Raw genomic sequence first — 144,179 nt, 5'->3', positions numbered from 1 at the left:
TATAGCCTGACAAGATCGCGTGAGTTGCGCCCTCCGCGGTGTTCCAAGCCCAAGAGAGGTCTGATGCCGTTCATTCGGTGAGGGCGCCTCTCACGCCTACATGTCAGACTAGTACCAATACGGTGTATAAAGTAGCTTGATGTTTCGAGCAATGGCACTCACCACCAGCAATCACAATGATAATGGAGGCGACTATCCCCGGAAAGGGCGGGGTGGGGGGGGGGTACTCGCTTAGAAAACGAATACGTAATTTGCCGCTCGAATGGGCTACTTTTATCACTTTTCTAGGGGGATTGTTCGAGAAAGATCTCTAAAAAATCTCTAAAAAAAACCTAAAAAGTATGCTTAATTAGACCAAAACATTTCGAGAAATTAGCGCAATTTTCATCCGAAGATTTATCGCCCAAAGAAAGCTTCTTTTTTAATATTAAACCACATTCCCGAGAACAGGCTCTATATTTTGAGTTCCGGCAATATTTTGTTGAGGATGGGGCGTGTACGCTCAGAATATACAAGTCATGACTTTCCGTCAAAGCAGCTGCCATGAACATGGGGGGGGGGGGGCTACTCGGATTCATTGTTAAGTATTCGGATTGAACCAGCACAAAAATTACAACCGATTACTGACGTGTATGTCCCAATAATAATTTCAAATTTGAAAAAAAAATCCTTATTGATTTGGAAGATGAGTCACAAATTACGTCACGTAAAATGAACAATCTCAAATAAATAACAGTAGGGCGACGTGATGGCACGACTTTTTCATAGGAACCAGAGGCTGCAAATACAGGGACGCAATATTGATTATTCGGTTATACGTATTGTCAGTTTATTTATGTATTGATAAATGTAATTATTCAGAAAGTTTATCTAAAATAAATACTCAAATTTGCAATAAATATTACAACATTCACATATTTATTGACAAAAATATATGTTACCTCCCCGTATATAGAATGGACTGCGCTTCCCGACAGAGCCCTCTCACGACCGACTTCACTCCCGTAAAATTTCAAGATGGAGGACGGCAGCTCGGTTGATTCTGCGATCAGCGGTGACGATGCCGGAATACTACCGACTCCAGGCTACATGGAAATGGTAAAACGAGTGGCTGAAGTTCAGTGGCGTCTGGTTTCAAATATTCCAACAGGGTTTAGCTATTATGAACAGTTGAAAACATACTGCCATTACACGTGGTTCGATGCCAGTCTCATTCTTGGCTTCGCTGTTTTGTGGACCATTCTCCGATCCAGTCTGACATCAAATGTTTACAAGGTACGCTTTTACAAAATGTTATTCACTTGAAATCAAAAATACTGTCACTGTATGTTAGTTTTATTTGGAAACGTGTTGTTTCATTAGAAATCGGTAAAAAAAACAGCGTTTTTTAACCAACGATCGACGCACTTCCATCGAAGCCGGCTTTCTCTTGTGCCTTTACTTCCTGTCACTTAGTCATTGTTTTCTACTGCACGTCTCCCTTTCCCGTTTTCCGGCCTGTTTATACAGTACAACTTTACAATACTTGTCGTTTCACAACAATCGGTGTTTATCGTAAAAAAAAATGGACTTTGCGATTTTTGTTATCGTCTTGAACGCTAGATGTGGTTTTGAGATATAGGGTCCGTGAGATGAATACGTACGAACATCATTCCATTGTTGAGTGGGTTCACGTCATGTCAGCGATCATCTTTGTTATCTTTGCATCTGTCACACTCCGATCATCTTCCTGTCATTTTATATCATGTTGTGTCGCTTGTTGTCACAGATCAAATTTAGAGTCAATCTTCGAGACAATGGCTTTATCCAAAATTCACTCAAAACGTTGAGACTTTGTACAATCGCCCATTGTATGTCCATGTAGACAATATGATTGTTTTCCAGTAGGCTAACCATGCATGTTAGCCAATAAATACGATTTGGGTGTTGCTAGTAGCAACGTAACAAATTATGGGATAGAAATTTTTTTTTTTCCCACAGTGTGCTGCACACTCCAGTGAATTACTGTAGCATACTTTATTTTCGCTTGGAATTAATTTTTTGCTGAAGGGATGATTCTGTGAAAATAAAATCCAGCGAATATACTTTTTTTCTTATATTTCACATGAAACTCATCAAAAATCAGTGAAAATAAATTCCATACAAAATGCGCAAAAAATCCTTTCAGCGAAAATTAATTCCAGCGAAAATAAATTATTTTACAGTACTTGTCTCAAAGGCTTATGAATGTTTTTTCCAAAATTTTAACTCGCGTCATGTGACATGTAATTTAACGTAAAACGTTAAAGCGGGAGGGTCGTCACCTGCACATGCGCGGGAATTGAGTCCCAAGCAACGATAACAACACACGCTAAAAATGCAAAGGTTTATGGGTAAAAAAACGGTCACTGGTAGCATAGTGGTTGACGCATCAGACACATGATTGGTAGACCCAAGTTCAAATCCTACCATAGGCTGAACATTGAAAGGGTCGACCCCTACCCTGGGTGAGTGTGCCACAGACTCAAAGGGAAGGTCAATTCCACAGGCCGAGATTCATTCACTAACGAATGCAACTTTAGGGTAACCTTGGTTAAGGTCCGCAGGTGCTTGTGTTCGACCGAGCCTGGTTGACGCCACGATAGCGCATTCAAATTGCCGTTTGTTATAGAGGTGGCCGCACAGCCCTGTCATGTAGTCCCAAACAGGAAATGACTTCTGTGGCAAAATGCACTATGTGTCAGCACTAGCATTTGCAATTTGCACTTACAAAATAGACAAAGTCAGGAGAGACAACAGTGACATTCAATGTCCAAAACTGTTGCCTGGCACAAAAACAATATTAAAAAAAAAGAAAAAAAGGCTCATGGGTAGACGCTTGTTTGTAAACAATGACACGCTATGGCTGCCTGACGCATGCGCAGGTGACGACTCTCCCCACTTTAAGCTCTAAAATTAATTTGAACATTTTTAAAAAATAAAAGCAAATGTCCGGTAAGCAAAATGTAATCCTGGATTTCTCTAGGGATGGACCATTAGAAACTATGGGGGTGGCAATGGCCGAAAACTGCAAAATATTTGTTTCTTTTGCTTGATTTTGTGCCGAGTTTATTTTCTGTGTGGAATACTTTTCCCTAGGACATAGACATGCAGATTTTTTTTTCTGTTATTGATTCCTGCAGGATTTTTTTTACATAATATTTTTCTCTGCAATTTTTTTTTTTCAATTCTGCCATTACCCCCACAGAATTTATAATGGTCCATTCCTTATGGTCATATTCTGATCGTCGAAGGAAATAAACAAGTTTCTCTTTGGGATGTGGAAATGGCTAATTTGCATAAAATAAAATAGACCAACTTACACAAAATTTTGTATGTAATCAAAAAAAAAATGGAAAATGTGAACCTGAGCTTCTTTACATGGAAACCAATTTTTGAAATGCCCTCCACATCACTGCCTCTGATAATGATTCCCATTGATTCTATAAACTGTTTTATGGCATTTTTAAAGACAACATCACTGACACCACCGGTCTTTCACCAGTTACCTAAATCTGGCCTTCCACTATCCCTTCGCCATGTTCTGGGCTCCCACAAGGCTTTCATAAGTCATCAAAATCTAAGCTTTTCACTAACCCTTAGTTACATCAGGGTGTTTTCTAGAAAAAAGAAACATGAGGGAGCACACACAGACGGGGGAGTGGAGTGACCAAGTAGGTGGGGGATGTGTGGAATGTATCGTAAGGTTTCTGCGCCGTTTTAACGGTGTATCTATCACCATTGAATTGTTTTTTGAGTAATTTTAGTGTATTTGGTGTCCAGACACATTGTCAGCTGGTGTTGCTGGGAAGTTTTCACGGAGAAAAATATATTTGAGAAAGATTTCATATTGTATGACAGCAGGGAAGTGCGCGCCTCAAGAAATATATTTGTAACTTGAAAGTTCAATCGGCAGTTCGGTAAGAAGGCGCCAAGCAAGAGTATCAGAGCTGCGCCCCTGTTCCCCAGTTTAGAAAACCCCTGGTTACATTATTAGTAATTTTTTGAATGTGTTTTCCTCCAGACAGAAAGACCACTCAATATAGTCTATGCAGACCAAAACATGACTCTGGTGTCCTGTTTTTATCTGTGGTTAACACTTATCTGTTTAGCCAGAAATGCTGACAATAAGGGCAATGCTGTACTGTAGATAACCTGTCATATTTTAGATTGTGGGGGCTAACTAACCCATAAATCTTGAGAGATATACTGTAAAATACTTTATTTTCACTCGGAATTTATTTTTGCTATTTTCACTGAAGGAATGATTCAGTGAATATAAGATCCAGCGAATATACCTTTTGTCCTACATTCTATATTAAACTCATCAAAAATCTATGAAAATAAATTCCATACAAAACACCCAAAAAGTCTTTTCAGCAAAAATTAATTTCAACTAAAATAAAGTATTCTACAGTATTACAGCTACACTGTTTGTATCATATGTGCTTTTTCAGAAGCACATCTCCAATAAAAACTTGTACAAACCAAAAATTCATTATATACAGAATCAGTGTTCACCACAGAAACTTTAATCAATGTGGCAGTAAAATTTACATACTCATTTGCATAATTAATCCAATTAATCAAGATTACTCCATTATACAACGCATCCAATTTTTGACTAACAAAACTGTTTTTTTGCTTACAAATACTGTAGAATACTTTATTTTCGCTTGGAATTTATTTTCGCTATTTTCGCTGAAGGGATGATTCTGTGAAAATAAAATCCAGCGAATATACTTTTTTTCCTATATTTCACATTTTAACTCATCAAAAATCAGTGAAAATAAATTTCATACAAAACGCCCAAAAAGCCTTTTCAGTGAAAATTAATTCCAGCGAAAATAAATTACTCCACAGTACACACATAAGTTTTAAGTTTTTCAGCAACTTAAGAAAATCAGTGAATGGAACAGCGGAAATGGTGCTGTGACAGTCTGAATAATGACTGTGATGGTGTCAGACCAGTGTGGTGGTAAAACAGAGCACTGTGGTAGAGCAGTGCTGTCCCCAGAAAAACTGCATAGAGTATCGGGTAATTTGCATAACAATATAATATGTTAATTAATCATCTCTATTGTATTCATCGTAATGATTAATTAACTCAATTGTCGATTCAAAATTGAACAGTTGGGAACCCATACTCTATAATACCCTGGGGAGAACACTAGTGGTTCTGCTGCCATGCTGTTTGTATCCTGCGGAGAAATCTGCTGTTTCACTATAGAAATATTGTTTATGTCCCATGGGAAGTAAAATTCTGTAATTTACCCAAAACGCATGTGCTACTAATGCAGCAAATGAGCTACACATATCTAATTGAAAACAGAGTTCTCCACAGGTAAACATAACATTCTGCAGCCCTGCCTGGTAGAGCACACTAATTATGACTATATGAGAAGCGGAAACCTGCAGTGTTCTTCCCAGCAAAATAGCACAGGGATCGCGTTAACCCTATATTTTGCTTCCCAGACTCCAATTATTGACTAGGGATCCAGTTTTCCAGGCAAGCTATAGGATCCAATCGCTGATAAATTTATCCAGGGTCAAATTTAAATTTCTTAAAATTTTGTAAGTGGGACTCGTCTTGCCGAGAAACTAGCGCAAACCCTGAATTAGCATGTACCGTAAAAACTGTATTAATACCCACATCCTAATAGAATTCAACCCCATAACTTTTGAACAATCGAGAACCAAAAATTCACTATTTCTCATTTGTGTAGATGATCTAATAGAAGTCTCCTCCACCTCTGTTGTATTATACTTTTTAATAGAAGCTGCAGCTTCTAATACATTTTTTTACAGTAGTATTAGCTAATTTGCATAACACTAAAATGTGTCAGTTACATTTGTTGTGTACATTGTTATGCTAAATTGGTTCTATTGTTTATGCGAAATTAAAGAATTGTAGTAAAAAAAAGTGGAAATAGACCGTCGGTCGATACTCCTGCTGTACTGTCTCAGTACACACTTTGCAGTATCCTCGCAATAACCTTGAATCATTCAGTACATGGATTGTCATAAACAGTGTCATCAAGTGTATTTATGGCAACAGTAAGTTCCGTGCACAGTATGAGACACAAATGTGTGACCCCCCCCCCCTCAATCGCAGGGTTTTGTCAAAGTCGATCATGGCTATGATCGTGTTAGGAAAGGCAGTATTTTGACCCTAGTTAAATTGGATGATTTCATTGGGCATGCCACTTGCATTGCTCAACTGAAATAAACATGCCACGTCTTGTTCGATTTTCCATTTTATGTTTCACATTTAGCATGGAAATGCACCGGAGCATATGCACCGCTGTGTTTGATTTTGTAGAGAATGCAGGAAGCACTGCAATACAGCGGTTCCACCAAGTGGGGGACATAGGGTTCTCCCTACCAGGGTGTGGAGTTTTTGATAATTCTAAGTTAAAATGGAGCATTCTATGGCTTCCTTTGGGGCCAAAATTACTATCAGACAGGTCACAGTTGAAGACTGTGGCCACATGTGATCCCTGGTCAATCAGAATTGTATGAGGATGCCAGAGGATCTGCTCCCCAGGGTAAGGGGGGAGGGCATGATCATGACATGAGGGTGCTGCGCCCCTATTCCCTTGTTTAAACAAATTCCTGCCGTTGTGTATGATTTTGTAGAGAATGAATAAAGTTTACAGTGGGAAGTGAGTTATAATGGTGAACAGGATGGCTGAATAAATTGCCCTAACAGGCAAAGATGGAGCCACTCCCCTTTCCTGCACTAATTTTTACATCATTTTTTTTCTGTACAATGTTTAATCAATGGAAAATTGTAGCCATTTTGAATACAATTAACAAAAAAATTATACAAACACAATTTTTAAATATTGGTTAACATTATCATATTGTAAATTCATTAATTATTCACTGGGTTTTAATTTCACTATTTTCGCTGATAAGTAAAATCTATATGAACATGTAAAAATAACAATAAAACTTATTGTTTCCTTAACAAATTTGTGAAATTAAAACCCAGTGAATATGCTCAAAACATCAAAATACTGTAAAAGGATTAATTATTCACTGGGTTTCAATTTTGCTTATTTCGCTGACTGGAAAATGCGCTAAATTAAAATCCAGTTAATATGTAGAATTTAGCATAGAACACATTATTTAAATGATAAAACCGTGAATTTAAAACCCACTGAATATGCCTGAAATGGTAAATCAGCGAAATTTAAACCCAGTCAATATTAGTCATTTTACAGTAATGTGAAATCTGTATTAGTAGCCACATCCCTATTAGAAGTCGCACCCATTCATTTTGAATAATTGAGAATCTAAAATTCACCATATCATGTGTAGATGCTCTAATAGAAGCCGCATCCCCTCTGTTGCGTTGTAACATTTTAATAGAAGCCACGACTTCTAATACAGATTTTACAGTACTTAGTGAAATTCAATGTCCGTGAAAATAAATGTTTTTACAGTACTTGAATTCACTTTTTCGGTGACTAAGATTAACTCAAATGCTGTGTTCATTTCATGCATGGGTTTAATATTTCCATAATTTTAACTCAAATTGTTGGCATCAGCCAGATGTGACTTTTATAATCATAGTAAGAATGCTCTACGGGTTACTCCTCGTCTATTGCGGCATTTTTTGTGATGTCAGAACAATTATTCATGCATAAATGAAACTTGCATAATATCCAAATTGATTTTTGAACACATTTTATAATTATTTTCTGGGAACTACCACCTGCTGCTACGTGTATACTGTATTTGTTCTATTGGCATCGCATCTCAAATAGGAATGCATACGTGTATGAACTAAATATTGTGTTCATTGCATTCTTGGGGGCGGAGCTACATCACCGAATGTTCTATGTTGCTAAGACGCGCACCACTGTACCATGTATTTCTATGGGCTTGGTGCGAGCTGCTGTGGAACACCGGTCGGAACAGCTAAAGTCGAGAAAACAACACAAACTCAACTTTGAAGTAATCCCGAGTAACCAAATTCATATATGTTGCACATTTTGGGCAGGGATTGAAATAGAATTTTTTCCCTGCATGCATAGTGTGCATGTTGAATTTGAAATTTACCTGCACTAACTTGTTGTGAAATGCACTACTTTTAAAGTTTTAATAAAATTGACATGTAATTGATTCATGTATGATCACGAAAGAACTTTTTTTTTTTCAAGTTGTCTTACAATGTTGGTTGAACTTAATTTAGGTTTAGTGAATATAATGAGAAAATGTTAATTTCTACATGCCAGTGTGCACATAATATTTTGAGTTTACTTGCACTAGCTAATAATCTATGTGCATAGTGCAGTGTATTTCGATCCCTGTTGGAGTTTTTTGAGAGCTTTCAGCCTTTGTTTTGATGGTTACCAGTCGGTGAGCGAGCAGAAGGAAATCGTTCGAGTACATAAACAGAAATGATAATAGTTTTCCATCAAAAACACTATGAAGATTTCTCCCATAATGCATTTCTCACAGTGAGTGTGAATTGCATTGTTTACATGAAAAAACCAGCATGTGTTGAGCAATGACCACTGCCCTTTAAAGTAACTGTTCTTGCCTTTCAAAATACAAGGTCTGCATATTGTAAAATACTTTATTTAAGCTGGAATTAATTTTCGCGGAAAAGACTGTTTGGGTGTTTAGTGTGGAATTTATTTTCACTGATTTTTTAATGTAAAATATAGGAAAAAAAGTGTATCTACTGGATCTTATTTTCACTGAATCATCCCCTCAGCGAAAATAAATTCTAAGCGAAAATAAAGTATTTTACAGTAATAACAATGGTTCTTTTTTATTTTTAAATTGTTATCAAAATCTGTCGGCAACAAAAGCATAGAACGAAATACATTTTTGGGGATTACTCAAAAGATTAACGAGGTATCACATTTATTTTGAATATTTTTCAACATCGAGGCAAATCCACTACCTCAACATTTGTATGTATTTATGAAAAAATGTTTAAATTATAGTTGAACATTTACCTTGTTAACCTCACAGAGCCTATATCGTTATCTAAAGTCAAATAAAGGTCATGATGAAAGTAACAGTTTGTGGGAACGCCCAAGGGATTATGTTTCAAATAATTATTAATCTTTTTCCAGTTTGCAAATATTTTAAATATATCATGGCTGATGAGATCTTAACAGTTTATAATTTCCCGTAATGGACCTTTCTACCGTAAAAAAATTCGACCACTTTTAAGTAATTGGTTTTGAAAAACTGCCGGGTTTTTAGAATACAAAACATCGATAAATTTACAGGAAGTCCAGTCAAATTTTTTAGAGTAGAAATTCAACAAATATAAAAGTTGGGTTATGTACAGTTGCAGAAATAGAATACTGTGAAATACTTTATTTTAGGTGGAATTAATTTTCTCTGAAAAGGCATTTTGGGTTTTTTGTATTGAATATATTTTCACTGATTTTTGTTGAGTTGAATGTGAAATGTAGGAAAAAAGGTAAATTCGCTGGATTTCATTTTCACGGAATCATCCCTTCAGTGAAAATAGCGAAAATAAATTCCAAGCGAAAATAAAGTATTCTACAGTTGTTATAAAAAGTCATGTCTCTGAACAAATTTTTTGAGTAAAAATAAGTGAGCAATATCTGGTGAGGTCAAAATTTTGAAGGTCAATAAATCAAAAAAAATCACCAAATACTGTAAAACATGTTGAAAAAGCAGCATGCAATTTCAGCGAATTGTGGTAAAATGACGTAATAGCGAAATCTTGATTTAGCGAATCTCTCTTGTCATTGTTGATCTCTTTGTTTGGCGGCCATTTTGAATTGATAATAAAGTCATTAGCGACATCTTGAATTAGCGAATCGGTTCTCTCACTAAATTTGCGAAAAAGACATGCTCACGAAAAAGACATTAGGAGGTTGAATTTTTGTTGAGTTTTGTAACTGCATCTAATAGGGGACTGATTCTGTCATAGTGTTTAAAAACTAAGACAGACCATTAGATCCATGGCTTAGAACTTGACCGTCGGGCTTACTAGTTTAAACTTTTCACCACCAGACTTTCTCGCCTAAATTTGTCTGCACTTTTTTCTTATACATTGTATAACTCTTCAATATTTCTGGAAATATACCCAAAGTGAATTTTTAGTTTTTATTAAAAAATATTAAACTATTTTTGTCACAGTCGTCTGGAGGAAAGTGCAGACTACGTGTAGTTTTGATGACAATGTAAGAATTTCTTGCCGTAAATCTTTGTCATATGGAACAGTTTTTTATCATTTTTACAGGCATCGAAAAACTTAAAAAAATTTTGTTTTGAATTTTCTCATTTACTCTACATATTTATTAGCAAAATGCATCAAACAACTAAAAAAATGTTTGTTTTTTTTAATTTTCTCATTCACTCTGCTCATTTAAAAGAAAATACTACACTAACACTTATTCTAAACCTAACCCCCCCCCCATTCAACTGTATATATGCCCTCTCCAAATAACCTAACCCTCTCTTCATTCATCTGTATATGCCCTCTCTAAATAACTGTGTCCTTATGAGGGGCGATAATTGGGGATTGCTGGGGGTAGGGTGAGAGTTGGGGTTATGGTAGGGGTACAAGGGGAACTCTTATCAAATATACATCAAAAGCAGACAAACTTTACAAATCAAATGATAAAAAAAAGTGTGAAAAAGCAACAGCTCCCTACTCACTAAGTAGAGTAAATGAGAAAATTTAACATGATAAAAATAAAAAAGATTTTTTTTTTCAAAGTAAAATTTCACATCTGACATGCTTGGAACAAAAGACACTATACTACTAAACCCATGCATGCATAAAAGCTAAAAAGCTTGGCATATGTGCTGTCCGCGTGCAAAAAAAAACAAACAAAAAAAACCCGTAAATTATTAACAAATTAAAATATTGCCCCATGACCCAGTTTTTAATTTTTTACAGTATAAAACAAACAAATTTAATAATACTGTGAAACCATTTATTCTCACTGCCGTTTAATTTAGCTATTTTAATGCTCTGAGCAATTTTACATTCATAAACTTGGCAGGAAAACAATGAGTTCTATTGTTATTTGATGTAATCACATGAACTTAATTCAGCAGCCTGCACATATCGACGAAAATAGTGCAATGAAAATCCAGCGAATAATTAATGAGATTACGATATGAAAATTTATCAACAGGGGTGAAGATATAAAGTGGAATAGCCCAATCTTTCTTGACCAGGTTGATAAAATTAATATATTGATATTACACGAGTGATATCAGCAGGAAGCATATTAGCCGTGAAGGGATGACATTGGTTCTATTTGACACTCACTTGGTTTTCTGCTCATAAAACTAGATAATTTGAGCTCTGTAAAATGCAATTATTAAACCAAAGGATAAAAAAAATAGCCATTTCCGATATTCCCGCCTACTAATACTTATATATTTATTATGAAACTCATACTGTTATTTTATGCAAATTGGTCTATTTTTATTTATTCTTATGTAAACTAGCCCTGTTTTACCTAGAAAATTTCTTCATGTAGTAGAAAAATGAATAAAAAAAAAATAACCTGCCTACAAAGTATGGCCTGTTGTGTTCTCTCTATGCTAAAAAACAGTGTGGGGGTATAGCCACAGTACTCTGGTTCACCACCACACTGGTCTGACACAGCCATAGTACTCTGGTTCACTGCCACACTGGTCTGACACAGCCACAGTACTCTGGTTCACTGCCACACTGGTCTGACAGCCACAGTACTCTGGTTCACTGCCACACTGGTCTGACACAGCCACAGTACTCTGGTTCACCACCATACTGGTCTGATACAGCCATAGTACTCTGGTTCACCATCACACTGGTTTGACACAGCCACAGTACTCTGGTTCACCACACTGGTCTGACACAGCCACAGTACTCTGGTTCACCACCGCACTGGTCTGACACAGCCATAGTACTCTGGTTCACCACCACACTGGTCTGACACAGCCACAGTACTCTGGTTCACCACAGTACTCTGGTTCACCACCACACTGGTCTGACACAGCCACAGTACTCTGGTTCACCATCACACTGGTCTGACACAGCCTCAGTACTCTGGTTCACCATCACACTGGTTTGACACAGCCACAGTATTCTGGTTCACCACCACACTGGTCTGACACAGCCACAATACTCTGGTTCACCACCACATTGGTCTGACACAGCCACAGTACTCTGGTTCACCACCATACTGGTCCGACACAGCAACAGTAATCTGGTTCACCACCGCACTGGTCTGACACAGCCACAGTACTCTGGTTCACCATCTCACTGGTCTGACACAGCCACAGTACTCTGGTTCACCACAGTACTCTGGTTCACCACCACACTGGTCTGACACAGCCACAGTACTCTGGTTCACCATCACACTGGTCTGACACAGCCATAGTGCTCTGGTTCACTGCTACACTGGTCTGACACAGCCACAGTACTCTGGTTCACCATCACACTGGTTTGACACAGCCACAGTACTCTGGTTCACCACCACAATGGTCTAACACAGCCACAATACTCTGGTTCACCACCACACTGGTCTGACACAGCCACTGTATTCTGGTTCACCACCACACTGGTCTGACACAGCCACAATACTCTGGTTCACCACCACATTGGTCTGACACAGCCACAGTACTCTGGTTCACCACCATACTGGTCCGACACAGCAACAGTAATCTGGTTCACCACCGCACTGGTCTGACACAGCCACAGTACTCTGGTTCACCATCTCACTGGTCTGACACAGCCACAGTACTCTGGTTCACCACAGTACTCTGGTTCACCACCACACTGGTCTGACAGAGCCTCAATACTCTGGTTCACTACCACACTGGTCTGACACAGCCATAGTGCTCTGGTTCACTGCTACACTGGTCTGACACAGCCACAGTACTCTGGTTCACCATCACACTGGTTTGACACAGCCACAGTACTCTGGTTCACCACCACAATGGTCTAACACAGCCACAATACTCTGGTTCACCACCACACTGGTCTGACACAGCCACTGTATTCTGGTTCACCACCACACTGGTCTGACACAGCCACAATACTCTGGTTCACCACCACATTGGTCTGACACAGCCACAGTACTCTGGTTCACCACCATACTGGTCCGACACAGCAACAGTAATCTGGTTCACCACCGCACTGGTCTGACACAGCCACAGTACTCTGGTTCACCATCTCACTGGTCTGACACAGCCACAGTACTCTGGTTCACCACAGTACTCTGGTTCACCACCACACTGGTCTGACACAGCCACAGTACTCTGGTTCACCATCACACTGGTCTGACACAGCCATAATACTCTGGTTCGCTGCTACACTGGTCTGACACAGCCACAGTACTCTGGTTCACCATCACACTTGTTTGACACAGCCACAGTACTCTGGTTCACCACCACACTGGTCTGACACAGCCACAATACTCTGGTTCACCACCACACTGGTCTGACACAGCCACTGTATTTTGGTTCACCACCACAATGGTCTGACACAGCCACAGTACTCTGGTTCACCACCACACTGGTCTGACACAGCCACAGTACTCTGGTTCACCACCACACTGGTCTGACACAGCCACAGTACTCTGGTTCACCACCACACTGGTCTGACACAGCCACAATACTCTGGTTCACCACCACACTGGTCTGACAGAGCCTCAATACTCTGGTTCACCACCACACTGGTCTGACAGAGCCTCAATACTCTGGTTCACTACCACACTGGTCTGACACAGCCACAGTACTCTGGTTCACCACCACACTGGTCTCACATAGCCACAGACCATTTATTTCCGCTGTATACCATTACTGAATTTTGAAATCAATTTGATAAATTGCTGAAAAATGAAACCTCATTAATTGTACTAACATGTTTTCCACATGGCTTCTGGTATATAAGATTACACACATAATCAGTTTACATTGTATTACCATTATGATCTAGACCCAGATCAGTCTTCATATTTAACCAACCTTTACCTGCACCGCAGTGCTGTTATAAGGCTGCACCATTACTTTCACCATCCTATTACGGCCAGATCTGAAGGCCTTTGCAGCAATCGGGCTACGCAGCATGACATGGGTGGATGGGTTTCATGCTCTCTGCACGAAATAAGCTCGGTTATTAAGCATCTTTTTTGGGAGGGGTGGCCAAGGGGAAGAAGTGTAGTGGCGTGAAGCTAGGCGATTAGGTGCCGTGCGCGAGTGCCGGTTCGAGTCACGCACGCAGTACGTGTTTACTATAATTTGACGTAGTATTTACCTTGTCGTTTATTCAGTGTTATTTGCTTACTTTACTTCCTATGTCGACAGCAACTATGAGTTTAAAATTATTTCTCAGTACTTATTCACTGTTACAATGCTGTACCATTACTTTCACCATCCTACTACAGCCAGATCTGAAGGCCTTTGCCGCATTCTGGCCATGCTGCGTGACGCGAGGACGAGTTTTATGTTTTCTGTACGTAATAAGCTCGGTTATTAAGCATCTTTTTGGGGGGATGCCCGGTGGCCGAGGGGGAACGCGCAGTGCGTGAAGCTAGGCGATTAGGTGCAAACCACCGGTTTTAGACATGTATACAATACTTTTATTTGACATACACCCCCCCCCCCCAGGTAGTATTCACCGTACTGTTTATTCAGTGTTATTTGTTTACAGTAATGGAAGTACATGTAAATGTTTCTCTGCCAAATTCATGAACCTGGTGAAATGGTCCAGACATCAAAAAAGCATTTAGAAGCCAGTAAGAATAAATGTCTTAACTGGTAGTTATGAAAAATGTTAAATGTTGCTTAAAATACAAATGTTAAAAATTTGACTGGTCAAATATTTAATTAATTACAAAATGACGAGTGACATGTATGACATATGTATCATTTAATTTCAGAAAGGAATATTTCGGTCAAAACCCTTAACGCGCATTGTTTCATGCTCTGTGATCTATCAAAATTATAGAATCTAAATACTGTAGAAAACTTTATTTTTGCTTGGAATTTATTTTCACGGAAGGGATGCTTCAGTGAAAATAAAATCCAGCAAATATACTTTTTTTCCTATGTCTCACATTCAACTCATCAAAAATCGATGAAAACAAACACCTAAAATGTATTTTCAGTGAAAATTAATTCCAGCTAAAATAAAGTATTTCACAGTAATAACATTTGTGAGTTCCCACCACACTTCTCAATGCTTATGATACATTTGTTTTTTCTACCTCAGGGTTCTCCACGATTTGAAAATTAAACAGGGCGCGCCAATGTGAAGTGGGCGTGGCACATTTGTAACGTGCATCATTGGCAAGGATGTTGAAAAATGGAAACCAAAAAATCTATTAATCTACATATTATTACATATGCATAATATATATTTATTATTACAAAATGAATAGGAATTTTGAAGAGCTATTATTAAGTAAACGTCAGCACGTACAATCAGCTGATTTTAGCTGCACGATTCCTCAAGCGGCGACATCAGTTGTTTACAAGTAATGATCGTGTCCAGAAAAAGACGTAACAAGTTTGTTAATTTATTTTCCCAAATAGATACATACATGCTTTATTTAATTTTTAGCAAAAATTTATATTTATGATTTATATTTATTTGGACGAAGCAAAATAAAATATATGTCGCACAAACGTTCGTAATTGGTTCATTAAAAAACTTGCATGAATGGCACCAAAAACCAAGGTGATCAAACGAAATAAAATGTACACAATAGAAGATTTTCGATCTGCAGTTAACAGTTACTATCAAAAATAATAGAATTAGGTATAAAAAAACAAAATACATACTTAAAAGAATAATTTTCTTTCAAATCGAAAGTTTGTTGATGTCTGCTTCGTTGAAAACAGCTATGACCCGGAAACAGTTCATTTTACTGTGTGCACCCTGATACTATGTAACGATGCTTTTGATTGGCCAAAGCCACGCATTGACGCGAAAAACAACCAATCAGAATATTTGTTCCAAAAGAACACAAGTAAATTTATTTCCTCCACTTATGAAGCATGGCCGTTTTATCAGGGTTTTTAAATCGTGATTTAAAGAAAATTCAACTTTAAATAGTGACATTTAAATGTAAACATTTACATGTTCAAGCAAGCATTCGTGTGGACTTCTTGGTGATCAGCAATGTCTGTGATGGTACGTCGGCTGCGCTGGCCGTTTACCGATCATGCAAGTGCATAGCTGCCCGGTTGCTGCCTTTGTTCCACTCGGCGGTGACGATGTTGCCGCTACCTAGTCACGGCGTGAACTTGGTTTTAACCATAGACCTTATGTTTAACGAATGGTTTTACCGATAACGATTTTATATATTTGACGTCACCCTTGTAGTAAAAATATGGGTACGGTAATGCACTTTTCTGGGCCACATGTTCATTTTTAATCGTGTTGAAAAAACTTGTAACTTTTTGTTTGGTGGTGCATGGAGGTGTTATCACCTCACGGTGACCTGCTACGATAACAAACCGGAATTTTCACAGTTGCACCTTAAAACAATGAACCAGTTACCCTGAGCACGATGAATCATCTTCGAAAGACAATGAGTGTTGGCCTGTTTTGTAAACAATTTGTCTGGGACCATGCAGGGCGCACAGGAAATATAACAGGGCGCTGACAATTTAAACAGGGCGCCAATTTCAGATAACAGGGCGCGGCGCCCTGTAAAAACCCCTAGTGGAGAACCCTGTACTAGGGAAAAACATTTATCTTTGAAACTATAATAAGCCATTGGTGTGTTGAATTTGGGCGAGAAAGTTTGAGCAATCTCTTGTAAATCCTTGGTCAAGGCCATGAATTCACTGTATAAATATAACGATGATTAGCTATGATTATTGCAGGACAACGAAGGCCAAGTTTCATATTTGCTTCTTTGATCTGATACGACTTTCTGTGGTAGTGTTCTATGACCAAAAAAAATTAATTATTTGTAAAAGTTAGTCGCAGTACTGTAAAATACTTTATTTTAGCTGGAATTAATTTTCGCTGAAAAGACTGTTTGGATTTTTTGTATGGAATTTATTTTCCCAGATGTGGACGCATCCAAAATGAGACTTAATAAAAAATAATTATGATTATTTGTAAGTTTATGTTTTTAAAGTGACAGCCTTTTAAATACTGTAAAAGGGTTAATTATTCACTGGGTTTTAATTTTGGCTTATTTCGCTGACTGGAAAATGCACTAAATTAAAACCCAGTGATTATGTTAACTTAGCATAGAACACATTATCTAAATGACGAAACCGTGAATTTAAAACCCACTGAATATGCCTGAAATGGTAAATCAGCGAAATTTAAACCCAGTGAAAATTAGTCATTTTACAGTAACAGGATAACAAAATACTAATACTGGGTAGGTAGAGAGGGTTTTTATTTTATTTTATATATTTATTTTATTTTATTTTATTTTTCTGTCATAGTCACACATTTAATATAAAAATATTTTTATTTTTCCTTCAATATTTTTGTCATAGTCATGCATTTAATTTAAAGATGTTTTTATTTTATTTTATTTTATTTTATTTTTCCTTCAATATTTCTGTAATAGTCCTGTATTTAATATAAACCTGTGATCAAGAATAATGACCTCGAATTACAAGTGAATCATATTTTCTTGTTTTCCTAGCCGTCATATTCTGGCTCACTGGACATTAAAAGAAGTAAACAAACAAAAGTAATATTTTTGCATAGTACATGGCCAATTTGTTTTATTCGCATTTTATAAAAGTTTGACCATAACCAAAAATAGTTATCAGAAACACACAAGTTATCACAATTTTTTTTCATGGCCTACTTAAAAGTGCGCCCTCTGGTGACTAAATGCTGCTGGGATGTAATAAAATCGTTGACAGCTGTTCACATTAAAGGGCGGCAGTCGTCGTGCCACGTCCTGTTCAACATGGGACTCATAGCGACGTTTACAACGCGTGTGAAATACATTGTTTGCTGCACGACAACCACCGCGCTTTAATGATCTGTTATTTTCTAAATACAAACTAACTTCTCAACCAAAAACAGTTGTCTATTTGAATGACGTCGCCTTCATCCAATCCTTCTCCATGGATGTCAATGTGATGCCACTGAAATGCTTTGTTGCTGGAAGGCGCAACATGAATAAAATGTATTAATAAACAAAAATAAAAAAAAAACTTGCTTTTCGTACACATGTACGTCTGTGGACAGGTGGTACATTCATTTTCTTGAAGGCATGAAAGCTTCATACTTTCAAAATCTGTAAACTTGTTTAATTTAAATGACAAATTTGACCTGATGCATGAATTCAAAGCATCTTAATTTTACCTCAACAGCCAATAATTTTATTGTGAGAATATAATTCATTTTAAATTAGCAATATCTAGAATTAGTGAATTTATCTATTAGCTAAAATAACATACTAGCTAAAAAGAAATGCTTTAAAGTAGTTTTATTCGGTATTTTTTTTTTCAACTAAATGTACTGTAAAATACTTTATTTTAGCTGGAATTAATTTCACTGAACAGACTGAGTACTTTGTGTGGAATTTATTTTCACTGATTTTTGATGAGTTGAATGTAAAATATAGGAAAAAAGGTATATTCGCTCGATTTTATTTTCACTGAATCAGCGAATATAGCGAAAATAAAGTATTTTACAGTATTCTGTTCAACTGTTTTAATTTGGCAGTACCGGTAAGTCAATTTTTCAAAATCACAGTATTCTATGATTGCAAAATAAAATAATAAATTTTATATATGTTGGATTTTGCCAACAGTATTTTAAAATATACATTATTAATCATAAGGTCACTGAAGAAATGAGTCATCAAGTGTAAGTTTTTGCTATCGCGCATCAAATCAGCACAGTTCTCGTTTTATGACATCTTTGGTAGTCGTACCTTTTAAAAATGGCCTTGTAGCTAAAAATGGTTCTCAGGAGCACTATACTGTGAGCGACCGTTTCACCACCAGACTTCCTTGCCAAAATTTTTCTGCACATTTTTCTTATATTCTTCAATATTTCTGGAAATGAACCCTAATTTTTGAAGCAAACAGACAAAATTTGAATCAATTTTCAGTTTTACTCAAAACATTGGGCGATTTTTGTCTCAATCTTCTGAAGGAAAGTGCAGACTATAAACGGAACTATTTTATAAATTTGTGATGAAAAGGGGGAACTGGTGGTGAAAAGGTTAAGGAAGTTGTGTTATTAAATTCGTTTCAAAATGGTATGAATTGGGAGAATGTTAATTAGCTCCTTTGTTTTTGATAGGCAAGTGCTGCAAAAAGTAAAATCAGGTTTATCATGGGTTTTTCTAGAAAAAAATAACAAGAGGGAGGGAGCGTAGTGACCAAGGAGGGTATATCGGAAGGTTTCTGCGCTATTTTAACAGTGTATCTATCGCCATTGAAATATTTTTGGAGTAATTTTAGTATATTTGATGTCCAGACACATTGTCAGCTGGTGTTGCTGGGAAGTTTTCATGGTGAAAAATGTATTTTAGAAAGATTTCATGTTGTACGCCAGCGCGGAAGTGTGAGGCTGCGCCCCTGTTCCCCAGTTTAGAAAACCCCTGTCTTTATTATGCATGTGCCAGTAGTATTGTAAACTACATTATTTTAGCTTAGAATTTAATTTTGCTGGATCCCTTTAGTGCAAATAAAATTAGTCCAGTGAATATACATTTTTCCCTATATTTTTACATTCAATAAATTCCATACAAAACACCCAAAAAGTCTTTTCAGCAAGAATTAATTCCAGCTAAAATAAAGTATTTCACAGTACCTCTGCACTGCTTGTAGAAAATCTTTTCTAGTTCTCAAGGCTGCTGTAAAAACACAAACTTAACAATATTCGTTTTTGTTACAAAAACTCATTTGTAATGTACAGTCAAACCTGTGTTAACGACCACCTGTGCAGAGCGGCCACCTGCTCATAGCGACCACCTTAGTACAGTCCCTTCGCAATTTAAAGTTAAAGACAATTTAAATGTTAAAGACACTGGATATAGCGACCACCTGTCCAACGCGACCAGCGACCACCCTATTGTAGACCTATTCACACTTTAACCTTTGTATAACGACCACCAACATTTCCATCAGACTGTCTCAGCAAAAAGACAATAGCTACTTGCGAATCGCTAACAGGAAAGTGGCCATATGTTACGTTCAGATTACCGAGTACGCAATCTTTAGGGCTAATAGACAGGGGTACCATCGCAACTTGGTTTGTGAAGTTGCGAAAGAGTAAAAAAAAAAGTTGAATATCATCTGAATGTAACGTCTAGAGACTGGAAAGATTTTAACAACAAATTAAAACAGTTTCATTCAAAGTTTGAAATGAAAAACTAGCTTGTTTCGGATCGGTACTACCCACGGTATACTATCTACCCCAGCCGGTCAGCGGCACTTCTGTGGACTGTCTCGCACATGAAGAGCAAATTCTCCCAGTCTCGAAAACAAAAAAAATGAACCAGTTTTATTAAATGAGAGATGTTTTATTTACCTTGTCGACATGAAATATCCAAACAAAATAATAAAACATTCGTTTATTTCGTTTTCATCGCGGGATTGCAAAATCCGACCTATTTTGGCCGCCATGTTGTTGATCGTTATAAATTATGCTAATGAAGCTAGCGCATGGGCAAAATGTATTGTTACTGAAGGGTTATTCTCGGGGTTATTCTCAATGAAAGATGTTTTCTATTTTGATCCTCTTTTTTTTATAAACGGTAACATCAATATTTCGCAATCGAGAAAATTTGTTTGGGCAGTTTTGACACGTCGATGCTTGCAACAAATAACTGTAAAGTTGCGTGTACGATCACCGTGTTTCATTTCAGGTTCGTTTGACTTTCTGATTCAACACCGAGAGTTGTAGCACTCGTTATGAGTTTGGTCAATTTTGTTTATTACCAATGCTTCTTCATTTTTAATGCTTGTTTGTTTTTTCAATCATGGCAACTTTGCCTGTGCATTTTGTCACAGTGTACAATCGACAATACTAACGATGGGACTGATTACCGCCTGTGATGGAATATGTGTAAGAGACTGGGGAATAAGACTGCTTGGCGAGAGTGTGAAAGTCCGAGCTGAAACGCCAATGCGGCTGATCGTTGACAACCGTTCTTATGCATTAAATACACCAATGAATCCATGGGCAGAATCACTTGGTTCTAGTGAATTTACATGATATAATTTGTAGTAAAAAAGTAAAGCTGTGTAATTATCCAGATGAAAATGAGTGACTTTTATTGTAAAAGATATATTCATTGTACAATGTGTAGGTTTGTTTTTATGTATTGCTTATGATCTCCCTTAAAATTCCAGTCATAATTAATATTCATGATTAAATGAATAAATTAGGCCACCTCCATATAAAGACCACCTGTCTATAAAGGACAGTTTGGCTCAGTCCACTGACTGTCCTTTATAGACAGGTTTGACTGTAATTATAAATCACCGCTATCAGAGTTAGAGGTCATTATGCCGGCACAGCTTTGCCATTGCACGATAATTTAAACCTCTTTTCGCAGGTAAATTCATTTCAACAAAAACCTAAAAAATTAACTAAATTTATTTGATTTTGATGAGGGTGGTAAATTTCGCAGGTAAATTCATTTCAACAGAAACCTAAAAAAATTAACTAAATTTATTCGATTTTGATGAATAATTTTTATTAAGTTTTATTGAGGGTGTGTCTTAAATATATTATACCCGATTAATTGGTTATCAAAATATTTAAAGCAGTTATGAATTAATTAAAATACCAGGGTAAGTTAAATTGTATCTTGTAGAATTACAATCAAGAATAATAATTAGTTCATGAATATTAATTAGGTTGGCTATGCAGATCTCCAATAATTGATAAAATTATTGCTTTTGGTTAAAATAAGTCCTTTTTAATTATAAAATTATTTTTATTAAGTTTCATTTTGGGTGTTTCTTAAATATTAAACCTGAATAATTTTTCACAAAGATATTTAAAGTAACCGTTAAATAAATAAGAATTAACAAAATAAATATTGTATTTGCTCTTAGTAGCAGTTTCTATGATCATAAGTAATATTTTTATGTTTTGAATACTGTAGAATACTTTATTTTTGCTGGAATTAATTTTCGTTGAAAAGACTTTTTGGTTGTTTTGTATGAAATTAATTTTCCTTGTTTTTTTACAAGTTGAATGTAAAATATAGGAAAAAAGGTATATTCACTGGATTTTATTTTCACTGAATCTCTCTTTCAGCGAAAATAGCAAAAATTAATTCCAAGCAAAAATAAAGTATTATACAGTACACTACAAATACAATTTTTGGTTTACATAAAGCAATAGAGCAAATACGGTATATAATTGAAAGAAAAAAGAATGTCAGATTAAATCCATTTGGATGTATTCCTCTGAGGTGATGGTTTTATTAGATTTGATCAGCTACTGTTCAGCTGTTCCATGGCAGTTGTTGGAAGGTTGAAAATTGCACAGTGTAAACATCTGGTGTGTAATACCGGTACTATTAATTTGCATCCACTTTCACCTGGACATTACATTAGTTGCATAGGTGCATTTAGAGCCATATCATTGCGGTAGTTCAAACAATTGTTATTATTTTAAAATAATTTACTGTAAAATACTTTATTTTAGCTGGAATTAATTTTCGCTGAAAAAAAAAAGGTTTTGGATGTTTTGTATAGAATTAATTTTCACTGATTTTTGACAAGTGTTATGTAAAATGTTGAATGACAAGTTTAATGAAACAAGGGTGGATTTTATTTTCACTGAATCATTTCTTCAATGAAAATAGCGAAAATGAATTCCAAGTGAAAATAAAGTATTCTACAGTACTAAGTCATTAAACAGTCTTGTTAATCAGCATTTTTAGCTAAGCGTATGTAATTACCAGCATATGTTCTCTGAACTCCAACCAAATGTGTGTGTGTGTGTGTGCCTGGGTGTCATTGATGTTACGCTATCAGTGCACATAGCTAGCAGGGCAGCTGTAGTTCTGGAGGGCATGACAAAATCTACTACGAACTCATCTGTATTTGTCTCGTGGCACATCACAGATCTTGTAACCTTGCATGATGAAAATGTCATTAAATGGCGATCTTGTGAGGTCGCTGCATTTGTTCGAAATTTCTATATCTCACCTGGTCGGTATGGTATTAAGTTTGGGAGACTTATCCGGTCACTTGTAGCCTAGTGGTTGTCCCATCAGATTCATGACCGGTAGACCAAGTTCAAATCCTACCTAGGCCAAAAAAAAAATTGTTTTGTTGCCCTCAGCAACCGATCGAAAAATATGAAATATCGGGTCACCTTTTTTGTTTTGTTTTTTTAATAGGCCCAAATATTAAAAACTCGCCATTTTAAGCAGTAAAAAAGTGTTTCCTCAAAAAATTAAGGATCCCGGACCGTTGTTTGATCCCCAGAGTCCCTGTATGTGGCGACTTTGAACCGCGGGTTGATCTGTACTTCTCTGACAAAATTTTTCAATTTTTAGCTCCGCTGTCGACTTTGTCGAGCGGAGCTTATCATATGAGTGATTGTCCGTCGTCGTCGTCGTCCGTGTCAATGTTTTACTTTTTCGACTTCTTCTTGAAAACTACAAGCCTAAATGCTTTGATACTTGGTGTATATGTATGTACCTTGGGTAGACCTCTCTTAGGTTTGTTCATTTCATGTTGATATCTTTAATTCTCTAATTTTGGTGAATATTTTTGTCATTTTTGGTAAAAACTGATATTTTCGACTTCTTGTTAAAAACCGCAAGTGCAATTGCTTTGATATTACATCTATAGGTACTACATGTGGACCTCTCTCAGATTTGTTAATTTTGTAATGATATCTTTAATTCTTTAATTTTGGTGAATATTTTTGTCATTTTTGGTAAAAACTGATATTTTCGACTTCTTGTTAAAAACTGCAAGTCCAATTGCTTTGATACTACATATATAGGTACTACATGTAGACCTCTCTCAGATTTGTTCATTTCATGATGATATCTTCAATTCTCTAATTTTGGTGAATATTTTTGTCATTTTTGGTAAAAACTGATATTTTCGACTTCTTGTTAAAAACCGCAAGTGCAATTGCTTTGATATTACATCTATAGGTACTACATGTGGACCTCTCTCAGATTTGTTAATTTTGTAATGATATCTTTAATTCTTTAATTTTGGTGAATATTTTTGTCATTTTTGGTAAAAACTGATATTTTCGACTTCTTGTTAAAAACTGCAAGTCCAATTGCTTTGATACTACATATATAGGTACTACATGTAGACCTCTCTCAGATTTGTTCATTTCATGATGATATCTTCAATTCTCTAATTTTGGTGAATATTTTTGTCATTTTTGGTAAAAACTGATATTTTCGACTTCTTGTTAAAAACCGCAAGTGCAATTGCTTTGATATTACATATATAGGTACTACATGTGAACCTCTCTCAAATTTGTTCATTTTGTAATGATATCTTTAATTCTCTAATTTTGGTGAATATTTTTGTCATTTTTGGTAAAAACTGATATTTTTGACTTCTTGTTAAAAACCGCAAGTGCAAATGCTTTGATATTACATATATAGGTACTACATGTGGACCTCTCTCAGATTTGTTCATTTTGTAATGATATCTTTAATTCTCTAATTTTGGTGAATATTTTTGTCATTTTTTGGTGAAAAGTGATATTTTCGACTTCTTGTTAAAAACCGCAAGTCCAATTGCTTTGATACTACATATATAGGTACTACATGTGGACCTCTCTCAGATTTGTTTATTTCGTAATGATATCTTCAATTCTCTAATTTTGGTGAATATTTTTGTCATTTTTGGTAAAAAGTGATATTTTTGACTTCTTGTTAAAAACCGCAAGTCCGATTGCTTTGATATTACATATATAGGTACTACATGTGGACCTCTCTCAGATTTGTTCATTTTGTGATGATATCTGCAATTCTCTAATTTTGGTGAATATTTTTGTCATTTTTGGTAAAAGTGATATTTTCGACTTCTTGTTGAAAACTGTAAGTCCGATTGCTTTGATATTACATATATAGGTACTACATGTGGACCTCTCTCAGATTTGTTCGTTTTGTGATGATATCTTCAATTCTCTAATTAATTTATTTTGGTGAATATTTTTGTAATTTTTGGTAAAAAGTGATATTTTCGACTTCTTGTTAAAAACTGTAAGTCCGATTGCTTTGATACTATTCATATTGTTCATTTTCTAATGATATCTTCAGTTCTTTAATTGAAATGTGCATTGTTAACAGCGGAGCTATCTCAGCCGACTGGCTGCTTGTTTATTTATTTTTTGGCCTTAAGCTGAACATCAATAGGGTTGACCCCTACCCTGGGTGAGTGTGCCACAGACTCAATGGGAAGGCCAATTCTACTGGCCGAGATTCATTCACTAACGAATGCGACTTCCGGGGAACTTTGGTTAAGGTCCACAGGTGCTTGTGTTCGACTGAGCCTGGTTGACGCCAGGATAGTGCATTAAAATTGCCATTTAGGGATAGGGATATGGCCACACATCCTTGTCATGTAGTCCAAAACATGAATATGACTTCTGTGGCAAAAATACACTATGTGTCAGCACTAGCACTTGCAATTTTCAGATATGAAAAATAAAGTCAGGAGAGACAACAGTGACATTCTATGTCCGGAACTGTCGCCTGGCACAAAAAACTTGAAAAAAAGTTTGGAAGACTGGTTTGAACACATGCAATTGCAATTAGCATTTAAGACAGTATGGAGTGACTTAAATGTGTAATAATGTCACCTGGCGCGTAAAAATAAAAAAAAAAAATACTAAGATCATTCATAAATAAGATGCAATGCAAGTATCACATCGTTGTGAATGTGAGGCAAAATTGTTCTATTAGAAAGTATGAGACGATCACTCATCTATGTGCAGCATGAGAGGAAGAAATGAAATATTGTGTTCCCATTATAGTGGAAATAGTTTCCTTAAATCAATGTTTAGGATTTGTCTGTTGTAATTGACCATTTCCCGTTCACTGCGAGAATCACCCGTTATATGCGTGAAATCAAACGTAAAAACAGGATAAACATAGCGTCGTGGTGGCGTCAGACATCGCGTGGGATTCGACAAACGCCAAAGTATTTTGGGGGACATTTCCATGCTTAATAATGTGCTGTTCACATTTGATGATAGACAATTTTGATTAAGTGAGGGTATTTGAAAGCAATATTCCTCTGTCGAAGATCAGCCGGTCGATGTGAGCTACGAAATAAAGAAATTCGAGTTCAAAATCAAATCGTTTGATTTTTTTGGCAGACGTTCAACGCGTGTCTTTCATGCAACTCACAAAATCTTGCAGTTGAATGAAAAATCACCTATTAATTAACATTACATCACGAGTTAAATATGATGGAGTTGTTTCATTAAATTTTTATTTACAATTATGAAGAATTGTCACTTGTATTTAAATATTTGTAAGATATTTTGTCTCATGGGAGAAATAATCTTTGAACAAAAAAAACACAGAACGCGTGCAGATGTCTCGTGTTCCATATTTGGTGAGAATACTGCCATAACATGCATTATAAATGATAGTTTTAGTAGCGTTGGGCAAATACTTTTGTAAATGCAAAACTATGGGTGTACTAAATAAATTGAGTGGTTCTGATGCAATGCGCATCAAAAAGGAGGTCAGATATCATTATTATTTTGGTAAGTGAAAGGAAAAACGCATACAGACTTTGTTTACACATGAAAAGTAACAACTGAGTTTAAACATGGAAATGTCGTCACTTATTTCGGTATTTTTTTCTTTGATAAGGCATATCCCATGTGTTTTATTATTGTAATGGTGTTAGGTACTACTGTAAAATACTTTATTTTAGCTGGAATTAATTTTCGCTGAAATAATCTTATGGGTGTATTGTATGGAATTTATTTTCACTGATTTCTGACAAGTTGAATGTAAAATATAGGATAAAAAGGTATGTTCACTGGATTTTATTTACTCTGAATTATTCCTTCATCGAAAATAGCGGAATTTAATTTCAAGTGAAAATAAAGTATTTTACAGTACTGAATCATTAAAATATGACTTACCGGTTATTTTGATTACAGACACACACCTCAGTCCTCTGCCAATCACACATAAGTACATGTATTACTGATACAGAAATGATTGCATAGCTGATATCAAGAAATTTGATTTAAAGGAAACATCAATCAATACAACATAATGACCCCTAAACAAAAGCTCCACAAATGTAGGAGAATGCAATTTACAGTTTTTCTCATGTTATAGATGAAATAATTTTCTCAATTTCTGACAACAGATTATATGATGTCATACTTTACCCATAATCCTTTGCTTGAGAATCAAGATGGCTGACTACATAATACCGATAGAAAGTTGAATATCTAGAGAATGAAAACAGATGAAAAAAACTGTCAATTGCATTCTCCTACATTTGCTGAGCTTTTTCTTTAGAGGTTATTATGTTGTTTGGATTGATGTTTCCTTTAATGAAATTATCGAAGATCATACTTTTGTTTTGTTTTAACAACTTTACTTTCTGTCTTTTCAGCCAATTTTGAATCGACTGCAGTTGGATGACAAGCAGAATGTTGTCAAGGCACCGGAGAGTATGTTTAAGAGTTTTTGGTACTTATTTTCCTGGAGCTACACGTACTATGTACTATTCAATGGAAAATACGATATATTTCAAAATCCAGCGGCTATTTTTGAAGGTATGTAAGCTTCTTTCTTAATGGTTTAGCCCAGGTCTTACCCAAGTTTGTATGTAAGCTACTTTCTAATTGGTTTAGCCCAAATCTTACCTTAGTTTGTATGTAAGCTTCTTTCTTGTTGGTTTAGCCCAAGTCTTATCCTTTTATGCATGTAGGTTCTTTCTTATTGGTTTAGCCCAAGTCTTATCCTAAATTGTATGCAAGCTACTTTCTCATTGGTTTAGACCAAATCTTATCCTAATTTGTATGCAAGCTACTTTCTCATTGGTTTAGACCAAATCTTATCCTAATTTGTATGCAAGCTACTTTCTAATTGGTTTAGCCCAAATCTTATCCTAATTTGTATGTAAGTTTCTTTCTTATTTGTTTATCCCGAGTTTTATCCTAGTTTGTATGCAAGCTACTTTCTCATTGGTTTTGCCAAAGTCTTATCCTAGTTTGTATGTAAGCTACTTTCTAATTGGTTATAGCCCAAATCTTATCCAAGTTTGTATGTTACCTACTTTTTCATTGGTTTAGCCCAACTCTTACACTAGTTTGTATGTAACCTACTTTCTCATTGGTTTAGCCCAACTCTTACCCTAGTTTGTATGTAACCTACTTTCTCATTGGTTTAACTTAGTTTAGATTATTTGTAAGCATCTTTCTCATTGGTTCAATGGCAATGAGTAACATATAGTCATAGGCTAGAAATAGAACAGGGTAGATTTGTGGGACTAGTAGTAGAACAGAGAATATGTGAATCCCTTGAAATAGAGGATGAATACCACTTTGCGGCTGATCTGCACTGGCTCGGAAGATGAATTCTGATTGGCTAAAAAAACAAAAAAACTTGTGGCGTTGAATGCACGTTCATTGTCAGTATTGTTATTCAAATTCAAACTAGCTAATCATTTACAACCTTCCGAGCCAGTGCAGATTAGCCCCCACTTTGTTTTAAAATGCCCTATGTATGAAAACATTAGAAACATTTTTTTTACCCTCATGGTCAAATTTTGTCCAAATAATCCCAAATAAAGCACAAATTCTGAGACAAGAATGTATTAGCATGAGCTGACCTTTGACCTCAGGAAAAAATATTTATGTATTTATTTATTTATTTTTCTCTGTATTTGGGGAATGGGCCGGTGGCCTTCAAGAACAAATAAAGATTCATTATATAAAATTAAAAAAAAAATGAGTAACATATCTTATTTGGGCTCAGCCTGTACAGTTTTGTCTTGAACATTTTCTCAGAAATTCTGCCGCAGATATGAAACTTGACAGGTTTCTGTTTTGTTTTTTTTGTTTTGTTTTTACAGATTGGTCAAATGGTATGACAGTACCGTGGGATATATACATCTTGTATATGTATCAGTGTGGGTTTTATTTACATTCCATCTATGCAACTATCTATGTTGACGTTATACGTAACGATTTCTACCTTATGATCGTACATCACGTACTTACGGTAGTACTCATTGGATTTTCCTATTTAATACGGTACGTTTGGTCGCAATAATTTATACCTTACGATCGTACATCTCGTACGTTCGGTAGTACTCTTTGGATTCTTCTATTCAATACGATATGATTGGTCGTAATAATTAATACCTTACGATCGTACATCACGTACTTACGGTAGTACTCATTGGATTTTCATATTTAATACGGTACGTTTGGTCGTAATAATTAATACCTTACGATCGTACATCACGTACGTTCTGTATTACTCATCGGATTTTCCTATTTAATACGGTGCGCTCAGGCGATTGCTCTCATTGTGGACTAGACTAGTTCAAGAGAACTATTTCCACCATATCCTTGCCATAATCAGCTCTATTTCAGATTTGTCTCTACTTTGTGCTAACTATTCAATTATTTATTTCAGCTATTGTGAAATTTCGTTTCATTCTTTTTGTTGATATAGTCCGTCGGTTGATATGGCTGGTCAGGTGATAAGTCTGTGAATAAAAAATCTTAGAAGGTTATCGTTTTTTCGTAGAGCTGGTTGATACAAGTGGCGTCAAGGGCTTGTATTATCTACAAACTGAAGCTGAGTGGATAATACAGACTGTGATGTCACAAGTATCATGTTTACTGAGGTGCATATGATTGGCTTCAGTGTCAAACCTGTGTTAAGAGACCACCTCTACATCAAGTCCACCTGCCTACAGTGAACACTTGTAATGTACTGGGTGTCAGAAGTAACAAAACTGATACATAACATAACATAAGTGTGCAGAGTAATTTGCCAAAATATGCTTCATATTAGTAAAATACTACAAAGAATAAAATTATTGATGACAATGATACTGACTTAAAATATCATAATGATATGAAGTTTTGACGTTTCCACCACCAGACTCTTTCATCCAAATTTTTCTGCATTTTTTTTTTATATTTCTCGATATTTCTGGAAATGAATCATAATTTTGGAGCCAATTTTAGTTTACCCAAAACATTTGGCTATTTTTGTCCCAAATTTCTGAAAGAAAGACTATTAATAGGACTATTTTGTGAATTTGTGATGAAAAGAGGGAACTGGTGGTGAAAAGGTTAAAACTGTGCAGTAACTGCATGGGATATAGAAAATGATACTGTAGAATACTTTATTTTCGCTTGGAATTTATTTTAGCTATTTTCGCTGAAACGATGATTTTTTTTTCCTATATTTCACATTAAACTCATCAAAAATCAGTGAAAATAAATTCCATACAAAACGCCCAAAAAGCCTTTTCAGCGAAAATTAATTCCAGCGAAAATAAAGTATTCCACAGTATAACACTGTGGAATTGTGTTCATGTTTTTGTGTTTGTCTTTATTTTTGACACCAATTATTAATTTTTTGTATTTAGATACCACAAAATAGGACTGTTGGTCATTTTCTGCCACGATTTGACGGATATCTTTTTAGAGTTCGCAAAAATTTGTGTCTATACGAAGCACCGTAAAGGAAGAGAATACAATTCTAATGAGAATGCAGCAAATGTGCTGTTTTTTGGTTTCATGTGTTCATGGTGAGTAATCATGTATTTATGGTGAGTAATCATGTGTTTATGGTGAGTAATCATGTGTTTATGATGAGTAATCATGTGTTTATGATGAGTAATCATGTGTTAATGATGAGTAATCATGTGTTTATGATGAGTAATCATGTGTTTATGGTGAGTAATCATGTGTTTATGGTGAGTAATCATGTGTTTATGATGAGTAGTCATGTGTTCTTGGTATGCAAAAATGTGTTGATGGTATAATATGTGTTTATAGTGAGTAATCATGTGTTTTCGGTATGCAATCATGTGTTGATGATATAAAATCATGTTTTATGGTGAGTAATCATGTGTTTATGCCGAGTAATCATGTGTTTATGCCGAGTAATCATGTGTTTATGCCGAGTATCCATGTGTTTATGCCGAGTAATCATGTGTGATGTTGAGTAATCATATGTTTATGTTGAGTAATCATATGTTTATGCCGAGTAATCATGTGTGATGTTGAGTAATCATGTGTTTATGCAGAGTAATCATGTGTTTATGGTGAGTTTAATTAGTTTTTTCCAAAATGTGTTTTGATAATTTATTGTAACCCAGATAAACCTCAACTAGTTTCACTTTTTTGACTTGTTTCACTTTTTTTGATTAGTTTCATTTTTTTTGACTGCTTTCAATTTCTTGACTACTTTCATATTTTGACTACTTTCACTTTTTTGACTAGTTTCTTTTTTGACTAGTTTCACTTTTTAACTAGTTTCACTTTTTTGACTACCGGGTAGTTTCACTTTTTTTGACTACTTAAAATTTTTTGACTAGTTTCACTTTTTTTGACAAGTTTCCCTTTCTTTCCTTCAGGTATGTGCTACGTTTGTACTGGTATCCGCTCAAAGTCTTGTATTCTGCTGGTGCGTTTACTACTGCTGCAATGCCGTGTATCACTTCCTTCAACGTCATGCTGTGGTTGCTGCAACTTATAAATGTATACTGGTTTATGGTGAGTCTGCCTGTATTTCTGTCAAAGTTCAATGCTCCCCAATGTTTGAAATCAGGGACTTATTGATTGACCTCCTTACATATATGTGCATACATGGGTGTGTGGCCTTTCTATATCCAGCCATAGCTCACACATACATGGGCCAATCAAGTTCAAACTTCAGACATATGCACATGTATTCGTTTCATGATTGAATTAAGGATGGCTGAATAGCAGGCATTTTAATTTTCATTCATCTTGCCTAACTCTAAGTTTCGCTCCCAATCTATGATTGCATGCTTCTTTTGCTGTCTAACTATTCATGTTTTCTTACGCCTTAGTTATTCATGCCCCCCAATATAATGATTTTTGTTCTTTTACGCCTTACTCTTCCAGTTTCTTCCCTTCTGCCTGACTGCATGTTTCTTTATGTCTGCATGCTTCTTTATGTCTGCATGCTTCTTTCTGTCTGCATGCTTCTTTCTGTCTGCATGCTTCTTTATGTCTGCATGCTTCTTTATGTCTGCATGCTTCTTTATGTCTGCATGCTTCTTTATGTCTGCATGCTTCTTTCTGTCTGCATGCTTCTTTATGTCTGCATGTTTCTTTCTGTCTGCATGTTTCTTTCTGTCTGCATGCTTCTTTCTGTCTGCATGCTTCTTTCTGTCTGCATGCTTCTTTATGTCTGCATGTTTCTTTCTGTCTGCATGCTTCTTTATGTCTGCATGTTTCTTTCTGTCTGTTTTCTTTCACCTAACCATTTCAGTTTCTCTCTGACTAACTCTTTCAGTTTCTACCTCCTCCTGACTGCATGGTTATCTCCACACTAACTCTGCTCTTCTTCCTGCCAAACTATTTCTGTTTCAATCTGCCTAACTACTTCTTATTCCCCTCTGCCTAACTACTTCTGTTTCCCCTCTGCCTAACTACTTCTGTTTCCCCTCTGCCTAACTACTTCTGTTTCCCCTCTGCCTAACTACTTCTGTTTCCCCTCTGCCTAACTACTTCTGTTTCCCCTCTGCCTAACTACTTCTGTTTCCCCTCTGCCTAACTACTTCTGTTTCCCCTCTGCCTAACTACTTCTGTTTCCCCTCTGCCTAACTACTTCTGTTTCCCCTCTGCCTAACTACTTCTGTTTCCCCTCTGCCTAACTACTTCTGTTTCCCCTCTGCCTAACTACTTCTGTTTCCCCTCTGCCTAACTACTTCTGTTTCCCCTCTGCCTAACTACTTCTGTTTTCCCTCTGCCTAACTCTTCCGTTTTCCCTCTGCCTAACTCTTCCGTTTTCCCTCTGCCTAACTCTTCCGTTTTCCCCTCTGCCTAACTCTTCCGTTTTCCCCTCTGCCTAACTCTTCCGTTTTCCCCTCTGCCTAACTCTTCCGTTTTCCCCTCTGCCTAACTCTTCCGTTTTCCCCTCTGCCTAACTCTTCCGTTTTCCCCTCTGCCTAACTCTTCCGTTTTCCCCTCTGCCTAACTCTTCCGTTTTCCCCTCTGCCTAACTCTTCCGTTTTCCCCTCTGCCTAACTCTTCCGTTTTCCCCTCTGCCTAACTCTTCCGTTTTCCCCTCTGCCTAACTCTTCCGTTTTCCCCTCTGCCTAACTCTTCCGTTTTCCCCTCTGCCTAACTCTTCCGTTTTCCCCTCTGCCTAACTCTTCCGTTTTCCCCTCTGCCTAACTCTTCCGTTTTCCCCTCTGCCTAACTCTTCCGTTTTCCCCTCTGCCTAACTCTTCCGTTTTCCCCTCTGCCTAACTCTTCCGTTTTCCCCTCTGCCTAACTCTTCCGTTTTCCCCTCTGCCTAACTCTTCCGTTTTCCCCTCTGCCTAACTCTTCCGTTTTCCCCTCTGCCTAACTCTTCCGTTTTCCCCTCTGCCTAACTCTTCCGTTTTCCCCTCTGCCTAACTCTTCCGTTTTCCCCTCTGCCTAACTCTTCCGTTTTCCCCTCTGCCTAACTCTTCCGTTTTCCCCTCTGCCTAACTCTTCCGGTTTCCCCTCTGCCTAACTCTTCCGGTTTCCCCTCTGCCTAACTCTTCCGGTTTCCCCTCCTGTCTGTGTATGTTTCTAGCTCTTCCAAACTTTGTCGTTTCTGCAATCTACAATTTCATTGTTTGAAAAAAAATAATGGTAATTCTGCGCTGTGTCCCTAGGTTATTTTGCACTTCTTGCTACGCATGGTAACTGGACAAGTGGATGGGATACATGACACCAGAGAAGAAACAGGAAAAGGAAAAAAAACAGGAACAGTGACAAATGACATTCAACAAAACACTGAAGATTTGAACAATCACCAATCTAGCAACAAGTAAGATTTATTTATCGTCGTTGGGTACTGTGAACTAATTTATTTTCACTTGGAATTTATTTTGCTTAAAGGATGAATCAGTGATTATTAATCCAGTTTTCTATATTTTACATTAAACTTCATACAAAAAAAAAATGTTTCAGCAGAAATATTTTGTAGCAAGTATTTTGTAAGACTGTGAGACGGTTAATTATTCACTGGGTTTTAATTTTGCTTATTTCGCTGTCTGGAAAATGCGCTAAATTAAAACCTAGTGAATATGTAAAAAAAAATATTTTTTTTTTTTATTTTTTTTTTTCTTTAAATATTTTTGTGCCAGGCGACAGTTCTGGACATTAAATGTCACCGTTGTCACTCCTGACTTTTTTTTTGTGTGTGCAATTACTAGTGCTGACACATAGTGCATTTTGCCACAGAAGTCATAATCATGTCTGTCAAATGGCAATTTTAATGTTAAGGCCCCCCAAAGTCGCATTCGTTAGTGAATGAATCTCGGCCAGTGGAATTGGCCTTCCCACTGAGTCTGTGGCATACTCATCCAGGGTAGGGGTTGACCCTTTGATGTTCAGCCTAAGGTAGGATTTGAACTTGGGTCTACCGATCATGAGTCTGGAGCGACAACCACTATGCTACCAGTGACCGGTGACCGAATATGTAAAATTTAGCATAGAACGATAAATGATAAAACCGTGAATTTAAAACCCACTTAATATGCCTGAAATGGTAAATCAGCGAAATTTTAACCCAGTGAAAATTAGTCATTTTACAGTAAGCCACTATATCACTGTTTACTTTACCAAACATCTTGTTTTCAAATTGAAATGTCACTGTGAAGAGAGACTGCAATGCCAGGTCAGACCATGGTCACCTTGACTGCGTTTGACTTCTACTAATGGTCAGATTGCCAGGTCACACCATGGTCACCTTGACTGCGTTTGGTTTTTACTAATGGTCAGATTGCCAGGTCACACCATGGTCACCTTGACTGCGTTTGGTTTTTACTAATGGTCAGATTGCCAGGTCACACCATGGTCACTTTGACTGCGTTTGGTTTTTACTAATGGTCAGATTGCCAGGTCACACCATGGTCACTTTGACTGCGTTTGGTTTTTACTAATGGTCAGATTGCCAGGTCACACCATGGTCACTTTGACTGCGTTTGGTTTTTACTAATGGTCAGATTGCCAGGTCACACCATGGTCACCTTCACTGCATTTGGTTTTTACTCATGGTCAGATTGCCAGGTTACACCATGGTCACCTTGACTGCGTTTGGTTTTTACTAATGGTCAGATTGCCAGGTCACACCATGGTCACCTAGACTGCGTTTGGCTTTTACTAATGGTCAGACTGCCAGGTCACACCATGGTCACTTTGACTGCGTTTGGTTTTTACTAATGGTCAGATTGCCAGGTCACACCATGGTCACTTTGACTGCGTTTGGTTTTTACTAATGGTCAGATTGCCAGGTCACACCATGGTCACTTTGACTGCGTTTGGCTTTTACTAATGGTCAGATTGCCAGGTCACACAATGATCACTTTGACTGCGTTTGGCTTTTACTAATGGTCAGATTGCCAGGTCACACCATGGTCACCTAGACCGCGTTTGGTTTTTACTAATGGTCGGATTGCCAGGTCACACCATGGTTGACTGCGTTTGGCTTTACTCGCCATGTCAGACCATTGTCGCCTTTACTGCGCTTGGTTTTTCTGTGTTTTACATTTCTTGAATACCTGTTTCATGTGCTGACTTTTCACAGTCAAAATGTTCTGTAAATATTTCATATTTTTTTTTTTTTATCTACAGAATGCAAGATAACATCCCTAATGGCGTTGATGGAGTTGCTCGTATGCGTAAGAAAGCTAAGTAGATCTGAAAAAAAAAGGAAGACATCGACCACATGTAGTGTGTGAGGCCATTCTAGTTTGTATCTGTCCTCCCCCTGCTTCATGATGTGGAATTATACCAGATAAGTAAAAGTACATTCTACTCAACGGGGGATGCAGATGTTGAAAGGAATGGCAGCTTTTATCTTCTACCTCAATCATGTGTCAGAATTAAGTTTTAAACTAACCACCAAATCTTAGATAGTTTTTCCCTTATTTGATACAATTTAAGCAAGTGAAATTTATTTTTTGTCCCTCCATGCAGAATGTCATCAACTTCAAACCATGTGTATTTTTTTTTATTTTGACCTGTCACCCCTATAAAATAGTCCCATGTCTCAAATTGTTTTTAGGACTCCCCAGTTTACTGACAATTTTTTCGTCATCACAAATGCAATGTTTATAGATTATGCATAATACTGTAATGGCATTATTTATTCACTTGTTTTAATTTTGCTGATTTTGTAATTTTAAAACCATATGAACATGTGAAATAACAATAGAACTGATTGTTTCTCTGGCAAATTTGTGAACTTTAAAACCGAGTTAAAAGGCGTAAACATCAATAGAGTAAAAATAATTGCCAGTAAAAATAAACGTTCTACAGTATGATAGATTTATAAAATATGAGACGCAAGAATATGCAACTTGTATAATTGGTTACAATTGATGAGCTCATGAGAAGTGTGAGCAAGCGAGAGAGCGGCCACATTCCATCTATTACACAACCGTACTCGACCGCGTTAGCGCCCATGCCAGGCAAGCGCCCACTTTGCGCAATTTTTATATTTGGGGTCACATTCGGCAAAGCACCACCACCCTTTCAAAATGCAACTAATTTAAAACTTAGTCTTGCGTAACGTATCTTGGTAATCGTTTTTATATGATACAGCGTGGATATCGACCGCTGTGAACATGTTGTGAATGCGTAGAACACAGTAACCGTGCGTAAACTACGCTTCGACAATGATCTGTTAATACAAGTAAAATGCGGTAAATATTCCATGCCATATTCAGTTTACCTCTCAAAAATGGCTAGTTATTAGTTTTTTGGAAAAACCATGTTGTTTATTCGCTGAAATCAATTCCAACAGATCGTACTTCGACATCGATAATTCACTTCCGCATTGCGTTACCGGAAAGTCTTCTGGAATTTCCGAAGAATTGCGTCAGTACAACATTAGGTCAAAGGACGCTACTGCAGGTCAAATCTGCAAATGCATCATGGCGGAAAGTGATTTTCATCGAGAGTTTGCGTACGATCCAACACCTTCGTCAGTGGAGATATGACAATTTTGACTTTGACTGTGTTCCAACAGACTCAAATGTTTTTAATTTCGTAAGTTCTGGTGTTACGTAATTAATATTGTAATAAAATCTGCATATTTTTTGTGATCATTTCTGTTTCTTCATTGTGAAAATCAATGATGTCTCAACTAATTTCGTAATTTGATTTTCCCTCAAAGACGTAATCTGTCACTTGATGAATCAAATTTTTCATTTGCACTCTTTTTCGAGGGGATGCTCGGGTAAGCGCCCACCCCTATAAAATCGTGATTTTCTGAGTTGAGACCCCTGTTCGCTAACGCGGCCGAGTATGGTAAATAGGGTTTCAGAACGCAGTGCGCTTTGAAAGGGTTAATTGGAAAAAATGAGTGACATCATCTGTTTTCCAGCACACAAATTACATGTATAAAAATTGCTATATGGCTAGATTGACACTAATCGTAAGAACTTCTAGAAATGACGACTTTGTAATCATATCGCGCTTCGTGCAGCATTTTTCTCTTGCGTGCCCTCATCTTATAAATCCTAGAAATGAACAGCATGATTGCTTTGTCGCAGTCGTCTTGGCAGCCCATGGTGATTTGGCTGCATAGGTGATTTATCTCTGTTTATTCTATTCATGTGGTGTTAGTATTTTATGGTAATAGTTGCAATTCCTGTTGTGAATATTTATGCAAATTAGTATGCAAATGAGTATGCAAATTCATATTGGTACAGTGGTGTCAATTTGTAAGAACATTGTCAATTACATGCTTTTGAAAGGATGAAAAGACTCTTTGCATTTCTGACTCAAAATGAGATTCTGTAGAAGGTAGGCTGCTTACCAGATTGTCAGCAAACTCTCCCAATAAAGCAGATAAATACTTGATTTTCCATGACTCGTTGAAAAAAAAATGTAAAAATGGATGAGATTAAAAATTATATAGGAAAATTGAACAATTTTTGCTTCTTTTAAAACTTTTCAATATCCAGTCACAAGGAATGCTTCAGCAAAATGTATGCAAGCTCTTGTTTCTAGAATTAGCCATGAGAAATATGTGCATATATTTGCATATTATTTGCATAATTAGCCATGAGAAATATGTGCATATATTTGCATATTATTTGCATAATTAGCCATGGGAAATATGTGCATATATTTGTATATTATTTGCATAATTAGCCATGAGAAATATGTGCATATATTTGCATATTATTTGCATAATTAGCCATGAGAAATATGTGCATATATTTGCATATTATTTGCATAATTATCCATGAGAAATATGTGCATATATTTGCATATTATTTGCATAATTAGCCATGAGTTGTAAAGGACAACATTCACAAAATGAATAGAAATAAACGATTGATCAGGATTATAACTGTGGGGTGTCAAGCCTTGATGGAGGTAAAACAAGGCACTGTAGTTGGTACATTGGTGAGATCACAGATTTTACAAATATGTTTACAAATAGTCTACTGGGGAAAATTCACTTTAGTTTAGTTTCGATAACCTGACATTACTGCACAATCTGCTGGAATTTTTTTTTATACATATATATTCTAACTTTTTAAGTTACCAATTTTTGATCTGTCATCCCTAAAAAGTAATGGAACGTTCCTGTTTGTTTTTTGATAAGTCAAGATGACTGCAATAGCCCATGCAGCATGAATTGTTGACATTTAAAAAATATTTCAAAATCAGTTTTTAATTTTACTTATATTATTTGAAGTTCAAAAAAAAAAAATATTTTTCTTAGATTCCTACAACAAGGGGTTTGCATTTTTATTCTACTCCCAGAACAAGCCAAATGGTACTGTAGAATACTTTATTTTAGTTGGAATTAATTTTCGCTGAAAAGACAAATTGGGCGTTTTTGTATGTAATTTATTTTCACTGATTTTTGACGAGTTGAATGTAAAATATAGGAAAAAGGTATATTCGATGGATTTTATTTCCACTGAATCATTCCTTCAGAGAATATAGCAAAAATAATTTCCAGACAAAAATAAAGTATTCTACAGTATATATTTGAATAATGCTGTTTTATCAAAAAATATGATATGATACAAAAAAGTAGCCCTACTGTTCTTGTCCATTTTTATTTTGAGAGTGCTAGAGTCTTATTCCTTTGACAAACACACTTACAATTTGAGTGACTTTCAAAAGCAAAGTCTCCTAACTGACTATTTACAAATCAGCAAATATTTAGCACAAATTTTGATTTTCAGGCAATTTGGAAGAAATTTGAATAGGCATTTGGCTAGTATTTGATTAACAGAAATTTGGCAAACATTTGAATTTTATTTATACAAATTTGATTATTGGGCTCGAGTTTGATTTGTGGGAATTTGATTTTTTTGCTTGAATACTATTGGTGGGATTTTATGATTTGGCTTGAATTTGATTGATGGGAATTGGATAATTTGGTTTGAATTTGATAAATATTTTGGAGGAATAAATCAATGCTTTTATTCCTTCAGCGAAAATAGTGAATATTAATTCCAAGTAAAGTATTTTAAGGTAGCTTCAGAAAAGTTCCCCTGTTGGTTGTGTCAGTGTTCTCATTGTTATAGCTGGGAATATTGTTTATTTCTTTGCCAGCCATAATAAAAAAAGCCCATTTCATATTGCAGCATTTATTTACAAACTGTTAATGGTTTTAAAGATTTCTTTAAAAATGGTCTTGACGATGGTGGTGACAGAGTCAAAAAAGATTTGCACACACATTTATTTTTTGTTAATAGTAACTTTAACTAATTAATATTTTGAAAGCATTTGGTGAGACAACATTTTGTGATATTTTACTTCCTGCCCGATGATGCCAGTAAATTTGTATTTTGCAGTTTTATGACGTCCTTTGTACTACTTAATTTTGACACCATTTTTTCCCGACCACCAAACTATTGGTGTAAATCCCTCTAAATATTTGTGTGATTTTCCCCTCTAAAATATTTATATTAATTTTTTTTATAATTTTCATATGTCAGTATCAATTTTAGACCAAAAACACAGAGATTCTCAGTAATTTTAATGTAATTTTTCTTGAAATGCAACTAGTTTTATGGGACCAACTGATGGTTTCTTACAATGCCGGTGGGTTTTCCAAAACAGAAATCAGGCAAATAATTTCCATCCAAATTTCGGTGTGACACCACTCTGTATTTTCACTCATTTTGATCAAGACTTGTAGGTAATATGAAATTATGTCTTTTTGGTCCAAAATTAACCAAAAAAAAAATTTGAAAAACATGAGAAAATTTTGAAAATGTTGCTCTTAAATTTTGAAGCAGACTATTTGAGTCCATGAACAGAATTCTGTGAATATATTTAAACCGTCCTGGTTCTTTAGATTTATTGGATTAGTTTGTTTGTATGTTAAAATTTTTCAGATTCAATAAGTTTTGTTTTTGTGGTTGCATTGATTTGTTGTGAATGTATTTTTTTTCACCCAGCTGTGCATTTGATTTTTGTCCAAAAGCTACGTGTGCTTTTGATTTTTGTCCAAAAGCTAGGTGTGCTTTTGATTATTGTCCAAAAGCTAGGCGTGCTTTTGATTATTGTTCAAAAGCTAGGTGTGCTTTTGATTATTGTTCAAAAGCTAGGCGTGCTTTTGATTATTGTTCAAAAGCTAGGCGTGCTTTTGATTATTGTCCAAAAGCTAGGTGTGCTTTTGATTATTGTCCAAAAGCTAGGCGTGCTTTTGATTATTGTTCAAAAGCTAGGTGTGCTTTATTGTGCTTTGTGATTAAACTATCAATATGTGCGGGGTATTTTGCAGATCAGTTTATACTAAAGTTATTAATTTTAAATTAATAAATATTTATTTATATCTTTCTGATTTAATGGTTAACCACAGTCACAGAAAAAACAAATGATTTTCAGAGAATATGCCATGAGGGCGCACCAAGTTTTCATTTGTGATATGTACATTGCTAGTAACTACTTAATTATTTAGTGTTTATTACAATATTTATACCCTGTGGACCCTGTAATTTTATAATGGTATGTTCCAGTGAAATCTCAGTTCGATGAGTGCTATGCAAACATTTTTTTGGTGAGAGACCATACAGAATCTAGTGTCCTGAATTTGTGCAGCTTATCTTACTGTGGAATACTTTATTTCGCTCGGAATTAATTTTCGCTGAAGGAATAATTCAGTGAAAATAAAAATCCAGCGAATATACCTTTTTTCCTATATTTTAAATTCAACTCAACAAAAATCGATGAAAATAAATTCCATACAAACACCCAAAAAGTCTATTCAGCGAAAATTCATTCCAGCTAAAATAAAGTATTTTACAGTATACATTATGTATCTATGTTGTCCTGTTTTAATGTATTTCTATATCTATTACATTAGTACTAGAAATGTATGTTATTGACTTTAAAAAAAAAAACTAATAACAAAAATTAAAAAACATTTGTGGCTCACATTAAAGAAAAAAATATTCAGAATTGGTCCATTCTGAAGATTTATGTAAATATCTAGGTCAAAGGTCATGATATTAAGCTGGTTTTTTTCTGTGGTATGTAATTTCTTTTTATCTACATTTGTTGCAAGAATAGTGATTTGTAACCATGACAATGTTACTAGTGATTAAAATTTATAAATTTACAACTTTCTAACGCAGTCTTATACCGTAATTGCTTTATTAGCAACGCATGTCGTATGTTAATTACAGAGGTATTTACAGGTTTTTTTTTAAACAAAGGGAAAAGGGGCGCAGCGCCCTCATGCTATGGCCATGCGCCCCCTTACCCTGGGAAGCAGATCCTCTGGCAACCATAAAATTCTTAAAAAAGTTGTATGTGTTTTATGACTGTTGATTCACAAGAAATTATTTATTTGTAAATCAAATCATTTTTATGTTTCATTCCTCGGAGAACTCATTTGAATATGTGTCGTGGTCATGTGACTTTCACTCGCAGCTTCAGAATTGTATTCTTTCTGAGTATAATGATAAACAGTGCATCATACCCCCTTTGAATGAATGGTATGACCCACTTGATGGCATGCTATGATTGGTCAGTTTTGAGTAGGGGTTTAAGTAACACTGTTTTGATGTACTTAAAAAATAATACATTTCACTTATTGTCATGCTATATAAAACAGATGACAGTAATGAGAAGGGATTGGCTCTCGTTGAAGAAGAATTCTACAATTGCATATACTGAGCGCCGACGACCATCTTGGACTTGTATATTTCGATTTTCCTGATACAATTTTTAGAACAAATTTGTTTTCTTGAAATGAAAATTGTATTAAAAATTTATAGATAAACCGCTTTAATATCATGAGAAATAAATTTTTTTGCAAATTTCGAGGAATTCGTATAATACTATAGCAGTGTAAAAATTGTTCCGAAATATCCTGGAATTGTAAAAATTTCCTGGAATTGTGAAAATTTCCTGGAATTGTAAAAATTTCCAGCAGTGAATATTACACAATTACTCAAGTTTGAATCCTTCATCCACGAGAGACCTCTCTCTACCACACCTGTAGAGGGTGCTGTAGTTGTGCATCTCATTAAATTTATGTAATTCTTCACAATTGTGTTTCATGTAAAAAAAATTAAATCATTTAACGTATGTATTCATTGGGAAGTGGCTCATTATTTCTACAAACTTATGTAACTACTCTTATAGAGTTAATGTCAAGTTCAAACGTGTTTAAATAATTTTCTTTGATATTTAAAGCGCGGTAGTCGTTGCGCTGCGCATGTGCGAGATACATGGTCTCATATAAACAAAGATGGCGACTTTGACTGTTGCGCAGATCAAGGAGTACGAAATGAGACGTTTCCAAGTTTTAATTAATCAATGTTCATGTTATTGTAAGGTCAACGTCGGTAATCAGTGCAAGTCGCGCCCAGGTCAAACCTCATACTTGTGATTTCCATTTGAAGAGCGCATTGGATTGTGGGAAAATCAATGTTTATCAACACAAATGTCGCACATGCGCAGCACGACGACTACTGCGCTTTAATTTTGTTAAAAAATACTAGAATATGATTTATCATAAAATCGAAATGTCGTCATGGCAATGAACAATAGTATTTGTTTGATGAAATACTGTTAAATTTACCTAAAGTAACGTATATCCTTAAATGCAAATGGCCGCTGAGATGATAAATCATACTGTATTACCGGTACTTTTCATCAATGTCCATTTTTAAAGGGCTGTGGCCGTCGCGCAGCACATGTTCAAATTTTGTGTAAACAATGTATTTTACACATGCTATAAGTCCCATATCGAACAGGACGTGGCACAACCACTGCCCTTTAAACAACATTATTTAAACATGTTTTCCCTCAGTGCCTCTTCAATAATTAATAGAAATATAAAAATGAGATAAAAACCATTTTTCATGTTTAGTGAAGACTTCAGATTATGATTGAAATTTAGAGTTTTGTCAAACATTTCCAAAACCTTTGTGTTACAGACATGTCGCCCTCTACAGTTTAAAAATGTCTATTTTATTTGTGTACATTAATCAAGTTATAGTCGTGATGTCATTTTCATTCCATTAAATAAATTGTTTCTTATCCGACACATGTTTTGTCATTTTGTCTGCAATACACTGGTAAAAAGATCATTGTCCCTGATTTTTGTCATAGTCACTGTTGTAAAAAAGTTATTAAGAGTAGAACGAAAAACGTATATGTTGGCACACTGCCAATTCATCAGTGATAATTTATTTAAAATTTGATTAGAATTTAAAATCTTTCAAATATATTGTTATGTGAATTCATCAGTGATAATTTATTCAAAATTTGGTTAGATTTTAAAATCTTTTAAATATATTTTTATGAGAATTCATCGATGATAGTTTATTCAAAATTTGGTTAGTTTAAAATCTTTCAAATATATTTTAATGAGAATTCATCAGTGATAATCTATTTAAAATTTGGTTAGTTTCAAATCTTTCAAATATATTTTTATGAGAATTTATCGGGAATAATTTATTTAAAATTTAAAATCTTTCAAATATATTTTTATGAGAATTCCTCGGTGATTATTTAAAATTTGGTTAGAATTTAAAATCTTTCAAATATATTTTTATGAGAATTCATCGGTGATAATTGATTTAAAATTTGGTTAGAGTTTGAAATCTTTCAAATATATTTTTTATGAGAATTCATCGGTGATAATTTATTCAAAGTTTGGTTAGAATTTAAAATCTTTCAAATATATTTTTATGAGAATTCATCGATGATAATTTATTTAAAATTTGGTTAGAATTTAAAATCTTTCAAATATATTTTTATAAGAATTCATCGATAATTTATTTAAAATTTGGTTAGAATTTAAAATCTTTCAAATATATTTTTATGAGAATTCATCGGTGATAATTTATTTAAAATTTGGTTAGAATTTAAAATCTTTCAAATATATTTTTATAAGAATTCATCGATAATTTATTTAAAATTTGGTTAGAATTTAAAATCTTTCAAATATATTTTTATAAGAATTCATCGATAATTTATTTAAAATTTGGTTAGAATTTAAAATCTTTCAAATATATTTTTATGAGAATTTATATTCACACCATTAAAGTCGTGCGCATATGAACTCTCCCCATACTGTCAGTGTGTTTAATAAGCCAAGCCACAAGTTTGTTGATTTAGTCTTGTGTTTTTTACCAAATATAAACTGCCAGTCCAGATTGCATTGGGATTACAACTATTGACTGTCTATTGGTAGTTAAAAAAAAAGTATATTTGCCCGATTTGTGGCATTATTTAAAGCGGGAGGGTTGTCACCTGCGTACACGCGAGAATTGAGTCCCAAGTGACGATAACACGCGCTAAAAACGCAAAGGCTCATGGGTAAATACTTGTTTGTAAACAATGACACATTATGGCCATCTGATGCATGTGCAGGTGACGACTCCAACGCTTGAAGGGAATGACATCCAATCAGAAGGGACTTGCCCCTCATGACGACAGCTGTGGATTTCTGCAGAATGACTTGCTCTCAAGAGGGCGCTGTGGACTCATGAAAAATTACTACCCTCGCAAAACTGAGAACATGTTTATCTCAGAATCTGTCGTAAAGCCGCTTCACTATTTCGATAAATTGCTTAGAAATAAACAGTTATGCGCCATACTGCACTAATTCTCATATTCTGGTAAGTCTTTCGGTTATGTCGTTCTGAAGATCACTATGAAACAAGATCTCTGCAGTCTATTGCAAATACTGTAGAATACTTTGTTTTTGCTTGGAATTAATTTTTGCTGAAGGGATGATTCAGTGAAAATAAAATCCAGTTAATATACATTTTTTTCTATATTTTACTTTCAACTTGTCAAAAATCAGTGAAAATAAATTCCATACAAAACACTTAAAAAGTGTTTTCCGCGAAAATTTATTCCAGCTAAAATTAAATATTCTACAGAAGATCGATTGTGTGGAGCAAATAGCAGAGCTATGCCAGTCTTTAACAAAGTGCGTTAATCTGGGACTTCTTCGATTTGTTTCAGGGGGGGGGGGGGTTCAGTAGAAAAGTTGTGTGGAAAGTTTGTAAAGTTGCATGGAAAGTGAATAAAGTTGCGTGGAAAGTTTGTTTAGATACTTGGAAAGTCGGTAAAATTGGAGGAAATTTAGTTCAGTTGAGTGGAAAGTTGGTAAAGTTGCATGGAAATTTGCAGGAGATTTGGTAAAGTTGCATAAAAAGTCGGTAAAATTTTGTGGAATGTGGATTAGGCTGCATGGAAGGTCATTTACATTGCGTGAAAGTTGATAAAGTTACATGGAAAGTTGGTAAATTTGCAGGAAATTTAGTTATGTTGTGCAAAAAGTCACATGAGAAATCAGTAAATTTACGGAAAATTCAGTAGAGTGGCTTGGAAAGTCGGTGAAGTTGCATGGAAAGTCAGTATAGTGCTTGGAAAGTTGGTAAAGTACATGTAGAATGAAAAGTGGGAAATTTCTGGGAAAATTTGGTAAAGAGGTTTGGAAAGTTGCATGAAAAGTCAGTAAAATTGCATGAAATGTGGGTAAAAATTGTGTGCAATGTGGGTAAATTTGCCTGGAAAGTCAGTAAATTTGTGGAAAATTTGATAAAGTTGCTTGGAAAATTGGTAAAGTTACGCGGAAAGTCGGTAAAATTGCATATAAAGTTGGTAAAATTGAGTGGAAGGTTGTTAATGTGCATGAAAAGTAGATAAAACTGCATGGAAAGTAAGAAAAAGTTGTGAGAAAATCAGTGCAAAGTTGTGTTGAAAGGACATAAAAGTAAAGTTGGTATATACCGGTATATTAATAATAACTTTATTGCATTCTTAGAAATACAATGTTTCTATCAGTTAATAGCAATAAAGATTAGTTATGGAATGTCACTAAGGATGAGCATGAAGCGAAGTAAATACTGTTCAAAAGATCATTTCCACCTTTCATCATGGAACAGGGAAGCAGACTACCGGTACCATAATCCACCTTCAAATCACAATGCTGTCTTTACTACTGCCCTCTAGTGGTAATATGTCAATATTCAGTAGTTTTTATGTTTTTCTTCTCAGCAAACAGTATTGTGTATGCAATTAGAATGAATTATTATATCTATAAAATGTCAAAGGTCATTTAGGAATTCTCAGCATGGTAATTGGACAAATTTAACTCAAGAATTCTACCAAAATGCTTGGAGGGGAAATATATCTGTTTCAAAATTTGTACCTCAAATAGAAATGATGGACTAAGTTCTTCACTTATCATTGGGAACTTCACCTGACAAGGTTGTGCCCTCTGCGGTGCCACAAATCCAACACACGTCTGACAGAAGGATGTAGTTTTTCACTTCACTCAACGATTTTTTGTCAGTGCCAATCAAATTGCAGTAACGTCAGTCATCAAAAAGTAGTAGTAGAGTTTATTCCCGCCCAATGTTTATCATCTTGTTGGAAACAGCCTGTTAATTTTGCCAACAATGCAAACATGGCTTTGATTGATGGTGTTACCATCGCCACCAAAATGAATATTCATGCAAAGAGACGTGAACTTTGCGAATTCGCAGTATTCATCTTGCCGATGAGACGTACACTGTTCTGTCAGGCGCTCGCGAGGTTTGATGCCGTTCGGCCTGTGAGGGCGCCACTCACGTCTACAAGTCATCCCCAGTCGGCTTACAATAGTTTCTGCTTACAACACTTCCAAGGGAGATTTGGATTATAGCGCAATCTAAATCCTACTTTTAAGCCGATAAACTTTCCATTGTTAAGTGCAAGAGCAAATATTCTTTCTGGTGTCCAGAGAGGGAATGTCACACACAACGTAATATTACCGTAATTGGTATAGTACAGGTGTGATGGTTCAAATACCAAAATGGCAACAGTAACAGAAAGACTTCCCTGGCGGCGATGATAACATACGAACACGGAGCCAACAGATGAGGTTTCAACTGGTACTGGTATTATTATACTCTGCAAACATCAAGTACAATAACGCGGTAAAACTCCACTACTCCAATAACTAGATACTTAAACTCCAATACAATTCAACCAGATCTCCGATCTGATCTCAGTGCTGAACAACTCCCCTATACACTGTCTATAAATAGACCATTACATCAGCATACATAATGACTCTGCAATTTACTACAAATTTCTAGAATGTCCCATTACCTTCTATTGCCTTCTACAGTGTCCTATTACCTATTCAACCAACTTCTAAAAATTCCACCCAGACACAGTACGGTTCTAGAACATTCTCAGTCACACGGAAGTGGTAAACAAGTCGTATGCGACAGGGAACAACAAACACGCCTTTACAAGAAGAACACAAGAACTTAATGGGTTATTTACAGACTGCCGAAGTCCCACAAAAAAATACTCTAAATGAACCGAAAAGACATACCAATACAGAATTTGGTTTGCCGGTACTTCCATTATTAACACCTTGGCTACTCTCTCGACATTGGCTGTTTATTCAATTGATTCAGCTCCACGCTAATTGGTAACAGACAACAGATGTTTAAAAAAAAGAACAGAAGATATCATTTGGAAATCTGAGGGAGGTCTACCTATACTACTTATGTGTATAATATCAAAGCAATCAGACTTGCAGCATTCAACAAGAAGATGAAAATATAACTTTTTACCAAAAAATGGCAAAAACATTCAGCGAAATTAGAGAATTTAAGATATCTTGAAATGAACAAATCTAAGAGAGGTCTACCCGAGGTACATACACACCAAGTATCAAAGCATTCAGGCATGTAGTTTTCAAGAAGTCGAAAAAGTAAAAGCTTGACACAAACGACGACGGACACCGACGGACAATCACTCGTATAATAAGCTCCGCTAGACAAAGTCAACAGCAGAGCTAAACAAGGAACAGCAAAAAATTAGGTAATATGTATGGATTTCAACCAAAACCTGATCAAATCTGCACATTGGCCCAGAGCATCTATACACCAAGTTTCATTAAAAACCAACATACGGTTCTTGAGATATCAGTGGAACAGACCCACACATACATACAGACAGGGTAATTGCAAAGACTCCCATTGTGGGCAGTCAAAAAGAGTTGTAAGCAGAAATTTTCATATGGGAGCACAGTTTATGGTATGCAAATAAAACAAGAACTCTTACATTTTTTAACTTCCTTCATTTTATTAAAATATAAAGGAAATGTAATAAACAATGAAATGTTGATGGTAAAAACCTACTATAGTATTTCTTATAATTGAAGACAATCACATCAAATGATAGGTCAAGGTTCAAAGGTCATGTCAAATCACAAATCTATCAAAATCAATGTTTGTAAAAACAGACCATTCGCACAGAAAAAAAAAGCTTCCTGTTTTTGCTTTCTTTCAATATGAAAACTGGCTTCCAATATGCGAATGAGAACAAGTGTGTTTCTCCTATATAAAGAAATATATCACTGGAGGAATGAAACTACAAACATTTGGGAAAAAAGGACCACTTAGGAATAGGAAAATTATTCCAACCACAAAATCACTGCACTAAGGAGCCAGGAGGACAGACAATTCAGATACCTACAAATTTACAAATTATTACTTGCTTCTTCAGAAATCAACAAAAATAAGAAAAAAAAACAATCAATACAATCACTCTACACATTTTTTGTTAGAATTTTGCTATAAAACCATTTTAGACAAAATTCTTTAAATTCCTTATAATTTTTCTCAAAAGACAATTATTATAATTAATAAATTTATTTCCCAAAGTCACAAAAACTCATCAAAAATTTGTTGTAAACTTCATTTTGGGCAAGATTCGTTTAATTTTTGATAACGCTTGATATTTGTTGATAATTATTGATAGTATTTTGATAATAAATAACAGCCATTTTGGTTGTCAGCAACTATACACGAGTTTCAGATAAATATTTACAAGGAGCTAAACTTGTAAACACCACCATGTTTACACATAAACAAAATCTTTGCTTGTAAACACAATTCTAAAAATTTCCCGACACAAAATGTTCAACTTTATTAAGTTTTTTTTTCATACAAACACTGGACAAAGGGTAATAAAAATATCTAGTCTATATTACCAAAAAAAAGTGCCACGAAAATACAAGTTCAAAATACAAGTTCAGGAAATACAAAAAAGTTGAAGTTGGTGTTTACAGAATGAGGCTGCATTCATTCTGCATGTCACTGTGCATGCCAGTTCGGATGTTACCATCGGCCATTTTGGATGGCACCATTTTGGAAACTGCCATTTTGGATGGCACCATTTTGGAAATGACCATTTTGGATGGCACCATTTCGGAAACGGACATTTTGGATGGCACCATTTCGGAAACGGCCATTTTGGATGGCACCATTTCGGAAACGGCCATTTTGGATGGCACCATTTCGGAAACGACCATTTTGGATGGCACCATTTCGGAAACGGCCATTTTGGATGGCACCATTTCGGAAACGACCATTTTGGATGGCACCATTTCGGAAACGGCCATTTTGGATGGCACCATTTTGGAAACCACCATTTTGGATTATTGTTGCTGTCAGTAATAACAAAATAAAGTTTTTACTAAAACAACTCAATGTAAAAATGCTAAAGCTCACAAACTTCTATTTCCAATGAATATTCCAGTCTAAAGAAATTCTGTTTCCCATGAAAAAAAGTGAAGTGAATTGAAATCTTCACTTGTACATAATTTTCTATGGCTTACAACATTGTGTGTGGGGGTGTGAAGGTGGATGGGCTGAGGGACAATTTGATAAAATCTTGTAGCGTGTCAACTGAACAATAAACCGACCGCTTAATGTCTCAACAACTTTTATGTTGGTATTTTTTTTGTTTATTATTATATATGAAATGTACAGTAATTGCAGGCAATTCATGAAAAAAATGGGTTTATTGTGAAAAATAATGTTCAAAAATGGTGATCATAGATTTTCGTTCCTGTGTGTATTTCATAAACTCCAAAAAATGTTTTTTCGGGCACTTTTTAACCAAAGCAAAACTAAACTAGCCAAATGCCTAATTGGTCCCTCTTCAGTAACCTTGCCACCCCTTGAAAATAATAGCCAAGTCCATATGCATTAGGACAAATCCATTGAAAATAGAGGGAGAGCAGGTCACTTCGCAGGTGCAAATATCTAATAAATTATTGTCTCATCCCAAACCAAATATATTGTATTTAGGATTTTGGTCAATATTTTTTTTTTTCAAAAAACAAAATCATTTAAAATGTTTTTCCAGTATTGGAGCATATTCGTATAAACTATAATGCCCCCCACAGAATGACAATATCGTTTTAACAAATATGCTGCCTTGCCTGTTCATTTCCCACTAAAATTATTTTTTTAACTTTTTGATGGAATAATGTTTTGTTTTGATGCAAGTACGATATTCACTGCATCAACAATATATTTACTCATGAACACTCAATAAATTTTCAAATTTCTTGAATTTTCCCAAAAATTTAGTTTAGTGTTCATAAATGAAATATGCAACATCTATTACTCAAAAAAAACAGAAAATGGTTACAGAATGAATTAAATTCAATCAAGAAAAATGGTAACTGCTTGACTCACTTGCCACTAAAGATTTTTGGCGGGAAAAGGTTTAACCCTTTGAACACTAAAGCCATCTTTTCACCATCACAATTTTTTTTTTATAATTTTTTCCAAAATTTTGATCAAAACATATAGCAATAATGAACTTATACTCATTTGAATCAAAATTATCCAAAAAATTTGAATTATCCAAAAAGTTTGATCAAAACTTATAACCATGATGAACTTATACTCATTTGAATCGAAATTATCCCAAAAATTTGAATTTTCCAAAATGTTGATCAAAACATATAGCCATAATGAACTTATGCTTATTTGAATCAAAATTATCCAAAAAATTTGAATTTTCCAAAATTTTGATCAAAACATATAGCCATAATGAACTTATGCTCATTTGAATCAAAATTATCCAAAAAATTTGAATTTTCCAAAATTTTGATCACAAAATATAGCCATAATGATCTTATACTCATTCGAATCGAAATTATCCCAAAAATTTGAATTTTCCAAAATTTTGATCAAAACATATAGCCATAATGAACTTATGCTCATTTGAATCAAAATTATCCAAAAAATTTGAATTTTCCAAAATTTTGATCAAAACATATACCGGTAGCCATAATGAACTTATGCTCATTTGAATCAAAATTATCAAAACATTTGAATTTACCAACAGGCAAAGTGTTGCACTGACATTTTGCTGCCAAAGATTGTAGCACTCAAAGGGTTACAGACAGTAAGGAGAAAACATTTTAAAATTCAGCTATACTTATTTAAGTTATGAGCTTTTCATGCCACATTTCAGAAAAAATAAGTGACCTACAATTAAAATAACAAAAGACCCTGCGTTTTTTCACGAAAGAAACACACTTTGTAACAAAATGAGACAAAAGAAAATATTGACCTATAAAATTTGTCTATCACTGTCATGTTACACAATAGTGACACAACTCATGACTAGTCTAACTTAGAGACATTGTCACCATAGTAATGACATCTAGGTCAGAGTTGAAAGGTTAAGGATATGGCCTCATTGGTAAATATCTTGAGGTTGTGGTATGATGTGCTCCGGGTGGTCAGAGTTCAAAGGGTAGAGGGTCATGTCATGTCAAATCCAGTGATCACTGCAACTAATGAGCGGCAACAACAACAGCAGCCATGTTGTTTTCACCAGGTCGAGTTTGGGGCTGTGAAAAGAAGAAGAATAAATTCGATTTTCTGTAAAGAGCTGGACATGATTTAAATAACTGAACAAGATTTAAGGAAATACGGTGCAAAATGTCTGCAAAATGACAACTCCATAAAGAATATTGTTCATCCAAATGACAGTACCCTCACAGATTGATGGCTACAGCGCCCTCACAGACTACTTCGCTGGTTCCCGCCTCAAGTCTCATGACACACCAAGCCTCAAAAGGCAGGTAACTAGTAATGGTTCCAGCATTATGATTGGCCCATGACTTTCTTGTTTGTTCTATTTCCCGTGGTTACCTGATGTCAGTGCCTATGCTCATTCCCTACGCTCATGTTCATGAAAGTCAGGTGAATAACAAAAAATGTTTCTTTTGTTATCAATTTGCGCAGAAACAGAGAGAAATGCCAGACATATCTTAAATATGAAGTTTAAGCGGGCAGAATGTATGGCCATAATGTTATTGCAGTAATGAAAACTTATTTACGAAAAACGAATATTAGAATATTTTCAGATTATGTCAGGCTGAAATCCTGGCCCATTGAAACTTTATGTCAATCACTAGGTACCTGTTTTCTACTTGCCATTCGCAAGGGATGATGGGAACCAGCAAAACTGACTACAAGCAACTGTGCCCTCACTGACTTCTGGCAACAGCGTCCCTCACATGGTACAAAGTTCATCAACTCACCTCGCCCATTTTATTCTTGGCAAATTCAATACGAAGTCCACCGCGATCACTGGAAAACATCACCTGACCCTGCATTTGATTTAGTGCTTGTGATGCAAATACAACATTCTACAGGAAGGAGGCAAAAAGACAAAATTACTTTATGACATCAACTTTGATGTGTGATGCTGCGACTCTGATGTGTGATGCTGCGACTCTGATGTGTGATGCTGCGACTCTGATGTGTGATGCTGCGACTCTGATGTGTGATGCTGCGACTCTGATGTGTGATGCTGCGACTGATGTGTGATGCTGTGACTCTGATGTGTGATGCTGCGACTCTGATGTGTGATGCTGCGACTTTGATGTGTGATGCTGCAACGTTGATGTGTGACGCTGCAACTTTGATGTGTGATGCAGCAACTTTGATGTGTGACGCTGCAACTTTGATGTGTGATGCAGCAACTTTGATGTGTGATGCTGCAACTTTGATGTGTGATGCTGCGACTTTGATGTGTGATGCTGCGACTTTGATGTGTGATGCTGTTACTTTGATGTGTGATGCTGTGACTTTGATGTGTGATGCTACAACTTTGATGTGTTATGCTGCATTTCCAATGTAATTTACTTTAGTACAGTTCAATCCCAATCTTACCATCTCATAAAATAGGAGATACAGCTGAGACAAATGTGAGATTATCATACGAAAACACTTGTAGTGCTGGTTGATACAAATGATGTCATTTGTCCTGATCTTAAACGAAATGGGCAAATCTCCAGTATATTTAAACAGGGCCATGTAATGAGCATACTTAAACTGGGCCATGTAATGAGCATACTTAAACTGGGCCATGTAATGAGTACTTAAACTGGGCCATGTAATGAGCATACTTAAACTGGGCCATGTAATGAGCATACTTAAACTGGGCCATGTAATGAGCATACTTACTTGAAACTCTACAAAGCAGCATGGGGCTCCACCCTTGTTGTGCAATCGTAATCTACTGAAACCTGGTATCCTAGGAGATAGAAAAGAAAGACAAAATAAATTATGCCGAACTGTCTGTGAATTGTATTTTTCAAAATTGATTTAACTTCCAACAATTTTGACAATAGCATTAATTATTTGACAAGATTTTCAGGTGTTTATCACAAAACTACTATGTTCATAGTAATTGTACAGTTTGAAATCTAGAAATTTAAATGCACACCTCATGACAAGGATGATGACAATGACAACAACGATGGCGACAACAATAATGACAAAGATGACAACAATGATGAAGATGACAATGACAAGGATGAAAACAACAATGACAATAACGATGACAACAATGACGATGAGGACAACAAAAACAATGATGACGAGAACAAACTCAACAATGACGAAGAGAATGACAACAATGACGAAGAGAACGACAACAATGACGACGAGGGCAACAACAACAACAATGATGACAAGAACGACAACAACAATGGCGATGATGGCAACAACAACAATGATGACGAGGATGACAATGACAACATTGATGACGACAAGGATGACAACAATGACAATAAGGACGATGAGAATGACAACGCTGACAACAACAACAAAATGAAGACAACAACAACAATGAAGACAACAACAACAATGAAGACAACAACAACAATGAAGACAACAACAACAATGAAGACAACAACAACAACAACAATGAAGACAACAACAATTAAGACAACAACAACAATAAAAACAACAACAGCTAGGATGATAACAGCAAGGATGATGGCAACAACAATGATGACCACCACCCTTTAACACCAATTTTTTTAGAGCAAAAAACTGACTCACCTGCCAAAAAGTTCTCTGAGTTCCTCTTCTGTGGTGTGGGTTCCCAGATTGGCGACAAAAAGGGTGGAGCAGGGGGCATTGCTTCCTGTCACGGCTGCCATTGCATTCGCAATACTTGCTGGTAAGGGCGGTTGTGGTATGGGTGCATGGGGGTGAGAGGGTGCAATGACTGGGTGGGCGGGATGTGGCTGCGGAAGGCAAACAAAGAATTTCTTTTTGTTAACAACATGCTTAAAGATGAAAGTAGTGTGAGGTGCTGCCCGAGTCTTCTTCACAATATCACCATAGCGATGACAAAATGACCAAAACAATGTACATGTAAAAAAGGTATTACAACAAAAATGGAATTCCTAATCATAATCATTGTTTATTAATTTATATTCAAACATTTTTGAAAAAAAATTATTTGGGGCCTAGTTGTCCATGGCTCATCTTTTTCAAACAGAAATAGATTTAAAATTCTTCACAAAGTTAGAGGGTCTAAAATTCTTCACAAAGTTAGGGGGCCTAAAATTCTTCACAAAGTCTGGGTCTTAAATAAGTCGACACAATTCTATTGGTTCTGGTGATTTCAATTTAAATTTTTATTTAGGCCACAATATTGATTACATCATCAAACAAGTGCATGATGGGACATGGTGATGTTGTGAAGACTGCAAGGTTCAGCGTTGTTATATATGTACATTGTCACATGATAAACAACAGCTGCAGCCCATAAAATTATAATTAACATAAAAACAAAAGAATTAAGTCTGCTCCTAATAGAGGGCGAAAGGCACATGGGATGAATGCAGTGTCGATGAAAGAGAGCTTAAATTATGTTGTGACATCACAGAGTGCAGTATATCATATTAATAGCCTGCACTTTTTTTATGCAAATCATTAGTGCATTTTTAGTTAAAAAAATAATATTAATGAATTAAAATGAAGAAAACTCAAACTGAAGTTTACTATATAGTTTTCGTTTGTTTCATTTTTGTTTTACCTTTCATCAAAAATATGCAAATGTTACCATAGTGATATTAAATCTGATTTGCATGTTTCTAGGATGGAAATTATGTCTTTCAATATTTAGACCAACACTAATTTATTTATTTATTTTTTTTACTGTACTATTTTCAAGTTTTTGAATCCCATGGCATTTGCATTTATGAGTATTTTTTAATTGATAATGTCACATGACCTCTACCATGTCAGGTCACATGACTTGACACATTTTCAAGAATCATCAATGATCATACCAGGATGATGTAATTTAAAAGCAGACTACATTCATTTTGTTTTGTTTCATTTCTCAAAAAAAAAAAAAAAAAAAAAAAAAAAATATTAATTCTGACCACCAGCCCTATATATTTACTCTGAAAAATCCATGGATATAAATGGGAAATTTATATTCATCTTTATGGTATTTATCAATTTACAACTTTCACCAATTGAGGGCGCTGTGTCACTGTCATGATGAAGGAAATGAAATTTATTATTTTGAATAATGAGGGTGCTATTCCTATTATTAATAAAGAATAACAAACCTAAATAAGTGAAAGTTTTTGCCACCATTCACAAAATAAACCTGGAGCATTGTTATATATCTTTTTTTGCAATTAAATACATATTGAAAAATGTTATACATTTATAAATTGAAAATTCAAAAAATTTTAGTAGAATAAATGTCGACATTTAAAAAATAAAAAGTCTCAGTTTGATGTTTACATTTTTTTATTAAAGCATCTTATCGCCAGAATAAATACAAGTAAACACTTTTTCAAAGATTTATGTTTTTTCATTGAGATGATGCTTCTTTTATATTTTATATTTTCTTTTATCAGGTCTTTGAAAAAAGTGCATTATGGGAGTAATACTCTAATATACTTAGTTTAGTAACGCACATGAATAAGAACGCTGAGTATTAAAGTGGGGGAGTCGTCACCTATGCATGCGTCAGATGGCCATAGCGTGTCATTGTTGACAAACAAGCGTCTACCCATGAGCATTTGCATTTTAAACGTGTGTTGTTATCATCGCTTGGGACTCAATTCCCGCGCGAGCGCAGATGACGACCCCCCCCCCCCAATACATAGAATCAGCTGAGGTAAATAATGGTCATTAATCTCTTGAGAGGTGCTAAAATTAAATTTATTAATGACTCAGTTTCTTTAAATTATTCATAATTTAATAGGTGTTTTAATTTTCGTTTAATTGGATAATTTTTTTTTTAATTTGTTATGCATCATGCATTCATGGATAATAATTATTTTGTCATAAAAAAAAAATCGCAGCTTTCTCTATTTTTTTGCGTCATGCAATTTTCAGTATCTATGCAAAATGTGCAGGTGTGATCTCAGTGCCGATTCCAATTAAGATAGCGGGTTCTAATGATGAAGAGAGAGAAAAATAACTGTTGTTTAATTGGCTACCTGAAAGCGATGTGTTATCTTGGAATGGCCATCGAGTCACGAAAACTTACTGGTGGGAAAATAGTGTGAAGTGGAGGGCTGTGGCGAAGCGGGAGGTAAAGAGAAAAAAAAAGAAAGAAAAAATATGTGGCTGCTGTGAGGATCCATAGAATCAAGTAGTTAAGGGGTTTATAAGTTTTTCCCCAAATAGTTAAAGGACCCTTAATATGCAAATTGACCAACTGTTAAGAATAAATAGTTTTCTTTTGTGAATAGTAATTTTAAACTTAGTGTTCGTGAAAAACATTCCATGGTAGCAAAGTTCAAAAAAATGTGTTCAAAGTTAAAAATTCGAATAGTCCTAGAGGTTCTTATCATACCAGGTGTGCAATTTGCATATTTTCGAATCAGCTCCCCTAGATTAATGAAAAAAAACTTGTTGTAACTGCAGCAAACTTTATTTTATTTAAATCATGAACCTATTTTGCAAAATGAAATTTTTTTTTTTCCTTTAAATTTATAAAAATGTGTATCATCCAAAACAAATTTTCAGATAAAACAAAGTATGCTGCAGTAGTTGTGATGCATTTCAGCATAATCACATTTCACAAAAAAATCAAACAAAATGAAATCTGGGAAAAATGATGAAATTAACGAAAAAGCAAGTCAAACCAAATATAAAGAAATTGCATGAAGGGTAATCAATACCCATCGAAAAACGCAATTACCCAGAATTCAGTTCATTTATTTATATAAATAGCATTACAATATGTTCACATGTGGGAGAAACCATTCACAGTAAGGGGTGAAGGGCGAAAAATTATATACCCCTATTCTGGGTAATGGTTTGTCCCACATGTACAGTGATAAAGGGTGATTGGTATATCTGTGCACTTGTTTCCGGGGGTGAGTGCTGTGCTCCCAGTGGGTGAGTTTAGTATCCAGAAAGCTACAGTCTCCTCAACTATACACTACATGAATAAATCGGTTTCCAAGGTGATGTGCTGATGTGCATTTCAAAGTACTATGTGTCCATGGCAACCCAACATTTTGGTTCATACCATTTTTTTTTTTTTTTGGTAGATTGATCTAAAAATGAGCAGCACAAAATGGTTGTCATGGCAATCTGTACTCCAAGCATATGAATGAGATTGAATAAGAAATGGGTTGTTGACTAAGTGATGCGTCATGGCCCGTGGTGAGATTTTATCACGAAATAAATAAGTGCACAATTTGGGTACAAATGACAGACATACCACCACATACGTTAGCTTTGGAGGGTCGCCTTGTACCTGAGCGTGTAACGCTGGATGCGAAAATGCCGGATGGTGCATGGCTGGACCTAACTCTGCATACGCTGCTAACCTACAATAATTAAACAACAACAAAAAAAACTAATAATTAGACAATAATTTGATTTTTTATATCCAATATTGAAAATGATTGGATAAAAAGTTGTTTTAACCGAGATGCTGATACCATCATATGGTAGTTTAGGAAAATTTGTACACACCATTATATGCTAATTTATGTAATTCTGCTGATTTATGCAAATACAAACAATGGTAATATGCTTGGTTTTGTGCATATACATACTCATCAATGTCATATGGTAATTTATGAAAATACAAGGACAGTGTATGGTAATTTATAAAAATACATGCACACCCACCATGTGGTAATTTATGCAAATACATGCATACCATATGGCAATTTTTAAAAATACATGCATACCATATGGTAATTTATGCAAATACATGCATACCATATGGTAATTTATAAAAATACATGCACACCCACCATGTGGTAATTTATGCAAATACATGCATACCATATGGTAATTTATAAAAATACATGCATACCATATAGTAATTTATGCAAATACATGCACATTATATGCTAATTTATGCAAGCACATGCATACTATATGCTAATTTATGCAAAATACGTGCAGACCAACCATATGGTAAGTTATGCTAATACATGTAAACCATATGGTAATTTATAGTAATACATGTACACCATGTGGTAATTTATAGTAATACATGTACACCATGTGGTAATTTATGCTAATACATGCACATCATATGGTAATTTATGCTAATACATGCACACCATGTGGTAATTTATGCTAATACATGCATACCATATGGTAATGTATGCAAATACATGCACACTGTGATATGCTAATTTATGCAAGCACATGCATACTATATGCTAATTTATGCAAAATACGTGCAGACCAACCATATGGTAATTTATGCTAATACATGTAAACCATATGGTAATTTATAGTAATACATGTACACCATGTGGTAATTTATAGTAATACATGTACACCATGTGGTAATTTATGCTAATACATGCACATCATATGGTAATTTATGCTAATACATGCACACCATGTGGTAATTTATGCTAATACATGCATACCATATGGTAATGTATGCAAATACATGCACACTGTGATATGCTAATTTATGCAATTCTGCTGATTTATGCAAATACAAACAATGGTGACATGCTAAGTTTTGTACATATACATACTGATCAATGTCATATGGTAATTTATGCAACTACATGTAAACCATATGGTAATTTATGCTAATATATGCAAAAGTAAACCATATTAGTAATTTATGCTAATACATGCAAAAGTTCTATTACTTACGGATGATGTACCCATGCTTCCGGAGCACCTGGGAAAAAAGCTGCACCTAAATCATCTAAGAAAAGAAAAGCAAACCTTTAAAAAACAGCAGTTTACATTACATACATAGACAGGGAATATATAATTAGCAAACTCCCATCTGGTATGACCTTTCAACTTTGGAAGAGACCATGTAGTTGGAGTGGGGTACTCCCCAGGTGGCATGACATGGGAAGAGTCCATTCAGTTTTAGGGGTAGAGCCAGAAATGGTCATTCAACCTCCCTAGCTTTGCTAACATTACATTCTGTCATAGATGTCCACCTTCTTGCAACAGGAATACAGAAACTCCTCGATAATCTTATCTCCTTTGTAATGAATTTACAAAACGAATTCTCAAATTGGAACTCAACTGTGCAATTCAGCCATTATTGGAAATGTTGTAATTTTAGTTGACTCCAACGATAATAGATTTCCAAGGCAACCATCACAATAAGCCATTAGGGGCAACAATAATGGCTGCCCAACAAAGGACGTCAAAATCATTGAGACGTTACTCGAGATTAATCTGACAATTACGGGTGTCTATACTCCCTGGTCACACTCGTTAAATGAGCTTATCATTTTTCAAATGAATGGATGATGAAAACTAACACAATTAGGGATGAACCATTTGTAAAAAAAGAGGGATAACTTTTAGTCAGAGATACAATATCAATACTGAAAAGTGCAAAAGGAGGTCACTATGGATCACAGCAAGATTTGTTTGTTTGTTTCACCAAATATTTTCAAGTTTTCACTAATTTATATTTGTTAGTTGTCAAGCAAAAAGAGAAATTTGAATATCACTTTAAATATTTTGGTCAATATGTTCAATTTTGTTGGAATCCTATATGGAAACATTATTATGTGGAAGGTGACGACTATTGATAATGGTGGTGAATAGGTTGATGATATGCAAATTACCTAATTAATATGCATAGACAATTGCGAACTACTTGTGAAAGATGGCAACAGTTGGCAATAGTGGTGAAAGGAACAATATGCAAATTACCTATTTAATATTCACGAATAAATAAGAAGTACTTTGTGAAAGATAACAAAACTTCACAACAGGACCCCTGCTTAATGATATGCAAATTACCTCATTAATATGAGAATAAACCTACTCAACCAATTTTAAAATGATTAACCGCTTATTGGTTCACATGTATTGGGGCACAAGTGCCTAGTTTTTTTTTTTGAAGGATGAATTACTAGTATACAAGTCTAAAATCAACAACAACAAATTGTACTAGTAACTACTAGTATTGTTACCTTGAGGGATCATCAACAACGGGACATTGACATACTCTTCCGGGCGCAGTTAGGGTGACACATACCGTAGGTCAAAGTTCAAACTACTCTTCAGGGCGCAGATAGGGTGACGCACATTCTGGGTCAAAGTTCAAATTACTCTTTAGATCACAGTTAGGGTGACACACACTGTGGGTCAAAGTTCAAATTACTCTTCAGGGCACAATTAGGGTGACACACATTGTGGGTCAAAGTTCATACATTATTGTGAGATTTAATAAATTTGTGTCTTAATAAAAGTGAGTCAGAACTTTGAACTTTATGAGGTCAAAGGTGAAATGCTACATTAGGCACACAAAAAAGTGAGCATATTTATGACCAAAGCATCATGAGGGTGTGACCTTGAGGCCATGGGAGGGGTGAAAGGTGAAAGTGGAAAGGTGAATGTACTTACAAGGCTCTCTTGGTGTTAAATGTGGTCCAAGTGCTTGGTGTGAATTGGGCGGCTGTGGAGACGACTGTTTGGGCTTGCTTACTTTGGTGTTGGATTTAGCAAACTCAAGCCTTAAAGTCTGTGGTATATCTGGGTCAAACCGTACTCCCTGTGGGTGAAAGGTCATGTGTCAATACCACAATGCATTGTGATTATCCTACTTCCTGTATCAACCCAATTTGAATGTGCACATGCGTTGAAGTGATTTTTTTCAAAATACATAATTAAAATGTAAAATTTTTTTGCTAATTCTTAATTTAATAAGACAACAAGTCTTACGATCGCGCTGAAATCATCACTACTACAAACTTTACGATTCTCGCCGGACCAAGTCGGGGGGACAATCACAAAAAATTGTAACTGATATGCAAATTGCTTTTGTGCATGTGATGCATGACATGTTTGGGAAGGAGGGGTGCATTGCCTCACAATATTAAAAAAAACATTTCATCTTGATAATTGACAAATGTTAACAATGCTGTCCCCCCATAAGGCTTTGATTAGATGATTTTTAAAGCCACATGGCAGAAAAATCTAGTTTCTCAAAGTAAAGCAAGTGATTTTTAGCACAACTACAGTAAATTAAGCCGAGTTAATACATTTAGTGGTTACCATGACAAAATAACAAGCAAAGTGCAAAAGTACAAAGTTCATGTCTCAATTACAAGGTCACACATGGAGTTAATAAAGAACATGCAAACAAGCAGGTAAGTGATGGGACACTTTTAATGCAGAATTAATAAAATAAAACTAAATATGTAAACAATAAAAATGATTATAATACGTTTTATAAAAAGAATGACAACTCAACTCTGTTGTTTTCTTTTTCAAAATTGTTTAGTAAAAATCTTAACCAATGATTCTCGTTCCACTTAGTCATATGAAAAAAGTAAGTTTGAAATACAAACTGGTTTGTCCAGAATATTCTGGTTGGTTCCAGTTCAAACCAGTTTATATTCAAAATGGCCACCATTCTCAGCATAAATGCTACATGCATGTGGAAAATGTAGAAATTCAATTTCATGGTAATATTTATTATTATTTAGTTATTATTTTTTTTTGCAACTAATAATTAGAGTTTTAATTTGCTGAAATTTTTGCTGATCTATTAAAATTTCTCGCCAAATATTTGTAAGTTTTCTTTAATTCATTCTATTTCTAAATTTGTAGAATACTGTCTACAGATTCAGAAATCTTGATGGCAAGGAAAGAAGCAATTTTTTTCTTTTTTTTGTTGCTAATGTTACCTAACTTTCTCTAAATTTATGACAATTTTTGAGAGCAAAAAGGGGGACACTCACCTGAAGGGCTTGCTTCGCTGCTTCAGCACCCACTCTTGTTTCAAATGTAACAAATCCAACTGGCTGCAAACAAAATTATAACCAATCACTATGGAGCTCATGATTGTCACATCCAATCACAATCTGATGCATATAATTAGCATCTCATTAATGCAAATTTGAATATTACAAAAAAAAAGGTTTCAACATCTAATCACAATCTTTTAATATGCATATTATTATCATCTCATTACTATCTATCACCAATGAACTTGCAGTTCATCTTTGCCATAGCCAATCAAAATACAAATTACATTATTAATATGAATGAAATTATGATTTTAGCATTTGTTGAAAATATGTAAGCAACATAAAATACTAGAATAATAATTTGTACTTAAGGACAGTAATAAGGTAACCCCAATTTGAAAAGGTGCTGATAAAGGGAAGTTAAATTCAAACTATTTTTAACCTTTTCAGCACCAGTTCCCTCTTTACATCACAAATTCATGAAATAGTCCCGTTTATAGCCTGCAATTAATTTCCTTTAGAAATCTGGGACAAAAATAGCCAAATTTTTAACGTTAATACCGAAAATTGACTCAAATTTTGTATGTTGGCTCAAAAATTAGAGTTCATTTCCAAAAATATTGATTCAGGAAAATATCAGAAAGTCATAACTTACAAAATTTAAATTGAAAAAAAAAAATTAAAACAAGATTCATCTCCCTCGAAAATTCAAATGTTCTGTCCCTTAAAATAGAACTGAGTAAAACCACAAAAATGGGATCATTATAAATGTCTTCAAGCTATCAAGGGAAACATTCATCACAAAGATTGGAAAAATATTCACAATAACAAGTTTTGACATTTAAACAGAAATCCCAAACAACAACAAAATGACTTATCATGAGTCAATTAATGTACAGTTTATCATCATGTATACACGTCTTCATGTTCTCGGCCTTTAGGCGGCCGTCGTTATAACGATAATGCTTGTTTTGTGCATGCTTTGTGGCTGAAGGTCCATATTTCAATCGTTATTATCTTTCATTGTGTGGGAGATACGGTTACGCTTTGTTGGGGATAAACACCGAAAATAAAATGTCAACAAGAAAGAAGAGCTAACAGTTGTGCGTTCTGATGACGTTACCGAGTTAAAATTTAATGCGGCAAGCAGTAATTTGACATTCGTTTACGATGGTTTCACGTGAGGCGATTTTCTGAGTTACACATGAAGTAATGCCAAAACGATGTTTACACAAGAAAACTGATCTTCCTAAAAAAAACTGTACAACTGTTTTCCGGGCGATGAGGTTTTATAAGACATTACATGTATTTGCTTGTCTTGTAAATTTCCTTAATGTAAATTGTTATGATCATGTGCCATTAATGTTAAGGCAGCATGTACAATGACACATGACAAATTGTCTTGCTAAAATTTAATGTGTACGGTAAAATACTTTCTTTTGGCTGAAATTAATTTTTGCTGAAAAAACAGTTTGGATGCTTTGTATGGACTTCATTTTCACTGATTTTTGACGAGTTGAATGTTAAATATATAAAAAAAAGGTATATTCACTGGATTTTATTTTCACTGAATCATTTGTTCAGCGAAAATTACAGTAAACCATTAGGAATCATGGGGGTGGGCTTGAAGTGCATGAACAGTGCATTTTTTTTTTCACATTGTCTTGTCTGTACATTTTTCCCGATTGTGACAATATTTCACTCCTGTAGAGGCATGGCATGGCATGGCATGGCATGCAAATTTCTCCCAGTACCTAAGCTTACAAATTCTTTTTTTATCAAATGACAAATGGTTCACATTTAGTTGTTGTTGTTTTCATCCTTTCGATTTTTCATTATTTCACTCACAAAAAGTGCGGGATCTCATTTCAGATTTCTATCAATTATAAAATGATACCTGTCAATAGAAATCATCCAACAAGCTTTATTAAAATTGCCTTTATAGACAAAATCAAGGTATAATAGAAGTTGGATTTCTTTACATGGGTTTCCAACTCCAGATGATAATGAGATGGTACTAATGCAAGAACAGCACATTTTTTTTAGTTGCTCAAAATTAAAATTAAATAAGTAAATAAATTTTTACTGCGCCAGTATGGACACAGACCTGTTGTATACAGAGCTTGGACTACAACCAGACACTTCAGTTGGAGCGCTAACGAGCGAGTAACTCCGTTTATTTATCAACGGGAAAACAGAACCAACATGGCGGGGAAAACACAACGAGAGAACAGAGCATGCGTAGCAAAATGTAAAGCGAACACAAGAGGGCGTTAACATGATTGTAAATACAATAAACACACATAGTGGCGCTGGGGAAAATTACAAATTTTTTTTATAAACTGGAGGCTAAATATTATTGGGCTCTGGGCAAAGATGAATCTGCGAAAGTATTGTTATTTTTATTTGGTTATTGTTATTGGTATTTGGGCACTATATACAGGTGGTCTACATATGAAGAATGCTCATACTTTATGCCTTTATGGGACTGTCTAAAAGCAGTCACTATAGACAGGTGGTCATTATATAGAGGTCAGGCCACTTAATTGTTTTCTATAACATGATATACTGTTAAAGTGCTACAGTCGGCGTGCCGTGTCCTGTTCGATATGGGACTCATAGCGACGTAAACAACCCATGTAAAATACATTGTTTATTTACACAAAATTCAAACACGGGCTGCGTGTATAGTGTTTTTAAATGCACATAAACGATGATCAACTTACCGATGTATTTTTACCCTGTTTACCAGTCACCTTTAAAAGTGACCCCTCGTATCCCTGAAAATAAACACACAAATTCATTAATCGGTGCTGGAACGTTTCCTAATCTGGCTACTTGAGGGCGCTGTTCACCAAAGGTCACTTCACCAATGACAGCAATTATGACTAACATTACTGGTGTAGCATCATCCAATCAGCAATCTTGTGGATATAAGGTGATAGAAAAGAACTTCCCAATCCTCCGGGGCGGAGCTACGTCACGGACGTTCTACGTTGCTAAGACGCGCACCACTGTACCACATATTTCTATGGGCTTTGTGCGCGCTGCTGTGGAACGCCGGTCGAGCCGGTGAAAACTCGAGAAAACAACACAAACTCAACTTTGAAGTAATCCTGAACAACCAAATTCATATATGGTACACACGTAGGGCTAATCTTGTTACACTGTTCAGGGGACTCTCAACAACCATCCCAAAGTACTGTTTTCTGCGAGTTTTGGGCCTTTGTTTTCACCGCCGCGGGTTGCCAGGCGGTGAAAATGCCCGGATGTCCGCCCCCAAGGATAGCGAATCACAGCCCTTTAAAATTAATATCAATATTTAAAAATATTTACAACTTCCACAGGTAATACCTACACTTATTAATACATTTTTTTCCTTTATTAAAACTCCCTATGATTAAATCATTTTTGTTTTTAATTACGGGTGAAATTTAATAACATTTCTGTCATTTTTTTCTGCGGTATTAAAAGAGGCTAAATTTACAATTATTTGGCCTCCACCAATAGAAATCGTTACATTTGCTTACGGCAATTCAAAATTAATCCCGCAAAGCTAAGAATTAATCAACTTTTGATGTATTCCTTTAGGCATACACAGATTTATATTATCATTTACTGCAGATTAACAAAATTTAAATACGCTTTTCTTTTTTTTTACTATTCAACATATTTTTCGTTTCACTATAAATCTATGATAAATCAGATTAGATTCATCTATCATGTTTTTCTCACTTTCATTTATTCTGTCAATAAATCTACTATATTCTTTCGTTATTTGTATATCTACGTAAAATGTGATACTTTGTTAGCGAAAAGTGGCAACAAGATCTCCCTGGCAACAAGATCTCCCTGGCTGCAAGGAAGCCACTCGAAAATGTTTTTGCCCCCCCCCCCCCAAAATAATTGTTGTACACCATCTACTGTCATTGCATCTGTGATCATTTTAACTGGTATTTGGAACATGAGATACGATGACTGAGAGTGAGGGAACAATATTTGAGTGGCAAAAACAAGCCTGTGGTTCACGCTCTTTTTCAAATCATGATGACCATATATTAAAAAAAAAAATTGTTGAAAAAAAATATTGACTAAAATATATAGCATATTGTTCACTAATGACATCATTATGATGTCACTATGATATCACTGATGTAAATGTTGTCATCACACAATTCAAAAAAAAAAAAAAAAAATAAGTATGATTGATGAAGTCAATGCTAAATAACAGATTTTGTGACTACGCGACATTGTTCAATAATTTTATAAGACCCATATATTATAATTAAATTTGGTGTTGAAAAAAATAAGGTAATCAAAATAGAAACCTGAAGCAGAATCTATAAATATCAATCATTTGCATATAGACTTGTTAGCCTTTAACCTTTTTACCACCAGTTCCTTCTTTTCACCACAAATTTACAAAATAGTCCCTTTTATAATCTGCACACTCTTTCAGAACTTTGAGGCAAAAATATCCAAATTTTTTGAGTAAAAATTGACTCAAATATTGTCTGTTGGTTCCAAAATTAGGGTTCATTTCAACAAATATGGAAGAATTTAAGAAAAAAAATGCAGAAAAATTGGGGCAAGAATGTCTGGTGGTGAAAATGTTAAATAAAAGTGTACAATTCAGAAGTACACCATTCATAACTTGGGTCATTCAAATATAATGGTTCCATATAATATAATCACAATACACATCCTAATGAATATGTGGAGATAATCCAGAAAGTGAACTAATCCTTAATCCCTTGACATGATCTATGTGTTAGTAATATCAAGCCAATGTAGAATGAATAAAGTCATTTTTTAATAATCATTTGATCAGTACACTTTAATTAAGGATACAAGGTGTGCTTGCAATATAAAGGGATGTCACATGATTCTCAGATCTCACTTTAATAAACTGATGTGAATTGTGGTAAACTGAAGTGCATTGGAATGAACTAGAGCAAACTGAATCGAGCTGGTTTGAGCCAGTTCAAACAATCAAGCTGGTTTAAACCAGATCAAACTGAATCAAGCTGGTTTGACCAGAATATACTCAGTTAAGCTCGTTTGAACAAGATCAAACTGGTTTAAACCAGATCAAACTGAATCAAGCTGGTTTAAACCAGATCGAATTGCACTGAGCTGGTTTGAGCTAGATCAAACTTCATCAAGCTGGTTTAAAGTAGATTAAAGCTTTTCTATTTATGTTTTATTCTTACCTTGTATGCCCTAAATAGAAGGTATAGCTCTCTGGGTTTGGCGTCCATGGGCAGGCCACTGACAAATAATGTCCGTACCTGAAATATACAAAATAAAATAAACAATTAGCTATCATTCAGCAACAGTATTTGAAATTATATTATAAGTTTTACAATTATATATTATATATATTAAATATAAACAAAAATATATTTTTCTTGTCCAAAATTTGGAATTGTTTGGCAAGTATATATATATTGTAAAAAACATGAAGGGAGGATGTACAAGACATGAAACAGCCGAGAAAACATACGATAGTGTCAATATTTTCAATGACAAACTTGTGGTAGAAAAATTGTACTTGAAAATCTCAAAATATCTCGTTAATTTTTTCATTTCATCAATATGCAAGCACTCGAAAGTGTTATTGAAAAGTGAAGATTTGTTTTTTTTCTCCTTAGACGTGAGTGGACAAAATGTACTATTGCAGTACTAGTACACATTGCTGATGAAAGATAGTTTGTGACTACTTGGCAATGATGAGTTCTCTATTAAATATTGCTATACTGTAGAATAATTTATTTTCACTGATTTTTGATGAGTTTAATATGAAATATAGGAAAAAAAGTATATTCGCTGGATTTTATTTTCACGGAATCATCCCTTCAGCGAAAATAGCGAAAATAAATTCCAAGCGAAAATAAAGTATTCTACAGTATTCCACAGTATGTTGGACAGCAGTTTATAACATTGAATGTTGCTGTTGTCTCTGCTGCTGACTTATGTGCAAATGTATCATTTCTTGCTCACCCCGAGATCCCGCGTGATGCACAAGAATCAGAGGAGGCAGCACAAAAGTTAGCATGGGGGAGGGGGAGGAGAGGGGTCTGATCACCATCCGTCGCATTGTAGGTGCGACCTTACTGGGGGGGCATGTTCCCCCATAACAATTTTGAAATCTAGACCCTCTGAAAGACTATTTTGAGGGGCAACTTTTGCTGACATACATAACGCATACGGTTTTAGCTTTATTTTGAGGGGCGACAAGCAGAATAAACAAGGTCATATTGTATATTTCATCCACGACTTCAACACATTTTGCGAGATCTTTAAATGATGTACTGGCAAACTTAAATGCATTGCCATAGCAACCATATCCATGTACATGTATAAGACTATGTTAGAGGACTGTGTGACTAACCATCTTCTTATCAGAAAGGCAATTTAATGCATAAAATACAGTGCATTTTGCCATCCACGCCCAGTCACACACGTACCTACAGACTTGAACTTGAAGTTTCCCTCCAAATTCACATATTTTTTTAAGAAAGCGAATCTTCGCCAGTCACTTTGACTTCCCTCGTGGAATCTGTGACTCCCAAGAAGTGCTATTAAACGCAGTGTTGTAAACAAAATTGGTAAAAAAAACAATTAATCAACTTTCATGGGAGAAAAAAAATTACAAAACGAAATTGATAATTTTTTTCAGAATTAAGCAACAAATTGTTAAAGTCTGGCTGGGTTGACTTTAAACAAATTTACAAACGGGAGAATCCATTTTTAGATGGGGACGCAGCTTGTCATGATTTGATACAGCTAAGTATATTACTGTAATCTCAAACATAGGTGTACAATCAATCATTTTAATAATCCTTGATAGAAGGGAGAGTTAAATCTATAAATACGGCTAATCCTGTTACATTGATATCAACATGTAATTTACAACAGCTATCCCATAATACTGCACACATTTTTAGTAATAATACACAGCATTTTTGATAACAGACTTCCAGTTCATAATCTTAATCGTTTTAACAATGGAATGACCTACGCCTCAATATGCATCTCACCCCTGAATCCAGTAATGGGACGTGCCACCTATATATAGTGCGACTCACAAAAACTACAATTTAAACTGCTACCCCAAACTTTAGTGTGGACATTTTCGAAAAACTTTGCAAAAGTTTCTTTGCGGTTTCTCTTTTTTAAGTTCCAAAGAAAAAAAATTGTGGGTAACCGAACAAGTTTTAGAATCATGAACCTCAATCCAAATGGCTATCAAAGTAAAGTTTAACACTACAGGAGAAATTATTGTTTCCATGGAAACAATTTTAAGCACCCCTAACTTGTTTGTTATTCATTTAATGAAACTTGCAAATAACCTGCTTCATATGCTGCTTATAAATAAAGATATCTTAGGGTGGAATTTTCTATAGATCAACAACAAATTAACTTCTTTTTTTAAACAGTGCCACCTACAGTTGAAAAAGATACATTTCTCGTTTACAAAGTTAATAGAGGAAAACACTATTCTTTTTAATCTCGATCACTTTCATGTCCTTCTCTTCAAATTATTGTCCATTTTATTTTTTATATTATTTCAGCACATATAAATTTTCTATTGACATTTTGATGAATGTGATTATTTTCACCAACAGATGGTTGCTATAGCAACATTTTTTCAACAGACTTAGTTTTCATAGTAATGAAAGTATATTCATTTGTGTATGGATTCTATCAATCACTCAAAAACCATTTTTAGCTCCAAAAATGTATTTATTATCTGCAGAATTGATACTATTTATAGCAAAAATACACTGATGAAAAACGAAAAATAGTTAAATGAAAACCACAAAATGAGAGTTTTGAATAAATTTTGGAGTAACAAATGTTCAATGATCATGTTATGACCATAAATCTGTCAATTCTGAAATGAAAATTGCACAAACTGACAATTTTAAAAAAAAAATATCAGGCCTTGTGGTGACAGCCATTTTGTAATTTTGGTTTGATGAAAAGAAATTGATATTCAAGGATTGCAATAATGTTAAAAAACAAAATTTTGCGACAAAAATTATTCACAAACCAACAATTTGTGATAGAATTCGTCAGCCGATAATACTGGATGAATAATTCATGAAATGATCGATGGATTCGGGAGTGCAATCTGATTGATGGTAAAGTAATGTAGTGAGATTAAGGTTTATCTTTATTTTCTTGACTTGTCAAATGAAATTGCCTTTCCGTAAACCTGCATTTTCTGCCCATTAGTCTGGTATTGACGTGGAACAGTGAAAAAACGACTCAAAACGTTCACTACATAGAGTAGCGCTCTCATTCCAGGCGACAATACATCAAATTGGACCAGTCACATACAAAACATTTTGTTCTTGTGATTAAAATCATTTTGCAATAATGAATTCTATTTATTTTGCCCAAAATCAATCAAAAAACTATATAAAATTATTAAAACTTTACTAAACATATTTTTTTTGGTGAGAAAAGGAAATATAATAATTTAAAATATTCCTTTAAAAATAAGATACATCATTTTGACCAAAAGTGAAAAATTTTTGATAGAATTAATGAATAATTTATTTTATGACTAAAATTGTAATAATATGAAAAATTGAATGATGAAAAAAAGAACTTGACATACGACAAAAAGTGTGAGGATTTTAGAACAGTAAATGAATAATTTATAGTGTTGTTTAAATACTGTAAAACCATTTATTTTCACTGACATTTAATTTCACTATTTTGATGTTTTGAGCATATTTCTGTGTTTTAATTTCACAAATTTGTTAAGGAAACAAAGAGTTTATTATTATTTTACATATTCACGTAGATTTAATTTAGCGAATTTTAACTTTACAGTGAAAATAGCAAAATTAAAACTGAGTGAATAATTAATACACTCGCAAAACTTAATTGAGGATATAGTAAAAAGTCCCCATGAGGGCGTTCACAATGTTAAATTTCAACTACTACAGGTCAAAAGGTCATGTACTCTACAAACACGATACAATACAATACAATATCCCAGTTTTCCCTTTAGTTAAATTACTTTCTAAATTTTTTATTCCAAAATATACAAAAATGATAATAATGAAGTGCGTATTCAAAAAAAAATATTATTCAGAATAACACACCAAAATGTATACCATCTATTTTTAAAAATATTGGAAGAAAACAAATCCATACATTAATGGATGTACATACATATAATAATATACTGTAAAATACTTAAATTTAGCTGGAATTAATTTTCGCTGAGAATACTTTTTGGACGTTTTGTATTGAATTTATTTTCACTGTTTTTTGATGAGTTTAATGTGAAATATAGGAAAAAAAGTATATTCGCTGGATTTTATTTTCACAGAATCATCCCTTTAGCGAAAATAAATTCCAAGTGAAAATAAAGTATTCTACATTATTATAACTTGTTTCTGAGATGGTTTATAAAGACTTGACTTTTTAACTGTTTCACTACAACTCACAAAATAGTCCCGTTTATAGTCTGCACTTTCCTTCAGAAGATTGCGACAAAAATAGCCAAATTTTTTGAGTAAAAACTGAAAATTGACTCCAGCTTTGTCTTTGTGTAAGCAAAAAGTGCTGAAAAATTTGGGCAGGAAGTCAGATGGGTCATTTGGTATTCAAAATAAATTCCATATGAAGCAGCTGAAAAATATTTTGAGCAGAAAAAAATTACAGTTAAATTAAAAAAAAGTATTTTACAGTATACATAAGACACCCACATCCTTCCGGACCGATTCACTAGTTTATTATTCGTATTATTATAGATTTCTCAAAGACTGATGATAATAGACAACATCTAGTCTATGACAGACATGGCAATCAAATACATACAATAAAACCTCAGGTATAAATTTTCCTGACTACTATGCATACAAAAATAATAATATCCATGAGAAAAGTTAGTGTTAACGACGACAACCACGATAACAACAAACATTTAACCTTCAACCCACAGCCACTATAATTACAATGAGGGCTACAATCAAAATGAAATGATACATGGAATCTTTAATTAAAAACAATTAAATCAATACGAGACTACTCATTATACATTCGCAGCAGTCTGTTAGATTGACCTCGCAATTGGAAAGCGATCATTAAAGAAAAAAAAACGTGAAACAGTATTACACATCGCAGTAATGAAGCTACAGGAAAGATTTAGCCTCGTAGACAGATGACTACAGTGCCTAATGGAGGATCTAGACGAGATTAAAATCGCTCATAGCGGCGTTTTTTTTTTATTCGATACTTTACTGCAACAGCTTAAAAATAAAGATTTGTTTTAAAGTAGCTAGCGCTTGTTCTGAAAACGTTGCTTCAATCGTTTTAAAACCGAACTGAAGATAAAACATACAATCCTTTTGAAAGTCAAAATACTTTCACTACATTTTGGTGAAAAATGTTGCCTAAATTTTTGTATTTTTTTTTATAATTTTTTTTATTATTCTTGGAAGAAATGAATATAATTTTTAGATTTCTCTGCAATAATTTAAATACGTAACGGTTTTGAAAGCAAGCCACCCTAATTTTGAGCCAGTTAGAAGCTTTCTAAATGTTAGGTTATGCCATACCTTATATTCTATTTCATTTTGAAATTATATATGTACATTTCTTTCAAAATCTCCCCAATAAGCAATTACCATAACCTCCCCCCCCCCAATCAACATCACCTCCCCCTTCTCCCCTACCCTCATACTTACTCACTTTTTTAAAGTCTATCATGTTTTTTTTTAAATTGGTTAACTATGTATACTGTAAACTACTTTATTTTAGCTGGAATTAATATTTTCGCTGAAAAGACTTTTTGGGTGTTTTGTATGGAATTTACTTTCATTGATTTTTGACAAGTTGAATGTAAAATATAGGAAAAAAGGTATATTTGCTGGATTTTATTTTCACTGAATCATTCCTTCAACGAAAATAGTGAAAATTAATTCCAAGCGAAAATAAAGTAATTTACAGTACTTGATTATCTAAGTACATATATAAATATAGTGGCACCGTTCTTGTTGGCGTCATTAAATCTCTTAAGAACCCACGCCAATATGTAATCCCCTCTAACGCTGACACGAAAAAAGTTTCGCTTTAGATGCTTTCCCCGAAAGATTATTAGACGACCACTCTACAATGACTTAAAACCACTCAATCAATCTAGAAACCCCGAAAATGTTGTTCACTTGGTTGTTATCGCTGAAAATAACATTATAAGTTGTCGCTATATTTCATTTTTTCGGTATGTTTCTTTTTTGACCAAAAGTATTTAATATTATTTTATTGTTAATTATTAAATGAATAAGAGAGGGTAACAGAAGTGTACGATTTTCAAGTCCGAGTATCATGTGGTAGAGTTTTGTTCAAGTATGTCTAACAAACCGCTGTCTCATCAGCCAGAAAAACAATAAAAAAAAAAAAACGTTCTCTAAATGTTTATCACATCACTGCGTAGCAGGTAAACGTACAATTCGAAACATCTTAAAAAAGCTACGTTCATTTTGTTCATTTGAACCATGCGCTACCCGGTGATCGTTTACGTAATTAACCACAATTCAAACGAGTTTGTGACTTGTTCATCGGGAAGAATATCTCATAACAAAACAAGCAGCCTCTCGGCTGAGATAGCTCCGCTGTTAGCAATGCACATTTCAATTAAAGAACAGAAGATATCATTAGAAAATGAACAATATGCATAGTATCAATGCAATGGGACTTGCTGTGTTCAACAAGAATTCAAAAATATCATTTTTCACCCATAAATGATTGTGGTTTTTAACAAGAAGAAAATATCACTTTTTACCAAAAATGACAAAAATATTCACCAAAATTAGAGAACTAAAGATATCATTACAAAATGAATAAATCTGAGAGAGGTCCACATGTAGTACCTATATATGTAATATCAAAGCAATTGGACTTGCGGTTTTTAACAAGAAGTCAAAAATATCACTTTTTACCAAAAATGACAAAAATATTCACCAAAATTAGAGAATTGAAGATATGATCATGAAATGAACAAATCTGAGAGAGGTCTACCCAAGGTACATATACACCAAGTATCAAAGCATTCAGGCTTGTAGTTTTCAAGAAGAAGTCGAAAAAGTAAAACATTGACATGGACGATGAACGATCACTCATATGATAAGCTCCACTCGACAAAGTCGACAGCGAAGCTAAAAACTATATATATGTGGTATACTGATTTAACTGGTTTCACCGCAAGGCAGTAGTGGTTGTTACTCTTCTCAAACCTTGGGGTTAAAATACATCCATATACATGTGGGCTAATCACAATGATGGACTTTATTTGCGATTGGCTTACAAGCTTTGATCACCATTTTAGAAATTATATAAAAAAAATATGCCCCCTCCCAATAATTCAAATGGCCCAGTCCTTGGACATGATTTCAATTGTTATCCCCATACAAATAATGTCAACTATAAATAAGGGTATGAACCTGTGTGTGTGAGGGGGGTCACAAAAAATATTGCAGCTGTATAACTGTAATACTGCAATTTCTAGAACTTTCTGCATCATATTTTCTGTCCTCATCAATCTTATACTAAAAGAGAAATTGAACAGCCAGTCACTGCTAAGGGATGAAACATTCGTCATTCAGGGGTGGGATGAATCATTCATCATTTAGGGGTGGGAAGCACTGATACATACCAGATCGAATATAAGTAAATCAAGAAAGCTGATAACAAAAAAAAAACACATTTTTCATTGATCAAAAAAAATAATAATCAAGACTGATAAACACCCCAGTGGAATTATTGGTCTGCTCCTGAATATTGTTTTTTGACCAGACATGCGGCAATATAAAAATCCATACTGAGACTGTCATTTTTTAATTCAATCATTTTCACAGGAAATTAATTCAAGGAGGATGACATTTTATTAATCTAATTTGATTCATCAAGATTTGATAGCCACCATTAAAATAAAAAAAATGTCTTCAAAATTTATTTTGAAATGACAATCAAGTAAGATTCTTTTATCGGTTAAGTCACGATATTCAAGTATTGTTAGAAAACATGACTGTAGTCGTGCTAAATCAAAAGATATCAAGTTTGGCCATGATAATCTGTTTCCATGGTAACAGCAGGGATAAAAAATAGTTATGAATAATTTATTACGGTGAGATTAAGAGACGAGAAAACCGTGAATTAATTATTCATGGCGTCTTATTAATAATGGTAGTTCCAATCAACTTTTTTTTTGAGACATAAAATAAAAAAATGTCATCAGTATTATCACAATTCATGATTAAACCATTATAGTGTATCTGACGCTAATGGGCCACATCTCCGAGCGGTATCCGAGACCAATTGTATCATTTTTTGTCTAACCTATTAATAAGTTTATCTTTTGTATAAAGTGATAACAGTTTCAAAAGACACGGCCCCAAAGGATGGTTGGAATTACTATGTAATACAAGAGAAATTTTGTCCCCTTTGGAAATAGACGCCATTTGGAAATTTGGAAGCGAAGAGATAAATATATTCCTGCGCGTTTGTAGTTTTTCCTACAGATGCAGATTTTTCGACAGGTGAGCAGTCTCACAAAGACGACAATTCAAGAACTGACTGAACAAAACCACTACTCCCATTTTCTAGCTTCCGTATAACCCAGATGTCGCATTGTAGCTATTTTCGTGTCTCTCATCTAATGAATTTTTGACGCAATAAAATGAACGTTGCATTTTCACAGGATTCGATTCTCAAAGAAAAGGAAATGAGAAAAAATGGAAAAAATTAAAAGAAACTAAACCATTAATATAGATTTATTCAGATTTTTTTCTTCGCTGTTTGACTGTTCCTTTATTGTAAAGATATCAAGTTTGGCCATGATAATCTGTTTCCATGTAACAGAGGAGGAATAAAATTCACCTGACCTTATAAGTAAAAAACAGTTATGAATAATTTATAAAGAAATGCAGACGGAATACTTCATTTTTTAATATTTAACTCTCTCTCTCAAAAAAAAAATAAGTACATTTTATAAAAAATGTTACTTGTTATTTACTAATGTTGTGCAATCACAGTCAGTAACTGATAGAATGAACACATACCATTGCCTGGCACAAAAATGTAAATAAATAAAAACTATTCAAGTTTCTATAGAAACCGATTACTTTCTTATCTTTTCTTCTGGATGATTTTGAATATTAAAATAATAGTACACATGATCACATTTTTTTTCTTTTCAGGAGTTTTTTATTATATTTTAAACATGGCTAAGTATAGTTATTACACCAGAGGATACAGATGCAAACTAGAATGGCTGAGGTATAATTATTACACTGGGGGTGCAGACGCAAACGAGAATGGCTGAGATATAATTATTACACCGGGGGGTGCAGACGCAAACTAGAATGTATTATTATTCAATCTATTAAATCTCTTAAGGCAACAGATCTCCATGCGTAGCAATGCCAGAGAAAGATTTCAGTTCTCACTTTAATACCCTCCTGGGCCCAGATGTGAAATTCTTTGCAGTATTTTATATGACTGCTCCATCGTAAAAGTGTTACGAAAGAAAAGTATTTCAACGATTTAAGCCGTGCCACTGTTCAAAACATCAGATATAATTGCAACTCACAAAACACCTTGTACATTTCTGTCTGAGATTACAACATGAATGAAACAAAATTGCTTTAAATAGACTAGTTTTTATTAGTTTCTCTATGTTTGGGTTGGAGATTGATGATACAATACTTGATAAATGTTGCAAAAAATGACATTTACGTCAAAAATATTGAAAATATTTTACTTGCATTTCTATTGTGAATTTACCAACTGAATTGCATAAAAGATTCCCATAAACGGGATAAACCTAGAATTAAAGAGTTAAATCTTATGCCAAACCACTTTTTTTCAGTAACCGTGGCTACACTGTGTTTGCATTTCATCTATCAGAATAGCGATCATTCTCATTGGCTGCCAAGAATGGAGGCTGTTCTAATAATAAGTGAATACTATGGTCTATAATGAACAGCACCCTCCAGCATATTTACAGTAGTAATTTTAAATATTTTAAAAATATCTCAGAATATGAAATAAAAACAAAAATAAATAAATACATACATTGTTTCAAGAGTCGAGTAAATAGAACGACTACATTTTGATGAAAATGTTTAAAATAATCCCCCAAAATGTGAATATTTGTGTTAATAACTGAAAGTGAGGGAGTAGGATGCGTCGGATGGCCATAGCGTGTCATTGTTTACAAACAAATGTCTACCCATGATCCTTTGCGTTTTAGCACGTGTTGTTATCGTCGCTTGGGACTCAATTCCCGCAGATGACGACCCTCCCGCTTTGAACATAAAGAATAGAAGAGATACAACAATCTCTAGAGAGTGGACTGTCTTTGTTTTCTCATGCATAAACATTTTTATAATACGGAAGAATCTCAAACACATTCCTGTCATTAAATATGTCATCTTGATGTCCTAAATCTAAAATTGATTATCAGTTGTAACTGCAATTGGACCTTTTAACTCTTTGGTTATTTTTACATAAAAACATTTTTTTGGTATTTTTTTCTAAATTTATTAATAATTTATATCAGTTGTACCTGCAATCGGACCTTTTAACTCTTTGGTTATTTTCACATAAAAACATTTTTTTTTGCAATTTTTTCTAAATTTATTAATAATTTATATCAGTTGTACCTGCAATCGGACCTTTTAACTCTTTGGTTATTTTCACATAAAAACATTTTTTTTTGCAATTTTTTCTAAATTTATTAATAATTTATATCAGTTGTACCTGCAATCGGACCTTTTAACTCTTTGGTTATTTTCACATAACATTTTTTTGGCAATTTTTTCTAAATTTATTAATAATTTATATCAGTTGTACCTGCAATCGGACCTTTTAACTCTTTGGTTATTTTCACATAACATTTTTTTGGCAATTTTTTCTAAATTTATTAATAATTTATATCAGTTGTACCTGCAATCGGACCTTTTAACTCTTTGGTTATTTTCACATAACATTTTTTTGGTATTTTTTTCTAAATTTATTAATAATTTATATCAGTTGTACCTGCAATCGGACCTTTTAACTCTTTGGTTATTTTCACATAACATTTTTTTGGTATTTTTTTCTAAATTTATTAATAATTTATATCAGTTGTACCTGCAATCGGACCTTTTAACTCTTTGGTTATTTTCACATAACATTTTTTTGGTATTTTTTTCTAAATTTATTAATAATTTATATCAGTTGTACCTGCAATCGGACCTTTTAACTCTTTGGTTATTTTCACATAACATTTTTTTGGCAATTTTTTCTAAATTTATTAATAATTTATATCAGTTGTACCTGCAATCGGACCTTTTAACTCTTTGGTTATTTTCACATAAAAACATTTTTTTTTGCAATTTTTTCTAAATTTATTAATAATTTATATCAGTTGTACCTGCAATCGGACCTTTTAACTCTTTGGTTATTTTCACATAACATTTTTTTGGCAATTTTTTCTAAATTTATTAATAATTTATATCAGTTGTACCTGCAATCGGACCTTTTAACTCTTTGGTTATTTTCACATAACATTTTTTTGGTATTTTTTTCTAAATTTATTAATAATTTATATCAGTTGTACCTGCAATCGGACCTTTTAACTCTTTGGTTATTTTCACATAACATTTTTTTGGTATTTTTTTCTAAATTTATTAATAATTTATATCAGTTGTACCTGCAATCGGACCTTTTAACTCTTTGGTTATTTTCACATAACATTTTTTTGGCAATTTTTTCTAAATTTATTAATAATTTATATCAGTTGTACCTGCAATCGGACCTTTTAACTCTTTGGTTATTTTCACATAAAAACATTTTTTTTTGCAATTTTTTCTAAATTTATTAATAATTTATATCAGTTGTACCTGCAATCGGACCTTTTAACTCTTTGGTTATTTTCACATAACATTTTTTTGGTATTTTTTTCTAAATTTATTAATAATTTATATCAGTTGTACCTGCAATCGGACCTTTTAACTCTTTGGTTATTTTCACATAACATTTTTTTGGCAATTTTTTCTAAATTTATTATTAATTTATACGAAGACAAGTACCAGTGGGAGTAACAACCATGATGATCGTGTACTGCCTGAATGCACGATTTAAATTATCCTGATAATCGTCTTTTTATTTTACATCTTCTCGATCAAACTGCTTGCGCTTATGAGGTCAGAAATGAGCAAAATGGTGAAAATGAGTGGAACTTTGTTGCTATGAACAATATTTGTAACCATCTTGAACAGTTAATCGAAAAAAATTGTTCCATATTTTAAATTCAGTCATTTTTTGATAAGCTTATGATGCAGACACCCGTGAAATGATTCCATGCTTTAATTTATGATGTTATGATAACAGATGTATAATAATTATTATTTCAGAAAAGTTCGTAATTTGGAGGATTCTTTGGGGAAACAATTTTAAAAAAAATCTGTAATTTTTTATTCAAATAACCATTAATCATGCTTGTATTAATGTGACAGAACTTAATATTTTCACCATCAGTTCCTCTTTCCATCTCAAATTCACAAAATAGTCCTGTTTGTAGTTTGCACTTTTCTTCAGAACATTGGGACATAAATAGCCAATTTTTTGAGCAAAAACTGAAAATTGACACAAATTTTGTCTGTTGGCTCCAAAATTAGGGTTCATTTCCAGAAATATTGAAAAATAAAAGAGAAAAAGTGCAGAAAAAGTTTGATGGTAAAAGGTTAGCATTGTGCTAACAAGAAACAGACCTAACAAGCTTAAAATCACATGAAAGAGAACATTAAGAAGAGAATATCCATCACTTATCACCATGACAACATATCGATGTCAAGTTCATAGCACAATTCTGCCATCCATCCATCCTATTGATCAGTCAGTATCCATGGCAACATCCAGAAATACATGTACTATTTTTTTCAATTCACAATAACAAAATCAGCATCATTTTGTTAAAAAAAATGCTTATAGGACTTGTCATTTTATAGTGTGTTGACACCATCAGTGATATTACCATGGTGACACAATAATTTGACCTTAATATTATTTTTTTTTCTCATTAAATTGAGCTGAATATAAAATGAATGTTATTTCAGAAAATGATTCCCATATGCTTTACCGAGACACCCTGTAACGCGACCGAGGTGTTCCATTTAAAGTCAGTTGACCCAGATAAAGATGCATTATGGGTAAAAAGCGAGTCCACATTGCAAACTCAGTAAATAATATTAACACACTGAGACATTTTCTTCTAATTAATCTTAACTCTACGACCAGAAGTCTGGATAAATAGTTTAAATTAATGATTCTGTTTCCCGCAATCGATAAACGGTGCCCGTGGTAATAATCAAGTTAAGACCTCAACATCTGCAAAGAGTTTTGTGTTCATCGCTTCAGTTATGGATAGGTTGCCAGGTGTTATTCCTATCAAGTTGCTATGGTAATGAGAAAAATAAATGATGGAATATGCATAGATTAAATTCTGGATATTCTGGTTCATTGGTTAAATTAACCTCAAAATGGATTTCTGATACATATGAGATAGGAAGATGAGAAAAGTCTCAGGAGAAGGGAAGACAAGGAAAGCGATGAAGAGGAGAGAGAATTAAGGAAGAAGGGATGAAAACGGGAAACGAATGAAGATACAAGGAAAATGATATGAAAAGCGATAAAGAGGATGGAGAATAAAGGATGAAGGAAAGATGGGATTGAGAGGAATGGAAAAGGATGAAGAGTAAAGCGATGAGGAGGAAAGGGAAGGGATATGGAAGAAATTGAAAGAGGGATGAAGAAAAATGAAAAAAAGAGGGATACAGAACAAATGGGATGTGAGAAAAAAAGGGATGAAAATGAAGAAAAGGAAAGAGTATTAAAAAAAGATCAAATGGAACAGAACTGAGTAGATACAAGAAAAGCGAGAAGAAAAAGGAAGTGCCAATTAAAGGAGAAATAGACAAGTATAGATGCCAACACTTCCCTGGAGACAAAATCAAATTTGAAAATTATGCCCGAGAAAAACATGATTTTAGAGCATCATCTCGTTTTTAAAATTATCAACATTTGTATCATGTCCTCCACATTATTTTGTGATTACAGATCAAAAAGTTCAATATCTTCAACTCCCTTATAGACTGAACAAAATACAAGATGTAGAGTTGTGGGTGAATCATGTAAGTACTCTGAGTGGTTATCAGTTCTAGATATCTTTAATTATCTTTAATAGTCTTCTGCTCCCACATGCTGCTTTAATCACACAATTTTCATTAAATGTTGCCGAGATTATTATCAGCAAGGCGCTTAAACATTTTGCACGAGACACATTTTTTGTGTATTTTCGGGAAAATTATTATTTAGGGGAATAAAAACTGCATTCATCTGAAGCTATTTTCAGAGTCTATATGTCATAATATTCCATCTACAGGTGTATCTGAAGCTATAAGTCAAAATATTATACATGTTCAGGGCATATATCCCATAATATTCCATCTACATGTGTATCTGAAGCTATTAGTGAAAATATATTATACATGTTCAGGGCATATATCCCATAATATTCCATCTACATGTGTATCTGAAGCTATTAGTCAAAATAGTATACATGTTCAGGGCACATATCCCATAATATTCCATCTACCTGTGTATCTGAAGCTATTAGTCAAAATATTATACATGTTCAGGGCATATATCCTATAATATTCCATCTACATGTGTATCTGAAGCTATAAGTCAAAATATTATACATGTTCAGGGCACATATCCCATAATATTCCATCTACCTGTGTATCTGAAGCTATTAGTCAAAATATTATACATGTTCAGGGCATATATCCCATAATATTCCATCTACCTGTGTATCTGAAGCTATAAGTCAAAATATTATACATGTTCAGGGTATATATCCCATAATATTCCATCTACATGTGTATCTGAAGCTATTAGTGAAAATATATTATACATGTTCAGGGCATATATCCCATAATATTCCATCTACATGTGTATCTGAAGCTATTAGTCAAAATATTATACATGTTCAGGGTATATATCCCATAATATTCCATCTACAGGTGTATCTGAAGCTACAAGTCAGAATATTATACATGTTCAGGGCATATATCCCATACTATTCCATCTACCTGTGTATCTGAAGCTATTAGTCAAAATATTATACATGTTCAGGGCATATATCCTATAATATTCCATCTACCTGTGTATCTGATGCTATTAGTCAAAATATTATACATGTTCAGGGCATATATCCCATAATATTCCATCTACCTGTGTATCTGAAGCTATTAGTCAAAATATTATACATGTTCAGGGCATATATCCTATAATATTCCATCTACCTGTGTATCTGAAGCTATTAGTCAAAATATTATACATGTTCAGGGCATATATCCCATAATATTCCATCTACCTGTGTATCTGATGCTATTAGTCAAAATATTATACATGTTCAGGGCATATATCCTATAATATTCCATCTACCTGTGTATCTGAAGCTATTAGTCAAAATATTATACATGTTCAGGGCATATATCCCATAATATTCCATCTACCTGTGTATCTGAAGCTATTAGTCAGAATATTATACATGTTCAGGGCATACATCCCATAATATTCCATCTACCTGTGTATCTGAAGCTATTAGTCAAAATATTATACATGTTCAGGGCATATATCCTATAATATTCCATCTACCTGTGTATCTGAAGCTATTAGTCAAAATATTATACATGTTCAGGGCATATATCCCATAATATTCCATCTACCTGTGTATCTGAAGCTATTAGTCAAAATATTATACATGTTCAGGGCATATATCCCATAATATTCCATCTACCTGTGTATCTGAAGCTATAAGTCAAAATATTATACATGTTCAGGGTATATATCCCATAATATTCCATCTACATGTGTATCTGAAGCTATTAGTGAAAATATATTATACATGTTCAGGGCATATATCCCATAATATTCCATCTACATGTGTATCTGAAGCTATTAGTCAAAATATTATACATGTTCAGGGCTTATATCCCATAATATTCCATCTACATGTGTATCTGAAGCTATTAGTCAAAATATTATACATGTTCAGGGCTTATATCCCATAATATTCCATCTACATGTGTATCTGAAGCTATTAGTCAAAATATTATACATGTTCAGGGCCCATATCCCATAATATTCTATCTATCTGAATGATTACATCACAATATATACATATTCAGGGCACAGCATTCCATAATATAGTATCCACGGTAATCAAACTATATTACATCCGCTGTTGAGCACAAACTAGATCTTGTATTGTATGCAAAACAATTCTTTTATTTTCTAATTTTGCACAGTAGCAGAAATGTAATTCATTCAGAGTTTTAAATTATCTGAGCCTACAATTGATATCCCAGGAACTGACGAGAGGAGCCGATATATCTCAGGAACTGACGAAAAGGAGCCGGCATCCCAGAAACTGACGAGAGAAGCCAAGCCAAAAATTCCGACAGAGTGTAGTCCCTGTGGTGTACTAAGACTATGCATTTCTACATGACTTATGTAAACGCTGACTTTTGAACTCGGCAAATAAATTTTAAGAGCAAAGTAAACTTGTTAAGTTTACTGTTGACACAATACTTCATCTCGGAGGACAGCAACCATAAATCACTTATCTGAGCAGACTACACAAACTTTATTCAACAAATTTGTACTTTTTACAAATAAAAAAGTGTTTGTTTCAATTTTTTATGCACATTTATGCAAATTTAATACTGTTATACACTGGACACAATATTGCTTATTAATTTTATCTTCAATATTTTAATTCAAATTTGCATATAGTTACTCATCTCAATTTTAAATTATACTTAAATTTCAAAATAAAATTAAATCCTCATAATATGAAAAATTTGCATTTGCATAATAAAATGTATGTAATAATAGAATGTATGAATTGGAATGTATGAATCGCAGACTACTTTTGTATTCATAAGCCATAAATCTGTGACAATAATTTATAATTATCTTGAGATGAATTAATAATTTAAAAAAATAACAAGTTATTATTATTCATAATTAAAAATCATAACTAATAATTATATTTATATTTGAAAATTTACAAATTTAGTCAAAAAACAGATACAAATTTGAAGAAAATAGAAAAAAAATTCAAATATTTTGATTCACTTACTTTATCAATGTAAAATACTTTATTTTTGCTTGGAATTAATTTTCACTATTTTCGCTGAAAGAATGATTCAGTGAAAATAAAATCCAGTGAATATACCTTTTTTCCTATATTTAACATTCAACTCTTCAAAAATCAGTGAAAATAAATTCAATACAAAACACCCAAAAAGTCTTTTGAGCAAAAATTAATTCCAGCTAAAATAAAGTATTTCACAGTATTTCTAAGAGCACTTTCAATTTAACTCATAACTTTCAAAGTCTTCAACTATACATTTTGTTGAAAAAAAAATCTGTCATTTTCATCAAAAAAAAAAAAAAAGTCGGGAATATGCGAAACATTTTTATATCGGAATTCTGGAGGGAAAGCTTAAGTGGTGAAAGGTGGTCGAGTTGAAATGTACAGATTTGGATTGAATGAACTTTTGGCAGCTGAAGGTCAGTAAGTGCGGCAAATGAATGCAGCCGTAATGTCATTAGTCTTTACAAAAAAATGTTAATCCATATATTCAAAAAAAAATGTGATTCATATTATCGATCAAACACTTTCCATTTAATTTTTATATTTTTTTTTACAAAGATTCCCAATGAATATGGGTCAAATGGGATTTCAGGTGTGTTATATTTAAAACTAGTTTTATCACAAATTTATACGAAGATTTTCATTACAGCTTTTGTACATGTTCAGTCACGTACAAAATAGGGACACTGTTTGAAGACAAGCTTTATATAAAAACAACGCCTGATCAATAAGTGTGGAATGCAATTGAGAAAACGCCTAGATACGAGGTCCTGTCACATGCAAACGTGAAGACAGAATTTCACGACAGAACATGATTTAATTATAACATAAAAACTAAGAGGGTAACAACGTTCCCTCCCATAATGTATGGGTTCAATCAAGTATGCTAAAAAAAGACTGATAGAAATCCAATTTACGTTTGTCGTGCGATGAAGCTATTAGAAGTTATTCAATTCCTCGGCACCCGTTCTTCGTAAACGGAGACGCAAATCTACTCTGTAGACGTTGCGCCTAAAAAAATGCAATCCGATAATTTTAACGTAAAAATCAATTTCAGTCACGCTTTTAAAGAAAGCCCGAATGAACATAGAACAAACTTTGCAAGGTAAATGAATGCAGAATAATGGGATGGAGAATTCAATGGATGCGGTTGCCATAGCAACTACCGACTCACTTAGCATGCAGATGCAAGTGCAGTGTCACCGAGCTGTTACAATCAGCACTTAACAGATGCACAGTTTCGTTTATTCAGTGAAATTAACGTTCCTGGGCACTCTAGGGAGGTGGTCGCATAGTCAAGTTCACTATTGAATAATTCAACCACAAATTGCACAGAAAATAAGATGCATGTTGCATCCTTTTTGATTCAGACTAATAGCAAGACACGGCAACTATCCGTGCTCTATTACTTGTCACTGATGGAATCTTACCATGATTAAATTTGCATAATATGCAATGTACTATCCCCTGTCCAATAAATACACCATCCATTTTTGAGATTGTGAATTGGAAACGAGACATTAATTAATTAACATGGGGTGTTCGGCGCACAATGCATGTTCAAATTCCAAAGAAACAAAAATGTATTTCACATGCGTTGTATACATTGCTATAACTCTGGCAATTCCCTCGCAAGTTAGAATTGTTAACAATAGACAGAGAGTTGGGATCAGCATTAGAGATAAGACCCTCAAGTTCTCTCAAAATGAAATATGTAGAAATGTAAATGTGTACTTTCATTGTATCACATTACCTGACAATTAAACATAATTTAAGATTATTAATATTTTTTTTCTTGAAGTGATTTTCACATACCAGGGAACTTGGACAAAGATCTCCTCAAAACCTGACATTTCAGAATCATATACAATATTGTGAGATCAAAGCAAGACAAAGAAGCGAACCCATCCTCACAATCTTTTATTGTAGACCTGATAAACCTGCTCAGATTTTGGTGTAACATTTTGTCTATTTTTTTATGCATTTTTCGATATTTTTAAATAATTTTGGATGAAATGGACATGATTTCCTATTAGCTAAAGGTTTAAATCAAAATTTTGGTAAAAATGTGGAAAAATTTATGCAAATTTTATTTTGTGAATGCAGCCAACTCATCTTCACAATCTTTTATTGTAGGACTGATAAACACTTTTAGTGCTATAATTTTTCCCGCTCAGATTTTAGTGCAAAATTTTGCCTATTTATTATGCATTTTTCGATATTTTTTAAATAATTTTGGACGAAATGGACGCAATTCACCATTGGGAAAAGGTTTGGATCGAAATTTTGGTAAAAATGTGGAAAAATTTATGCAAGTTTTATTTTGTGAATGGTTGAAAAGTTGCCTTTGGTGCTCGGACGGTTAAAGATGTATTGTCTGTTATAAGTGAAGAACTCCACGTGTCATCTGTCTATTCAAACAGCCAAGACATGTTGTGACTCGTTGCAGCGGAAAAATTGACCTCCCGCTGGAGGCCAAACTGTTCTGAATCTTCGAAAAAAACTCAGCAAGTTTACAAATTATTTACCCCTGCCTGAAGTCTCATTAATTAAATGGCTCTTCCATTCACTGCCTATACACATACTGATGCCATTCTATTAATTGTTGTCCTCCTCCACAACTGCGATACAAAGCTTATGATTTTATCTCTCTGTACTGTAAAATGACTAATTTTCACTGGGTTTAAATTCTCTCTGATTTACCATTTCAGGCATATTCAGTGGTTTTTAAATTTACTCTTTTATCATTTAGATAATGTGTTCTATGCTAAATTTTACATATTCACTGGGTTTAATTTAGCGCATTTTCCAGTCAGCGAAATAGACAAAATTAAAACCCAGAGTAAAATTAATTCCTTTACTGTACTACAGTCAACAGGCACCTTCCACAAATTACTTCCATTTATATTCTGGTCTTTCTCGCATAAAATGTTGCAAAAATTCAAATATTTTAGATAAAAAAAGAAGAAAAAACATCACATTTTGATTGAATTCAGTGAAAAATATAATAACTGAACAAATTTACTCAAATTTTGAGCGATAAATCAATTTTTTGCTCATAGTGTAAAATCCACTCGCCATTACTTTAACTGTCTCCACCCACTATATTTCAAACCTCAATGCCCTAAAAACAAAAAAGTACAACATCTGAACTTTAGCCAGAAAAGTTAAAGTTCAAACAAAAAACTGCACAACTTGTTAATTGTGTTTACATTGATCCCCATGAAGTACAAGTTCACTAACAACCAATTAGCAAGATAACCATCTGTGTGTTAGTTTGGTCATTCTCAACTCCACTACCTTTAGCTTCAGCTACTGTCCACAAATAGTTCTATTTATAGTCTGCTCATTTTCCCACATTAAATATTACTAATATTTCAAATTTTTTGATCAAAAACTAGAAGCAATGTCACATTTTGTCTGTTTGGCCCAAAATTGAGAATAAATTTAATGAAAATTATGGTAATTATGAACAAAAAAAAGCGGGAAACAAATTTAGTTCTCAAAGGTTTAAAGAACTCTTTAAATTCCAAAGTAATATTGTGGTAGCTTTTATTAAATAAACTATACTTTGACAAAAATTTCGATTTTGACATTAAGGGAATTTAGAAATTAAAAGAAATTAAAATTAAAATAAATTATAGAAAAACACATCAAAATGTGAAAAAAATTCATCAACATTCTGGCAAAAAAACAACACGTAGTTCAACTGGTTACACACAAAAACAAAACGTGATGTTTTTCACTTAAATTCATATTTTGAATTTAAAAAAATTAATTTAAATAAAAAGAAAATAGAATAGAAATTCATTTTTGTTTCTCTTCCTACAGAAAAAGATGATATGGAATTGTTTTTTGTTTTTTTCATATTATCTCGAATTTGTTAATACCACAAGATATTTGTTCAAAGTTTAACTTTTATTATTTATTTTAAATACGTGCATTTAAAGTTTATTCTCTGAAACGAAATAAACATTTCTCCATTCTACCATGTGTGGTGCACTTTATCGATATGCAAAATCGCATAAAAAATATGTGCAAGGCCACAGGATTCAACCTGATGAACACGATGACGAAAAACAAAACCTATTTTTTTGGAGAGCCTAAAAATATTTTCAACCATGGTAAAGTGAAATATACAATTGTACGTAATAAATAAAACATTTCTAGCGTGACTACATAATGGTTTTTCTACTCTATATCCTTACTTCATAGCTTCCTGAGAAACTTAATTATTATTGTTCTCGAATGCAGTAGCGTTAAAGTTACGAACAATATATCATCTGATGCCAAGTTAGCTATTAATTATTCACAACGTTCATAAATTTATTTTCACTGACCAAAACAGTGAAATATTTACATCTTAAGATGACGTTTCAAAATGCAATGTACAAGAGAGTCTGCGCATGCGTGTTCCCATGGTAATGTAATGAGGTCATGGAGACAGCCAGTCAGTGATGACACAGAATTCTGTGCCGACTACGTATTTACGTAACGATTCACGGAGCCATTCTTGAGTGCACTGGAAAGGGGAGTATGAATGGTTGGATTCCAGACTATAACTATATTCACCTGGTATAACTTGTGAATGTGAAAAACTCGTATTCGTTCCGCCTTAGGCTAAACAAAAAAAATGATTAGTTTCTGGTCAGTAAGTGTTATTTTTTTCCTGTCCTCTCAGGAGCGCAACATTTTTTTTTGTTGTGACCATTAAAAATTCTTACAAGGAAAAATAATAGAAATCTGGTATTTTTGTAGAAGAATTAAAAGTATTAATGAATTTATAAATATGGAAAAAATAAAAAAAAATAATTGTGTACAACAATTGCTCATTTTAATAATTAATTAATTTTGGATCAAATGGATGTAATTTTTCATTAGAGATTGTTCTTGATCCAAATTTATTTTTGTAAATATGGAAAAATTTATGCAAATTTATTTTGTGAATGGCGAAAAAAATGTCGTTATAAATGTCATACTAATTGGGATAAAATTACGTCTGGAAGATGTATCATAAGAACTGTGTCACAAAATCCAACTTAGTAGATGACAAAAATATAAATAATTGTTTATCAAAGCAAAGCGCATCAGTACAATTTAAGGATTCATGCGACGTGTGATTACATCGACAATATGAATCTGAATCTAACTCCATTAACACTTGATAAGGTGAGAACATTTTTTTTCCCATTCTTAACAGCTAGTATAAAACCGAATGAGAAATCGACACTCCTTTTACGTTAACCCATCATCTTATCACACACCAAAAAAAAAAAAAATCCACTCAGAGGTTGCCATAACAACAGAGATAATTTGACAAAAACCTTTTCTTAAGACACGCTTCATCCCAAGTTGCCATGGTGATCATATCATCTTCATGCGTATCATGCGCACAGTATTTCCTGCATGGTCCTTGGCGGCTTACAGCTCAGACGTTATGTCACTTTGTGCTAATTTTTCCAATCAGTTGTCAGAGCACATTACGTACCGCGAGGGAAGACGAGGTTCATGTGGTTATATCAAGAGTTCTCAGCACCACCAACAATGTTCATTTCATTTTTTTTTTTTAATAATTATTGAACCCTGATGATTGAATCTAGAGCCCTTTGAGTTATTCACCCTTTAATTAGCTTTATTAATGCATTTCACTATTATAATTTTCACTGACAATTTTCCATCAATCATACAGATTCACCATTATTGTATGTGAAATTTACAAGTGAAATTACATCATTCAATTTACGATATAATTTTGTTATGAACCTCATGGTTTGAGTGTAAAATTTAAGCTAGCATTGACTTTTTGAAAATGAATGAAAAAGAAAAATTTGGATTAATTATGACAAGCTTTGCAGGAATAGAAACTGCACAATTCATACATACAAGTACATGTATGAACTTAAAAGATGAAACATAGCAACTCCATCAAATTAGTCAGCAGGTAGTTTTAATGCAATGGCATATTTAGTAGCTTAGTAGTTTTATTCTTAAACTAATTTTCATGTTTGTTTTTTTGTTTTGTTTTTTCTTCCATTCTTAGTTATATTTATTCAATGTTTTATTTGTGATTTTGGTGGAGTGAACTCTATTTCAATTTTGCTTTGTCCTAAACAATAGCATTAGCTTATCATGTTTTTTCTCATTCTATAATAATATGTATTTAATGTGCTATTTGTGATATTAGTTGTGTGAAGTATTATTCCTGTTTTTGTTTTACAACCATAAAATTACTCTCTGTAGTAGATTTTCATGTTGAATAAAATTATTATTATTAAGCTTAGCTTGCATTCAAAACAGCCATATATAAACCAAAATATAAATACTGAACCATACATTAAAATCCTCGATAATAAAGAAAACATTGGTCTATTAGCAAAATTGAGACTAAGTGCCCATAAACTAAACATCAAGATGGGAAGGCACAAAAGACCAAAAATAAAAACAGAAGACAGAAAATGTACTAAATGCAACCTACTTGAGGATGAAATTCATTACATCACAAAATGTGAACTTTACACAGATGAAAGAGAGTTGTTATATTCACATTTTTCAAAGAAAATTAACAATTTTCAACACTGTACAAACAAAGAAAAATTCATTCATATATTGAATACAAACAACAAATATTTACTAACAGAGCTTATCAAATTTATAAAAACAGCAAATACCATTAGAGAAAACCACCTAATGGGTCATTAATATTTTTTTTTTACATTATTTCATGTAACTGTATTGTAGTAGATTTTAGATATCTAACTTGTTATGTTTATTTTAACACCTTTATTGCATTTCATAAACCAAAATAGATATGTAATTCATTCTATAAGGTTGTAATAAAGAATTATCTTATCTTATCTTATCTTATCTTATCTTGTATATCATGCAGAATATTCAGCCCAAATATGTCTTTTGTTAATAACATTTGTACATACTTGTGATTTGTAGACTCAAGAAACATATGAAGCATCAAAGAACCAAAGAGCATTCATTCAAGTTTAACTTCTTGTTTATTCCCCCATTTTTAGTTATCCAGTACAGTACACCAACGGCACTACTTTTTACTAGTTACCCAGTACAGTACACCAACGGCACTACTTTTTACATATCAATACACTCAGGTGATCAGGTGACATATAACACCATTACAAAAGTATGTATTCTGACGCATGCAACAAAGTAGTCCCCAAAAAACGTCACAATACTACAAAGAATAAGCTAAAGTTATTTGATATGAACATTGAAGTCTAAAAATTAAAAGTTTTAATGAAAAGGCAAAGCCATCTGATATCCAGTTTTGAAATTATACCTGGACTATTCTGTGTGACTATCTTTCCATTGTAATGACATAAGAAATTCGAAGCACTTCCCTATCTGACTAAACACAAGTACCGTGACTTTTCAGTCAAGCCTCACGAATCGGGAATTGTCACTTTAATATTTCAACAACACTTCCATTCAAATCCATTCATTTTTAATTTTCATGATTACATTCATTTTGAACTAACAAAACATTGCATTGTGGGTAAGGCAGTATCTCCTCACGGAACAGTTTGAGTGTCAATATCAGAGTCAATATCTTTATAATGACCTGGGTAATATTGATGGATATATTGTCCAGTATATATTATTAAATTTTCAGTTGGTTTTACTGTTATATTACATCAAAAACCAAACAAGTTTCAAACTGGTTTCTATGGAAACATCAATTTTCTAGTCTCAGGAAAAGTGGCGAAAAGTTTTGAACGCGAGGCATGAAAAAATGGATTTGCTATCGTAAAATAACATCTGACGTGATTGAACATCACGAAAAATACTCGAATACCCACTTCAAAGTAATATTTACACCTGACAAGCATTGTCGACTATCTCAACTAGCGTTCTCCACAAAATGTTTTAAGAGGGGTGGGCCGTCCCCGCTGTAATTTATTCAGTGGTCACTATAGGCAGATACGTGGTCTTTATACACAGGTTTCCCATGTTATGCCTTGGCACTGTGTAAAAGTGGTCACTATAGGCAGGTGGTCTTTATACACAGGTTTCCCATGTTATGCCTTGGGACTGTGTAAAAGTGGTCACTATAGGCAGGTGGTCTTTATACACAGGTTTCCCATGTTATGCCTTGGCACTGTGTAAAAGTGGTCACTATAGGCAGGTGGTCTTTATACACAGGTTTCCCATGTTATGCCTTGGCACTGTGTAAAAGTGGTGACTATAGGCAGGTGGTCTTTATACATAGGTTTCCCATGTTATGCCTTAGGACTGAGTAAAAGTGGTCACTATAGGCAGGTGGTCTTTATACACAGGTTTCCCATGTTATGCCTTAGGACTGAGTAAAAGTGGTCACTATAGGCAGGTGGTCTTTATACACAGGTTTCCCATGTTATGCCTTGGGACTGTGTAAAAGTGGTCACTATAGGCAGGTGGTCTTTATACACAGGTTTCCCATGTTATGCCTTGGCACTGTGTAAAAGTGGTCACTATAGGCAGGTGGTCTTTATACACAGGTTTCCCATGTTATGCCTTAGGACTGAGTAAAAGTGGTCACTATAGGCAGGTGGTCTTTATACACAGGTTTCCCATGTTATGCCTTGGCACTGTGTAAAAGTGGTCACTATAGGCAGGTGGTCTTTATACACAGGTTTCCCATGTTATGCCTTAGGACTGTGTAAAAGTGGTCACTAAAGGCAGGTGGTCTTTATACACAGATTGCTCATATGTTATGTCTTGAGACTGCCTTAAAATGGTCACTATAGGCAGGTGGTCTTTATACACAGATTGCTCATATATTATGTCTTGAGATTGCCTAAAAATGATCACTATATGCTGATGGTCTTTATACACAGATTGCTCATATGTTATGTCTTGAGATTGCCTTAAAATGGTCACTATAGGCAGGTGGTCTTTATACACAGATTGCTCATATATTATGTCTTGAGACTGTCTAAAAGTGGTCACTATACACTGATGGTCTTTATACACAGATTGCTCATATGTTATGTCTTGAGACTGCCTTAAAATGGTCACTATAGACAGGTGGTCTTTATATAAAGATTGTTGCAGACACAGGTTTAACTGTACATGCTAGATAATGGTGTTTGCATGGATGGGGATGTTAGAATGTTTGCATATCTCTCTTTACATGGTATTATTGTTTTTTGTAAAGAGACCATAAAAACGTAGTTTCACACCTGTGTCTCATTCATTTCAATCAGGTGAAGAGAACTCGTAAAAAGTTATGTTATACACAGCAAACGACAAATCACAGAAAAAATGGAATTAATTATTGATTGTGAAATGGTTTCATGGCTTTAACATTTCACTATTGATGAAAAAAAAACAAGGGGGGAGAAGAAAAAAAGTAAAATGTTTACATAAACTAAACTGATATTAATGGAAAATATTTAAGAAATGTGACATTTTACTCTAGCCCACCCCAGGTTTAAATGGGCTTTCCCTTAATAGCTCGGATTACTGTAAAATCTGTATTAGAAGCCGCGACTTCTATTGAAATGATACAATGCAACAGAAGGGATGTGGCTTCTATTAGAGCATCTACACATATGAGAAATGATGAATTTTTGGTTCTCAATTGTTCAAAAAGAATAGGTGCGACTTCTATTAGGGATGCGGCTTCAAATACAGATTTTACGGTATATACTGTGGAATACTTTATTTTCGCTGAAAAGGCTTTTTGGGCGTTTTGTATAGAATTTATTTTCACTGATTTTTGATGAGTTTAATGTGAAATATAGGAAAAAAAGTATATTCGTTGGATTTTATTTTCACTGAATCATCCCTTCAGCAAAAATAGCGTAAATAAATTCCAAGCGAAAATAAAGTATTCTACAATAAGTGATCTTTATGAGTAAGGGATAATGCAATAATTATTTGGGGGGGTTCAGTGATAATGATTATATAATTACAGTGCATACTGTAAGGGGGAAGCAGAAGATGGGGCAGAAAATTTAAAGTGGAGGAGGGGGTTTTGCAAGTGACGTAAGTAACGATAACAAAGCACGCTAAAAGCGCAAAGGCTCACGGTTAGACGCTTGTATATAAAAGACACATATGGCAGTATGGCAGACTGTCGCATGCGCAGGGGACGATTCCTCCACTTTAAATTTTTGCAATGAAGGCAAATTTACCCCCTCCCCTCCCCTCCTCGCCCTTTTACAATTAGTTATGACCCCCTGGTACCAGCTGGTATGAGCTCCCTATACAAACAGAAGATTACAATTTTATAAGCATTGTTAGAATCTTACGATGTCAGACAATATTAACTTTCTACGGAGAGGTCGTCAATCACGCCGTGTTTATTACCAGAGCCTCGCTAATACCGCTGTGTACGACACAGACTAATAACATAATCCATAGCAACTGTACATGCTGGAAATTAGACATCTTTTTGGGGGGGTTTCATTTTTTTTTTATTAACTGTTTGAGTGTCATTGGCAACTTTTAGAAACATCTACAAACTGATTTTGTAGTCTGCTACCCCTTACTATGTGAAATTTTGATAAAAATTTACAAACCTTTTGATCAAAAACTGAAAGTAATATCTGAAACTGTCTGTATGCTCCAAAATGATGATAAAATTTAGTAAAAATTTTACAAAATGTGAAAATATTTGCACAGAATTTTGGGCGTGAAAAATATTTTTAGGGTTAAACTAAATTGATATGCTGCAAACAAAAAATATCTCTGAAATTTGTTTTGATGTATACAGATAAATTCAATATATATATATATATATATATATAGATAAACTTGTTTATCAGTTTGAAAAAATATTTGTTTTTATAAATTGTAAACAAATGACTGATTTCTGTAATATTATTATTATTTACAACGGCTGCAACTTTATTTAATTTTTTTAATAAAAATCATGATAAAAAAAGAATTAACCAATTCTGAGTATTCAAATAAAATTATATTTTTTTTTAAATGAAAGAAACTAAACATCAAATGTTGTCTTCTGCAAGTAAAGGTGTTACAAACGCGTCTGTCCATTCAAGCAGCAAGTAACTATCAGGGTTATATCTTGTGATGACACATTATAAGATAAGCAGAAATATTCAAAATATTTATCTGAAAAAAAAATTCTTCTTATCTGGATATAGTGAAATATAAACCTGTCAGAAAACAGAGATATACTCTGAGCTGATTGGTCGAGATATAAACGCTATCTACGATATGTCATTGAGTCCATTGCTAAGTGATCCAATCCCCGTGGGGACGCTTTAAAAGGCACTTATTCCGTTATGGTTAGTCCATTCGCGCGTATATCTGTCTCATATTATGATGTTTTCGTCGTCTTCAAAGCGATGGTAGTGACATGGAAAATGGAAATTTTTTAAATAACATATGCTACATCAATTTATGTTTATTTTTGATGAAATTGGAATTGTCAAGTTTCAGGATGGATATTAATGGAAATGTGCATTGTTTCCATGACGACATGATTTTGATTCATGTTGATACAACAAATAGAGGAATAAAATGCTGGTGAACAAACAAACATATACCCACAATGCATTGCATAAAATATCTTAACATTTTTAGCACCTTTATTCCTCCATAATTTTTGTATTTCTTTTTTAAATTTTTTTGTTAATTTATAGAATCTAACAGACACATATTCAAATTGGCACAGATTTTGATAAAAAAAACATTATGTTGTTATTTTGTGAAATAATGGGGAAAATTAGACTTTAATGTTCAAGTAAAAAAAATAAAGAATAACAAAACTTGCTGATGAAAAAATAAAACAACTATCACTGTATACAATAGAGATTGCAAAGAAATTAGAACACTGTACCCCAATTTTTTTCTGCACTTTTTCCTATAAACTTCACTATTTCTGTAAATGAACCCTAATTTTGTAACCAATAGACAAAATTTGAGGCAATTTTCAGTTTTTACTCAACAAATTTGGCTGTTTTTGTCCACAATATTCTGAAGGAAAGTGCAGACTATAAATGGGACTATTTTGTGAATTTGTGATGAAATGAAGGAACTGATGGTGAAAAGGTTAAAGCAAAAAGAAATCAAAAACGTTTTACAAATTTTCAATTATTGCCACATTTGATATGAATTAATTTCATATAATTCGATACATTTGATGGAAAATTGGTCGAGAAAATTCTGACATACAAATTGAAAATAGAGGTCATGTTACGAATTCTGAGAAGGCTAATAAGGTAATCATCTATGAAATTCAGGATTTAAAAAAAAAATTCTTCTCTCTCTGGAGAAAATGAAGTTTCACACAACATGATACAAGACAACCCCGTGATCAGCTTGGACGTAATGACGGAGAAAATGTAATTATACGGCGTATATACCCGGTGTAATCACGTTTGCTTGACAAATCTAATTTTATGGCCTAAAAGGGAGGAAAAGCCATCCAAAGCGATCAATCGATCAGTTACTTGTAATTTTCTGCAGAATTTGCTGCAAATTTGAACAAAATTGTCAGTAAAAAAAAAAAACTTTTGCTAGATAATACTCGTAGGGGAATGATTAATGAGATATTCAAAGGCGGATAAATCAAAGGGTAATGCATCTTACTAAAATCATGAATGAGGCTGGGCATATTTTAAATGCCATATATACATTTACAAGTGAATTTAGTATTTTTAATATTTGAAAAACAAAGTTAATTTGATACACAAATAGAGTATTTAGAGAACGAATGATTCTACCCCACCCACCCTGAAATAACAGTGAGGAGTTGTGGGATGCCACTATTGAAAGCTTCAATTCCACTTTCGTTAAATTTGAAATTTATTCAAAATTTGTAAAAATGGACAGAATGAGTATTTTAATATTATTTATTCTTCATTTATATTTTATAAAGCAAAAAAAAAAATAATTTTTCAAATAAGAAATGCCATTTCCTCAATACCCTGCATCATGTCCACTTTGCAATTCAAGTAACCATGGCAACAGACATAATACGTATCAAACCAAACGGAAACCTCAACACCAGTGCTGGAAAACCGAGTACATGTATATGACTGATAAAACCATCTGGGCATTCTCTAGAGTGTCAAAACAGTAACCATGGCAACTTGACACTCAGTTTGATTGAAAGTGATGCCGAGTCACATGGGTCTCCACTATGACAATATTTCAGGTTGTTAAAATCGTAAAAAATAGGAAACAAGTGTCGTCTTTAAACAGCACTCCGATCAAAATTATTACGATCAGACCATCGGTGTCTGGGATATCCCATCATGCACTGCTCTTCAATCGATCAACCAATTCGTGATACTAATCTCACATCAGAGAATAGTGAAAACTGGAAAATGCATTTCCTGATAAAAAAAAAAAAACCTGAAGACTTGTACATGTACATTGCTATTTTAATAGCAGAGATGCTCAGATAAACGCTTCTTAAAGGCTCTTTTTTTTTTCCCGTTAACAGCTTTCGGCAATACAAACACAAGATTTATCTTGATAATGCCCAAAATCAAACGTTTTCAACTTTCGCAAACATGTAGTTTCAGAATTGTTGCTGATGATCAGTATCACAGTGCCAGATTTTTTTGTCCAACCAGGGTGTCTCCATGGCAACCAAACTCATTCACTATCACTCAGCAAACAAATATTTAGTAAACACAAAGTGTCAACTAGTGGTAATGTTAATATGTGCACATGCTATATCATTGGTGCATACATAACCCATCAACAGAATTGGGGGGGGACCCTTAAAATTTGACAACAATAAACTTTTTTCAAGAACTGTGGTGTAAACTTTTATTAATTTGTATGTTTTTTTGCATAATTTATTTTATTGTTTTTATTTATTTTTTCTATAACTGCTTTATTATTTTTATGTATTTTACCATATTTTCTTTTTTATTTTTTTACGCATTTTTCCGTAGTTTATTAAATTTAATTATGTATTTAAGCATAATTTCTTAATTAATTTTTACAACAAATGAACATAAAGTTGCAATACCAAAAAATAGTAGAAATATAAAATTAAATTTAACAGTTCAACTCTGCAGTTTTTAAGAAGCACTTAGGGAGACTTATCTATTTATAACCCTTTAACTTTCTGTGTTTAAATCCTTGCTTCTGGTCACTCTTTATTAATCAAGTTTAATGAGATTACCGGTCAGTAGTGTTGACTTTGATGAAAATGAAACTTTAAGTGGAATTTGTCATTTATTGGTACCCATATTGTAATTGAACTTGAAATATTAGACACAATCTAATTTAGTTCTCAGCAAATGCTACAGCACATTTTGCATTCCATAAAATTGGAATGGGTGTAAGGTCTTACAATCAAGAACGAAACTGAATTTGCTCCAAATTATTATAATTTGGTTTTAAAGAATACTGCATGTTATTAAAGTAAGTATACTCAACTTTACCATCTGATTATAAATTAACCAATCAGTAATCACCTTGCTGATATAACTTGAACAAGTTGAGTGATTTGACAAGATTGCTTCTGATTGGCTATCTGAACCAGCCATCTTAAGATCTGGCAAATCAGGTATTTTTATTTTTTTTTGAAGAGTGTCTGCAAAATAACTTCTAGCAGTAAGTACTTTTTTCGCCATCTTAGGGGGTATAAATAGTAAGGCAACCTATAAGCAGCAAGTACCCAGGCAAGCACTTTCTCCCCAAAAGACCGCTTAACAAACAATAAATTCTCAAATCCCTTACTACCAAATTGAAGGGTTGTAATTAGTGTGGGGCAAACACAAAAAAAAACAAATTTTAAACTTATCAGTTGACGGTTTGAGAGATCGAAATGGAACCTCCCCAACAAAACAGAAATTTGTAGATGTAGAATAGAAATAAATCATATTTTGAATCAAAATATATATAATTTTTTCAGAGATTGTGGGTTTTCATATTCATAGACAGATGCTTTAAATAACAGTGATAGAGAGTCCCAAACTAATGGCTGGCATGATACAAATTACTGTGCTAGGGAGTCCTAAACTAATGGCCTGGTACAAATTAGTGTTTTACAATTGAACTTGAAATTGGATCAGAGACCTGAGGGATCAAATGTACTTGCTGATGAGTTTTTAAGACACAATATTAGACCAGTACATCAATACTTTCTGAAGGTGACTTTCAGCAGCCCGGTCCTAACCAAAAGTAAAGCTCACTTTCATGAGGAAAAAAAATCATTTAAAAATTGTGTGTTGTGTTGGATCCGAATTTTCATATTTCAACTATTTTTATTATTACGAGTTCTTTTGTACTTTTAGGGACAATTGAAATGATCTTTATTTCATCACAAGTCTGGTGCTTCCAAAATGATAATTTTCTAGATGTTACCATGACAACCGTAAGCAACATTTTTATTGTACTGTTAATTATTACTATTGTGAAATATATTTATATATTTTTCAAGTCTCTTACTTGCACATTTTGTTTTTAATGTAAAAAAACACAGTTACGAATTGAAGTATATGGAAAAGCTGAAAGCCAATTTTGTGAAAAGCACTCAAAATTTTTGAAAAGAAATTTAAATGCTCACAAAATTCGATGAAACTCAACAGATGGCGTCACCTAAAACACAGGTGTCTGCTTTCACAGATTTCAAATATTACTGTAAAATCATTTATTTTTGCTAGCATTCAATTGCAGGATTTTGATGCTTCAAGCTATTTCACAGGGTTCCACACTTGAACTTGGGAACAAGGATTTAATTTAGCAAATTTTACTCATCGTCGAAAAAAGTGAAATTAAAAACAAATAAATAATTTATACATTTATAATTTATATATTTATGTAAAAAATATCTTGTGATATACGGTAGAAAGAAAGTAAATTTCAATTAAAGACTAAAAAAATAGCCGTTTTTCACATTGGTGACATTTGTGTTGAAAGTGAAACAGGAGGTGAAAGAGACAAGCTCTCAGTGTGAGAGTACGGGTCTTTCCTATTAGTCTTGGCAAACCTAATATTCTATGGAGTACGGCCGGGGGCATAACAACGGAAGTGAAACAGAACAAATGGGCAAACCATCTCAGAAACAATCTGTCGTAAATTGACAACGTTACACGGGGAAAACAACATGGTTGATTGTACAAACCGATCAAACGATACGAAGTGTTCGCGAGTCATAGGGAATTGCACGAATCTAATATGACCCCAATGGCAAGACTCTGTTTAGGAAGGCAACTGCTTTGCCGATTCGTAATTTGTTTTCTGACTGCAATTCATTAAAAGACATGTGACAGTTACTGCAGGGAGTAGAGGCGTGTTGAACCGATTTATTTCGCGTGACATGCGCCAAATAAAATACAATTTCACGTTCATCCATAACTAACCACTTGAATTCTATAAATTTTTTCACCAGAAATTCGCGATAATTTTGACCAATTTTTATCATAATTTCTAAATTGAAATGTACATTGAAACAGTATGTACTGTAGAACCATTTATTTTCACCGGCAATTAATTTCACTATTTTCATGTTTTTAGCATATTCACTGAGTTTTAATTTCACGAATTTGTCAAGGAAACATTGCGTTTTATTGTCATTTTACATGTTCACATACATTTAATTTAGCAGATTTTACTTATCAGAGAAAATAGCGAAATTAAAACCCAGTGAATAATTGATGCATTTACAGTTCATACTGTGTTAATATTTAACAGTCAGTGTCTATGTATACACACTATTATTGTGAACAGTGAATCTATTGGTGGTCACCCAATTCTTGATTTAAATCGGGAGAGTCGTCACCTGCACATGCACAGGAATTGAGTCCCATGCGACGATAACAACACACGTTTAAACCGCAAAGGCTCATGGGTAGATGCTTGTCTGTAAGCAATGACACGCTATGGCCATCTGACGCATGCGCAGGTGATGACTCCCTCGCTTCTAGCTAATAGACTTTATGGTGCTTTATGGTACTCATTAGAAATCATAAATCGTTGGTTTAGGTAATAATGCGTGTATTTGGGATTATTATATTCAAAAATGGTAATATAATTAACTGCCCTTATTTGTTTTATAAGTAGCTCATACTTACATAATTGACATTGTTTCTATGGTTACAATAAGTTATATTTGATGATCTAACATACAATATGTACAACTGTTGGTTGATATGTGCTTCCACTGTTTTTATGCTATTAAAATAACAATAATCGTTATTTCTTATTTTGGCAAATTTTTTTCATGGTAATGAATAGACAGAAATTAAAATAATTAACATTTTTATTTTAAAATAATTCAAAATATCCGAGCGGTCGTTTCAACAACTGTACGTTTTGCAGATAGCCACAATTAGAATAAAAAAATGTGACCATATTGACAAAACTAGGTCAAACATAAACCATTTGTTTCTGGAATGTTAATATTATATTATTATGACATTCGATTATTAAATATTTGTCCAAGATATGAAGCAGTGAAATTGTCAAAAATGCAATCAATAATTGTATTTAAATTCAAATAATTATTACAAATTTCAATCTATATTACATCAGGGTGAATATTTTTTGGGATTGTTCTATAATTTAGCAGGGGGTGCAGCTACAAGAGTCGCACTTTTCAGAAAGGAGTGGTCATGTGGTTGGATAAAAAAAAAGACATATTGCAGTTATTCCATTATTCAGGAGGGGTGGTCATGTGGTTTGATAAAAAAAGACATACTGTAGAATACTTTATTTTCACTTGGAATTTATTTTCGCTAAAGGGATGATTCCGTGAAAATAAAATCCAGCGAATATACTTTTTTCCCTATATTTCACATTAAACTCATCAAAAATCAGTGAAAATAAATTCCATACAAAACGCCCAAAAAGCCTTTTCAGCAAAAATTAATTCCAGCGAAAATAAAGTATTCCACAGTATTGCAGTTATTCCATTATTTGGGAGGGGTGGTCAGGGTACAAGATATCATTTTCCACAGGACACTTATAGATATAATAATATAATATGATATAATAATAATTGGAATTCCAGTAAATTTAACAGCAACTTCAGTTTTAACAGCTGTGTTGACTTTGTCTCATCCACATGAAAACTCAACACCAGTGTGGAGGTCATGGTGTCCATGCTGCTTGCATTAACCCCTTCCATACCTGACTGTCAACTCATTATCCATATGTTGCATTTCAAAAAAAGGAATAATTGTTGAAAACACTATTTTTCTTAATTTTTTTTTTTGCATTTCGAAAAAGAAAATAACTGATGAAAACACACTATAGTTTTCTTAATTTAGTTGAAGGTCGAAGGTCAATGACAATTTCTATGAACTCAAACAAAAATAGCAAATCAGTTAACCGTTGGAATGCCACAAGTTTCCCCCACCTAAATTTTGATGCAAAATTAATTTTTATATATTTTTCTATACTTTGTGTTATTTTTATATAAATATAAATATATATTATTTCCTAATAATGACACGTTTTCAAAAAAAAAAATGTTGGAAAGGCATGTATTGTCTTCAAAGACCAATCTACAAGTCTCACAATAAAATAGTTAAATGAGACATTAAATTCCCTATCATAGGAGCTCTATTTAATGAGTGGAATTCTTACACAGTAGTTACCGCTTTAATTTATGAACCATTCAAAGGACATCAATAAAACTGACTCAATAAATACCTTCTTCAATTTAAGTCGGAAATTCACATGAAATCGAACATCATCATCTTGGTTCGTTCAAATTCTTCTCATCTTTTATATCAATTAATACAAATATGAGTAATATTTACTTTAATTCCTCTTAGATGACATTTCAGTAACTTGGCTAAATTTAAACTATATATTTGGGTGATATTGAAACAAAAGCGAGAACAACGGCCTTTCCAAGCAACTTGAGCTATTGTCTTCAGATATTAGTCACTGTTTTAAGACAATGCAACCTATTGTTCATAGATAATACTGGTAATCATTGATTTTGAGACAATGCAATCCATTCCTAACAAATAACCACCCTCACAAGACAATGCAATCCATTGTTCTTAGATATTCATTATTTTAAGACAATGCAACCTATTGTTCATAGATAATAATCATTGTTTTTGAAACAATGCAATCCCGTCCTAACAAATAACCACCCTCACAAGACAATGCAATCCATTGTTCTTCGATATTCATTATTTCAAGACAATACAACCTATTGTTCTTTGATACATACCTTCATTTTCATACAATGCTACCTATGATTTTTCGATATTATTAATTAGATTTTGAAACAATACAACTGATTGTTTTTAGGTAATCATTGTTTTGAGGCAATACAACCTTATTATTATATCATTCTTAGATAATAATCCTCATTTCAAGAAATTATCGTCAGATATTATATTATTAGTTCATATTATTGTTTCGAGACAATGGATTCTAATAACTGCTCTTATGAATCACAATTCTTGTCTCCAATAAATATTACATCATTATTATCATTATAATTCTCAGAATATATAAAATAATCAATAATTCAGGATGTTCCGAGACTCGTTCGTTGATTATCTCACTGTATACTTTCTATGTCAAGCGGCGATTGCATTCAGAAACGAACAAAACATATAAATGGCGACATAAAGTCGCTTAAAAAACGATGTGCATGGATCTATATATGGTAACAGTGTATCAAATTGATTAGCGGGAAAACCTCCATGATTCGATCAATAACTAAAATCCACTATTATTCATTTACTGGCAGGTATTCGCCCGGCTTCCATTAAATGTGAAGCGCCCTCTATGTTCAATATACTGCCCTCTGGTGGTCAGGGGTATTGTTTGTATACTGTGCCATATTAAAATGAGGAAAAGTTGTATCCAAACTCAAAGTGTTGGATCAAAATATCGATTTTTTTTAATACCTGAGTTTTTGATTCACATGCATTTTGTTCTATGTGCAATATGTTAAAAATATAAAAAAACAAAATTTAAATATTGGAAATTATTAGAACAATGTATTTTGCATTCTATATATTATTATAAATATGGTAATTTTACAGTTTTATCTATCACCAAATATGTTGTATTACAAGACCAAATTATATTATGCGAAGAAACATACGAGATCTGATATGCATGGAATTATGGGTAGAATTGTATGAAAGTGAGCTAAGGCAGGAATAAAACTACTGATTATAATGATATGCATAAATAAATAAATCACAAAAATAGACAAAAAACAAACAAAAAGAAACCTTCCTGACTGTTGAGAAGATGAAAATGACCGAGTGCACCCAAAAACGTCTCAATCATTTAGAAATGCAAGATATGCTTCACCACTGCCGAGAAGTAACCTTATATTAAAGGGGATTGATGACTGCATCGTGAGCATTTGATATCAGAAGACGGTATCTCGTTGGATTATACATAAAACCATTTCTAATGCATTAGGGAAAAGCTTCTTGTAATCTTTCTTTTTTTACTCGCTTGTGAAATATTCACTTGTGCATGGCCGCAAGTCCTTGACAAACACATGTAGTATTCGCATTACGGTGATGTACATTTTTAATGCAATGTACGATAGCATCCATTTTTTACGAAGGATGAAGAGTACAATTATTTGCAAAAGATCATGGGAATAGTACAACCATTTGCAAAGGATAATGGGAAGAGTACATCCATTTGCAAAGGATTATGGGAAAAGTACAACCATTTGCAAAAGATGATGGGAAGATTGAACCTATTTGCAAAGGATAATGGGAAGAGTACATCCATTTGCAAAGGATTATGGGAAAAGTACAACCATTTGCAAAAGATCATAGGAAGATTGAACCTATTTGCAAAGGATCATGGGAAGAGTACAACCATTTGCAAAGGATCATGGGAATATTGGAAAATTATATAATTTAAAATTTGTTTTTTTTTTGAAAAATTATTTAGTAAAAATCATGTGCTTCACTATATTTATTAATTTAGAATTAATAAAGCCCAAAATAAAATAATTTGTTTCTGGTCAGTGCACAACAACTATTAATTTCTGATTTTTGGTAAAATTTGTTGAAAAAAGTTGAAAAAAAAAAGTGGTAATAAAAAAGGTGCAACACCAAACTATTTTTTGAACATCACTGGACTAGAAAAATATCTTTTTTTTTAACCCAATCATATCCCAGGATCTAGTAACTATGTGAAGATGCTTCTCTAGCAATGAGCAAATGATCAGTTCATGTTTTCTCCAAATATCCAAGAGATTACAGTGATCTAGGCTGCAAAGGATCTTGGGAAATCTGTCATTTTTTCATGAATCTCATTTTTTTAAATTGGGTTTCTTTTGAATAATTTGATTGTAGTCATTTTAATCATTATTCAAATAGCAGTATATAACACATGATTTAATTGGTTGTTACAGCATCTTTAGTAAAAAAAACACCAACCATATAGTAGATATATTATCTGGGTTGGGAACTATTTGTACAAACCCTTTCTGGATTAAGGGAAATGTGTGTTCACCGCTTTAAGCAACATGGACTGCACGAGATAAAATATCACTACAAAAATGAATTATTCATGAGTGCTTATGAATAATTCATGAGATCATGAATAATGCATGAGATCATGAATAATTCATACAGTACTACCTTCTCATTCTTATCTCTCTTTGTGATAAGGAAACAAGAACAATATTTCATGCAGTGTATTCCGTAGATTAAGTGTTCTCTCCCTTTAAACAAAACAAGTGACAAGTAACCATGTTTCTAATTAACCCTTCAATTGACCTGGAATTTTCAAATTTTCAAATTTCAGAATTTTGCCATTTTGTTTCTGTCTGAAGTTAATTTTAAGACAATTAAGTCACATTTTAAAATTATTAATAAGTTTTAATAAAACAATTTAAATGAAATGCACAAATGAATTTTGTGATCACACTAATGTTAACTGGACACACCTATAATTACAATGATTTGATCCAACTGTTGGATGAATACCTGTAAATATAATGGTTCGACCCAACTGTTGGATGAGGACTCCTATAATAAAATCTACTCATTTTTTCACATAGCCAATTCCAATGTCACACCTTCTTGAGTTCAGTGAGCTGTCAATGTCCATTCTTAATGCATGCAGTGTGATGTGCAAGGTGAAACATTACTCCCAAGTGATGGCAGTCACGTAAAAATGACAACATTTCGTGACACGGACGTTCATCTTGCTAAAGTACTTTCGATTCAGTTTTCAGACGCAAAACCTTTTGATACATCTTGTCCATTGCTAGGAAAAGTTTTAGTTTCCATTTTAGTTAGATTCACCAAATAGTCCTGTTTATAGTCTACTTTCCTTCAGAAGACTGGGACAAAAATAACCAATTTTTTTGAGTAAAAACTGAAAATTGACTCAAATTTTGTCTGTTGACTCCAAAATTAGGGTTCATTTCCAGAAATATTGAAGATTATAAAAAAAAAGTTCAGAAAAATTTGAGCAAGATTGTGTAATTTCTTTGCAATCTCTATTGCATACAGGAATATTTGCTTTATCTTTTCATCAGCAAGTTTCGATATTTTTAATTTTTTTTGACTTGAACATTAAAAACCTTTTCACAACCAGTTCACTCTTTCATCACAAATTAACAAAATAGTTCCATTTATAGTCTGCACTTTGAATAAATGGATATTTTTCGTTCATACTCTTTATAAATACTTATAAATTTCGAAATGCATTTGACGATCAAACGAGTGAAATGTTCCAATATTATTTAATCAGCTAATAGGAACTTCTTGCTTCAGTTTGAATTGTGTAATTTGTAACACCAAGAGTGAAATTAGTGAAATTTTGAATCCAATTACGAATAAATTAAAAATGTTGGATGTTTAAGGGGATACTGTAAAGGGGGTAATTATTCACTGGGTTTTAATTTAGCTTATTTCGCTGACTGGAAAAATGCGCTAAATTAAAACACAGTGAATATGTAAAATTTAGCATAGAACACATTATCTAAATGACCAAACCGTGAATTTAAAAACCCACTGAATATGCCTGAAATGGTAAATCAGTGAAATTTAAACCCAGGGAAAATTAGTCATTTTACAGTAGGTAAAATATTATTTGTAGTTTCAATTTTAAATATGCTTTAATTGATTTTCATTTAGTAGACACGATCCAACTGATTTGACCTCAAAATATGGTTTTGTTGACTATGACTAAAAAACTAAAATTGAGAATGGCTTAAATGATGCGCCATAACGGAGGAAGTACACGTACAGTACGATACCTCACCGTAATGATTCATCATCCGCAAAAAGATAGATATATTTTTATTTTTGAAATAAACTGAACGGAAATGAGTGTCTGAACGATGTATTGCCTCAGGGCGTATTCCTCAGATTTGTCGTATTAAGAAGACATTCATTGAGGTAACACAATCTTGACGACAAAATCCCCGTCTCTGTCTTTTTGAATATAACGTGCAGGTGAATCCGGATTGAATTGTCACCGTGATGAAATGGCACGTTGATGGTTGTTATTGAATGATAAAAATTGATGACTACGTCGTGTGTCAAATACTCTATCTGATGCAATGTACAGTAATAGGAGGGACAGTGCTCATCGTCATGGAGACGTGATCGAAGACGGATATTTATATTTAGTAGTTCACTGGAGTGAAAATTAATATAATTGAACCTTTTTGTTGTAGTTTTTGGATTTACAATATCTTTTCCAAATGACGTGAAAAAAAAAGGTCGCTCTTGTGATGTTTTTAAAACTACTCCAGTCAAATTGAGATTTGAACTGTAGATGACAAATTTATTTTTAACATTTTCTGGCAAACTACAAAATTCAACTACAACTTCAGTTGAAAAATTTGGCAAAATTTAAACTGCATTTCGGCAACAAGTTCAAATTCTAGTCAATTTTCACTTCAAAAAATTGTCTATTTTTCTTAAATCTTCTGAAGGAAAGTGCAGACTATATCCAGGACTATTTTGTGAATTTGTGATGAAAAGAAGGAACTGGTGAAAAGGTTCAAACGAATAAAGCCTTTTTTTAACAACATGCAGGAAGCAACCCACCTGCCGATCGACACCGACGGAAATGATCGAAAACACACAAATGATAATTTCCATCTGCGCTCATGTGTGACGATGATATTCAATACCCTGACAGTTTTTAATCTGTAATTTCTCGCCAAGAGCATGCTGTAGTAATTTCATGTGTAAGCACTGTTGATTTCTCAGGTCCAAAAGATTAACAGTCTTGATGCAGTTCCAAAGAATCACTATATTTTCAAGGCCAATGACTGCCTGGGGAATAAGAGTAATTCTTTATAAAAAAAATAATGATTTTTTAAACCCTGTTTACTGCGGTTATTTTGTTAATCATACAGTTTTACAGCCACCATGAGCGCACTATTTTTTTTTTTTTTACTAAATAATTTTATTTTTTGATTTACGGCATCCCGATTACATTCTGGTGAAAACTTTTTCTTATTTTCATATTTTTTAAATAATGTGGACTAAGCATACAACGAATAGAACATTTTTAAAATTTACAGCAAAATAATATATTGAAAAGCATCAATAAAAGGACATTCTCAACATTTTTCTTATTTTTTTTTTATTTTTTTTAAATTTACAGCGTAATAACAAAAAAGACAAAAAAAAGCATTAAAATAATCAATAAGGGTCGGTAAAATTCCCAATGCTGAAGTGAAAAAAAGAAATTTTTATGACGTTCCATAAGATAGGATTCCATAGATGAGTTTGTGATAAATGTCTCATTAAATTTTAGATACCCCATAAAAAATGTAATAAATCTTGTGATTCAATTGGGCTTTTACTTTTTTTGGTGACTAGACATGGTAGAAACCAGTGTTCAGTTTAGACAGGTTTCCAAGTTATACTGCGTTCAGTTTAGACAGGTTTCAATTTTATATATACATTTTCACTGGGCCTTCAGAAAAAATTCAGAAAAGATTTTTTATGCTACACCCAGTCCCAGTCTCAGTCCCAGTCCCAGGCAAGCATCCAACCCCCTGCAAATGTTTTATCTTTTTGGGTCATATTCTTCCAAACACTGAAATTTTTCAGACTAGTTAAGAAACCTTGTCATCTGACATCTTCTTCGATGATTTACTATTCTGCAAGACGTCCACACATACAGTCCATGCAAACAGAAACAAATATCCACAAACATATATTTGCTATTTATGTGGTATATTGACGACAAGAAACTCAGAAGATCCAGGGCTGTGTAATATCGCCACGGCAACCAATTAGTGTCAAGGTTACAGTGTAGTCTTGTTATTCCACACATACATCGTGTTATGAATACAAAACACAGTAAACGATGGGACTATATGATTTATTTAGACGCTACATGCCACAACTTTCCTCCGAGGACCCTATTGTATCTCCTCATGCAGCCCATCAATGTGGATTTCCCCAATGTTTCCATGGCGATGACTCTTAATGTTGCGTTTCCTGTATCATTACTACTGCCTACCCAGCACTCGATTTGTTATTTTCCATGATATCATTAGAAATGTCTGGGATACAGGTATCACGTGCAACTATGAATTACAGTCGCACTCTGGTGCATTCAAATGGATTTATTGGGGTCTAGGGACTATTATGGGACATATTTGATAGTCTTAATGTGGAATTATGGGAAATATTCAAGGATTTGCCTGGATTCGTCGATTGTCCAAATTACTGTGGATCACAGAGGCAATTCGTGGTGAATCCATGCATTTCGGAACCCTATTCAAAAGCTTTGGCGAAAAAAAATTCAAACAGTAAAAATAGGAAGTTGAAACAGACAAGAGTCTGGCTTTTTGAAAATCACTAAAAAAATAATTGAAAATATTTCTTACACAATTCATGTCAACACATAAAGCTACGGAATACAGAATAGCAAAACTATTTCCAATTCCAAAATATGATGATTAAAAATCTAAAAACTACGTTGACAAAAACAAATAACAACTGCTAGTTGCTATGGTAACATAAACTGAAGTTTTTTTCAGCACAGCCACTGGAATTCCACAAACGTATTCTACATTTTTTTGTTCATAAATCAACGTCGATGATCTATCGAGAAATGCATCCAATATTTTCCCCTCTGATTATTTCCACCAGGAATGTTTGCAATTTTGAAATCTGATTCATCGTTTGCTGCAAACTGTACTCTGAAATGAGTGGCAGATTAACTAATGAGATCTGTTTCGTTTCAGCGCACATGTATCACGAATCTAATTCGGTTTAAATTTCAATAATACATGCGAAAGTGTTTACACGTCAAAACAAAACCCCTGACTCCCCATGATGTCATAACATAACCTTTGACCTCTATATAACAGCCAACAAGGGGACATTAAGACAATGAAAAGCAAATACTGAAATGAACCGGAAAAGTTGTTATAATCGAACAACAAACTGACAAACTGTTCGGTTGACAGTGATGTTCAGTTATTAATCTTTTCACCACCAGACATTCTCGCCCAAATTTTTCTGCACTTTTTTCTTATATTCTTCAATATTTCTGGAAATGAACCCTAATTTTGGAGTCAACTTCCAGTTTTTACTCAAAACATTTGGCTATTTTTGTCCCAATCTTCTGAAGGAAAGTGCAGACTTTAAACAGTCTGTGATGAAAAGAAGATACTAGAACAAGTGTTCTGTTGACAAGTTTCTTGTTATTGAATTCCTATCTTTATGGAAATTTTACTGATTTATACCCTGAACCCATATCTGTTATTGGGACGTCCCTTAATGAGACTAAATTTCTACATTCCCGTTTTCAGAGTGGCCAATACTGCTGATTGGAATGAACAAACTGATTGTCCCAATCTTGATTTTATTCAATCCAAACAGAAAATAAGATTAATCTAGTGAAAAAAAATGTAAATTATGTCATTGTTGAAATAAACATGATGCGTAGACAATTTGATTTTAAAGCAAAAACAGAGAATTGGAATTGGAACAAACTTTGCCAGCTACCATGGCAACTAACCAGCAGAAGTGTCAATTTCCTAATACTTTGAATTCAACACAATTGTATTGTAACAAAACATGTTTGCCAATTTCCCAGTTTGTAAATTTATGAAACATCACTCCCAAAAAAAGCTTAAAAAAAAAAAAAAAAAAAAAAAATCGTATAAAAAAAATTGTGTTGCTTTTGATAAAATTTGTTTTTTATACTGTAGAATACTTTATTTAAATTGAAATAAATTAAAACCCAGTGAATAATTAACTCTTTTACAGTAATCGTTTCATTTAGAGAGAAGGAGGGGTTGAGGATGATTTTTAAATTACTGTGGTACAATTTAAATAATATTCTTGTTCCATTCACTTATTCTTGAGATGCGCATGTAATAGACAATTTTAAATACACCAGTACAAGAGATTACAGTAACCATGGCAACACTTGTTGCTAATTGTGGCTTAGGACATTTTGCTTTTAGAGCGAGAAAAAAAAAAAAAACGATCCTTCTTGACAAAATGTTGTAAAATAACTTATTTCCCTTCAGGCGAGCAGTTTAATGAGAATTCTGACCAACCAGATAAAGTTTTTAATCTCAACAAAAGGTAGTGATAATAAAATATTTGTAGTTCCCCCTGCTGTGTCTCATCTACACAATCATGTCTCCATGGCAACCGACAATATGGCCGATTTCGCTTTCATTCCATTAACGACCATTATATTTCAATTTCAATTCCTATAATTTGTGTCCCTGTCCACTTAGCAACGACAGTCGCCAGGTATAAAGTTTTATGAACTAATTTGGAACAAACCATTATTTACAAGGGTATTGATATAGATATGTGATAGGTTTCATTCAAATTCATTCGTTGCTAAAAATGTTGATAAATTTAGTTAATTTTGAATGAAATTGTAAATTTGGATGTCAAGTACTCTCAAAGTGAAAAGGTGAGGATATCTTTGTTAATAATAATATTTCAAATTTTTTTTTTAGCAAAAACAACATAATTTTATAGTAAAAGTATAGTTTAGGGATATAAATTGTTGTATTGAAATATCTAACGTACATCCCTGGAATTCCTTATTATAAAAATCAAATACAGCTCGCTTTTGGCTACTAAAAAAGGAAGAAATGAAAGTGTCACTGTTTCTCAACATTTTTTTCAGTTCTGTACTCCATTCCCCCTCACCCCATGAACAAATCTTGTAGTTTGCATAATATTTTATCTGCAATTTTAAAGGACAATGGTCTTGAATTTCATGTGAATAAAAAATGTATTGTACATGCAACGCTATGAATTCCACATCGAACAGGATACAGTGTGACAGCCACTGCCCTTTAATCCATTAAGCACCAAATTCGACTCCTGAGACACAAAATATTATATAAAATTCATGCAACAATTTTCGATCAAGACTTTAAGAAATATAAAATTATGTCTATCTGGTTTTTAAAAAATTATAAATTTAATAAAAAAAATTAGAAAAATTATGTTGTTTTTAGCAACTAATTCAAAATAAATTAGTGCACCTTTTTTTTTTTGCAGTCCAATAAAGAAATGTAATGATGGCCGATCAGTAATAACGGTTTCCGGGACATCATGGCTGGTGAACAGTTAATAATGGCTTCCGGGACCTCACGACTGCTGAACGGAATACAAATACAAGAGAACTGAGGAAGTGGTGTCTGCCATTGATGGATTTGCGGAGATCGTAAATTCACCTTGCATCTATAATTGCATTTAGCAGCGAGTCAATCGTGTCAATGTCAACAATACCATGTATAAATTACTTCTTCAAATATCGATGTCTGTGTCGTTTAAATACGCACTGGGATCTGATGAAAGTTGCAGGTTGAGTTCAAACACAGATAATGCGTCTAAACTAGAATGATGGTTCAATTCAGTAAATTTCTCAAAATATTCCCCTATTATTTTTCAAGCGAAAATAAAGCATTTTACAGTAGACCATTTGTTTAGTGCAAGATCCACCGTTATGCAGGAGATCAAATGTAGAAAAACTGGACAAACGAAAGCGTCATAAATCATTGCAAGGAATTCGACAAAGGCAATGACGAAAGTACTAATGTGCTACACACATTTAAGATGACTGTCAGTTTTGATGAAGTAATGGTATCTCAACGTAATATCTCCCGCTGAAAGATCGGCATTCTGACGTTGAAGTATATAAAGGAAAGAAAAATTCAAATAATTAAATTTTTCCCAGCAGATCTTCGGTCATGCCTCAATACATTATGTGAGATCTTTCAGTGAACCAAGAATCACCCATCGCTGAGTTTTATTTTTTATTTTTCTAAATTTTTTTTTCAAACTACGCTACACTGAATTATTTTAATGAGTCTTTAATCGTTTTATTAGATGTATGGTAAACGCAAATCAATCGATTTCGACAGAAAAGGTAGGCGTGGGTTTCCTATTGTGTTCGTCAAAGTCGTAATAAAAAACTAAACAAACCGCAGACTAGACAGTCAGATATGCGTGAATGTATCAGATTATACGTGCCTTACAAACCATAGCTATGTACAAAGTGGAAATGTACACAATTGTGGAAAAAAGTGAAACTAAATAGGGCTTTGTACTTTTCAATTTCCGTACTAAGAAACTTTTGTTTTGTTTCTTCGGGAGGGGGGAGGGGGGAACAAGTTATGAATAGCTCTGAGTTTCTCATGCCTCATTTTTTTTTGATCGACAGCCACCGTAAATTTATCAAGTTCATATTCATGGGGCTGTTAGTCCATTTAATTGATTCAATGTCAAGACCCTCACACCACATGCAATGCCTATGTAGTTTAAACACATATGGTTCTAATGACGAGGTCAGCAGGGTTACAGATAAATAACACTTTAGGTACTGTAATTTCCCACCAAAATTCAAGTACAACATTTTTAAATGCCAGATATTTTTCCCGCTCAAAATTTGCCACAAATATTTTCATAATTTGTAAAATTTTCGTTAAATTTCATCATAATTTTGGACCATACAGACAGTTAACGATATTTCTTTTAGTTTTTTATCAAAAAATTTTGACAATTTTAATGACATTTCATGTTGAGAAGAGCATGACTACACAAAATTAGTTTGTAGATGTTGCCAAAAGTTGACAATGGTACTGAAAGAGTAGTATTTTAGTGCAACATTTGAATGCCAGATATTCTTCCCGCTCAAAATTTGCCACAAATATTTTCATAATTTGTAAAATTTTCGTTAAATTTCATCATCATTTTGGACCATACAGATGGTTTACGATATTTCTTTTAGTTTAATCAAAAAAGTTTGACAATTTTAATGACTTTTCATGTGAAAGGAGCACCCATTTTTTTCAAAAACAAAATTTCATCATTTCTCATATGTGTAGATGCTCTAATAGAAGCCACATGCTTTCTGTTGCATTGTAGCATTTTAATAGAAACCGCGGTTTCTAATACAGATTTTACAGTAGTAAAAAAACAACAAATATGTTTTCAATTCATTTTTGTAACTATTTTCACATCTGTGATGCATTTTCACGACTGTATGTAACTGATATGTACCAGTATCGGTGTTTTACTGTGGTTTTGTTCAGTATCCGCCTATTTAAAGAGAGTTTAGTTTCTGTACATGCACCATCCATTCCCATATTATGATCAAAACAACTTCACGTATTTGTTCTATCAGAAATGATCCTTAAATAAAAGTGCAAATAAAGCAGAAATCTTATTTATTGTATAATGAATTATAAAAATACGACTTATTTTGACCTTAGACACACCTCATTTACATATGTAATTTATGCGCATATTTTAATATTTCAGTATACAACAAATGCACTACACTTTCCGTCAAAATATTGGAACAAAAATAGCCAATTTTTTTGAGTAAAAACTGAAGATTGACTCAAATTTTGTTTGTTGGCTTCAAAATCAGGATTCATTCTCAGAAATATTGAAGAATACAACAAAAAAGTGCAGAAAAATTTGGGCTCGTGTCGGGTGGTGACAAATTTAATATGCGTTTCTATTTCAGATGTGCTTATAATAGAACAAATACGGTATATGGATGGTATATTTGAAAAAGATTAAAGACAGATTAGATATTTGCGTAATTTAGACGCTAATGTATTCAATGATGGATAGGTAGTTTCGTTGAAACAAAGAAGTGTTAGCCTTTGGGGGTTTGTAAGTAGACAAGTGATAACGCATGTTGAAAATACAATACTGTGAAATAATGTATTTTAGCTGGAATTAATTTTCGCTGAAAAAGCATTGGGTGTTTTATATGGAATTTATTTTCACTGATTTTTGACGAGTTGAATGTGAAATATAGGGAGGAAAAAAAAGTATATTCGCTGGATCATATTTTCACGAAATCATCCTTTCAGCGAAAATAGCAAAAATAAATTCCAAGCGAAAATAAAGTATTCTACAGTATGATGCATTTACCACATATACAATGGAGATTACTCATTGTAGTTATTTTAGTGCGTATACCAATGACGATATTTTGTCAAAATTTGTCTAGAAATAATTTCCTATCAAGTAGCAGTATGCAGGATTTTTTATTTCACTGTCAATTTTTTTGGAGAATGAAAAACTATCTAATAATATTCATAAATTAAGCACTTGTTTCCAGAGACTATAATGAAAACTTGTTCCTACATTTTTGTTTAATACTTAACCAAGTACATTTTTATGCCATATATTGTATTTTTCACTCTATGTCACTGATATATATCGTTGCCATGGAAAACGATAGTAAAATGTCTTAAAACATACGATTTTGTATTTGTATCGATTTCCTGTGAGCAGAGTACAGTGACCTGACATGTTTATTTCAATTTCTTCAGCCGTGTAACATATGGAATATCGCGTATAAAAATAAAAAAAAATTTATATTATTCTCACTTTCGGCTAGCGGTCTACCTTTAAGTCGGCAATAATGCCGGCTGAATATACGAGGACAGTGGGTGGTGGGGAATATATTGGTAATTAAATGAACGAGTAAATCATTTTTAAATCCTACAATAAATAGTACATGGTTTGGAAAACAAAGATACGGAATCCTGTAGCGATTAATCTTTACTATCCACTTTACTATCCGGGGTCAGAAATGCCATCAATACAAACATTCATCATGTTTTTTTTCGTCGACAGATGCCATCATTTATTTCGCCATCGATTTTAAGTCTACTAAGTGGCCTGCAGAGTTTAATCAACTTCCACATACAGATTAGATTTTAATAGCAGATATTAAACAGTTTAGAATCTGTGAAGCTGAATGGGTGTGGGGAATGGGGTGGAATTTACTGTGAAATTGACAAAGTACACAACAGACAGGAATACATGTAGGATATGAGTTATTAGATTTAATCTTAGAATAATATAGAATACTCAGCAGATCAGACTAGACTAGACTGAACTAGACTGGACTAGACTAGACTAGACTAGACTAGACTAGACTAGAGTAGACTAGAGTAGACTAGAGTAGACTAGAGTAGACTAGACTAGACTAGACTAGACTAGACTAGACTAGAATATTCAATAGAATAGAATAGAATAGAATAGAATAGAATAGAATAGAATAGAATAGAATAGAATAGAATAGAATAGATTGGAATTATATAGAATTAGAATACTTAACAGATTAGAGTGGATTTAAATAGAATAGAATAGAATAGAATAGAATAGAATAGAATAGAATAGAATAGAATAGAATAGAATAGAATAGAATAGAATAGAATAGAACAAATGTTTGTGGAACTGGATTAAATAGAAATAGAAACAGAACAGGTTAACAGAAAATCAGTCTTTAGTCGTGCTTAGAACTATCATGATTGAAACCTACGTATAAAGTAAATGCGTAAAGCTAAGGTAGTTCATACATTGTGAATCAATTCATGCATGCATTGCGTCCACTTACATGTCTGCTAACAGTCACATAGATAACATGGATGAACTGACAGAAATACGAGAGCTGTCCGGATGTGACTCGAATATACGAACGCACACAGCATAAAATGCTTTTAATCACAAGAGATGAGCTTTCTGCTAAGGGATGACACATTTGAAATTTTGGGAGGGGTGACAGCAGAAACAACTTTTAAAATTTTCTTCACCTTTTTTAGTAGTCTCTTCTCATGATGAATTTATTTCTGTAAATTTTTGTAAATATGGAATATTTTTTTTTAAGATTTGATTGCGCAAATTTTTGTTTTTTGGTTTAGGATCCCTACAGGATTTTTTTTCCCTGGATCGTCTTGCGCAAATTATTTTTTTCTCCAATTCTGCAATCTAGTGATCAACCCCTTAACACCTTAAAATTGACAAATCACTATTGTAGTGATATTTTTTTAGGTGATATTACGATTCAGAAAAAGTGTTCTGAAGCACCTTTTTTCAGCAAATTCCAGTGAACATAAAATATTCTACTGTACATTGATAAAAGTCTAATTTGGAGTTCATTGGCAATAATCTAAACATTGCAAAAAAAAATAAAAAATAAAATTAAAACATTTTTTGTTTCCACTCATTCCGGAGAAACAGTCGTCTCAGTCTCTCAACCGCTTCAACATTTATTTGTATAGCTCGAAAACAAAACAAATAACTTCAAATCAAAAGTCAATATTCAGAATAATGCCTACTTGAAAACAATTTGATGGTGGTTATTCGTCGCCATAGTAACACATATAAAAACGCCATCAAAACTAATAGTTTACTTTTCGGCAACTTTAACGCAACATAAAGATTTAGCGATGAGGTCAATTTTAGACATGATGTACTAAAAAGATACTTACAACCCGGATACTCGGTTTGCTCTTATGCAGCGTAGACACCTCGTAACGAGGTCAAAGTTCAAAGTGATAAATCAGTTATGTACACAACGCAGACAAAGTGCACGTCAAGATCAACGCAATGACATTTATAAAATGAAGAGATACTGTTATCAGGGTTTGTACATCCATATTTAATGGTGTGAACAACGCCTAGTCATTCATTGATTGCACTCCTTTTAAAGAAACGTGTTATTATCAATTTTTTCAATAATAATTGAAATGCATTAAAGACCATATTCTTGTTAAAATTTATCTCTACGATGGCACCATAATGGTAAACAAGCAGCCTATCGGCTGAGATAGCTCCGCTGTTAGCAATGCACATTTCAATTAAAGAACTGAAGACATCATTAGAAAATGAACAATATGAATAGTATCAAAGCAATCGGACTTACAGTTTTTAACAAGTCGAAAGTATCACTTTTTACCAAAAATGACAAAAATATTCACCAAAATTAGAGAATTGAAGATATCATCACGAAATAAACAAATCTGAGAGAGGTCCACATGTAGTACCTATATATGTAGTATCAAAGCAATTGGACTTGCGGTTTTTAACAAGAAGTCGAAAATATCACTTTTCACCAAAAAATGACAAAAATATTCACCAAAATTAGAGAATTAATGATATCATTACAAAATGAACAAATCTGAGATAGGTCCACATGTAGTACCTATATATGTAATATCAAAGCATTTGCACTTGCGGTTTTTAACAAGAAGTCGAAAATATCAGTTTTTACCAAAAATGACAAAAATATTCACCAAAATTAGAGAATTAAAGATATCATTACAAAATGAACAAATCTGAGAGAGGTCCACATGTAGTACCTATAGATGTAATATCAAAGCAATTGCACTTGCGGTTTTTAACAAGAAGTCGAAAATATCAGTTTTTACCAAAAATGACAAAAATATTCACCAAAATTAGAGAATTAAAGATATCAACATGAAATGAACAAACCTAAGAGAGGTCTACCCAAGGTACATATACACCAAGTATCAAAGCATTTAGGCTTGTAGTTTTCAAGAAGAAGTCGAAAAAGTAAAACATTGACACGGACGACGGACGACGACGACGGCGGACAATCACTCATATGATAAGCTCCGCTCGACAAAGTCGACAGCGGAGCTAAAAATGTTGGACTTTAATTGGAAACAAGTTTCCCCCCTTTAATGGTAAATAACTTTGGCCTTTAATGGTAAACAACTTTGACCTTCAATGCTAAACAATTTTTGCTTTTATTGGTAAACAAATTTTTGCCTTTAATTGTAAACAATCTTGATTTAAATAATGGTAATCAATCCAAGCTCAACTAATAAAGGAGAAAAATAACTGATTTGAGTGAAAAGAACACGAAACATGGTGTCCCACAATTCAATGAGGCAATCCCAGGGAATGACACCTTCTCCTTTAAAAGAGTGGACACTTCAATTCCTGGTCACAAAGCCTAGTGATCTTTTTGGGCTAATCTGCACTGGCTCGGAAGGTTGTAAATGATTAGCTAGTTTGAATTTGCATAACAATACCGACAATGAACGTGCATTCAACGCCACAAGTTTTTTTGTTTTTTTAGCCAATCAGACTTCATCTTCCGAGCCAGTGCAGATCAGCCGATCTTTTTTGCTGACATATTGATCAACAAATCACAAATTCATAATAATAATCATAATTAATAATAATATTTTAGCCAATTTTTAGTACATTTGATCATAATGCAGTTATATTTCCATTTATGCAATTTACATAAGAACATTTTTTAATGAAATGTATATATATTTAACGAAATAATCATATTTGATTAAACAAATAATATTCGGTATCATAAATATGTGCGGCATATTTTCATAAAATATAATTTTTAATTGGCGTAATTAAACTATTTTTATTTTTTGGATTTTTCTGACGGTATTAAGGTAATTTCATCGCTGTCAATCACACGTTAGCTAAAGCGTGACATTGATACTACTGTTGTTATTTATCCAGTCGCTAAATATGGAACGCTGTCAATTACACGAGGCATACCCTCAATTGACGTTATAAATATTTCTAATATTTCACTGGAGTTGATTTTTATCTGTTTTATATTCCCCCCTGTAAGCGCATTACACCATATTATGCTATACTACACATAGTATAATTATTGCACAAATTAGATTTGGGTTGCAGCCGTGGACATTCCATTGAAATGTACCTACTGAATAACCGACAAGTAACTTGCACAGGCCACCTGGTATGCGCCGAGTTAATTGATGAGTTATATGAATGAGGTACAGTTGGAGTTCACAGTGGCTTTTTATATTTTGACAAGTGTAATAACAGTCACCACACAGAACGCATTCAAATTTTACTGTACACGAATTAATTATTCATTGGGTTTTATTTTTGCTATTTTCGCTAATACATGAAATCTGCTAAATTAAATCTATGTGAACACATAAAATAACATTAGAAGTTATCATTTCACTGGCAAATTGTTGAACTAAAACACAATGAATATTGCTCAAAACATCAAAATAGTGAAATTATATGTCAGTGGAAATAAATGGTTTTACAGTAAATTATTATCAATATTGCGACAAAGTGACTGAGGCGGGTTCATTGCATTGTGTCATCAGATTGATTCAGCTACAAACACTTATCTTTAAATATTAAAGCAGGGTAGTCATTACCTACGTCAGGTCAGGTGTCCATAGCGTGTCATTGTTTACAAACAAGCATCTACCCATGAGCCTTTGCGTTCTTAGCGCGTTTTGTTATAATTGCTTGTGTCTCAATTCCCGCACGTGCGCAAGTGGTGACCCTCTATAAACTTTTAAACTCTTAAATTACTGTGGAATACTTTATTTTCGCTGGAATTAATTTTCGCTGAAAAGGCTTTTTGGGCGTTTTGCTTGGAATTTATTTTCACTGATTTTTCATGAGTTTAATGTGAAATATAGGAAAAGAAGTATATTCGCTGGATTTTATTTTCACGGAATCATCTCTTCAGCAAAAATAGCGAAAATAAATTCCAAGCGAAAATAAAGTATTCTACAGTATGTTAGCTTTCTTAACGACTAAAAAACTGGTAGGCGTACATGAATTTTACTCTATACTATTTTGCAATTTACTAAAAAAAAAAAAAATACACAAAAAGCTATCAAACTCTAAGATAACAATTATTAAAGTTTTTTTTTGTTTTTTTTTTTTTTTTTAAGTATTCAAAAAAATAGACTCAAACTCATCACTCAATGCTTAACTCCACCATTCTGCCAACTCCTAAGCTCTGCAGACATAAACGCTAGTGTTGTTAACACTGGGGTATTGGGAGTGGATTACGGCACATTATTAGGAGATTTTATTGTCGGCTAGTCAGCCATGTTTGGTTACGTTCTGTAATGAATACTAAACAGAGAGAAAACTTCCGCTCAGCAGCGAAAAATTATTAACCGAATACGAAAAAAAAATGCAGCCAGCAAACCTTTTAAAATTTGCCATGCGGGTAATAATGAAATATTTTCCTCTTAATAAGTATGGCTTCCTTTTCTACTTTATTACGAAAGAAAAAAATGCAGGTGATACTTTTATAAAGGAAATTTAATGTTTATGCATATTAATTCTGATTAGCATAACAAAAATATATATTGTGGTTTTTTTTCTCTAAGAAATTCATCTCAACCAGTTAAAAATTAATAATACTGAATTATGATTATGAAATTAACTTCACGCTTCACCCACTTCTTCCCTGGAGATTGGAGGGTTTCACTAATTGCAAAGATCCAATTTTGTCATACTACGAACAGTACACTGAAATAAGAGTTCATTGACCTCTGCATAGCTGCTACTGTTGCTTGTTAATCACTTGGTATAAATTTTAAACACTCGTTAGGGAAAATTTTAATCAGTTAATTAGGATAATGAACCAATAGACATATCCAATTTAAATTATTGATTGTTTTAATTTTTTTAAGTGCTATCAGGTTTGGCTCATCACTTTTTTAACATAAATATTTGAAAAGAAATCTATGTGAAGAAAATCTAATAATCATGATTAAAAAGGAAGTATTTTTTTTTTATAATTTGTATCAGTGATAATTATGGGATTCATCTGAGTATAAAATACTGAAAACTGCTTCAATTTTGCCAGAGAAAATTTTCCACAAATTTGGCAAAAATTTAGTAAAAATTAAAGGGCAGTGGTCACCACACAGCGCGTGTTCAAATTTCAAGAAACAAGCAAAGTAATTGATGTTCATTGAGTACGTAGCTATGAGTCACATATCATTATGTGGTACAACGACCACTGCCCTTTAAAGTGGGAGTCGGCTCCGGCGCGAGATAACCATAGCGTGGCTTTCTTTACAAACAAGCATCCACCCATGAGACTTTGCGTTGCATGCAAGTTTTAATTTTTACCAGCCCGACTGAAATGTACAAGCGAGAAGTAATTTTGAACACTGATATACGTTTCCACTGGTATTTTATTTATCTTACTGCGAGTGATGAAATGGTTTTTTTAAACAAACATTTTCTCAAAATAACTCATGGTTTTATTTTGCCTTTGCCATTGATGGCAAATATGACACAGCCAAATGTATTGAAAAATAGCGAAGAGTACTGGTAATAAAAATTACTGTGCCCTCTGATTTTGTAGAAATCTTGGTCAAAATGGAATCCAATAAAATCAAGTTGAGTCATTTTGTTGACTAGTGGATTTGTCGGTATTCAAGAAAAAAATAAACTTGTATATGTCTTAAAGCTCTAAAACTTGTGGTCCTTTATTTTTTTTATTCACACTTATTTTTTTTTTTTTTTTTATAATATATAATTTTCATTTCAGCAAATTAAACAAATATAGTAAGATGTTTTTTTTTCAAGATCGCTATTTCAATTTACGATTTTCTGTTTGCATCAATGGTGCACCAGTGAATTAGCAAAAATAGTTGCATCACAGCAAATCTGTTGCGCATCGTATCAACTTAGATGTATCAACTTAGATGTCAATCGTACGCATCAAAGAAGTTCCATTGTAAACAAATTTGTATATTTCACTATGACCTGTCTTCTCTGAAAATGATATATTTTACTATTTACAGATTCTGTATAAAAATAACATATGGCGACAACAAATTATTAAACATCTGTCATGATATTACCATAAGTTATTTTCAGTGATAGTAAATTTGAACCGAAGAGAATATCAGGATGTGTGACCTTTTTGATTGTTGTGAAAAGTACCAGGATGTGTGACCTTTTGGTTGTCATGAAAAGTACCAGGATGTGTGACCTTTTAAGGGTCAAATATAGAACATATTGACATAATTTTTCACAGATTTTTGGTAGCTGTAAGCATTGCACTCTAATCCATTAAATCTAAAAAAAAAATCAAGCCGCAAAAATAAAAAAAAAACATTTTGAAATAAAGGTTTAAATGCTTTTTTAAACAAATTAAATTCACAGCATAGAGTAGAATAAAACACTAGGAGAGAATAAGCACACTTGTCGAAAACTTATTATCTAACTTATACAAAACTAATTAAAGACAATTTCAAAAAAAAATCTCAATATTTTATAGCAGATCAACTTCATTTATTTGATTATTATTAATCTTAGACATTTCCGTATATAGTTGTCATGGTAACAATGCCTTTGATGATGATATATCACACTAATACATACATGAGATGTCAAATTATATCAAATTTCTGAAAATTCAAGAATAACAGAACATGACAGCAGGACATTATTTAGTAAAAAATGGATAATTTTGACAAATAAAATATATTTCAACATTTAAAAAAACAAACATTTTTTCATTATTTTTACTGACATTGTTTAGTAAAAATCGCATAATTTTGACAAATAGCTTTAAATTATGGTAATAATTGTTTAAAAAGGACTAAGCAGGCTTAGTTCCTATAAGAGAATTATAATGCTATTGTTGGATTTTTTACCAGTAATATTAACAATAGCACTGGTTTCTATTACATGTAATGCCTGTAAGCCCCTTGTAATTTCATGTTTGCCATGAACAAACATTTTATAGTTCAGTAGCTAGTTTAAATAATCAATATCAAGACATTGCATTTTTTTTCATATATTTTTTAGAGACATAAATTTAAAAAGATGTTTTTGTTTTGTTTTTAAGTTAAATACTTTATTTTTACAATTTTTTTTTTTTTTTGTCTCTCACACCATTCGCAGCATTACATTTAGAAATGAAACACATGCTAACCCCAAATAATATGTTTTTGACCTTCACTCGAATACTAACAAAAAAAAAAGATATTTATAAGTAACAGCAGTTGACATGACAGGAGAAATCTTGTGTTTTGGGTCTTTAATATTTTGAGTGCCTTATTGTTTTCCTGGAAAAATTTTGGTGCAACAATCTGTCATCTTTATGTATTTTTCTCTGATTTTTTTGATTATTTTAAACCAAATGGACATAAATTCCTATTGGCTATAAATCTTGATCAAAATTTTGTGAAAATTATTAAAAAAATTATAATTGCATAATTTTTAAGTTTCCAAAATAATTTGCATCATACTATCAACAAATAAATAGGCCATACATTGTCACATTTCCATATTTTTTTGACAATTTTGGTCTAAATTGACATAAATTTTCATTGGCTACAATTCTTGATCAAAATTTTGGGAAAATTATAAAAAGAATTATGATATTTTAAAATATGTGAATGGCAACAAAAGATGAATTCGGACGTTGTCGCAAGTTCCAAAATAATTTGCATCATAGTACCAACAAATAAATTAGCCATACATTGTCACATTTTCCAACAGCTGTAATTAATCAATTGAAAAAAAAAGTTATTATTTTCTCTTTATTTTGGGATTAAATTATTCATTGTTTCAGAACAGGTGATGCAATTCACAGTTTTTAACAGGATGCATCTACTGATGACAAAAACTATGCCATATCAATTAACACTTCCATGTTAAAAAGCCATGACCAGCTGCTTTGATAGTTTGTCGAAAACTCGACAAATTTTGTTATTTATTCTACCGAAAAAAATCATTCAATGTAATAATTTTGAATAAATTTTTATTAAAATACAAACTACTGCATAGTTAGATCAAAATGAAATCCAAATTTAATGAAAAAAACAATGAAAAAATACAATTTTGTGTTTCGTACACAACATTTTAGCTCAGATTTACTTCAAATGTACAAACCCAGACATTTATCTAGAGAAATTTAATGAAAAAAATACAAGTTTGTGTTTCAGTCCACAAGATTTTAGCTCAGATTTACTTCAAATGTACAAACCCAGACATTTATCTAGAGAAATTTAATGAAAAAAATACAAGTTTGTGTTTATGGAAGACGAAAAAAAAACCATATGTTTTTTAAAAAGTCTTATAAATTTTTCCATTGTTAGCTGTTAAAATGGTTGTTTCGTTAGGGAAATTTAATGAAAAAAATACAAGTTTGTGTTTATGGAAGACGAAAAAAAAACCATATGTTTTTTAAAAAGTCTTATAAATTTTTCCATTGTTAGCTGTTAAAATGGTTGCAGCAGATGGTCATACCTATAAATAATACTATCAATAATGCGTATTCCTTCTAATATGTAACAAAATGTTATCATTTTACAAATATTAAAGCAGGAGGGGTCATCACCTGCACACACGCGGTTATTCAGTCCCAAGCGACGATAACAACACATGCTAAAAACCCAAAGGCTCATGGGTAGACGCTTGTTTGTAAACAGAGACACTAAGGCCATCTGACGCATGCGTAGGTGACGACTCTCCCGCTTTAAATCAATTTGACAATCAGTAATTCTCAAATCCAACTTTTTTTTTCTAATCATATGCTCTTGACTAGATACCTATAATTTCACTCAAATTAAAGGGTGGTGGTCGCTTGGTAGTCATAGCGGTGTATACAACGTTTAAAATACATTGTTTACATGAATTTGGAACACGTGCTGCACGACGACCACATCAATTAACCTTTTCACCACCAGACAAATTTTTCTGCACTTTTTCTTGTATTCTTCAATATTTCTGGAAATGAACTCTAATTTTGGAGCCAACAGACAAAATTTGAGTGAGTTTTCAGTTTTTACTCAAAAAATTCACCTATTTTTGTTTCAATCTTCTGAAGGAAAGTGCAGACTATAAACTGGACTATTTTGAAATGATGAAAAATAACTACCTTTTTTACATCTTCTATGTCACTTGAATTTTACAAAAGTTCCTTACAATCAACCAAAAATACATTATGTCACCAACGGTTACAAAACAAAGGAGTCCCAAAACAAAATCTTCTCCCTACACAATATAAATGCACTATTTTTTCATCAAGTAATAATTATTTGAAGGTCAAAGGTCAGGTACTGCTATCATGACCAGCAACTTGAGTCGATTACAAAAAAAAAAGACCACCTGTTCAGTTTCATTAACAGTAACAAATACTTTCTATTTCAAAGGAGACTACATACAGTGCTATTTGAAAATGACACTATCCAGGAGGATCGTAGAAGGTCAGATAAAAATAGCAACAATCAATTCTTGTATTATTTCTAATTTCATGAATTAAACTAAATTATGTGACTTTTCAGAGCAATCTTTTGTTATTTGGAGTTATCTATTGTTATTTGGAGTTATCTATTGTTATTTGGAGTTATCTATTGTTATTTGGAGTTATCTATTGTTATATGTGGTTATCTATCGTTATCTATTGTTATATGTGGTTATCTATCATTATCTGTTGCAATATGTGGTTATCTATCATTATCTGTTGCAATATGTGGTTATCTATCATTATCTGCTGCAATATGTTGTTATCTATTGTGATTTGTATTTTAATGGTCTATAATAAAAATAACACTGGATTTTGCAAGGGCCACCCCAGAAATTTAATTGGCCTGACCCTCAAACAATATTTCATCTTCGTCTTAAGGATATGTGAATGGTAAAACGCTGACTGAATTCTTAAAACACATAGTGTAATTAATTCTTGCAAAATGTCTGAAGGCTTCTGTGATCCTAACAAGCTTTGCTGTCTGATTGCTCACAACACGATTAAGCTACAGCTTTAAGGGCGGGACCAATAATCTAATTGGGGAATTTCTGCGATGAAAATATTAATAATCTAGTAGCCAGGAGTAAAATTCTGCAGATTGAAAGAAATATTGTCACATGTGTGTAAAAGCGAAATAGCAACATACATGGTCTCCCAAAGGAGACGCAAAACCCAATATGATTGACAACATTTAACAAACCCAATACAATTCTACAGTTGTGAAGTCTCGAGGAGAAAAAAAAAAAAAAAAAAAATGCTGCTCAACGATTGGCTGTTAGGTGTTAAGGTTAGGTAGCCAATCAGGTATAATCTTGTAAGTAGCTTTCTATCGACTACAATTTACGAATCAAAATGACGGACAAACCGTCAACAAGAATCAAATATCTCACAAGTATACGATGCGTCATAATGACGGATGAAGACCTCAACGTCCATCGGTTGGTGTCAAGCGTTTCGAAAACGACGAGATATTTTCCGACTGAATCATTATGCCAGCCCTTAATTCCCAGACAAACAAATTACGGGATTATGACATCACAGCATGGTAACTTTCCTTGAAAGTTTATTGACACCAAAGGTTCATTTGTTCAAGAGTTGACGTCTTTAATATTGTTTGAGGAAATGCTCGGAGTGTGACAGCATGAGTTCGGCATCGGTACTGGCCATGGCCTGTGAACATACATCGTATGCACGCACATTGCCATGCAAAACTCGTATGTATCAACCTTGCGTGGACCGCATGAACGCAATGTGTTCTCAATTTCTATGAAGAAATCTACCACCCCTGCTTAGTAAAGAATCTCTCCATGGCCGGGATGTACCATTATGAAAATAGGGGTGGTCCTATCAACCACTTAAAGCTAACATATCTAGTTACAATCTTGGTTGTCCAGGCAACAGTTTTCATAATTTTATATGTTCATCTACCATTTTGTTGTTTAACGTTTTTAGTACCAGATATTTTTTCTGCCAAAATTCAGTGAAAAATAATTTCACATTTTAAAAAAATTTTAGTCAATTCATCACCATTTTGGAGCATATAGAAATTTTCATGAAGATTTTTCATGGGAAAATGCAGACTATGTATAAAATTACTTTGTGGATGGTTAATTTCAGACCAATAGACAAGGACTGTCAATTTTTATCCACATTTTATGTGGGAAGGAGAAGACTTATAAAATTATTTTGTTTCCAGTGCCAAAAGTTGATAATAACATTCAGGGGTTATTTTTAAACCAAACAAACATAATTGTTTATTGCGTACAAGCCTCGATCAAAATTTAAGGAAAAAAAAAGGGTGAAAAAAATAATTCAGATTTATTTTTCAGATTTATTGAAATACACTGACTGTGGCTTCAAGAGGTTGAAGGTCTTGATAACTGTTACACGATACTAGTGACATTTAAATTACCACTGTCAACGCTGAAGAGATGTATCTTGAAAATTCCTCCTTCCTTTGACTCCAACAATATACATTGAGGCCGTAATTGCAGTCACGATACGAAGATGGTCACGGTGCCCTGTCATTTAGTGACCCTAATCACGATGCCCTGTCATTTAGTGACCCTAACAAGGAATATAGTTGCTATGCCAAATGCAAATTCACGAACATGATCACAAATTAATTCCTTCCTTGTTTTATTTTTTACCTAAAGAGTGTACAAAAGGTTTCAAATTAGTTTTTTTCATGGGTTGCTGAATACACATTTCGTCTAACGAATCTTACCAATTTTCATAAAAATGGACATTAGATTCATTACACCCCGCTCTAACATTATGCAAACATAGAAGAGTATTGGGCATTTTAGGAAAACATCACTATACTCAATTTTGTGAAAAGAAAAAAATGCTGCCACTTAGTGCCAGACGATTACAGAAGATTATTCAATTTTATTCATTTTAACTTCAGAATATTATTGTTGGGCAAAATAAATTCAGTTTTGGTTGAGCACTTTACACAAATTTTCTCACGTGAATACTAATGATCTCCTTTGCTATAGGTCAATGTGACATTCAAAAAGAAGCACTTTGAATGACCTTTAACCTATGAACTTTAGGTGACCTTTAAAAGCTCTCTGTCAATATCATCCAGACATATGGAGTGCGATGATGATTGAGAAAAAAATGTTTGCGTCAACAGAATGTCATTGCCAAATGATATACTCAAATTTCCATGCAAACATTGAATATTTTTAAAAACTCAGTAAACTTTTTTCACAAAATCAACTGATTAATAATCTTTTAAAAAAATATATTAATCAGGAACTGTAGGAAATGGAAATTTATGGCAGTTTGGAAAAAAATTAAAAAAAAAATTATACAAAAATATATAAAAAACAGACAAGATGTGGTACAAAAAATTTTTAAACCCACATAATTTATTTATAATTTCATAAAAATTTTGGCGGGAAAAAATAAGTCAAATTATAAACAAGATCTTAATAGTTTAAACAGGGACAAATCTGTAATACCGTAATTGATTAATCTACCTGCCTGCATCCCAAGTAACAAACTAAGAATTGCCATGACAACCAACAACAAACATGACAATCACATTCTAAAAATAGAAAACATTTGCACAAACAAATTCAGTTGAAAAAATACTTCTACACATAGAAGAAAAACTGGATTAAACATGTTTTGTCTTGCCAAACAAAGTACTAGTATAATGAAGTGACATGAATGTAAAAATACAACATTTTTGTTGAAATGACATCAGGTGGGAATTCAATTTCTCATAGCTTTTTGTCTTGTTCGTGTAGCGTCAATATATTACAGAGAGGAGAGAAAACGTATAGCTCTTTCTACAAGTATACGATGAAACCTCCCCTATGGAATGAATGGTTCATCCCTCACCACTAAAACAATTCATGGTGAATCTCTCACAAACAACAAAATAAATGGCCCATCCCTAAAATCTAAAATCCAACAGAATAGTTGGGCAACCCTCTAAAATAATAATTGGTTCATCCCTCAACTTCAATGAAATACTTGGCCCATCACTCAACTCCAATGAAATAATTGGTCAGTCCCTCAGCTCCAATGAAATAATTGGCCAATCCCTCAAACCAAAACATAAAAATTGGGTTATCCCTCACCTCCAAAGAAGCTGACCACCATCTATTATGATAAAGAGTCATATTTCAAAAACGTCTTTCATTGTCAGCTACCAGACGTAGTTATGATCCTTTCAAGCGGGGAGTCATGCAGCTGTCCTGCCGAGGAAGCCACTATATCCTGGATTCAGAATACTGTGAATAGATGTCAGTTATGCAACGTGGTTTGTTACCCTCAGATGCCGTTCCAATTTCCCTGTCGTTTCTTCACACCGGATAAGACTTCACGAGTTGCGATATCCGAGTGCTTCTCAAAACCCTCCCGGGACGTGTCAAAATGGCGTGTAGTGTGCTTGATACATAGATAGAATCAGAAATCAATAAGAAACCATCCAGCGATAAAATGAGATGATTTTATTGAATTTTTTGGGGGGATCGGGTTTGAACTTGAACCATAGTCAATTTTGCGAGAAAATTACCAATCTTTTAAGAGTTTCATTTTTAGATTGGAAAATCATACATACAAGTTTGGAAGCATACTGTATATTATCTTTTTTTAGCTGGAATTAATTTGCAATGGAAAGACATTTTGGTTGTTTTGTATAAAGTTTATTTTCACTGATTTTTGATCAGTTGAATGTAAAAAAATAGTAAAAAATGTATTTTCTCTGGATTTGATTTGGACTCATTCATTCCATCAGTGAAAATAGCGAAAATGAATTCTGGGTGAAAATAAAACACTTTACAGTACAGCTGGTATTACTTTTCATTGGAAAGCCATTTTGGCAGTTTTGTATAACGTTATTTTCACTGATTTTGGATGAGTTGAATGTAAAATATATGAAAAAATGTGTTTTTCTGGATTTTATGTGCACTCATTCATTCCATCAGTGAAAATAGCTAAATTAAAAAATAAATTCTGGGTGAAAATAAAGCACTTTACAGTACAGCTGGTATTAATTTTCATTGGAAAGCCATTTTGGCAGTTTTGTATAACGTTATTTTCACTGATTTTGGATGAGTTGAATGTAAAATATAAGAAAAAATGTGTTTTCTCTGGATTTTATGTGCACTCATTCATTCATCAGTGAAAGTAGCGTAAATAAATTCTGGGTGAAAATAAAACACTTTACAGTACAGCTGGTATTACTTTTCATTGGAAAGCCATTTTGGCAGTTTTGTATAACATTATTTTCACTGATTTTTGATGAGTTATAAAAAATTAGTTATGTAAAATGTATTAAAAATGAATTTTCTCTGGATTTTATTTGCACTGATTCATTCCATCAGCGAAATTAAATTCTGAGTGAAAATAAAACACTTTTCAGTATATGGAATATATAAAGGAATGAATAAGGTGAAACTAGTTGGTAGTACGCCATTTTGTAATCGAAACAGCACTAACTGGGATAAACTAGTTGGGTTTTTTAAAGAAAAAAAATAAACATTGACCACCATTGAAACAAGACAAAGATATATAAGCTCTATAGGTGAATAGACGCAATGGGAACTCATTGAACTGGAAAAAGTTCTTCCAGTCAATTGACCTTTGACCCCAAACTTGCTAAAGTACTGCCTTTGCAGCATAAATCAGTTCTGCTTTCCAGCACAACAACAATTGTTCGATTTCAGAATTACTTGGGAATCTATTGCACCAGTTTTGATCTGAAAAAGAAAATCAAGTGCATTCTGGAGATGGGAGCTTTGAATGTGTTTCATTCACAGATGGAAGGAACCATTGGAAATCTAGGGGTGGTGGGTGTGGCGCAAGACTGGTTTATAATATTTAAGAAAACAAATTTTGAAAATTAATGACAATGCACTTGAATATATATAGCTATGGTGGTTCACAATATTAATTAATATGCAGTAAAATTTTTAAAAAATATCTAAAAACCATTTTTAATAGAAGACGTATGCTTCACCAATAAATGAGTTTACGTTGGAATATTGAACAATGAGTGATTCGTGAGTATCTTTTTTCAATTTTAAGTTGTTGCCCTGTCTTACGTCAGAATTTGGCCTAAAAAAACCACAGTTTTATTAAAAACACATGAAGTTTGGTGGATAAATTATACGCTTAAACGATTTTCTTAGGACACAAAATGTTATTTCAAAAATAGGGTTTATTTCGAGAAATTATTGAACAATATGAGAAAAAAGTGCTGAATAATTTGGACAAGAGACGTCTGGTGGTAAAAAGGTTAACATATTAGTAATTTATTCATACCCAGAATCCTTCATCAATTGAATTTTTTTATTCCTAAAAAGGAGAATTACTAAATGTGACTAGCCATAATAATGGTACCGAATTATACACTTAAAAAAAAACTTTGAGATTAAGTGACAGTGTAAAACACATCTATGTAATGTACATACCATTAAACTTTAACGAGGTAATACGAACAACTATGTTTATTTTAAAAATAATTAAAAGTGTTAATGTTATGATAAATCATACAGTGAATTTCATGAAGGCACAACTGTTTTTTTATGCAAATTTATAAAATATTTAAACTTATTTCAAATTATTATTATTAGTTATACGCGTCATTTGATAATGCTTATTTCCCATGAGTCTTTGCAGGTTGTCTTCAATCCCTAAAAAATTACACTATGAAAAACATTTGCAAAAAAAAAATGAACTAAGAAAATTAAAGAAAAATGAATTTGTGAAAACTGTAAAGTAGATGACTGACCTCAAAACAGATGAGGTCAAAGGTCAGAGAATGATCCAGATATGTGCTGTTGATAGTTAGCAGTAACCATATGATAACCCATAATGTAAATTGAAATAAAAACAAACAAACATGTTTTCAATTTGGTTTCATTCATGACCTTTGGCCCCCCAAAGACATCGATTCCCCTTTACAACAAATCACTTTGAAAAAAAAACTCTCAGGCTCAGACTTACTTTCAGTAGAATTGGGAGAGGAACAGCTTTTTGTGAGCATCATTTACTTTCAAAGATTTGTCAAGAAAAATTTCAAGCTAAACACCCGGAAAAATAATCTCGTTTTAGATGTTGCACAAAAAAAAAAAAAATGGCACATTCTCGAAAAATAATACAGACAAGATACGACAAAAAAAAAAAAATTGGTGGTCCCACTCATCCAGACACTATCTAGGATTAAAATTCACGATATGAACAGAATTGCCCACAATTACAAAATGGCAACAACACAAAATATTTACGTAAACATACAAACAGGCATTAAATTGCTAATATAGAAATAACTCATATTTAAAATAATATTTAAATTAGAGTTAAATAAATACTGGAGATAAAAATAAAACGAACTTGGTACTCCAGTACTTGATACTTTGCACATCGAAACAGACCACATTGGTGATGGCATGGGTAAATCACGTATACGATAAATATGCATTTGAAAAAGTAGGACGTACGTGAACTGGGGTGCTTTTAAAATGACAAGCATTCAAGTACGGGAAAGCAGACGAACACCAGGTGACCGCCAACTTCACATCTATATCAGATTTCGTAAAGAATGTCATCGAGTTTGTAACAAAAACATAATTTCATTTGTCAGTCAAGTGTTGACATTTATCTCCGTTGCTCGTTGTTTAGAAGGATTCTTTTTCTTTAAACGTTTTTTTTTTTTTTTTTGGATTTATTGGTCTAGTGTTGTAGGTCTCGTTTTGGTCATGATGCGCGAGGTTATATGCTGCCAAACGTCGTCTGCGAGATGCTGTCGTCTGCGCAATCTTTTCGTATGCACTATGCTGTCGTCTGCGTGATCTTTTCGTATGCACTATGCTGTCGTCTGCGTGATCTTTTCGTATGCACTATGCTGTCGTCTGCGTGATCGAATGCTCCTTCAGTTCTTGTAGTATTTAGTATTTATTTATTTTCATTGAAAAGTAAACGTTGGCATATACATCGAGTATTCACGGCGAGTCGATTTCCCTCTAGTTAAAAAGTTCAAGGGCTGATTCACCGGATGGGGGTCTGACTGGTGCCGCGCGAACTCGAATTGCGAAGTAATTGCTAATATGGAAGCCATGGCTTCCAACGACGTCAACTGTAACGTCTTGCTGTGAACCTAAATGTGGCCGCAGAGGTTGTCTTGGTTACACACTAATTAACACTTTCACCGGGGCGATGACAGCTTTTGTAAACAGCCAAGGAAGCCTGCCAGGTCAGACCGAATAGTTAATGACGACGCAGATCGCAAACAAATGTGGTTTTGCTGACAGAATCAAAATGGTTCAGTTGACGGACCATGACTCGTTTTTTTTTTTTAGCAGAGTTGACATATTTTCACAGATGCATTGCTATACTTTTTTTAAAGCTGATTTTGATTGAAAAGACAAATAATGTCGTATGTCGGGGTCGTCTGGTGGCTGGTGCGCACACAGAGAAAACGCGTATTGTCAGTTATTTTAATGGCTTGCCTGTCATCTCCCGCAAGTGTGTTGTTCGGAACAGGACCGGCGAATTTTTGAACAGACATTTTGTTGTTTGCGACAACTATTCGTTAAAAAGTAATGGAAGATGGACAAAAGATGGCCAACACAAAGCTCAATAATGAACTGGCTTGGATGAGAGAAGTGCACAATAGATAGATGATGGGTCGCAGATCACATGGCTTCAGTTCACAAAACGGTGAACAGTTGGTTAAAAATGGCCCCGGGGCCCGTGAAAATATTAGTGCTCGTTATCTGCGATGGAAAACTGGGAGCTCCGAGGATAAAATTACGTCAGAATAGAACCGGAAACCTGAATGATAACACCATAAGATAAACTGTAAATCGTAAATACTTGTAAAAACATGCACATATAAACACGATTTTCAAAGTTGAGGATCAGTTTCCCAAACTTCGTGAAAAATCGTCCGTGCATCGGGGGGGGGGGGGGGGAGAAACGTCGATCCTGTGAAACCCATAGCCACGGACAGTCGTGTTTCCGATACAATCATTCGCTGATACCTTGTGTCAACACATGAATAACAATATGGAGAGATAAACGATTATCTAACAACACGATCAAAAACATCCTAAAAGCTATACCATACCAGTCTTCTTCACACACGGTGCAAATACACGTAATTCCAAACACAAATCGATAAAAAGACGGTCTACAGCCACACAATGGCATTTTTATGGTTATTAGAAGAATGGTTATAATATATCAAAGCCGGTGTGTTAATTGCTACATCGTTAAAACTTAGAAAACGCTTATTAAAATTATTCAACCGTACAATTTTAATGGGTTGTACAATCTGAATATTCTTTTTTAAGGAAAACTTCTATACTACTAATTTGTAGTAAATTAATTGATCGGAATTATTAATGTTAAAACAAACATCGTCAAGGCTTCCCGATGATAGCCGACCGGCCGGTCCCGTATTCAATGCTATCCCCGGAGACGTAATGAAAAACAAACGTAGTCGCTTCTCCCTGGCTTGGCAGGGGTTAGAAAACCGTCAACAATCCTGCAGATTTTGGACTGAATTGAACGTGTTGTTCTGTTTACCTGGCTACCTTAACCCAGGATGGGCAATTAGAGTCCCCCGTTCACAACGGAACGGTGCTTACAATAAAAAAAGTAGAAGAGTTCGAACTTTAATGAGACGCGACTGAAAGGGAAAGGGAACAATGCCCCAGTGGACACATAGAAAATAAACCTCGAGTTGTTTTGATGTGCACCAAAGAATACCATAGTTTTATCTTCGATACCAGCGACCTTTGAAAAAAAAAATGGAATCATCCCCTGCCGTTCTTTGATCAGTTCAGCCACACCCTCTGACTGTTGAGTTGGCTGACAGGACGATGTGTTCTAAAATTCCCATCTCTAACGAATTTCCAATAGGCAAGTATAATAGTCTCGTACCTGGTGGCTGAAGCCACCCGCCCGTCACCTGGACTTGATTTTAATTGAAAAAAAAAGGTTGGAAGATATTTGCTTTGTAATTTGCAATAAAAATACTGCGTTACATATAGTTCGTGGTTTGATTTTTTTTTTTTTTTTTTTTTAATGTCGTGTGAAGTCTTCCAACCCAGGTGCAGCTCTACTGACAACCAAAAAAAAACGAAATAGTCGGCAATTTCCGTTGCAAGGATCCGATCGGAAACAATGTTTAGAATTTTTAATTACATCGGAGTATGACAGAAGTTCACACTGACCGGGAATTGAATCGTTTTGTTATGACAAGAAGTAAACACATGGCGCAGATATGTGTTGAACTCAAGGTCCGGGAACGGGTGGAAACAGGGGGTACTACGACAAACGTGACTACTGCAAGTAGTGAGGTTCATATTATTGTGTAGTTTCCTTCAGTGGAAGCTTTCAAGGCGGATTAAATAAAGGACTAGTCTGGCCCCGGGCGACAGAATCCGAATTCTTATTTGCAACCAGGGGATTAAATCCGGTTCAATTGTAGAGGCTAGTTTGTACGGGATGGCATAATGACCCAAAATACAGCGCAGCGTCTAGATTAAAGCACATATTTTAGTCGGGTAATGCTGTTGGGATGGCATTATGGACGGTCGAATCGCCTACTTAAATATCAACGTTGGAGATTTCAATATGTTCTGCCCCATCGAACACGGCGGTCGCGTACTACTCGCACACATACAGTGTTGCAATTCGGATGGCTCTCTTTAATCGTTGTTTTTAACTACAATGTCGCAAATATTATTTTAATTCGGTAGCAGATGAAGTGATAATTACGTTAATAGTTTATATTACAGGCCGGTGATACTACATTGCAACTATTAGAACTGATCGTTAAACTGCTGTTTGAGGCTCAGTTACGGCCATAGTCTTCAGCCCATAGTAGTCGTTTGACAGCTCGCTTTTTATGACATGCCTGCGTTTATGTAAGATTCCTTGTGTCAATAAAATCAGCTCAAACTCAGTTTGTATAGTAAAAATACTGATAAGTATGAGTTGAAACCCTTGTAATCGCTTGGCTGACGTGTTTGTATTTGTGTATTAGCCGTGGGAACGTGGTTACAACTTGTCGATTGGTTATGTAACCGTTCCGTCTGTTTAGCATGGTCCTCGTAAACTAAAACTAACGGTGGTGTACAGTAACTGGCCATGGAAGCGTAACCGACACAACATAAATGGGGACTTAGAATGCCACAGTTCGTGACTTTTTGTTGACAGATTGTGTTTTCTGTCCACATACAGCACAAACCAACTGAACATACAAACCGGCCCCGACTATTGAGCGACGAGTTGACACAATGTCTTAGTTTTGATAACAGTGTTGTCAATTTCCCTCGCTGTACAACAAGCCCCTTATACGTGAATGCTTCGGCTCCAACACGCACATGTTTTGCGATCGATGGCAAAGGGCACGGAAAACATGCACGTCAAATAGATAACTGATGTACGTGCGTGAAAGGTAAGAAAGGCGATTCCGCCAACACTGTATACAGCGTCGTCGCCGTAGCGAGAACAAAAAGCCGACGCGAAACTCTAAGCCTGTACATATGTCGCTGTTACATAGCCCGGTTACATAGACACTGGCACTTGGTGTACATTACAAACTCGGGCACTCGAAGTTCACCCATGCATCGCTTTAAAAAGCATGTTCGCGAAGAAAATAACAAAAACATGTGAACCTACCTCCTCTTCCGGGGTGCCGTTAGTTGTGGCAGAGTTGGCTGCCTCCAAAGTCACCGTCGCCATCTCCATCCGCGCCCGCTTCGCGTCGGGAAGGTCGGAATCCGTGTTTACGGCCGTGGGAGCGAACGGACGGGCGTTCTTCTGCGTGTAGGAAGGTATCTTGCTGGTCACTGTGGAACACAGGAGAAAAGACGAGAGAGATGAATGAAAATTCTCAGGTAAAGTCAATCCAGGCTCACGATGTTCTGCCACAGTGCTTTCGTTACGGACACAGACTAGAATGAGACAAACGCGGATATGGGAATACGTCGTGTCGCCACATGAAGTGAAGCCACTCGGCTGCGTTATAGACAGTGCACACTAATCGTAGCCGCTATTCAAACGCATACACAGCTTCGCAATTATTATCATAGACGAACAGACAGCTAAGAAACCAATGACGTCAGTGTGACCCCTAGCGACCCCGTGATTCTTCGGCCCACCCATTATCTTTTTCTTCTACTTTATTTTTTACAAAAGTGGACCATCCCTAAAGTCGTTTCGCTTTATTTAAGATTGTCGAGAGAAAGTACAAATGCTAATAAACAAGAAATGTGAAGGCCATCATAATAATATAACTTGGTGCATTTTGCGTGAAAATCTGAGAATAGCGAGACAATAACCCGATGAGGAACAATCGACGTACTTATTAAATTCTCGTCTAGTACTGAATCGAACATTTTCAGCGGTTCCCGTCTAGTCGCGCACTTAAAACCGACGATACCCATTATTAACGACATTAACTCAATTGGCCCTAACAAACGAGCAGATGAAATCGACCAATAGGAGGTGTGTTTACTTCGTTATGCGCCAACGTACATATATTGTTATTAACTGGATTACGTCACATGTATTGTTATCTGCATAGTTTAGTTTACTCATCCAATGGGGAATTTAGACATGGGCATTGGAGAATTGTCTGGGATATATTTTTTTCTTCTTCACAAGACTATGCCCTCAACCGGTGGATATCAGTTTAAAGAGTTATTCTCGCATTTGAAACTGGTTGGTATCAGATAAAACACGGAGGGTGTAGTAGCCGCCGACAGCGATAAAAAAGCAACAGAGCGAGAAGCACTATGACTTAATGACGTTACGCTACAACCAGGTCCAAATTAACGGTGTCCACTGTGGGGGACGTCAACCCATCAGCGAAAGCAGTGCGCCCCAAGTTGTTCACATACGGACGAGTTACTGTATTGAGACTAAAAATGGCACTGTGTGAGATATGGCATGTATATATATACATATATTTAATATTTAATGTATACTGTTTCGTTGTATGATCAAATCAGCTGGGCATCGACAAGCTATAAACCGCTCGCTGGAATGCTTCAACCATCGCCTCCGGCCACGCAATCAACCATGGACATTGGAATTTTGCAAGTTGCTAGCTTAAAAAAGGACTGGTAATATGTAGTAAATCGAAAGACAGCTATATTTGCATCCCTCTGGCACTGTTAATGAGACTGTTTGTTCTCATGCCGTGCCGTCATTCTCACTAATTGGATGGACTTGCAACATGTCTGTATCTTACCGGGCGCGGCGCTATGCACGATGTTTCAACTTGAGCAGTTGGGTCTCAGACTAGTAATACATTTGCACTGTCCCGGACCCCGCGTCGCCGGATCTTACGCAAGAATCGAGGTTTAAAATAAGCAGAACTAATATAGTGTACTTGAAACGAGCATGTTCTTTACATGAGGGATATCGCAACAGAAAACCAAAAATAGGAGAACATTTACAACCGCTCCGTGTGTACTAGTAGCTTCGCGGACTTCACGTCTCGTTTGCGTACTACGTTAGATCATGGTAGTATCCCCATGGTTAAATCATGGAGGTATAATATATATTAATACCTCCATTGTTAGATAGATATATTGGGTAATTTTTGCGTTAGATTCGCAAGATAGTTTTTATTAAACTAGAAATACACTATGGTGAAACCGACGGGGTAGCTAAATTTTAAAAAAAAGGACAATATCGGGAAATATTTTGTTGTTTTCTTGGAAGCGTGAGTCGCGGCAATTCTTACAGCTATCTAAGCGATCCCCATCTGTGAATATGCCGGTACAGACCTGCGCTGACGGGTTCAACCGGGCACGTCGTGAAATAAACACACCTAGTTCGTTCAACAATAGAAAAGACATCTTTGAAACCCATCAAAGTTCGGAGCAAGGCTTGGTTATAATTGGTATGGGTGCCAACAACATGGATAAAGGGTAGAAACAGGCGCAGTGTCTTCGATGAATGGACAACCAGCTCGTTGTTTGCACTTTCAAGGGACGGAGTTGTGACATGCTTCAAAAGTGACAATAGTCGGGGAGAAAAGAAAAAAAAATTATGTGAAATGTTACCAGACTTAAGTGAAAAAATATAGTGGTTGATTTCCATGCGTGCGTTATCTCCGTTGACTCCAAGGGTTTGGTGTTTGAAACGGCCGGTGGGTAGATAGAGGTGAGAGAGGGCTGGGTTGGTTGGAACTTGTTTACTTTGATAATATCTTTTAGTTTGTGAGGTGAGAAGCGATTAGTGTTCTAAGCCAATTGACAAAAGACACCTTTATTGACGACGTTTCGCGAAGACATGGCGCCGACAATTTCAGATCGTGCCAGGGATTTAAAATGCGAATTAAAAGTGATTTTTTTCTTCTTCTTCTTCTTCTTCTTCTTCACATTTTCGAATTATCTACAGCACGAGGGCGGAATGTCGTAAACCTGCTGACATTTAAGAGTACACACCTTCGTGACCACAAGTACATAGAACAGTTCCATCGCATTCAATAAACTAAAAACCATCTTTTGAACACAGTTCGCTCTGTCCTGCCGCCCATTTGAAAGGCTACGGCTGTAAAGACATAGTTTGTGACCCAAACACGACGGGCCGTTTCCACAGTAACACATACACAGCACGATTATGGCATTTTAAGCAAAGAAACAACACTTCACAGTTGATGTTCAAATATTTCGATGCGAACAAGCGATCCACAAAGGCGTGTCAATGTAAAGGACCTTTCCAAAAAAAATATATTCGAGAACAAATCCACTTCGCTATAATGGATTTGAAGTGTTTAACATCAAGAAGAAAAAGACAAAATAGAGTTCAGGAAAGACAACCATGTAATCTACAATTTCCATCTAAACAACACTGTGTCTATTTCATACGGGTGAGTTGAAACGTACAATAGTTTCCACAATCGTCGAGTGTCCCTTTCTACTCAGCCATGACATTACGGTCACCGTACCGAATTGTTAAAAAAACACACACAAAAAAACACGAAAGCTTTGTTTTTAATAAATTTCGAAAATACGTACCTCTGGGAGTTTGAGAACTCAGGACTGCTGTGGCTAGCTCCAGCGTGGTTGAAAGATAGACGACGGGCTCGGCTAAGATCCTGTCAAGTCGGTTGGAAAAATAACACGAGTATCACTCTCCGAGTCTATTTTGGAAAAGCCACTTACAGCTATAAGACCGGGCAACCAGTCGAGAATTGCGTTTATTCGCTAACTTAGAGGTTCTGAAATTAATTAGACAGGGAGATAGAACTCATTAATTCATACTGGGGCATCTTATTCTTTTCTGTGTTATGATTATATTCATTGAGCGAAACGTGTTATATCTCTCAATGGCCACACAGTTTAAAATATTAGTTTATATGAATACTATACCGCCGATTTTCTACCAAATCGATATGGAGAAATCGCAGAAATTTGTCAATCACATTATTATGATTTTTGTTTTCAAAAAAAAAAAAAAGTGTGAAGTCATGCAGCTACACGTTGATTGTCAGAAAACAACGCATTACAACGTAGACCCCACGCCGTGTGTGTAGTTGAACATGTAACAACGTGCAAAAAATACTGTAAAAGGATTGATTATTCACTGGGTTTGCTTATTTCGCTGACTGGAAAATGCGCCGAATTAAGACCCAGTGAATATGTAAAATTTAGTATAGAACACATTATCTAAATTATAAAACCATGAATTCAAAACCCACTGAATATGCCCGAAATGGTAAATCAGCGAAATTTAAACGCAGTGAAAATTAGTAATTTTACAATATATGCTGTTTTTCAGCAAAAATTACGATTGGCAACCACGTGACTCCAGCAATATCCGTACGTACCATATATACAATTCTCACGCGTTTGGCGATGATGAACACCCCTTCCCGGGAAGTACATATCTAACAGAACACCGTCGGTTAAGAGACTTTTAGTTATATGTTACTTACCACGATAAAAGTCTGCGTTCAGAGAATTTATAAAAAACAAATATGTGAAACGCCGCAAAACAAAAATCAGCTTATTAGGTCTTAAAACTGACTGACAGACGATACTGTGATGTTGTCACAGCCGAACAAGATTCACACTTTCAGGAGAGTGAAACCTATTTACGAACATTTATCAGTTTATTGTGTTTATCTTTTCTTGTTCAGTGTGTCATATTTTCATGGGACCAGCTGATTTACCTCGGGGGTGTGAGGCTTCGATCTGGAGGGGGGGGGTCTATTGTGGCTTGTCGCTTGCTGTAACATGTGTACTGTCCGCAAATACGGGATGAAAACGCCCTCCATGAACAAGCGTCGTTCACACGGTACACCTGATAACCTGTACCAAACGTTACTATCGACAACGAAAATATGAGACAGTTATAATTATTCGGTGAACGCATGGTAGACTGGTAAAGTCGGGACTTCTTTTTTGTTTTACAAAAAAAATATAATTGGCAATTTACCCTTTTTAACTTGATCGCGAAAACTAACGTGGCTGCGAAAGAAATCCCAACTGGACGCATCTGCAGGCGACCCCCTGCGTTGGAGTGAAAACCGGAGTGGAATCACTCCGCTGAAAGGACTAAAAAACGATTAATTATTTCTTTTTGTCAAACGAAAAAGAAGTCCCGACTTTGCAAGTCTAGGTCTACGAAGGAAAAAAAAACGACGCCAATTAATTCTCAATTGTAACCGACTGACGCGCCCAACGCCGTACTTGCGCGAGTGCGTATTCGTTTGTTCTCTGGTTGCTTCTTGTTTGCAGTTGTATTAAAATTATGTATTTGCAACACATGTTATATTAAAGGGCGGCAGTCGTCACGCCGCGTCCTGTTCGATATGGGACTCATAGCGACGTATACAACGCGTGTAAAATACATTGTTTATTTACATGAAATTCGAACACGCGCTGCTCGACGACCACCGCGCTTTAACATTTCCATCCTCATGCAACGAAAAATAATGTGTATAATAGAAAAAAAAAACTCATTGGAGAAGTACCAGTGAGTGAAATAAATAAATAAATAAATAAATAAATAAATAAATAAATAAATAAATAAATAAATAAATAAATAAATAAATAAATAAATAAATAAATAAATAAATAAATAAATAAATAAATAAATAAATAAATAAATAAATAAATAAATAAATAAATAAATACATTTAACATTAAATACGCGGTTTTCTTTCCAGGTTGAGTACGTGATTTTTTCCAAAATGTTCGGAAATTCCGTGAGACAACCTGGGGGGGGGGTTGTATGTA

General features: G+C 34.0%; 2 protein-coding genes across 3 annotated transcripts; one reads left to right on the top strand and one right to left on the bottom strand.

The window, feature by feature from the left end:
* Nucleotides 1-27,573: 27,573 nt before the first annotated feature.
* On the top strand, nucleotides 27,574-43,686 carry LOC102807300 (ceramide synthase 1-like). The gene is made up of 6 exons (XM_085494561.1): nucleotides 27,574-27,727; nucleotides 29,029-29,209; nucleotides 30,565-30,726; nucleotides 31,558-31,696; nucleotides 33,820-33,974; nucleotides 35,783-43,686. The coding sequence occupies exons 1-6, from the start codon at nucleotides 27,625-27,627 to the stop codon at nucleotides 35,844-35,846; spliced, it is 804 nt and encodes a 267-aa protein (XP_085350687.1). The 5' UTR covers nucleotides 27,574-27,624; the 3' UTR covers nucleotides 35,847-43,686.
* A 5,034-nt stretch (nucleotides 43,687-48,720) lies between these two features.
* Nucleotides 48,721-142,108, bottom strand: LOC100369107 (RNA-binding protein, mRNA-processing factor 2a-like). Of its 2 annotated transcripts, XM_085494518.1 has the most exons (12): nucleotides 141,954-142,108; nucleotides 138,601-138,770; nucleotides 68,180-68,257; nucleotides 65,693-65,746; nucleotides 62,958-63,020; nucleotides 61,618-61,765; nucleotides 59,890-59,944; nucleotides 58,475-58,583; nucleotides 54,826-55,013; nucleotides 53,944-54,013; nucleotides 53,016-53,123; nucleotides 48,721-52,319 (listed from the first exon to the last, which is right to left on the bottom strand). In XM_085494518.1, the coding sequence occupies exons 2-12, from the start codon at nucleotides 138,667-138,669 to the stop codon at nucleotides 52,263-52,265; spliced, it is 999 nt and encodes a 332-aa protein (XP_085350644.1). In that variant the 5' UTR covers nucleotides 138,670-138,770; nucleotides 141,954-142,108; the 3' UTR covers nucleotides 48,721-52,262. The 2 variants fall into 2 exon arrangements, with proteins under 2 accessions (XP_085350644.1, XP_085350645.1); XM_085494519.1 differs by lacking the exon at nucleotides 141,954-142,108 and having other exon boundaries at nucleotides 58,511-58,583; nucleotides 138,601-139,024.
* Between the last annotated feature and the right edge of the window lie 2,071 nt (nucleotides 142,109-144,179).

Source organism: Saccoglossus kowalevskii, chromosome 20 (assembly GCF_978046115.1).
Source record: "Saccoglossus kowalevskii chromosome 20, keSacKowa6.1, whole genome shotgun sequence".
Classification (NCBI taxonomy): domain Eukaryota; kingdom Metazoa; phylum Hemichordata; class Enteropneusta; family Harrimaniidae; genus Saccoglossus; species Saccoglossus kowalevskii.
This window is presented reverse-complemented; position numbering and strand designations above follow the sequence as displayed.

What these genes read in the sequence shown, in the direction of transcription:
- LOC102807300 (XM_085494561.1), top strand. Translation starts at nt 27,625, where the DNA reads ATGTTTAAGAGTTTTTGGTACTTATTTTCCTGGAGCTACACGTACTAT. An exon ending in TCCAGCGGCTATTTTTGAAG is followed by an intron (nt 27,728 to 29,028) that starts GTATGTAAGCTT and finishes TTGTTTTTACAG; the next exon opens with ATTGGTCAAATGGTATGACA. An exon ending in TTTGGTTTCATGTGTTCATG is followed by an intron (nt 30,727 to 31,557) that starts GTGAGTAATCAT and finishes TCTTTCCTTCAG; the next exon opens with GTATGTGCTACGTTTGTACT.
- LOC100369107 (XM_085494518.1), bottom strand. Translation starts at nt 138,669, where the DNA reads ATGGAGATGGCGACGGTGACTTTGGAGGCAGCCAACTCTGCCACAACT. An exon ending in ACGGCACCCCGGAAGAGGAG is followed by an intron (nt 68,258 to 138,600) that starts GTAGGTTCACAT and finishes TGTATATTTCAG; the next exon opens with GTACGGACATTATTTGTCAG. An exon ending in AACAGGGTAAAAATACATCG is followed by an intron (nt 63,021 to 65,692) that starts GTAAGTTGATCA and finishes TTTTGTTTGCAG; the next exon opens with CCAGTTGGATTTGTTACATT.